This window comes from Aplidium turbinatum, chromosome 3 (genome assembly GCF_918807975.1).
Source record: "Aplidium turbinatum chromosome 3, kaAplTurb1.1, whole genome shotgun sequence".
Lineage (NCBI taxonomy): Eukaryota > Metazoa > Chordata > Ascidiacea > Aplousobranchia > Polyclinidae > Aplidium > Aplidium turbinatum.
Genome location: NC_137474.1, coordinates 31,136,904 through 31,281,082, shown reverse-complemented (window position 1 = coordinate 31,281,082; position 144,179 = coordinate 31,136,904). Strand labels below are relative to the sequence as shown.

The 144,179-nt window shown below is 37.7% G+C and overlaps 4 protein-coding genes across 6 annotated transcripts; all 4 read left to right on the top strand.

Annotated features, from left to right (window-relative positions):
- The first annotated feature begins 26,156 nt into the window (after positions 1-26,156).
- On the top strand, positions 26,157-49,944 carry LOC145767265 (phosphatidylcholine:ceramide cholinephosphotransferase 2-like). Its single transcript, XM_082579056.1, has 8 exons — positions 26,157-26,249; positions 26,613-26,748; positions 34,659-34,760; positions 40,436-40,628; positions 41,020-41,137; positions 42,336-42,489; positions 44,872-45,038; positions 45,459-49,944. Exons 1-8 carry the CDS (start codon positions 26,157-26,159, stop codon positions 45,645-45,647), a joined length of 1,152 nt encoding a protein of 383 aa, XP_082435182.1. The 3' UTR covers positions 45,648-49,944.
- A 16,555-nt stretch (positions 49,945-66,499) lies between these two features.
- Positions 66,500-115,504, top strand: LOC145766027 (filamin-C-like). Of its 3 annotated transcripts, XM_082577677.1 has the most exons (50): positions 66,500-66,845; positions 72,170-72,421; positions 74,183-74,280; positions 77,436-77,583; positions 78,143-78,339; positions 81,182-81,341; positions 81,787-81,987; positions 83,038-83,175; positions 83,667-83,803; positions 86,869-86,977; positions 87,992-88,192; positions 88,488-88,580; positions 90,964-91,101; positions 91,202-91,344; positions 92,085-92,211; positions 92,477-92,670; positions 93,320-93,577; positions 94,084-94,333; positions 94,629-94,754; positions 95,331-95,467; positions 96,074-96,230; positions 96,749-96,913; positions 97,331-97,501; positions 98,124-98,291; positions 98,933-99,134; positions 99,306-99,457; positions 100,108-100,281; positions 100,682-100,911; positions 101,427-101,567; positions 101,750-101,870; positions 102,596-102,762; positions 103,186-103,296; positions 103,571-103,738; positions 105,299-105,488; positions 105,708-105,955; positions 106,207-106,320; positions 106,790-106,886; positions 107,589-107,729; positions 107,901-108,029; positions 108,264-108,437; positions 108,709-108,870; positions 109,045-109,248; positions 109,744-109,923; positions 110,318-110,416; positions 110,769-110,881; positions 111,342-111,495; positions 112,119-112,256; positions 112,672-112,769; positions 113,375-113,480; positions 114,122-115,504. In XM_082577677.1, the coding sequence occupies exons 1-50, from the start codon at positions 66,500-66,502 to the stop codon at positions 114,307-114,309; spliced, it is 8,115 nt and encodes a 2,704-aa protein (XP_082433803.1). In that variant the 3' UTR covers positions 114,310-115,504. The 3 variants fall into 3 exon arrangements, with proteins under 3 accessions (XP_082433803.1, XP_082433804.1, XP_082433805.1); XM_082577678.1 differs by lacking the exon at positions 88,488-88,580; XM_082577679.1 differs by lacking the exon at positions 103,571-103,738.
- Positions 115,505-131,546: 16,042 nt separating this feature from the next.
- LOC145766700 (uncharacterized) lies at positions 131,547-138,569 on the top strand. Its single transcript, XM_082578410.1, has 10 exons — positions 131,547-131,728; positions 132,207-132,384; positions 134,229-134,295; positions 134,447-134,512; positions 135,311-135,356; positions 135,759-136,202; positions 136,457-136,840; positions 137,349-137,516; positions 138,336-138,439; positions 138,544-138,569. Exons 1-10 carry the CDS (start codon positions 131,547-131,549, stop codon positions 138,567-138,569), a joined length of 1,665 nt encoding a protein of 554 aa, XP_082434536.1.
- Positions 138,570-138,579: 10 nt separating this feature from the next.
- Positions 138,580-142,113, top strand: LOC145767202 (sterile alpha motif domain-containing protein 7-like). The gene is made up of 2 exons (XM_082578978.1): positions 138,580-138,672; positions 139,124-142,113. Exons 1-2 carry the CDS (start codon positions 138,604-138,606, stop codon positions 139,304-139,306), a joined length of 252 nt encoding a protein of 83 aa, XP_082435104.1. The 5' UTR covers positions 138,580-138,603; the 3' UTR covers positions 139,307-142,113.
- Positions 142,114-144,179: the final 2,066 nt, after the last annotated feature.

Here is a 144,179-nt window from a genome sequence, read left to right as displayed (position 1 = left end):
TCCTCAAATCTGGCTCTTTTTTAAGGCCATTGGCTGGAAGATTTACGGTTTGGCTTTTTTTTAATTTGGCTTCTTTTTGGCTTTTTTTTAACTTTGGCGTTTTAACAAATTATAGATTTTTTTTTACTTTTTAAGTACCGGTACGGTACTGACAATAAATCTGAAATTTTTCCCGTTGCTAATTCTGTAAAATCCTGACTAAGTGTGAACATTCCAGACAACAAAATCCGCCATATTTATGTTGACCTAGTGTCTTCAAACGTTAAATCGTTTTGTTGTTTGGGATGTAGCTAATTACAGCCTTACACTAGGGTGACTAGCCTTGTTTGACTCTCGATTGTCTGTGGAAAGTAAAAAGCTAATGGCGGCAACCACGTTAGATGAAACAGCAGAACGTCCACCAAAGAGGCGAAGCGTCAAAGTAGATGCGTTTCTTGGCAATAAGGGTCTAGAACAGTTTTTCAACTCTAACTCAAAACGGTTTCTTCAGCTGTTTGGTGTAGATGAAGCAATACTTTCAAAGGATCCTGCTCATTGGACTGAATACGGTGCATTTATTCAAGCTTTACACTGGTAGCCAAGGACATTCACCAGTCAATGACAGAGCAGAGAGAAGAGTTACTGTAATCCAGCAGGAGTTACTGTAATTGGCAGCAATGGCCGAGTGGTTAGCGCGTTGGGCTCACAGTCGAGAGCCTGCATGTTCGACTCCAGCCACCCGCACTGCCGTTGTTTCTCTGGGCAAGAAACTTTACGATAATTGCCTCTACCCAGTGATCGATTTCGAGTAGGCTAATGGGTAGTACCAAATTTAAGTCACAAGCAGAGTAGACAACAGGAAACAGACATTGCCGTCGGCTGCAGCGTGGGTCAGGTGTATGTCGGAAGGCGTACGCGTGATGTTTGCTTGGGTGTATTGCACACCATACAACATTTTATTGCAGAATTGGACATCTGTGGGCAATAATAGCATCAGGCTGCAATAAAACTATTATTTAGTGTTTTGTGTTGTTCATATCATGTGGTCTGTCCCTCGCAAATTTGTGTAGGCTATCCTGCATTGAATTCGTGTGTCAGTTGTTGATGGTGCTGTTGAGAGGTGTCTCTTGTAGCCTACAGCATTAAAATGTAAAATTTTCAAATTCATTCATTTATATCTCTTAGATGTAGTCTATAATTATTCCTGATGAGGACACTATGTGGTGCCGAAAACGTTGGATTTAGTAGTTTTTTCTTATTTTTTTGTGTGTTAAATAAAAAGTGTTAAATCCGCTAACGTTATTGAGTGCTATATGTATCTGGTACAACAAGTCAAGCTCTCTACCAAGGCTCAAACATAACATCTTGTTAAAACATAATCAAATTAATGATCTGACCAATAACCTTTCTTCATTAACTTTTCCATTCACTTTTGCATCCTAGAAGAGGTGAACAAAGTCACTTTTTTGACTCCGGCCGCTCCTGCTCCGAAAGTATTGACTCCGGCTCCAACTCCGAAATTCATTTTGAAGTGAAATATAGGCATGAAACTATCTTTCTCAAATAATTAAAAAAACACACAAAGAGTTCCAAAAACGACCGGGCTTTTTTAAAAAAAGCCCGGGTTTTTCTCAACCCTGCTTTTGCTACGGTGCTACCCTATGCTCCCCCCCCCCCCGAACAGGAGAATAACCAACTTTTAAGATTTAATTTAGGGTGCTTTTAACTGAACATTTTGTACGTAAAGCATTAAATCATCATTTTGGGCCCCTAATTTGCGTGCAATGCACTCAATTACTTCTCCGGGCCCTTTTTCTACATTATAGGCCCCCCAGGACTAACTAAAGAATAACAACTTTTATGCTTGAATTTAGTTGTTGAGGATGGTTTTAACCAACATTTTTGCGCGTAAAGTATAAAATCACAATTTTGGGCCCCCCAACAACCACAGGCTTGGGCCCTCAAGGGTACGCCGTACCCTCCGTACCCCCCTCTCATAGGCCCTGGGCGTACACCGATGCATAGCGCTCAAGTCCGGTTTCCCGCAATGCAGGATAAAGATAAACAAACAAATAAACAATCCAGGATTTTAACAAACTCTTAACTAAAGATGAGGTCCAGCTTCAGTTTCTTTTGCAAGTAATTGTTACTGAACACAGGAAACTATGGTCCAAATTGCAACAAGAACAATATTGTCGATAATATCGCTTCTCGCGGAACTGACCAGAATTATATTTTGAAATGAATATCATCACCAGTGTTCCATCCAAGGTGCAAAAGTTGAGAAAATAAACGAAACTCTGTAGACGGTTTCGTGGTCACAAAAAAGATTGTGAAATCGAGATTTGGACAGATTTCACGAGTCCAAACAATTGATCGTCACATATTTATATAATCTAGAGCTACCGTACCTTTTGTGTTAAAATGTGTTTTTTCTAAATAACTCCTTTTCTGGATAGATGCATTTAATGTTCAGAAAGCAAATAGGAAACCATGTTTTCTGCATCTTTTGACACAAAAACCGTACGGTAGGCTTTCACTAGCTCGTGGTTTTTGAGATAGGCCTACGCAGATTTGGTATTTTGAGGGAGGGCACAGTAGGCTACTATAAGAGCGAAGGCCACCCCTAAATCAACTTCAAATTTAAAAAAAGTTTGCAGAAGTTTTTTTTTTTTTTGACAATCTCACCATTTGAAAGGGTGTCCCAAGGAAAATTCAAAAACTCAATTTTAAGAGCTATCCTTATAATGTATACGCAAAATGAAATCATGCAAGACTCTACTGATGACTTTGAATCGTTTTTGTAATTTATTTCAAATGTTGTTCATGATTTCATGCTAGCACCAAATGCTTCCGCTTATATGTTGGGTGCACCTTGCAAGGTGAAGAGTAGGCTATATAATTGCCCCTCACGTCTTAAATTGGAAGTTTATTTTGAATGTGCAACAATTTTTTAAAACAAGTTTTCTAGGTCTTCAATCAATATTTCACACTCTTGAATTCAAAGACTTCTTACTGTTCAGTTCAAGAATATTTTGAAAAGCCTTTTCTTAGCCAAACATATTTTTGTTCTGGATATGCTCTCTGCATCCTATACGATGTAAAAAGTGTTTTGTGCTGTTAATTCGTCTATTTAATAACACCAAGTGTGTGATGATAACTTGTTTTTAGTACTTGATAGTAGTGTCGTGCTTTGTTTGGCTCTTCTCAAAAGACATTTGGCTTTTTTATTTTTATTTTGGCTGGAGTTTTATTCAAGTTTGGCTTTTTTTTGCAATTTTGATCTGGCAACTCTGATCACATCAATGATCAAGATGGCCGATTCTAATGTATAGGTCCATTCCATAGGAGGCTTAGGAGCACCGCCTAGGCTACTTACCATCAGAGATGGGCATTGGGCATCCTCTACTTTAAAAGTAGCGCGCTACTCGGGCTAAAATAGCGTGTGCTGCCATTATCAATTAATAAAAGTAGCACGCTTCGGTTACCACTACTCTGGCTAAAGTAGCATACGCTACCGCTACTTTTGTCTTAACTGATACAGAAAGCCCTTTATTTTCATATCAAAATGACTTTGAAAACGAATGTTATCATTTGTTTAACACTGTCGTTTCAACGTTGTTATAGAAAACACGTTGTAGGTACAACTTGTAAAAATGTTGTAAAAACACCAGCATTTGGAAATGTGAGTTGCTAAGTCACTCCGCTTGGGCTTCACCCTGTCTTTTCTAACAGAGAACAGTTTTTTCGCTGCACAGTAGCACTAAAAAGAGTGGAGAGTTGCATTTAGTGAAGGAACATTTTAAACTGCAAGGTTTTGGTTCTTCTTAAATTAGATTTTAACAATTTAGCAAAATGTAAAAAGCGAATTAAAATTTGTTTTTGAACGCCTATGCGTTCAATGCCGTTCATGCATGACATTTGTAGTTTTGGCAGAAGAAATGACCTAGAATGGTGTAAATCAACAATTTTGTTGCTTGATTTAACGTCATTCGGTACTTTCAAGGTCTTAGAAAAAATACTGTAATGGATTTGTGGCGATTCTTCACAATTTGTCACTTGATGGTAACGAGAGGATAATTTATAATGCTCAGCTGTTTGACTTTGTAAGAAAAGTAGGCTGCAAAGTTTTCTTAGGAGGCCAGAAGGCCGAAATGGTCTGCACTGTCGGCAGTTAAGTTTTAGTTAGAAATATTTGTTTGAAGAAACTACTTTAAGTTTAGATGAAAACTACGTTTGCTTTAAAAATTTTAATTAAAACTTTTGGAAAAACTGCAAGTAACATTCAGGCTTGCCAGATTGGCCGTTTTTGGGGCCAAATTTGTGAAATTTGGCCCTTTTTAGAGGTAGTTGGTCCCCAAAAGAATTGTTTGGCCCCTTGGCCCTTTGTTTTCAATATTTGGCTCTTTTTGGAAGCAGTTGGCACATACTATCAAACTAGCTATTTAAATAAATGTCTTTCGGAAATTGAGACTGAAACGTGTTATTACGATTTTTTAAACAGTGTTTAACTGACAATGTTTATGCCAATGTCAAAGATTCGAGTGGAAACACTGTAGAAGATGAAGATTTGGAATTGTTCATTTGTTCTTGTAGATTGTGTTGTTGTAATGTTGTAACGTTATTGGGTGCTCTTCCACAAGACGCCCTGTTGGTCAACCGGACAAAATGATGATGTCATAAACCGTCACACACATTGGAATGGACTATTATGAAGGAGGAAATGCGGGATGGAAATGCAATTAAACACACCAGAAGGAAATTGTCTCCCATTTACTGATTTGTTTTTCAATTTCAACAAATTTGCAATCGTTGAAAAGCACAAGCATAGATCTAACCAACTAAGTTAATACCAAGTCCCAAAATACTACTAGCTCCATCTGGTGGCCACCTAAACTTGACCAAATTCAAACCATTATCAAAAGTTTATTTGCAATGATAAAAACATTAAACGACAACCAATTAAAAGAACATGTTACTGTTTATTGAAGGGCTAACTTTCATTTTTATACCTTATTTAATATATGAGCAATCGTTGTTCGAAGACAGCCCCCCAACGAAGCTTTTGCCCAATGCATTTCAATAGCGAATCGATCGTCTTCCAGTTCACGCCCTGCGTGATCAATGGATAATTAATCGATCGTCTTACAGTTCAAGCCCTGCATGTTCACGATAATTAATTGTCTCCCATTTATTCATTTCTTGCTCAATTTCAACAGATTTGCTATCGTTGAAAAGCACAAGCATAGATCTAACCAACTAAGTTAATACCAAGTCCCAAAATACTACTACCTCCATCTGGTGGCCACCTAAACTTGACCAAATTCAAACCATTATCAAAAGTTTATTTGCAATGATAAAAACATTAAACGACAGCCAATTAAAAGAACATGTTACTGTTTATTGAAGGGCTAACTTTCATTTTTATACCTTATTTAATATATGAGCAATCGTTGTTCGAAGACAGCCCCCCAACGAAGCTTTTGCCCAATGCATTTCAATGGCGAATCGATCGTCTTCCAGTTTACGCCCTGCGTGATCAATGGCGAATCGATCGTCTTCCAGTTCACGCCCTGCGTGATCACGATAATTAATTATCTCCCATTTATTCATTTCTTGCTCAATTTCAACAGATTTGCTATCGTTGAAAAGCACAAGCATAGATCTATCCAACTAAATTAATACCAAGTGCCAAAATACTACTAGCTCCATCTGGTGGCCACCTAAACTTGACCAAATTCAAACCATTATCAAAAGTTTATTTGCAATGATAAAAACATTAAACGACAGCCAATTAAAAGAACATGTTGCTGTTTATTGAAGTGCTAACTTTCATTTTTATATCTTATTCAATATGCGCGCAATCGTTGTTCGAAGACAGCCCCCCAACGAAGCTTTTGCCCAATGCATTTCAATGGCGAATCGATCGTCTTCCAGTTCACGCCCTGCGTGATCACGATAATCAATTGTCTCCCATTTATTCATTTCTTGCTCAATTTCAACAGATTTGCTATCGTTGAAAAGCACAAGCATAGATCTAACCAACTAAGTTAATACCAAGTCCCAAAATACTACTAGCTCCATCTGGTGGCCACCTAAACTTGACCAAATTCAAACCATTATCAAAAGTTTATTTGCAATGATAAAAACATTAAACGACAGCCAATTAAAAGAACATGTTGCTGTTTATTGAAGTGTTAACTTTCATTGTTATATCTTATTCAATATGCGCGCAATCGTTGTTCGAAGACAGCCCCTAAACGAAGCTTTTGCCCAATGCATTTCAATGGCGAATCGATCGTCTTCCAGTTCACGCCCTGCGTGATCACGATAATTAATTGTCTCCCATTTATTCATTTCTTGCTCAATTTCAACAGATTTGCTATCGTTGAAAAGCACAAGCATAGATCTAACCAACTAAGTTAATACCAAGTCCCAAAATACTACTAGCTCCATCTGGTGGCCACCTAAACTTGACCAAATTCAAACCATTATCAAAAGTTTATTTGCAATGATAAAAACATTAAACGACAGCCAATTAATAGAACATGTTATTGTTTATTAAAGTGCTAACTTTCATTTTTATATCTTATTTAATATGCGCGCAATCGTTGTTCGAAGACAGCCCCCCAACGAAGCTTTTGCCCAATGCATTTCAATGGCGAATCGATCGTCTTCCAGTTCACGCCCTGCGTGATCACGATAATTAATTGTCTCCCATTTATTCATTTCTTGCTCAATTTTAACAGATTTGCTATCGTTGAAAAGCACAAGCATAGATCTAACCAACTAAGTTAATACCAAGTCCCAAAATACTACTAGCTCCATCTGGTGGCCACCTAAACTTGACCAAATTCAAACCATTATCAAAAGTTTATTTGCAATGATAAAAACATTAAACGACAGCCAATTAAAAGAACATGTTACTGTTTATTGAAGGGCTAACTTTCATTTTTATACCTTATTTAATATATGAGCAATCGTTGTTCGAAGACAGCCCCCCAACGAAGCTTTTGCCCAATGCATTTCAATGGCGAATCGATCGTCTTCCAGTTCACGCCCTGCGTGATCAATGGATAATTAATCGATCGTCTTACAGTTCAAGCCCTGCATGTTCACGATAATTAATTGTCTCCCATTTATTCATTTCTTGCTCAATTTCAACAGATTTGCTATCGTTGAAAAGCACAAGCATAGATCTAACCAACTAAGTTAATACCAAGTGCCAAAATACTACTACCTCCATCTGGTGGCCACCTAAACTTGACCAAATTCAAACCATTATCAAAAGTTTATTTGCAATGATAAAAACATTAAACGACAGCCAATTAAAAGAACATGTTACTGTTTATTGAAGGGCTAACTTTCATTTTTATATCTTATTGAATATATGAGCAATCGTTGTTCGAAGACAGCCCCCCAACGAAGCTTTTGCCCAATGCATTTCAATGGCGAATCGATCGTCTTCCAGTTTACGCCCTGCGTGATCAATGGCGAATCGATCGTCTTCCAGTTCACGCCCTGCGTGATCACGATAATTAATTATCTCCCATTTATTCATTTCTTGCTCAATTTCAACAGATTTGCTATCGTTGAAAAGCACAAGCATAGATCTATCCAACTAAGTTAATACCAAGTGCCAAAATACTACTAGCTCCATCTGGTGGCCACCTAAACTTGACCAAATTCAAACCATTATCAAAAGTTTATTTGCAATGATAAAAACATTAAACGACAGCCAATTAAAAGAACATGTTGCTGTTTATTGAAGTGCTAACTTTCATTTTTATATCTTATTCAATATGCGCGCAATCGTTGTTCGAAGACAGCCCCTAAACGAAGCTTTTGCCCAATGCATTTCAATGGCAAATCGATCGTCTTCCAGTTCACGCCCTGCATGTTCACGATAATTAATTGTCTCCCATTTATTCATTTCTTGCTCAATTTCAACAGATTTGCTATGGTTGAAAAGCACAAGCATAGATCTAACCAACTAAGTTAATACCAAGTCCCAAAATACTACTAGCTCCATCTGGTGGCCACCTAAACTTGACCAAATTCAAACCATTATCAAAAGTTTATTTGCAATGATAAAAACATTAAACGACAGCCAATTAAAAGAACATGTTACTGTTTATTGAAGTGCTAACTTTCATTTTTATATCTTATTTAATATGCGCGCAATCGTTGTTCGAAGACAGCCCCCCAACGAAGCTTTTGCCCAATGCATTTCAATGGCGAATCGATCGTCTTCCAGTTCACGCTCTGTGTGATCACGAAAAATAATTGTCTCCCATTTATTCATTTCTTGCTCAATTTCAACAGATTTGCTATCGTTGAAAAGCACAAGCATAGGTTTAACCAACTAAGTTAATACCAAGTCCCAAAATACTACTAGCTCCATCTGGTGGCCACCTAAACTTAACCAAATTCAGACCATTATCAAAAGAAAAATTTTCAGTAGGGGTACGAAGAGTCATTCCGGGCCACCCTCTCACTCCTGGCCCCCTTTGTTTTTGGGAAAGCGCGTGATTTTTCTTTGGCGAATTGCACACCATACAACATTTTACTGCAGAATTGGTCATCTGTGCGCAATAATAGCATCAGGCTGCAATAAAACTATTATTTAGTGTTTTGTGTTGTGCATAGCCTATCATGTGATCTGTCCCTCGCCAATTTGCGTAGGCTATCCTGCATTGAATTCGTGTGTCAGTTGTTGATGCCGGTGCTGTTGAGAGGTGTCGCTTGTAGCTTACAGCTTTAATGCAAAATTTTCAAATTTTTTCATTTATTTCTCTTAGATGTAGCCTATAATCAACCCTGATGGGGACACTATGATTTGGTGTCGAAAACGTTGGATTTAGTAGTTTTTTTCTTGTTTTTTTGTGTGTTTAATAAAAAGTGTTAAATCCACTAACGTTACTGAGTGTTATATGTATCTGGTACTACAAGTCAAGCTCTCTACCAAGGCTCAAACATAACATCTTGTCAAAACATCATCAAATTAATCGTCTGACCAATAAGCTTTCTTCATTAACTTTTGTATTCACCACATGCCTAGCAGAGGTGAACGAAGTTACTTTTTTTTGACTCGGTTCCGTTCCTGCTCCAAAAGTATTGACTCCGGCTCTTGCTCCAACTCCGAAATTCATTTTGAAGTGAAATAAGCGTGAAACTACCTTTTTCAAATAATTTTTAAAAAACACAAAAAAGCCCAAAAACACCCGAGCTTTTTAAAAAAAGCCCGGGTGTTTCTCAACCCTGCTTTTGCTTCCCTATGTCCTCCTCCCCCGAACAGGAGAAAAACCAATTTTTACGATTTAATTTTGGGTGCTTTAAAACGGAACATTTTTGCACGTAAAGCAATAAATCACCACTTTGGGCCCCTAATTTGCGCGCAATGCACTCAATTACTTTTCCGGGCCCTTTTGCTACATTACGGGCCCCCCAGGACTAAAGGATAACAACTTTTATGCTTGAATTTAGTCGTTTAGGGTGGTTTTAACCATCATTTTTTCGCGTAAAGTATAAAATCACAATTTCGGGCCTCCCAACAATCACAGGCCTGGGCCCTCAAGGGTACGCCGTACCCTCAGTACCCCTTCTCATAGGCCCTGGGTCTCCAAGCAAAATATTCAAACACAAACGGTTTTGGAACAACAAATATTCGTGCTTGTACAAAAAGCATACTATGTGGCTTCAGGCCACACCATCACTATTGATGAACACGAATATTTGCCATTTGTTGATAACGTACAGATCTGTTCGGAGGATTTGTTGAGGAATCAGCATCAAATCGGTGGACCTGGCCACATCGTCGCTATCGATGAGTCCTTGGTGGCCAGACGAAAACGAGGAAATTCACAAGGGCGCCCAGTGCCACAGCAGTGGATTTTTGGCGGGATTGACACCACAACAAAGTAAGTTATATATTATGTGCATGTTTACGCACAACAACTATACCTACGCCTAGTCAACTACGTTCGAGCAGGTGAGCAATATCACTTGGGCTTGGGATTTGAAGGAATATTTGACAACACTTTTATTTAACCCACCCTCCTTAGGGCACGTTCTTTTGCTTCTCAATGCCTGTAGATGTCCCTAGTAAAATTGTGCTATTAGAGAATGCTTCATCGTAATGGTATCGCGGCGGGACAGGGCTACACTGGAGGCAGAAATTCTACGCCACATCGCACCAGGAACAGAGATTCATTTCGATGAATGGGGTGGATACTCCAACTTGTCTAGTGAGTGTTTCTTGTAGTTCTATTTTAAAATGACATACACTAACATGTAAACACTTAACGTAGATTATGTTAAACATTAAATGGATTGGATGAAGTACATAAAGTGCATGTAGATTAAACATTTGTGTAGACTAGGTGTACTGAGAGTAAAAATGTGTAGGGAGATGTGGCACCTATGGGACAAATATGACATTATTTCTAATAAACGTTATTTTAAAGCAAATCATGAACTAAAGCAATTTTATTGCAAAGTTTAGTCATTGTTTCATAACATGAAATCAAAACAGTGATGACTGTAGGCTAATATTCTTTATTGTTTGTTTTTTTCATTATTAAAAAGTGTCAGATAACTGTCCCATAGGTTGCTTACATACATGATCAATGGGACAAGGGGCTATGTCCCAGGGGACACTTTGCTAGATACATCAATTGATTGTCAAGGGTATGATGGAATGAAAGAGACTCAAGAGAAAAAGAAGCAGAACTTGTTTTCTTGGTTTTCATCAATAAATAGACCCGCTTTTCTTTTCAGACATGATGAAATAAGACACTTTAAAGGTTCAATGAATTAAAATCTAAAAAGGTAGCCTATATACTTTTGCCATGATCTATAGCAAAGTGTAGTGTAATAAGGCTTTTCAAGATTGTACAAAATAAAGCAGTAGCTCTTATCTACATCCCTAGTGAAAAATACTTTTTAAGTGAAAAAAATTCCTTTCAGCCTTAAAATAACGTAGGAATATGTCCCAAAAGTGATTGCTTGCACAGCCCATTGGTCATTCAAACACCAGTTTGTGTTTAGCTTGTCTGAAGACATATCACAGTACAATATGTACTTTTCTGTTGTGATAACATCAGACCCAACCATATGGCTTAAACTGTCATGCCAGGTCCCACTTGATACAACTTATTCATAGTGTAAAAACTGTTAACAACAGTTAACTATTTAAAGTTACTTTGGGAGCAGAAAAAACAATCAACTGACCTCGCCACTTAACTGCACAGCTCCTTTTCAAAAAGCACGATGGCTCATGTCAAAAGAATTATGCATCCATTAAAAATAAATTTACCAATTTAACATGTTTTTGTTATTTCTATTTGGAAACCGTTGCAGCAAGCATTTTACGCTGAAATTTATTTAAAGTTGTTTTCGTATTTTTTTAGATCTTGGATATCGCCACCAGGGCCCACAAGAGGGGGGGACAACCGGTGCATTGCACCGGGGCCCGGTGAGTTCAAGGGGGCCCGACAAAATGTCTAAATTCACGCGTTAAAGTTGATTTCAACGATTTTGCATAAAATGTTGTTTTTTATATTAGTTCCGTATTTCGATTGGGCCCCCTCATGGGTATGCCCTTTTTTAAAACTACAGAATTTTCAATTTTTTGGGTTCAAGGGGCCCGACAAAATGTTTAAATTTGCGTGCTCTGGTCGATTTTGCATAAAATATTGTTTTTTATGTTAGTTTCATATTTCGATTGGGCCCCCCATGGGTAGTCTATAGATGCCCTTTTCAAAACTACAAAATTTGCAACTTTTTGAGTTCATAGGGCCCGACAAAATGTTTAAATTTGCGTGCTCAGGTCAATTTTGCATAAAATATTGTTTTTTTATATTAGTTTCTTGTTTCGATTGGGCCCCCTCATGGGTAGGCTATGCCCTTTTTCAAAACTACAGAATTTTAAATTTTTTGAGTTCAAAGGGCCCGACAAAATGTTTAAATTTGCGTGCTCAGGTCGATTTTGCATAAAATATTGTTTTTTACATTAACGGTAATTTCAATTGGCCCCCCTCATGGGTAGGATGCCCTTTTTCAAAACTACAGAATTTTCAATTTTTTTTAGTTCAAAGGGCCCGACAAAATGTTTAAATTTGCATGCTCAGGTCGATTTTCCATAAAATATTGTTTTTTTATATTACCCGTAGTTTCATATTTCGATTGGGCCCCCTCATGGGTATGCCCTTTTTCAAAACTACAGAATTTTCACTTTGTTGAGTTCAAGGGGCCCGACAAAATGTTTAAATTTGCATGCTCAGGTCGATTTTGCATAAAATATTGTTTTTTACTTCATATTATATTAGTTTCGTATTTTGGTTGGGCCCCCTCATGGGTATGCTCTTTTTTATGACTACAGAATTTTCAATTTTTTACTTTCAGGGGGGCCTGACAAAATGTTTAAATTTGCGTGCCAAGGTCGATTTTGCATGAAATATTATGTTTTATGTTAGTTTCGAATTTCGATTGGGCCCATCATTGGGATTCTTTTTTAAAAAACTACGAAAAACACATATATATATTGCAGTGTGAATGTTTTAATTTCAGTGGTGTTTTAATGTGAATATTTGGGTGCGTACGGTATGTTTTAATAAGCAATTGATTGATCAGGTTAGGTTACAGTCATTACACAGAAGGTATTTCATGCATTTTTCTGACATCTTGTCAATTTATGACACAAGCAAGCAGTGACAGTTATGTGTAATCATGTTGAACTGGTACAATTTTAGTTGTAGATAATCTTGTTATAGTGTGATATTTTAAGAGTTCAGAAAATAGTAAAAAGTACCGGTATTAAAATATTGTTGGAATTGCTTAGCAAGAAGTCGTTACTGTCACTTTTTCAGTGCAAAAATGCTGAAGTGTTTTTTTGGATACTATACAGAAATCATGGAACTTCTCTAAGATAGCCTGAGACAGTACAGTATTTTTGAGTTTTTAGGACTTGAATGATTTTGCTATATTGGAATGCAAGCAAGTTTCGTGGAAGCAGTGCTGGAAAATAATTTTGTCCTTGTAGCAGGGCCAAATGTCATAGCAGTCTAACAAAAATCGAAAAAAAGTTAAAAGATTAGTGATAAGTGTGATTTTTTGAGTAAAAAATCATAGATCTTTATTTCTGCTGAAGTAGGTACAGTTTCTTTTGACAGAATCAGAAGTGTCCTAATTGCAATGCAACTTACTTTTTCCAGCACTGCAGAAAGGTGTTGATTTTCAAAAATGTGCTTAGTAGGCAAACAAATATTTTTTTATATATCTTAAGTTTTCCTTTTCCTTTGTTTTCACTAAGAATTTCTTAGCAGTTGTCTCCAGCCAGGCCAATCCAATCTTACTCTTGAATTTCAGGAACAGTGTCAATATTGACTCAAAACAGCTATTCTGTATGTATTTATGCAGAGTATTTTTAAAGGTATCGATACATAGTATAGTGATATATGTAGTATGTAGGTACATTTACATTGGTAGGACTTGAAAATAGAAATATATTCAACTTTGTTTTCTACTGATCGCTTGCTGTAGAAATGAAGAGAAATTGACCCTTAATCGTGCTTGAATGCAGTTTCACTCAAACAAGCAAAGAAAACTAAAGGAGTAAAAATAAGAAGCAGCCTATTGATCCAGAAATGAAGTTGGTATATATATATATATTTCTTAATGTCGTGAACAATAGCAATGCATTCATCCAAGTTTGGTCTCCTAGTCTCTGCTGATTTTAAGGTCAGAAATGATATTGTACGGTATGTTAGTGTAAAGCTGTAAGCATACATATGCAATGCTACATATGTATGTCAGCCATGCCGGATAGTGTTGCCATTTTTATCTTCAAAGTGGATATTTTTACCCACTCTTTGTCATGGTTACAATCAGGTATTGCCAGAGTTAGGATTAAAGTTAAGAAGGGTTAAGGTAAGGGTTAGAGTTAGGAATAAGGTTAGGGTTTTGATCTTTGCCCAGGACTAAAAAAAAATTCCAAAATATGATACCGTACAAGTTTTTGTTTTCAACAGCTATAAACTTTTCCTCAAATTTAGGCAGAATTCCTTATCTGGCAACACTATTGAGGCTATATTTAAATGCCACTATGTAAAAGCCACAGCCTTTTATCTTTGTGTATAACTAGTGTGTATCTGTGAATTTAAAGTCATAAACACCACTACAATACTGCATTCTTTGTGAAATGGTGGAGTGTTAATACTTTAACCTAATGTATTCTTTGTATTATTTTTTAAACAGGTCTGGTTTTAAAATAAAAACACAGTGCAGAACACCATGTATGCATTGGCCTTGTGGATTAACGCGCACCGCAAATTTTGCTTGTGATTTATGAGATATCATGCGACATGTCGCGCTGGGGGGCCCGGCAGCAACATCTGCACCGGGGCCCGGCAGGGCTCTTGGAGGCCCTGATCGCCACCAAACGGTCAACAATCACCATCATTATGTTTCGGCCACAGGGGTTCATACGAGCCACATTGAAAACCTGTGGCTGAATTGTAAACGGAAATTTAAAAGAATGGGTGGCACCACAAGGCACATGATACCTGGGTATCTTGATGAATTTATGTGGCGACATCAGTTTCCACGGGGACGACATTTTCCTGAAGCTCTATGCGCCATAAGGGAGTCCTACCCCTTACTGTAGCCGCCACATCGTCCATTTGCCAAAAAAAAACAGCCCTTTTCAGGGCTACCTAATGATAAAAAAGAGTTGCTGCCCACATACTTTGTGATATTTATTCTATAACAAACAAATTAGGCTAACAAAAGTGCAATGTCAGATGAAACAAAATAATTTTTTTAAGTTACGTTTGTAACATGATTTTTGTGTGTCAACGTTTAAAATTTGGACCTATGAATCATTTTGTTTACACACACGGATGCCTTTGGGAAAATGACTTCGTGTGGTAATGAAAGAACACGAGAATGCAAGCCCAAGTCATTTCATTACGGTTTCGTTACTTTCCTTTGATCCATATTTAAGCCTAGGTTTATTAGGCTTAGCCTATCTGTTGTGAAAAAAATTCTTGGCTAAGCATTGAACAAAACATAAGGATCCGCACCCACTGTCTCGCTGGTTGTTGTTGCTTTTTATTATTTGCAGAGGTTTCTCCATCCAAATAGGAACAATTTTCTGGCTCCTGCACTTGGAGCTGACATCACTTGCTTCCTCAACCGAGCTTTTCCAGTTGATGTCGACTGAGGGCCGAGTGACAAAAATTCTCCCACGACCTCACAAAGGATCAAAGTTCTACACCGCTCTAGAGCACACATCGCTTTCCTATTGATCAGTGTTTGTTACATTACTTGATTCGGACAAGCCATTACACCACCAATTAGGCTATTTGTGTGCCTGATCCTAATCCTTTTTATGACTTTAGCATTTTTTCAATATAAATGGGAAACAATTATCATCGTGATCACGCAATGTGAATCCAGAAAGACGATCGATTTGTCATTGAAATGCATTGTGCAAAAGCTTCGTTGGGGGGCTGTCTTCGAACAACGATTGCTCATATATTAAATAAGATATAAAAATGAAAGTTAGCCCTTCAATAAACAGTAACATGTTCTTTTAATTGGTTGTCATTTAATGTTTTTATCATTGCAAATAAACTTTTGATAATGGTTTGAATTTGGTCAAGCTTAGGTGGCCATCAGATAGAGCTAGTAGTATTTTGGGACTTGGTATTAACTTAGTTGGTTAGATCTATGCTTGTGCTTTTCAACGATAGCAAATCTGTTGAAATTGAGCAAGAAATGAATAAATGGGAGACAATTAATTATCGGGATCACGCAGGGCGTGAACTGGAAGACGATCGATTCGCCATTGAAATGCATTGGGCAAAAGCTTCGTTGGGAGGCTGTCTTCGAACAACGATTGCGCGCATATTGAATAAGATATAAAAATGAAAGTTAGCACTTCAATAAACAGCAACATGTTCTTTTAATTGGTTGTCGTTTAATGTTTTTATCATTGCAAATAAACTTTTGATAATGGTTTGCATGTGGTCAAGTTTAAGTAGCCACCAGATGGAGCTAGTAGTATTTTGGGACTTGGTATTAACTTAGTTGGTTAGATCTATGCTTGTGCTTTTCAACGATAGCAAATCTGTTGAAATTGAGCAAGAAATGAATAAATGGGAGACAATTAATTATCGTGAACATGCAGGGCGTGAACTGGAAGACGATCGATTCGCCATTGATCACGCAGGGCGTGAACTGGAAGACGATCGATTCGCCATTGAAATGCATTGGGCAAAAGCTTCGTTGGGGGGCTGTCTTCGAACAACGATTACTCATATATTAAATAAGGTATAACAATGAAAGTTAGCCCTTCAATAAACAGTAACATGTCCTTTTAATTGGTTGTCATTTAATGTTTTTATCATTGCAAATAAACTTTTGATAATGGTTTGAATTTGGTCAAGTTTAGGTGGCCACCAGATGGAGCTAGTAGTATTTTGGGACTTGGTATTAACTTAGTTGGTTAGATCTATGCTTGTGCTTTTCAACGATAGCAAATCTGTTGAAATTGAGCAAGAAATGAATAAATGGGAGACAATTAATTATCGTGATCACGCAGGGCGTGAACTGGAAGACGATCGATTCGCCATTGAAATGCATTGGGCAAAAGCTTCGTTGGGGGGCTGTCTTCGAACAACGATTGCGCGCATATTGAATAAGATATAAAAATGAAAGTTAGCACTTCAATAAACAATAACATGTCCTTTTAATTGGCTGTCGTTTAATGTTTTTATCATTGCAAATAAACTTTTGATAATTGTTTGAATTTGGTCAAGTTTAGGTGGCCACCAGATGAAGCTAGTAGTATTTTGGGACTTGGTATTAACTTAGTTGGTTAGATCTATGCTTGTGCTTTTCAACGATACCAAATCTGTTGAAATTGAGCAAGAAATGAATAAATGGGAGACAATTAATTATCGTGATCACGCAGGGCGTGAACTGGAAGACGATCGATTCGCCATTGAAATGCATTGGGCAAAAGCTTCGTTTAGGGGCTGTCTTCGAACAACGATTTCGCGCATATTGAATAAGATATAAAAATGAAAGTTAGCAATTCAATAAACAATAACATGTTCTTTTAATTGGCTGTCGTTTAATGTTTTTATCATTGCAAATAAATTTTTGATAATGGTTTGAATTTGGTCAAGTTTAGGTGGCCACCAGATGGAGCTAGTAGTATTTTGAGACTTGGTATTAACTTAGTTGGTTAGATCTATGCTTGTGCTTTTCAACGATAGCAAATCTGTTGAAATTGAGCAAGAAATGAATAAATGGGAGACAATTAATTATCGTGATCACGCAGGGCGTGAACTGGAAGACGATCGATTCGCCATTGAAATGCATTGGGCAAAAGCTTCGTTGGGGGGCTGTCTTCGAACAACGATTGCTCATATATTAAATAAGGTATAAAAATGAAAGTTAGCCCTTCAATAAACAGTAACATGTTCTTTTAATTGGCTGTCGTTTAATGTTTTTATCATTGCAAATAAACTTTTGATAATGGTTTGAATTTGGTCAAGTTTAGGTGGCCACCAGATGGAGCTAGTAGTATTTTGGGACTTGGTATTAACTTAGTTGGTTAGATCTATGCTTGTGCTTTTCAACGATCGCAAATTTGTTTAAATTGAAAAACAAATCAGTAAATGGGAGACAATTTCCTTCTGGTGTGTTTCACTGCATTTCCATCCCGCATTTATCATTGCAAATAAACTTTTGATAATGGTTTGAATTTGGTCAAGTTTAGGTGGCCACCAGATGGAGCTAGTAGTATTTTGGGACTTGGTATTAACTTAGTTGGTTAGATCTATGCTTGTGCTTTTCAACGATAGCAAATCTGTTGAAATTGAGCAAGAAATGAATAAATGGGAGACAATTAATTATCGTGATCACGCAGGGCGTGAACTGGAAGACGATCGATTCGCCATTGAAATGCATTGGGCAAAAGCTTCGTTGGGGGGCTGTCTTCGAACAACGATTGCTCATATATTAAATAAGGTATAAAAATGAAAGTTAGCCCTTCAATAAACAGTAACATGTTCTTTTAATTGGCTGTCGTTTAATGTTTTTATCATTGCAAATAAACTTTTGATAATGGTTTGAATTTGGTCAAGTTTAGGTGGCCACCAGATGGAGCTAGTAGTATTTTGGGACTTGGTATTAACTTAGTTGGTTAGATCTATGCTTGTGCTTTTCAACGATCGCAAATTTGTTTAAATTGAAAAACAAATCAGTAAATGGGAGACAATTTCCTTCTGGTGTGTTTCACTGCATTTCCATCCCGCATTTCCTCCTTCATAATAGTCCATTCCAATGTGTGTGACGGTTTATGACGTCATCATTTTGTCCGGTTGACCAACAGGGTGTTTTTGTTTGTTTGTTTTTGTTTGTTTATCTTTATCCTGCATTGCGGGAAAGCGGACTTGAGCGCTATGCATCGGTGTACGCCTTCCGACATACACCTGACCCACGCTGCAGCCGACGGCAATGTCTGTTTCCGGTTGTCAACTTTACTTATGACGTAAATTTGGTACTACCCATTACTCGAAATCGATCACTAGGTAGAGGCAATTATCGTAAAGTTTCTTGCCCAGAGAAACAACAGCAAGTGTGGGTGGCTGGAGTCGAACATGCTGGCTGGAGTCGAACATGCTTGTGGAAGAGCACCCGTTATTGAAGTTGTTAACGTTAGTATGTTTTATTAGCAACGTTATTAACATTATTGAACAATTTGGCTCTTTTTTACCCAGTTTGGCCCTTTTTTCGACATTGCTTGGCTCTTTTTCTCAAAAGCTGTCTGACAACCCTGGTAACATTAGCCAACAAACGCCTTGTGCTAATTAACATAACACGGTTAATTTAATTTATTAAAATAAATTTATAATTATATTTATAATGATGTAACGTATAGGCCTAGTATTTGGCCTGTGTGTGTGTGTGTGTGGTCAACACCACTGCGGCAGTAATTAGTACATTAATAATTAATCCAACAGTGTAACTGCGATTGGTGCGATATACCGTAATCATTTAGTTCACTCACATTTGAACACCAAAATTAATCTGCATTTTTCTTGACTGAAACCTAGATAGCAAAAAGTGTATTTTTTATATTGTTTCAACGTTTGCAGATGGTAAATCAACTTGAAAATTGTTGTCCGTTGGTTGGTTTCACTTTGTTTGAATATATAACTGTAATATATCAATGAGAGCAAAATAAAACCTTCTTGGTGGATGTCACACCCAGTGGCGTACGCAGGGGGGGGGCCATTGGGCCATGCCCCCCCTTAGAAAAGTTTTAGTAGTTAATGACGTAGATTAAGGCATTTAATATGTTTTGCATTGCTCTGTCAAAGCAATTACTGTAACCAGGGTTGCAAGTCGATATTGAAAAAAGTAGGGGATAAATCGATATCGATAGTCAAACAAAAAAGTAGAGAAATATCCGATTTCGATAGCTTCCCAAAAAAGTAGAGAAATATCCGATTTCGATAGCCTTCCAAAAAAGTAGAGAAATATCCGATTTCAATAGCCTCCCAAAAAAGTAGAGAATAAAGAATAGGCTAATCGATGTTAAACGATAAACGCAATTAAAAAAAATACAAATCAAGTAAGTTATCTGATTTTATACTGCCTACCAGTGCTTCCTTTCTCCTCAATCATGCATAACTTCAAACAAAATGCTAATTCTTTCAACTCCGCTTGATCGGTATTGTTCAATTATCGTTTTTCTCGCATGAGCGTCAAAATATGCTATAATATCTTTGTCCGTCGTATGTTATTAAGTAAAATTAAAGGCTTGAAAAAAGTCGCAAAACAATCGAACAAAGAATATCGATTCACATAAAAAAAAAGTAAAGAAAAATCATAAACGATATTGGTGGAAAAAAGAAAAGACTATGACGTAATCGATAGCCTATTGAAAAAGTAGAGAATAGCGCTATCGAATAGCGATTTGGAACCGATGCTTGCATCCCTGACTGTAACAATGTTGTTTTATAGACTAAGCCAATACGAAATACATAGCACAATCCACCTACCCCACCCCAGGTATGCCAATGTAGCACAGTGTTCTGTAAGCCTATTATAGTGATTAGTGAGAGAGAAATGGATTAAGTCTAAACTAGGGATATCAGTGGCATAGCCAAGGGGGGGGTTGGGCCTTGGGGGTTACAACCCCACTTTGGCACGCGTGTGACGTCACGGTATTGAGAATGATGCTTTCAGTCTCTTTATGCTTGGGAATGATGGTTTCAGTCTAAAAAAAACTTGCCTAATTTTAAACAAAACTGCATTAAAAGAGCGAGAGTTTTGCCAATACCAAACAGCTCAGCCAGGAATTAACAAGAAGAAAACATAGAGACTTAGCTTTATTTCCGAAAAATGCCGAAGAAAACATGATCTTATCCTTTTGCTATGCCACCTGACAGCACCATTTTACAGGAATATTCATACCCACATTTTTGTTGAAAATGCTCTCAAAATGCACCAAATTCAAAGTAATTTTTCAAAATTTTCTGGGGGAGGCCCCCCAGACCCCTCGCCGCTGGGTGTCGTCTTAAGCAAACATGCCGTCGGGCTTCGCCCGCCGGTCGTCAAAACCCCCCCTTTCAAAATTCTTGGCTACGCTACTCTCAATGGCCCCCCCCTTAAGAAAATCCTGCGTACGCCACTGGTCACACCACACCATTTATCGCAGGGATACTGAAACAGCGACTGCATTGCGTGAGTCTCCACATTATTAGTTTCTACTGCAGAGTTAACCACCATTAAATTGAGACATTTAACAAGAAAAGGTTCGGAAAGCTGTCAATACAGCGCACTATTTATTTCATGTTTTAAAAGGCATAATTTGTGCTCCAAACAATACCTTGACTGTGTTTGACGTTTGAATCATTTTTTTACAAAAAAATTCTAAACTGTTATAATACAGCATAGAAATTATTTTAGATTCGAATCCCAACTATTTAAAAATGCTCAATCGCTAAGTGTTTATGTCACTCTTGTCACTATCAGTAGAGCCACTATAGTGGCTCTGGTGTCAGAGTGGCTTGATGTTTCCCGCAATAGTTAAATGATTTCTGCTTTGATTTTTTTATCATTGTTTTTAAAAAAAAGTTCAAAAACAACTTAAACAAGTTATTTTTTCAACTTTAAATTTTGGAAAGTGGCGGAGTTGCACTGAAAGAAATATACTGTAGTGCCTTTTTGCTACTGCTACTACCAGGGGCGCGGGAAGTAGGGGTGCTCAAGGGGCTGCAGCCCCCCCTAGAGCAAATTCAGCCCCCCCTGGAATTTTCTATAATTGCTTCAGCCCCCCCTAGAAAACTCTGACAATTCAATAAGGTAGGCCTACATAACATATTTTCAGACATTTTTTTGAACAATAATTGCTACGATGAATCGAGTTCCTATTAGGCTACGTGTGGTCGCTCTCATCCTTCGCAATAAAGAGTCGTCAATCACAGAGGGAGCTACACCTCGCAGTAGCCGTAGCTTACTAGCCACCCTCCCTACTAACACGGCGGTCCATAGTTTATTGGACATCATTTTGCAATATTTACATTTCATGCGTACTTCTGAACATTACAATAATATATACATGATATTGCTTTGTCATGTGTCTGACTGACATGACAGAAGATAGTGCAATGAGAGGAGACGCACATGCAAGCATATTCGACTTGGTAGAACAAGCACGCACGATGTGGCTTTATTTTGCGATTACCTGCAGCGGTGAAGTTTTTCAGCCTGCAGAAGCCGTCGCAAGACAGCTCCAAAACAAGAAGATCTTTGCTTCTTCAGCTTTGAAATCAATCACCATTCTCCGCGAACGGATCAAAAATCTCAGAAAAGATGAATCCGTTTCCAAGCTTATGGAAGCAGCGAACGTATTTGCATCTGTCAATGACCTAAAGACGTCAAAGGATATCCGAGTGAGCAAAACTCCAGCAAAACTTCGAAACACAGAGGAATCGGATGCTATGTCTTCTGCGGGAGAAGGAACGTGGAAACGACAATACATCGAAGTCCTTGATTTGGTTCAAGTTGAGATTGCTCGAAGATTCGACCAAGCGGATCTGCACACAGCATCCAACAGAGAGAAGGCCCTTCTGAGCTGTGCAAACGGTGAGGAAAGATCTAATACTGAGATTAGCTTACCCGATGCCATCAGAAAAAATCATTGAAATCCCTGTGTTTCTTGAAAAAAAAAATACCAGCACTGTAGTCCTAACAAACATGGACAATAAAGTCCCTCTCAAACATCAGGAGTTGTATGTAAACAAGAAACGGATGCAAACACCATATAGAAAAAGAATGCACAGCCAACAGAGAAAATGGCCCTTCTGAGCTGTGCAAACGGTGAGGAAAGATCTGATGCTGAGATCAGCTTACCCGATGCCATCAGAAAAAATCGCCTAAAAACGGAACTTACCGTACTTTGCTCAGCGATGTTGTAAGTGGAAAAACCGCAAACACCGTTCAAAAGGTTGCTGAGATACTATCGCAACTAAACCTTCAAACTCTAAATCTTTTCAAAGAAACGCGAAAATTCGTGGAGCTCTGCCTATGCTTCTCGGTTTCAGCTGCATCATCACAACGTTCTTTTTCTCATCTAAAACGCTTAAAAATGTGGTTGAAAAGCTCAATGACACAAAAAGGACTCACGATAGGCTACTCATGTTGCGTTGATGCATGTCCACCAAAACATTTTGGACACTGTCGATGTCAAAGATCTCCTGACACAGTTCATAGAGAAAACACCTGAACTGAGCGAAAATCAATCTTCGGAAGCGTGTGAGAGCTCATTTCCACAAACTGTCGTTTTCATATCACTTTCTAATTTGTTCGTTTACATTTTAATTTCCTGAACAGCCTTTTTGTTGTTTGCCGTTCTTCATTTGGTACAATTTACAATGTGTGTGTTTTGGCGTCGTTTTTTAAACAGGAGGCGCCTGGATGCCCACTAACAGTTTTAAATGTTCTCTCACATAAAGGGGGGTCTGGGGGGCGAAGCCCCCCAGAAGCTGACAACACTATGGCAGCCTCAGCCCCCCCTAGAGAAAAATAGTTCCCGCGCCACTGGCTACTACTACATTAAAAAAAAAGTAACGCCGCTACTCCAACAAGAATGTAGCGCCACTACTTCTACCAACAAAGTAGCATCACTGCAAAAGTACCACATTACTGCCCACTAACCAGTGATTCCTACTCAATGCAAAAACCACACAGGGTCATCAACCAAGTAGGCCACAATTTTCAATACGGTACTTTTCAAATAAGAGAAAAACAACAACTTATAAAAACAATGTAAATTAGTCTTAACAATAGAAACAAAAGTTTAAAAAAACATAAGACACGGAATGGCCCGTTTCGGTGAGTCCGATTCGGTGAGTCCAATCCCTATTCGGTGATTTTTTCAATTTTTTTTTAAATTATCGAGTACCGTAGCCTAATTATCATTGCCGTTTAGGGTTTAGAGGTTAGGAACTCACCGAATCGGATTCACCGAATCGGACTCACTGAATAGTAGCAGACCCCCTAAGACAGTGCTCTTCAACCTTTTTGTCCGTGGTACACCTTTTTTCAATTTTTAATAACTTCGTATACCTCACAAATAGCCTAGCAATGTTTAATTGTGCACAGGAATTAAAAAAAAAGTAATAATTAATTAATTGTTTGTTAAAGTGATTATAGTAGTCTTGAACTGGGCACAAGAAACTACTCATGCAAAAGTGGAAAAAACGTCAAAATTGAAGTTGATTTAATGGCTAGCTTCTTGTTGCATTGTTCGGCAAGTTGGACATAACGTGGTGTTAGCTCTTTCTCTATTCCTTCCCGCATTAAAGAATCAATGTCAAGTATCGAGTTTTGTTTGTTTGACATGATCTCAACAAGACTGGAAAATCCTTCTTCACACAAATAAGTGGTAGGCATCTGCACCAAGACATCAATGGCTTTTTGCACGAGATTTTTGTATTCGGGAAATTCAAGAAGAGAAAGCCAACATTCTGTGTAATCCACTTCTCGGAATGAGTATTTTTGATTTAAATCAGCCCGTAGTTCCAATAATTCCTCATCCTCAGTTGGTTTGTCATTAAATGGTTGGATAATCTACGAGTTTGCTTTCAGACATTGTTCGTTATCTTCAGGAAAATACGTATTCAAATTGTCGGCAAGTAATTTCAGGTGACCAACAATAAAGGCAGACAAGTTATCTTCAGTAGAAACGTCCTCAAACTCCCAGCTAGACTCTTTCATGTATTGACTTAATACAGGAAAGTCATTGAAGTTCCTCGACAAAGCATTCTCTTTTCAGAGTGCAAATTTCATCTTCAGCGCATTGATCTTGCTAGTTGACCGAAATATATCACCCCCTCTCTCTTGAAGAATGATGTTCACTTGGTTCAAACGATCAAAAATCGACGCCAAGTATGCCAATTTTGCAATCCAGAATATGTCACGAAACTTGGAAGCCCTTGGGTCTCCGTGTTCAGTGTAAAATGCCCCTAATTGTTCGCGAAGTTCAAACACACGGGAAAGAACTTTCCCTCGCGATACCCACCGTACCTCTGTTGTGACTTCCACTATCACAGATCTAAGCTGTATACCCTTCGTATACCCTTCTCCAGCTGTACATATACCCTAGTTTTGATCTGGTATACACTTGGGTATACAGTATACCCGGTTGAAGAGCACTGCCCTAAGACATGCCAATACTGCGTCAACAGCAATAACATGGATTTTGTATTTTCAAACAATGGTTTGTACCATGGCGATCTGTATACACAGGCCTTGACAACGTACGAACTGGAGGGCTGACTGAAGGCCGATGTATTTTCAATTTTGAAGTTTAAGCTAAATTCACTTTATATTCCTTTTATATGATAATTTAAACAATTTAAATTGCCAAAGCGTGATCACTGAATCCCAAATCACTGCAAAACTCCTAAAATGATGTTGACAAAATGACAATATTTTCCGAAATACTGGTGTTGCCAGACGCTTTTTGGATTTCCAGTACAAGTGCCAAAATCTATTCCGTTATTTGAATGGTAAAAACAGCACAAAAGTAACTTAAACTCTCACAAAATATAGACAAAGACTCTATTTATCAACTAATACTCAAACTATCAACTTATACTTGCGATTTTGGCTACTAACAGATCGGCCTTCAGTCAAATTTTAAGCTGCACGTTGCCATGGCCTGTGTATAAAGGTCGCCATGGTTTGTACAGATTATGTGATCTACATTTTGCATTGCATTTTGAAGGACTTCATAGATTTTTTTGATTGAAACTTTTCTCCAAATAGCTGGACATATACAATACATAGGCCAAGTTGTTTTTTCTTAAGTTTTGTTCTAGTTCTTTGTTTTGTAAAATTATTTTTCATGGAAAAGTGACTATACAGTGTGTTTTTCTTTTAAAATTTTCAGTACGGTATATCATCTGTGGTACAATGACTTTATATTTAATCCCTGCAACAACTTTGCTGTACCGTACTTCTAACTTATATATCTATAGGCTATAATAATAGGGTCTGCTACTATTCGGTGAATCCAATTCGGTGAGTTCCTAACCTCTAACCCCTAACCCTAAAACGTCAATGATAATATTAGGCTACGGTACCCAATAATTTAAAAAAAAAATTGAAAAAATCACCTAATAGGGATCGGACTCACCGAAATGGGCCATTCCGATAATAATAATCATGCTTTTATTTAACATGGTTTATAGCTGGTGTATAATACAAGCCTCTTTCCTGGTCATAAATGCTATGACTTGGATATTTGTCAATGATTGGAATTAACAAGACATTTAGGGTGAAGTGTATTTTAAACAATTGAACAGTAAAGCAAAGGTAATGTAGTTTCACCCTATATTTTTGGTCAATTCCAATATATGAGTTGTGGAATTTTTTACCAGGGGCAGAGACTTGTATACCAGCTTCATATCTTCTATTAAATTAGGCACTGTTCTAATTAACTGTACTTATAAGACAACTTGTGCAATTCAATTATATTTTTTGTTTGTCTTATTACTGTTCGGAGAGTATGCCATAGTCAAATAGACTGCAGGTATAAGCTTTTATGCTACTTTGACATTCAAATTTCCATATAATTTGTAGAAAGTATGGTGGAGAGTAATATAGTTGATATGAATGAAAGTGATGGACAACTAACTGATGAAGAAATCATAGGCTGGAACACAGAAGAGTCTAAAAAGGTTTGCATTACATTGAATTAAAAAAATATATGTTGTATTTTCAAAACAAAATGTACAATAGAATTCCATAAAAAAGTCAGTGTGTATGTGTATTGTATCCGGGTTGACGCCCGGTTGTTGAAGATTTAGATTAAGTAGACAGGAACGCAAGGAAGCCAATCTTTGTGTCCACCTTCAGTCCTTCAGGCATGCCTTTTTGTGTTCTGCCAAAGACACAGAGCTCTGCCAGCTCTTGAGCGGTGTTGAACCAGCGCCCTTTCGAGTACCGTACCAGAGCTCTCACCACTGGGTCTGCAGACAAAAAAGTCGATAAAAAGTAAACATCAAGTGAAACTTACTGTTAAAGATCATGGTTTTTGTTAGGTTCTGCGGAATGGACTTCATAACAGTTCTACACAGCATCTTATTGGACACATCTCGCCTGGTAACTCTTACTCTCCATCCAGTATGGAAAATGGAGTTGTGAACCATCACTCCTCATCGTCTCCTCTATTGGCAGGTTGGTATGCCTACACAGTCAATGTGCATTTCAAGAAATGTATGCTAATAATTGTTTTTTTATGTTGCACTGGTATGGTACTTCAATTCACTTGAATTTCAAAAAGTACCAATAATTCCTTATAAATATGAAGACTGAAGAGCCCATTTCCAAAACCACTTACATCCACTTTCGGTGATTTCGAGAAAACCACGAAAAACGTTTATGACAGTTTAGTTTGGAAAATGTAATGCTCTTTTGATTTCTGACGATGTATAACTACCTACTGAATTGAGACATGACGTTTGTCGTGGTTTTGGAATTGGGTTCTTCATATGTTTTGTTAGATGCTTGTTAAATTGTCAGGTCTAGTGCGGAAAAAATTTGATGGTTACCTGAATCCATGCACTGCAAAACTATATATATAATATATATGTCAGGTTTGATTGTAAATCAATGCAAATAGTTTTTGGCAGTAACTCATACTTGATATATACATGAGTGGTAATGTGATGATTCTAACGGTTGGAATAAGTTACCCTTGAAGTTTATATTCTCATTGGTCAACAAGCTTTTTCTTTTTGTACATACGGTAGCTACTTACTATTTATTGTTGTTTCATTGATTATATTTTATCACTTAAATTTAAAGTGCATAACTGCACATGTTATTGGTGATGTTGATAAAGTAATCTGTCTCAAAGTGCACATACTGTACTACTGTATATATATATAAAAACACATATCACTTTATTTAAGCTTGCTGTGCCTTAAACTTGGAGGACTCATAGTCAACAAATGCTTAGGTACATTGGATTGGAATCCCTGTTTCAAAATTCTGTATACTCTTAACTGTCTCTACCATAATATTGTAGCCAATCAGCAAATATCATAAATTTCCTTAGCGTTGAAAATCAATGGTTTACAAACAAAGTGTCACGAAGCAATATCTGCAGTCTGCACCCATACTAATTTCGGTATCTGAAACAGATGACGTTCTTACCAACTTACTATTCACAAGAGCAGTTAACTGTTCAAAAAAATATTTAAATCAAAACCCTCAGCAATATCATACAACATAACTTGTTCTGTATAAGTGTATATGTGCATTGTGCAATTAAACACCTTTCAAATAATAATAATAAAAAATAAAAATAATAATCAAGCGCTACCCAAATTTAAACAAGCAATTATTTGCCGTAGGTGCGTCCATTCTCCTCAAGACCTCAACATTTACTAGATGTATCACATACCCCGCTGTGCAATTCTTTTGTAGTCATGCAGTTGCCTTTTCCTAATGTAATTTGTTTTTTGTCTGTCTGTATGTTTTCCACACTTTTGCATTTAATCGCTGCGTGTTTTTTGATGCTTATAGTCAGTTAGTTACCGGTACTAGTTAGTTATCTTTAAGAAGTTAAGTTAAGCCAAAAATGTTTAACTGTTAAACTATTTGTAAATATGTAAAATATATTGTTATGATGATCAACTCTGAAAATTGAATGAGGCTGTTCACCAGGCATTAAATTAAATGATATGAGATGTTCTACTGGTGCAAATTAAGCTAAACTATCACAAGATGTATACAGTGACAATCTGCTTTTATTCCGACGTTTCGTCAATCAGACACGACTGACTTCTTCAGGGGGCTAGACCAGGTAGTGACTACCTGTCTAGCATGGCAAAACACAGGACATATTGCTGAAAACAACTAAACATGCAAAATGAAAATTCAACTTCTGGACAAAAACTTATCGCGCGCAAAGTTTGAAATAAGTTAGAAAAAAGGGGGGACTTAATTGCGATCAACAAGAAACTTAAATAACAACAAGATAGGAGAACATGAAAAAAACAACTCCATATCATTTTTAGACGTCTCAGTTATTCGTCACAATGCCACAAACACGTTGACCACTACAATTTTCAAAAAACCCACACACACTGACAGATATTTAAATTTTAATTCACACCATCCCAAACATCAAAAACTTACTGTAGCTAAAACTTTGTATGACCGCATTGACACACATGTCGCAGATCCGCATGAACGTTCACGACAGAACAAAGCATTACACAATACTTTGCGTCGCAATGGATTTCCAAGAAAGCATGCTTGCCAACGACAACCTAAAAGTTTAGTACCCCCATCTACCCAGTATAAGTCTTTTGTTTCTTTACCTTATGTTAAGGGAGTTTCTGAAAAAATTCGGCGTATCTTAAATGAAATTGGTGTAAAAGTCGCTTTGAAACCTTTCTTGACAATAAGTAAATTTTTGCCATCTTTAAAAGACCCCTTGAATCAAAGCGAAATCTCAGGTTTAGTGTACCAAGTTTCTTGTGATGATTGCAATTTAATTTATGTTGGCCAAACAAAACGAGATCTCAAATCTCGCATTAATGAACACAAAAGAGCTTTCAAATATCAACGCCCTGAACATTCTGCTCCTTGCATGCATGCCATAACTTCAGATCATAAAATAACTTGGAGCAATTCTAAAATTCTAAAAGTTGAAAGTGATTATAAAAAGCGAATGTTTTCTGAAAGTTGGTTCATCAATCAAAAGCCTCATGTAGTGAATCGCAATGATGGCATCTCTTTTCCCGCTATCTACAAAAAACTATTGTAAGTGCTGATTTGACGTTTTTTTAAATTGGTTTCATGCTGATTGTAAACCTGTGCAGTAGTGCGTACAAAACTCGATTCATGACTCATGCCGTTCACTCTCCTATCTTGTTGTTATTTAAGTTTCTTGTTGATCGCAATTAAGTCCCCCCTTTTTTCTAACTTATTTCAAACTTTGCGCGCGATAAGTTTTTGTCCAGAAGTTGAATTTTCATTTTGCATGTTTAGTTGTTTTCAGCAATATGTCATGTGTTTTGCCATGCTAGACAGGTAGTCACTACCTGGTCTAGCCCCCTGAAGAAGTCAGTCGTGTCTGATTGACGAAACGTCGGAATAAAAGCAGATTGTCACTGTATAGGGTCATGCGGGGTCAAACGGGACACTTTTTCAGTTTTTTGAATGCCACATAAAACCTATGATGAAATTTAAAAAAAAAATTTTTGCAACAGAGCATTACACCTTTCAGCAATGAAATAAGACATTTTTCAGAAAAATTAAAAACTTGCAAAAACATGAAAAAATGTGCTAAGCTGGGGTAGGTGTGGCCCATTTGACCCCATCAGCTGTGGGGTCAAATGGGCCACAACTTTTATTTGTCGAAATGGTAAGGAAAGAACTTCATTTTTGCTATTCTATCACAGGCCTGTTGGGTGGCATGTATTTTGTTAGTGATATTCAACAATTTTAGCCATAAAGGCCTTCTTCGCCCTTTTCAGATAAAGGTAGAACACATAATTTGCACTGCTTTTTTTTGCAACTGAAATTGAACGATATGAATAAGGAAACATTTTACAAATGTTCAATTTTCAAACAGCAGGGTCTATAGGATACTATACATTCAATCAATCATGCTATATACAAAACAAACGGGACAGGTTGGAAACATCAAACAAATAGTCTAATATTGTGATTACTTCAGTTTGTATTTTCATACGGATCACAAGAATTGTCATTTACACTGCAGTTAGACTTTCCAGTATTTTTCAACTTCGGGCACACTACATTGGCCACGACTGCCACAAGTAGCTGGAGGTTGGATGATGGAGACAACATCATCTAATGGATAATCATGTAGATCTTGATGTTCAGGCCACTTCCAGACACTGGGACTGCTTCTTATCATGCAACTAACTTCAACACATGTCTTTTTAACCTTTGTAACTAGCCCTGGGAAATAAGATCCTTCATAGATGACAACAACGAATGTAACACCTTCTTTCAATTTTTTAACTTTGGTTGTCGACACCGCTTCTTCCTCACCTGAACTACTGTCACTACTGGATGATGCAGTAACAAATGAATCGCTGTAGGTTAACTTCTTTTTTGCCATATCTGGAATTCTAGCCACAAGCTGTTTCTTTACAGGCTTTTTAACTGAAATTGTCATGTTACTCTTGTTCTGTTTCAACTTCTTCTCTTTACGAAGTCTTTCTTCTTCTAGTAGTCTTTTCAGCACTTCTTCTTCTGTCAATACTTCTCCTGCATGTGCCTGAACTCGTGCTCTTTTCTTTTTTTTCTGTTCCATGGCTGCTACAGTTGTTCGTGATGGGGTTGGATTTATTACTCCAACAATTGCATTCCGCAGCAACTTCCTTGGTGAGTCTGCGGATGTGCTGGGCTTTGCTAGTGTCCCATCAGTCCCATCTTGTGTATTTTCTTCTAGGTGTACAACCCTTTCCATTACAGGTCTTCTGTTTGGAGGATATAACCCAGCACCACGGAATGCATTGATTGCAGTTATTGTGTCTAAACGTGGCCAAAGTCTTGACAGCAACCTAGGGAAGACTGCTTTGTCAACAGCGTCCAATCGTGACTCTGAAAACCAGGCATTAAGAATCTTCTTCCACATAACTTTCACAGCTTTGAATACTCCGACATCCAGAGGCTGAAGTGCATGGGATGAATTTGGTGGGAGACACAGGATAATAACACCATTGTCCATGGCACTCTTGACAGTGTTGTATGTTAGATGGCTGTTATGCCCATCAAAGGTCAAAAGAACTGGCTTTTCAATATCACTGACATATTTTACAAAAATGTTGAGAAACCAATTTTCAAAATTAATATCCATCATCCATCCAGAGTCCAGACTCTGAGCAGCTGTAACATGCACCTTTTGGGCCTCCGACAGTCCAGCTCTCATAGAGGTGTTTTGCCTTGTACACCGTCAAAGGAGGAAGATGCTTTCCAGAGGCAGAGATACAAAAGAGCACTGTGTACATAGTCTTGCCCGCAGTAGGAGACCTCAAGTAGGCGTTCTTGCTTTGTTTGGAGACAAAGAGTGCCTCATTGCTTCTATCAGTGCTAAGTCCAGTCTCATCCAAGTTGAAGATGCGATGAGGCTGCTCTTCAAGTTTGTTTTGTTCTAGAGTTTTCTCATAAATGTCAAAAAAGGAATTCACAGCATGCTTGGTCAAACCTTCAGCGCGTGCTTCAGTTAAGATCTCAGGCTTACGTCGTTTTAATAACCTGTATGTCGCTTTTCAAAGAGCAACATCCAATCTCTACCAGGTCTTCCATCCTTAAATGGATTCTTCCTGCCTATAGAACTGATATAAGATGCCACCATGTTCTTTACATCATCTCTACTCTGGGGGTAACCGCACTTGGAGATGTACTGTAAAGCATTCACGATCAGTAGTTCTTCGTCAAACGTTAAGACAGTTCTACCACCAGAACCTACTTTTGTTGGGGCACTTGAAACCCACCGGCGAAGAGTTTCTTTGGGGACATTGTGCTTTTTTGCAATACTTCGTAACGAACCTTTGCCATCTTTCACCAACTGGGCCAATTCAGGTAGAAGATCAGGATTGTATGCAGTTTTAGTTTTGCGTGTTCTCTTTCTAGGCATGTCTGGAGCTAATCATGCAACCAACAGCTATGTCTAGTAGTAATAATAGGCCTGTTCACCTAAAAAATACCATAAATTAAATAGAATTAAAAAAATTACGCAAGTGAGCTAAAACTTGTCAAAAAGCCAATGTGGCCCATTTGACCCCATTTTATTTAAACAGAAAAATTGCAAAAAGTAGAAAAGTGAGACTATTAATTTTTTCAGCATACTAATTCAGCATTCTGGGGTGCACGCTGTTCAGTAAATTTTTATTCCAGCTTAATTAGTTTTTGAGGTATACCAAAGTTTTTTTGGTCAATTTTCAAATTTTAATATTTTCACATTTTTTGGCCACTTTATGCATCATGTGAAGTATATACCAAATGTACATCTGTGTTTGTTTTACATGATGCAAATCTATGGGAAAACAGCTTTAAAATGAGCTATTAACTTCCGATTTTAGAAAAGAATAAGTTTGAAAAAAAATGTGAGAAGTAAACAGAGTACCAGAATGGCCCATTTGCCCCCGCGGCCCATTTGACCTCGCTTGACCCTACATCTTGTGATAGTTTAGCTTAATTTGCACCAGTAGAACATCTCATATCATTTAATGATCAACTCTGTTGTATTGTTGTGTCTTGCCTGCCTTCCGTACAAGAAAGCAAACTCTCTCGCGAAACTATAATGATAATAAAGTGATAAAATACCAGCCAATTTGCTCATAAGATATATCTTGTGTCATGTTTTCGGTGCTAGTATAATATATGGATTACACATAACAACGTTCTACAACCAAAGATGAGCTTGATCTTGAAGATCACTTTTATTTTGGTGATCTTGATCTAAGATAATTTTTTGTGTGATTGTGACCTTGCAAATCTATAAGATTAAGATGACTTAATCGTAGAAATTTAAGTTGATTTGCAAGATAGCGGCATTTTCTATAGCTTCATTCAGTTCAATCGTACTGTGCAAAGTAATTAGTGGCAACTACTAATATTAAGCCACTGTTAGTATGATGTATGATTGTTGCCATTTCAAAATTGAAAAGGCCTTCTGTGTTAGTCATAAAGAAGTAAACCTACGTATCTTTATGTGGACGTATGATAAAAATGACTCAAATTAGTTTACATTTCTGTTTTGTGAATTAAAAAAAGTATCATATTTGCTTTCTTTGACCCAGTTTTCAATGTTTCTAATTTGAAATTGAAACAGTAGTTTTCAATTTGGAGGTCACCAGCCGTTTTTGGTTAAATTTTACATCAAATGTAGTTTTTTTTTTTAATAATTTTATAGGATGATTGCGAGGCTACATTGATTGCTCTGAGTGGTTTGCGGTACAATAAAGGTTGAAAACCACATTTTTAGAGCTGCAATGATATGACACAGTGCTTTTGTCAACTTTGGCCACATCATATGGCTTATTGCAGTAATTTAATCAGACCAAGAGTTGTTTAGGCTCTGAGGTTCCTTTTTTGTAGGATATATTATATAATACGGTATCTTTGTTTTTTCATTTTGTTTGATGCGATATGTCTAACATATGACCTGGAATTTTTTGTGAACAGACAATAATACCCATGTTTCCAGATGGGAAAATGGTGCAATAAATGTTGATAGTGCTGTGAAAGTTGAAACTATTTAGTAAACAAGAATAAACGCTTAGAATGAACCTGACTAAATTAGTTACAACCCTATAAAATTTTATCGCTTTGACTTTTGAAGAATAGAGCTCGACAATCAGTGGTTTCACATCCAGTATATATTATATCTTGTTTTGTCACTTGAGTTGCGTAATGTTTTGGTACGAAAATTGACAATGTTGAAGGCGCTAAAGCTGCATTATTTATCGGAATGGCCCGTTTCGGTGAGTCCGATCCCTTAACAAGGGATTTTTTTCAATTTTTTTTTTAAATTATCGGGTACCGTAGCCTAATTATCATTGCCGTTTTAGGGTTAGAGGGTTAGGGTTAGAGGTAAGGAACTCACCAAATCGGACTCACCGAATAGTAGCAGACCCATTATTTATACATATACAGTTTTTCAGTCTAGTTTTGATATTTTATTAATTTTCGACATGATTTCCAGAGATTGTGCGTGTCTTCATTCCATGATAACAAGCTGGTGGGAATTTTGATCGCACATCTTAATGGCCTTGTTTTGTTTGAATTTAAAGATTTTAATCTTTCCTTCCACACATGATTTCTCCAGCTGTTTTTGTTTATGCACTTTTGCACATTCCAAACAAAAATGACACAGTTCTGGCTATTTGATAACTTCCACAGGTGTTGAAAAACTGTTTCTCAAACAAAATATACTTGTAAAGTACTTATACGCGTACGTGACAGTTTTTTGAATCGTGGGTTTATCAATGTGTTGCTATACTTTTGCCAATATTTATGACCATAAAACATGCAGCAACTCGTTGTAGTTTCAAATCTTCCACTATTAACTAACTATATACATTTGAAATTTTCAGATGATGATCATTCCAGCAGTGGATCCAGCAGTCATGTAGTTATTGAGCAATATCTTTGTGAAAAGTTAAAAACTCTTGTGGCTTTGATGTACCTATTGTTTGGTAAGTGTTTGATACGTTTTTGTTGCCATGAAAAGTGTAAACTATTTTTTTGGTAGCATTTTAACATAAGTTTTTCACAACAAACAAAGTTGTTGGGTAGTGCGAGGACGAGGTCTGCATAAAAATATATAAACTATTCCGTATTGCGGTTGGTTAAACTGGTAATTTTCCTATGTAATTGCATGGTTTTTGATACTAATTACAATTTCGTTGCAGTAAATTTCTATTCCATTTCTCACAATTAGACGTCTTCGATTATTGAGGAGGGTTAATTTAGTTTCAACCATAGCCCTGGTTTTAGTCTTAGAATACAACAGGACATTCTAAGACCTGTGGAAAAAATCTGAAATTTTTGTCTAAATTCCTGTCTACCACATCAAATTGATCCAAGGGTATAGTACAGCTTTTACCTCACAAGTATGGCTTCTTAAGTACACCTATCATTCTTACAAAAGTAGAACTTTAAACCTTCTTTAATGAGATAGGTATGTAGTCACTAACGAAACCACAATTCTTTGGCAAATGCTTCACAATACACTTGAATTTATCAATTTAGTACGGTAGCTTACTCTCTGCTCTGATGAGTATTGATCGCACTAGGCATTCATTTGGATCATTGGTAAATTCAAATAAAGATTTAAAAGTTCATTCACAAAGTTGTATTTTTGAATTTTGTAGGATATTAAGCTGGTCAAATTAACAAATAAAATATACATATACAAACAACCATATCTCCTTAAAATCCATTTCAAAACTTTTACAGGCTTTTTGCTCTTTCAAATTCTGCATGAATATTTCTGTAGTCTTATAATATTTTTGTGCGAATAGGCTACATGTAAAAATCTACTCCAGATCGAAGTCACTGACAAGTCAATAACATGTTCATACTAGGGCACTAGAACTAGCCCATGCAGCCCTTTCTCCCACGATAGAAATATTCTACTTTCGGGCAGCAAATAATTCTTCGTACAACAACGTTGGATTTTTCATAGAAATATCTACATGGAATTTTTTCATACAGCCGTTTAATCATGTTATATGTTGTATCATAAAATTACTGTTTAGACAAGTGGTTCTTAAACTAGAGGACGCACCCCCCTTAGGGGGCGTGAAGATTCTCCAAAGATGGTAGGGTATTGCACTGGTATGTTGCTATATTGTACAAGTCGTGAACAGAAATGTTCGTAGCCTAACACGATTAATCGATTACTGACAGGTAATGTGACTTACCGGTGGTTTAACTGTAGTACTCGGCGGTCAGCGCTGATTCTTGCCGTTGTTGTTTAATCTATTGTTCGCTAACAATCGCTGTTTGTGACGTTATTTTGTGTGAAAGTGACTCTTCTGCACTTGCAAGTGAGGGAAAACTTTTATTTTATTTGTTACGAGAATAGTACAGTACAATTATAAACGATACGAATAAAATAGCGCCACAACAATCTAGATAGTAGATACCACAACAAACAGGAAGCAGCGAAAGACTATATTCAGTCATTGCTTCACTGGATAATAATTTTAATTTCCTCATCCCGCTTCTTTCAAAGCTGAGGCTTGCGAGTTAATTGCTTGTTTTCTACATGCAGCAACCACAGGCTTGGATTCTTGATATGATAATTTCTCTTTAAGTTTTTGATCAATTTCAAAAATCTTGGTATTAAAATGTTCACAATCAAATCATCTTCTTCATTTTACTATTTAAACTTACTTTATCTCCAGATCTCAATTTATCGTAAATCCAGTTTTAGATTTAAACCTAGAGAGCGAAAACAAGTGTAAAGACGCAAGCTTGGAACAAACTTAAATTGGTAACCATACATGCGATGTGCATTTTCTTCAACTAAGCCACGAATTAAACTGCTGGCTTCAAAAAAGCAGTTACATCCTTGATGATCCTTCTCAATGATGCGAGGAGAAGTAGATTGCTATTCACTTAATCTGATTTTTGTAGGACTTATGATAAAAAATAAAAAGTAAACTTTGTTATAAAATCCAAAACATGCAAAATTTATGTAGTTTGACTTTCATATATATATCTCTTAAACGAGAAAAGGGGAGCACAAAGTATTACAAGTGACGTCAAGGGGGGCGCGCCCAATAAAGTTCAGGAACCCCTGGTTTAGACACAATGTGAAAATTTTAATGACAAGATCTGTTGTACCGGTAGATCACGTCCAGTCGTCCAGGTGTAGGCTTAATGTATGTAAATTGGTGATGGATGCTACTATAGCTAGAACAGTGAGTGATGGCAGTCGCCCACTTGTCATTATGAAACAAGTCAGATGTGCATCTATGGATAAAGGGTCAAAGTAGTTAATATTCATGGCTGACTGAGCTATAGAATCAAGCTGTCTGGGCTTCCGTCTGTGTAGGCCTACAGACAGGTTAACCAAAACCCGTGGTGCCAAAGCTCTCCCCTGCTTGTTGATAAAAAAAAAATTAGGGAAACGCTGTAGGTTTCAAGAAGAAAACAGTTCATTCATTCATGTTGCCTTTTCTTGTCTGGAGTGCAATGCCGTGCATTGTAAGAGGATTTAAGGAACGACCTTCTCAAAATTCACTTCACAGGGTTAGCGCATTATGCAATGTTCTTTTGATAGAGCATTCTCAACAACCACTTCGTGTCGACACGACTCGACAACCATCCATTACAACAACTTGCTGTTGAGAAGCATCTTAAGTAGCAGTTGTCAGTCTGGGGTTTTCAATTGGTTGTTGCAGCAAAAGCATACCAAAGGCAAGTCAATCTACGTTATTAAGCTGAAATAAGCAGATAAACCAGACACCTAGATAAAAAGGGATTGAGCGGGAAATCTCAGAAAAGGCTTAAATCGAAAATGAAGCCAAAGGCGTCTTTTAAGCGAATTTGTTTATGAAAATTAGGTTTTAGTCAATTTACGGCAGTTCGAATACAACTGCAACTTCATACAAACTGCTTGCATCAATTTCACGCCATTGCGCATGCGCATAGCCATGCACACAAATCGAAATGACCACTTTTCCGTGTTTTACGATGAACCAAAACCAGAAAAATGTTTACAACATACTTGAAGCGCTGTAGCAAATACGTTATAGCAAATGCATCTATAACAGTGACGATCGGTGAGGGAAAGCAAGGAAAGCAGTGCTTACCTTAGCAAAAACTATGTAAAATATAATGACTGAATTCTAGGTTTAACTTATTATTTTTATCACGTCTATTTTAACTTGAAAATTACTGTATTCGTGACTAGAATTACTCGTAACGCTTGTGAGTAGTCTAAGTCCTCACCAAACCGCATGTCTTGCCTATAAATGCCAATTGACGCAAACGCTTCTGTCAGAAACAATCACTGAGGCTCCAGGTAAGCAACTATCAAACTTGCTTTTCCAGATTCAAAAATGTCAAAAAACGCTTTCGTTTTAACCAATCCTCACCCGTTTTGCAAAACGTCACCAGCTGCTTAGCCAATCAGATGTGTTATGGTTATGGTAGGTTACGGTAGTTGTGCTTTCCCAGTGACGTCAATGCGTACATTCGCTAGAGCGACTAGACTAACTCGTCAGAATGGTATCTCGTCACGGTAAACGCACAGCATCATAATGCCAAAAAGCTTGTTGCTGTTTTTTGATGTCTCCTCGCCATGTACTTTAGCCTACTGTACTAGCTTTCATAGTCATGCCTTTGCCCTTTTTACAGCGTTGATATAGCGTTACTTCGCCAATGAACGTTCAGGTGCGGATGCAATATTTAGTTTGTTAAGCTTCTATACGCAGGAGGCAAACTTATCAAGCTTTTTGTACAAATTGCTTGCGGTTGTAATGTTTAGGCCTAAGTGTTAGTTTTTGTAGTGTAGGCTTAACAGCCTTAACTGAATATCTGAGAATGAACATTCATGACGAATTAAACATTTAGACAACTATTATTCCATGTCTAACACAGGATTTTGGTCCTGCAACGTTAAAATTAAGATTGTTCATGACTTCTAAACATTAAATGGATGTATGATCACGACATAGGCGAAGCACAATTTGACAGATTATTATTTTTGATTTGTTTTGGAAATGCTCTCAGAGCGCACCAAATTGGAAGTGTTTTTCAAAAATTTCTGGGAGAGGCCCTCCAGACCCCCCGCTGGAAGTGTTGCCTTTGGGCTTCGCCCGACGGTTACGCCCTTCGTGCCTACTACCTTGCTGCAGCATATTTCCAAGTTGCTTTCCCAACGGTTTAAGCCACCGAACGTCACTGATCTATAATGACGTTGAATCAGCGTAACAAAGGTGAATTCTTCGCTAGGAATCGATGAGAGTACCGGTACTTCTACACTAATCACGCGCAACTTAGTTGAAGTCTTACGTCACCATGTCTGGCTTTAATCTCCGAGTAATATTGATAAGGCAAGGTTGGTTACAAAGTCAAATTATACGAGTAGGTTATTACAGCAAGATGCAGCAAAATTTGTTAAGTTTTGGTATCACGGTAAGAAAGAAAAGACCCAGGAAAAAATCACTTTCGCTCACATGACACGCAAAAATATGCTTAAGGAAAAAAAACTAGTGAAACTTTGCACAGCAGAAAATTGTAACGTTAGTGTAGAAGTTTTCCGATTCGTGCCCAGAGCATTGTGACGCAAGAAGCCACACGACCTCGTTCGGTGGAAGTTAATCAGTTATGCGGCGTATTAAGCAGCTTCACAGCGCTTTGACTCTTCAAGCGCACGTCGTTGGTCTGATGAAAGCCTTTCAGAGTGACTTCGCTTAAATTTTAAAAAGCCTTCGAAACCGTAGCTATACTGTAGTTCTCGAATGGCGAAAAATATCAAGATAAAGTGAGGCATGACGATCGACGCTAAAACTGGTTTGTCCGCTGTGAGACTTAATTTGTCTGCCGAGATAGCTGCTCAGACCGGACACGTCTGTCCACCGTCAACAAACACGAATTTCGAGGCCTGCATACAATATTAGGAAATTAAATGCGAAATGTAATTTTCGGAGTTTCAATTTGGACGGAAATGCCTATTTTTTTCCCAGAGGCCTTAGAATGTCCTGTTGTATTCTAAAACCAGGGCTAAAAATGGATTTGAAAAAAAAAGCCGATTAATCCTCCCCTTTCTTCGATGCACAAATAATTTAAAAAATTTGCTTTTAAGGTGCCTATTTTTTCATTAAATTACATAAGAAACAATTTGTTGAACCGAGATCGTGGAATAATTTTTATACATTAAGCAGGCATTAAGTAACGTTTTTTGAACGGTTTGTACTATTCCCCTCTTTGCTTAAAAATACCACATTTGATTATAGATATGCTCAGCATGCTTCTTCTTTTTGCTTATGATGCAGCAATTTAGGCAACATCTCCCAATTGCTACAACCTGTGCAATGTCTTCATATCAGGGTCTAATAAAGTCAGGTTGTAAGCGTCAGAAAGGATGGGATATCTGTTTGAGTGATTGATCAATGATCATGCTATTGCTAGCCACTGGTCAGAGTAGCAGCTCTTTTCACTCGGTTGTTGGGCTATCCAGACGTAGAGTTCTTCTTCAATTTCCAGGCTGCATTGGCTAAGGATTATATATATAAAGTCAGCACTCAGCAGTGTACTTTTTTGATCAGTGCATTTAATGTATGGTACATAATTGTTGTTTAGTAATGAAAAAATAACGTATACAATTCAAAACTAGCACTTATGTTTTGAACAGGGTTTGTGACATCAGTCTTCACCCTACAGTTTGTTCACGAGAGGGTGCCATCCATGACAGAAGACCTTCCCCTTCCTGACGTGTTTTTTGACATTGTTCCGACTCGTTTTGAAAATGCTTTTGACGTGTGCGAGTCCGCGGGAATGGTCTTGGTCATATTTATGCTCATGTTGGCTGCTTTTCACAAGCACAGGTGAATTGAGTTGTTGCATAAATAGATGCTTGACTGTGACTTGTCCTGATTGCATCTCACACCATGTTGCTGCGCAAGGATAACTATTCGTCTTCTCTTTTTTAAGTTGAAATATCGGTTTTGTTGCAAAATTCTATTTTTAGCTCATTTTTCCAGGTAATCAAATACAAGGAGACATTATTAGGTAATAGTAAGAATAATTACACAACATAACAATAATTTAAAATATCCTGTCAAATCACTTTTCTACAACGGTATACAAAATGCGACTTTAGGTAGTTTTAAATCTTCTTTACCAGATAACTGCAGTCGTCCTTTGTCCATAGAAAAGTGATGCGTCTAATATGACTGATTGTATGATATAATATACATGTGATGTATTTTGATGTAGGTTGATCATTTGCCGACGAGTGTTTTTCATCATGGGAACATTGTATCTGTACCGCTCATGTACGATGTATGTGACCACTCTACCGGTACCCGGTATGCACTTCAAGTGTGCTGCTAAGGTGCGTTTCAATCTCTCGCTCTCTCCTGCAGACTGTAATTAACATGAGCCGTCGAAACTGTAGTAGCGTTGTACACTTAACTCAGTGTTGCCAAGTTACAACAGAGAATGCCACAAGACCATAACAATAAGAATATATGTATATAATAAAAAACAGTAGCAGAATAAAAAAATAAGAATAACAATAAGAAAACTTATAAAAGTTAGTATTTCATGTGTGTGCAAGTACCTTCTTTGGATGTTCTGCATACCAGTGATTGAGGTTAGTGCAAATGACACGGCTTGCTACTGGTTTTGATGTTTCTGTATCGAAACTGAAATCACGTTGATCCGACGCATTCTTTGTTTATTTTAGTTGTTTTTTTACCATACTACCAGTGGTAGTTTTGTTCGAAACTATATTTTAGTTACACAATTTAATTTATACATTTCATTTCATTGACTCAGATACATGCTGGTTAAAATCTGTCCAGTGGAACCTGAAACAAGTTACAGTATCTTATTTCTTTAAAAAGTAATTTTTCTACCCTTTAAATTCTTTAAATAATTGTGGAATAGCTTTGTAGTTTTAGAAATCATTCCTCGATGGCGTCAAACAAGAACAATCCACGACCCTGTTATTGAATCATTATACATTTAACGGAAAATTTTATACTGTACAATGTACATATCACAAATACTGCATTTTTTTTTTTTCCTAATTCAGCACTGCGGAGTGCAGACAAAGAAACTGTTTCCCAAAAATATATCTTTTTATTACCTCTAGGTTGCAACAAACTAACGTCAAGACTTTTATCATTGTTTACTATTTTTTAGTAGTTTTTCTAATGGCATATTTTTCTTGATTGTCGAGTGTAGTAAGAATTAGGGATAGTATATCTTTTGATAACACACTTCCAATGCTTGCTTTCTATATTGAATAGTTGAATACTCAGCCTTGTGCTGACGCCAGGAAGATCGCTCCTTCCACACAGCATATTCTTTTCTATAAATAACCATTCAACAATATTTTCCATTCAAGGCGTGAAATTCCTGATGACGTTTTACTGCTAGCTTTTACAATGAGTAGTTGTGAATACAAATGATGCCATATTGCGGACTCATTTTGATTATGTAAAAATAGCTCCCAAGCAAAAACTGCCCGTCGTGAACTGCCGCTTTTTCACATCTTTTTAATTTTGTTTGTCATTATTTCTCAGGCGCATGGCAAGATATCTCTCATGATGTCCCGAGCGGCTGGTCTTCTCTTCGGAGGAGGCCTCACAGTAACTGGGTCTCACCATCTTTGCGGAGATTATCTCTTTAGCGGCCACACCATCGTACTCGTCATTAGTTACCTTGTCCTGGCCGAATGTACGTTTTTTTGTGTTGTAAATTTCCTTTTTGACTTAGTTGTTTAATTGTTACCAAATTATATCAACTTTGGTGACAGTTTATCTGTCCATGTTTGAAAACTCTCGCTAGAGCAATGATGTCCGGCGGTAGGCCTACATAACGATAAAAAGAAATTTAACTTTTTGTATATTGCAGATTTAAGTATTTTCTGATGAGGACACAAGTACGTGTCGAAAACGATTGAGTTGATCTTTTAATTGTGTTATATCGCTTGGTAATAACAGATGTTAAACCCGCTAAAGTTACTTTATTTTGTTTGTCTATGGTTCAACAAAGCTAACCCTCTACCAAAGCTTTAGCACTATTATTCAATGACGATCGGTGAGGGAAAGCAAGGAAAGCAGTGCTTACCTGAGCGAAAACTATGCAAAATATAATGACTGAATTCTAGGTTTAACTTCTTATTATTTTTATCACGTCTATTTTAACTTGAAAATTACTCTGTGACTAGAATTACTCGTAACGCTTGTGAGTAGTCTAAGTCCTCACCAAACCGCATGTCTTGCCTATAAATGCCAATTAACGCAAACGCTCCTGTCAGAAACAACCACTGAGGCTCCAGGGAAAGCAAGTTGCTTTCCCCACGTTTAAAAACGTCAAAAAACGCCTTCGTTTTATCCAATCCTCACTCGTTTTGCAAAACGTCACCAGCTGCTTAGCCAATCAGATGTGTTAGAGTTGCTTTCCCAGTGACGTCAATGCGCACAATCGCTAGACTAACTCGTCATACGCACAGAATGGTCTCTCGTCACGGTACACAGCACAGCATCATAATGCCAAAAAGCTTGTTGCTGTTTTTTGATGTCTCCTCGCCATGTACTTTAGCCTACCAGCTTTCATAGTCATGCCTTTGCCCTTTTTACAGCGTTGATATAACGTTACTTCGCCAATGAACGTTCAGGTGCGGATGCAATATTTAGTTCGATAAGCTTCTATACGCAGGAGGCAAACTTATCCAGCTTTTTGTACAAATTGCTTGCGGTTGTAATGTTTAGGCCTAAGTGTTAGTTTTTGTAGTGTAGGCCTAACTGAATATCTGAGAATGAACATTCATGACGAATTAAATATTTAGACAACTATTATTCCATGTCTAACACTGGATTTTGGTCCTGCAACGTTAAAATTAAGATTGTTCATGACTTCTAAACATTAAATGGATGTATGATCACGACATGGGCGAAGCACAATTTGACAGATTTTTATTTTTGATTTGTTTTGGAAATGCTCTTAGAGCGCACCAAATTGGAAGTGTTTTTTCAAAAATTTCTGGGGGAGACCCCCCGCTGGAAGTGTTGCCTTCGGGCTTCGCCCGACGGTTACGCCCCTCGTTCCTACTACCTTGCTGCAGCATATTTCCGAGTTGCTTTCCCATTGGTTTAAGCCACCGAACGTCACCGCTATTATTATTTCATACACTCTCATTATGCCTGAGGCTTGAGTGTGTTATGGGGAAAATTAAAAACAGCTAACACAGAGTATCCTTAAATTTTGCTTATTTTTAACGTTTCATGATGTCTGCATTTTGACGAAGAGAAAACCTTTAGGCCATTTCATTGAGGAAGTCCTGTGCTGTCTCTGCAAGAGTATTTCCAATCCAGAAAATCAGTTTTTTATTACATTGACTCAACAGCTACAGACGTTGATACACAAACCATATTATTTTTTTATTAGTTTTGATGATAGATGAAAGTGTGCACTGTTCAGTGTTCAGGGCTTGTACCCGAAAAATATGGCCTATAGCCCTATATCATAAATTAATCCAAATGATTAACACTTGTTCTCGGATTGGGAAACATTGACTCAACCTTTTGCAAACGTTTGCAACGTATTTGAAAGGTTTCGATCTACAGATGCATGCCTGATCGCAATGTTATAATTGCAGGCTGAACATGCTATGACAGGAAGCGTTTCTAATAAAACATTTCTAAGAATGGCACGGTATCATAATATGAAGCACAATTTTTTTTCTCACTTTTATATATCTTCATATTGCAGAGTCATGTAAAAGTTTGACCTGTCTTAATATGCAGAATTTGTGACAACAGATTCAATATATCGGTTTGACGCCGTTTCGTTTGTCGTTTATTGGTCAAGATCATTATTAATTTAGCTCAGTGACGTTTACAACTTCGTGTGTTCAGTTTTAAGGTTAAAAATACTTTGAAAGTGGCAGATGGAAAATTTTGCAAATTATCAAAAAAAATTTATCACATTTTTTTGACATGCCCTGGTTTAGGGAGACGATTCATTTCTTTGCCACTGAAGTATCCCAAAAATATTGCATAGATTGTTGTGTAGCATTAATGACAGTATGGAAGTTATTTTCTTGTCTTATCACAGACACGCCTAAGAAGTGGTGGTATCTTCATTGGCTATGCTGGCTTCTTGCTGCTGTAGGGATAGTATGCATTCTACTCGCCCATGATCATTATACGGTGGACGTTGTTATAGCCTACCTTCTAACAACAAGGCTATTCTGGTCCTACCACACTATGTGCAACACAGAGGTAAATGCAATAGATGCTGAGATTGGGAATCCTTATGGAATTTCATGTTTATGCTTAGTTGCAAATGAATGAAATTTTATTGAAATGATCTCGTTTGCATCACAATAGTTTAGTTTTCCCCTATAGAATACATAAATGATATGAATCAAATCTTTGAAACTTGGATTGACATGCTTAAACGTGTCTATACTTGCTCTAGCTCACAAAGTACAGTGCTCTGGTCTTTAATATTACTCTAATGGGTACCAATTGTGTGCTTGAGCTGTTGACTTTAACGTCAAGTAATAAACAGAATTTCATTGAAAAAAATTCTTATAAAGTCTTTTGTTTTTTTCATAACTTCAGTGCTAGTGTTTTTTTTTTAATGTTAAACCAAAATAGCATCGTCGCTGCACCAAGCTATATTTTAACCTTTTTCAGGTGCTGAAGGAAGTTAGTCGAACAAACTTTCTTTCTCGGGTTTGGTGGTTTCCCATATTCCGTTATTTCGAAGAAAATGTCCCAACCAATGGGCGCTTGCCACGTCAGTTCGAGTGGCCATTACCATGGCCACAAAAAATACGTAATTTTTTTGGCCTTGTCAGGAGGTCTCCTATCAAAGGTATATGAGGGTCAAACTCGATTCAAGGATATGTTGGCATTTTGTTTCAGTGAAATTTCACAGAAATGTTTGTTTTGTGTTCAGTCATTGTTACATCACTTCTTGATCGACGACTGTGACGTCAAACATGAAGCTTACCTCACGACTGTTATTTCAGCTCAAACTTCATGTTTCTATGATGAAAGATACTTCCCAGACAGCAAAATCCGTCGTTTATTACATTGATTTAACGTCTGCAGATGTTCAATCAATGTGAAAAAACGCTTGATTTGCTGTCGTGTGTTATGTAATAAAGAGTGGTTTCCAAGCCAACGAATCAGGCATTTTACTTTGATTCAACGTCTACAGACATTGAATAAATGTAAAGAAGAACCGATTTGATGGCTGGGTTGAGATATCGTTTTTTTTTGCTCTAACCACTCAAGAGTCAGATTTTTATCAGAAAAGTTTCTCCTCGTTAAACCTCCAGAGCAAATGAAATGGCTTTTTGTTTATCATCTGAGTATATTGCTCGCTATTCACGCATGCCGATTTTCGACGCTTTTTTCTGATGCTGCTCAACCTAACCAAATGATGAATCAAATGAAAATAACCACCTATTAATTCGTTATGAAATATTAGATCAAGTTATCTAATAAGATTTAATTGTGAGCGGATGACGGTGACGTACGGCTATTATATGACGCAATTGAAGAGGCTTAATTGCTGATAATATGATAATTCATGGATTATTTTACAGGTTGTTTAAGCTAGAGAGCAAAACTAACTTTGTTTTTTGTCTTTGCTACCACCTTGATAGCAACAGTGCCCTTCTAGTGTTGACTTCTTCCATAGACAACTAAATTTCTGTTGGAGGTTTCACACCCGGTTTAAAATCCTGTTTATTTGCGTACTGAGGTGTCAAAAGCCGTAACTTTCGCACTGTGGCTTTTTAGGGTGTAACTAACTAGGGTGAAGCAGATTCCAACCATGCCTTAGGCAAATTAAACCTAAAAGTTGGGTGAGTTGTTATTTTATGTAAAACGTGGCAGTTGCAACAAAATTGTGGTCATATGTCCTATTTAAACTCATTATGGTTGCCGAATGCCGTCTTGTTTTAAAACTATCATAAGCTTCCACGCGGCTGACATTACTTAAGATTCGTGATTAGTGAAGGTAATACACTCATTCTCAGATAGTAAATCAATCTTTTTTACATTAATTCAGCGTTTGCAGTCAATGTAAAAACCACTGATTGATTGCTGGATTGAACGCTGCTCGAAGATTTTATGGCCAATCTGGCAGAAGTGTCTCACCCATCGAGCTACCCGGGGTGGGAATCTAACAACGACTTTTTGATTTGAAACTCAATGCACTGCCACTGCGCCATTTAAATGAAAAACAAAGCTTTTGGCGTGACGTAAAGCTTTGTTTTAGAAGATTAGGCGAAATGAGGGTTTTGGGATCTGAGGGGTCTTGATTTGTCAATGGATTGGGTGGAGCTGCATAGATTTGGGTATGGGGTAACTTAGTTTGGTAGTGATTGTAGGTTGGGTATCTGAAACCTAAAACTCTTTTATGAAAGTTAGTTGTCTATTGGAAAATACGGAGGTGGTTTCCATTTTTGCTGGTCACCTTAGAATTGCGTGCATTAATGTAACGTGTTAAGCATTCAATTGTAGATGATTTTTTGTTGCTTGAAAAACATTTGTGGAATTGATTTGTGAAGATAGTGCTCGACTGCTCGTAGACAATTTTGTAGGTATTTCGGTGCACATGAAGAGGTCTTCAGTTCGTTATATGTACCTCTTTGCCAGATATCTGTGCTTGGTATTGAGTTAGTTTCTTTCATCAAATATATGTCCCATTTCACCTTTGATGTCAAATGTAATGTTTTTACTGTGATCTTCGGACGCCGTGTTAGTTAAAAAAACTATTTTTTGCCTGACTGCATAAGTGCATATTGCAGGTCGTTGTGTGTTTCAAAATAACTGTCAGCTTGTTGACTGTGATGTGTGTTTAATGTGTATACTCGTTTTTCAACTGTCTTGTTTGGTTTACGCGCTAGCTTGCCATAAACATATTGCAATAGGTTTCCACACAAACATCCCGAACAATTCACATCATCTTTGCAAAAATAAAAAATTCTTTCGAGGTTTACTAGCCGTAGTTTTCAATATTTCTTAGGAAGAACCACATATTTTAAATGATGTATTACCAAATTTTGGTTTTAATTCTCCAGGAGACTTTGGACTGGTAATGACAAAAACTTAACTGAATGAGACCAATATTTTGTCGAATTTGTTCACAATATTGCATCGTTACTGAAATATTGAATTCAGTTTTGCCCACACTATTTTTCTGAGTTGATTCTAGCTCGTCCGTTCGTTTTGCTCTGTCGATTTGATTTAATCTCGCCATTTTTTACGTTATGCACATGGCTGTGGACGTGTGGAGTTGGGCGAAAAATATACCACTCCGACAACTCGATTTATATCTGGCCGACTCCGGCTTCAGTGTTGCCAAATTTGTTTAAATTTTTGTTCTTTTTTATTATTTTTAATTTAGTTTCACTTAAGTTGCGATCGCTATTGAAGCGGCGACTTACAAAAAACTGACAAGAACAAACACTTTTATTTTCTGGTAAAGTTTTAGAGCGCAATAGAAAGAGATGACTGTATTAATAGAAAGAGAACAAGTAACAATATTTTGAAAAAAGTTTGCAAACAAAGCTTTTATTCACCGTTTTGTACCAAGTCGGAGTCGGCCTTTTTTGCAACAATTTCGACTTTGGACATGCCAAAATCCTTCCGACTCCACAACCCTGGTCATACATACACGCAATAACGTGTTTGGAGCACCTTACCACCTCTCAAAATTGGTCCTTGTTAAATTTATTGAACGTCTGCAGACGTTTGAACCGATGTAAAAAGGACCAATTTTTCTTGCTGAGTTACAAAATATTCGTTGAAGCGACTTGTTCAATGACCACTGCAATGGAAAGGCGCACATACACTCAACTTCTATGTCCAAGTCGCCGCGGTCAATTATCTGTCGTTCACTATAAATTAGTTTTCAAAGCAAGCCACTTAAAACTTGCATAAAAAGAAATAAACATGTAGTTCTGACTTCTGACAAATGACATAAAAACATTTTAAAATGCCCGTATTTCTGCTGTTTTCTACGTAGCTAGTGCATACCAGTGAGGTTGATCCTTCCCTGCACGCTGGAGTGGTGAGAGTGCAGGCATGTCACTTGAAAGGCCGTTGTCTTGACACCTATCGAAAACACGTTTATTCAAAATCTTCAATTTGCTTGCTTAGCTTGCCAGCGCACAACCAGAAAATTTACCATCACTTTTACTTGTTGTATTGACAAAATTATATCACCGACTTTAGTGTCTAATGCCCCGTAATATTTTTAGTAATAACATCCACAGTCATCTTATCTTCTAGCCTACTCTGTAACAACTTTACTGTGTTTTTGTTTTCATCAATGTTTATTCGTTTTATTTACATTGAAAAGATGTGTGTGGATGTATGAAACAATGACGAATCTTATTAACAGTGTTGCTACATATTTGCTGTTTCCAAAAACTCGTAGGCTGCGTTTATATTCGTTTGCTATCAAATTGCCAACCAGCATAGCATTTCCATGACACAATGCCTAAGATGTTGAGGTGATGTTTAAAAGGACTGATTTGTTTCCTGAGCTTTGGTTCAAATTGATTAGGAAAACGTTAGTTTTTCTAATCTTTTACACAAACGTTTGTTTCGTTGACGTTTTTGCTTCGTTTGTGAGCTTGTTGCTAAATCACATTTTAACGACTATTTGACTGGTGACAAGCGCATCTCTGAAGAGTAAAAAGAAAGTGTTATAGGCTCATACTTTGCTGTACCATATGCACTACATCCTCTTCACAACTTAAAACGGACGTTTTACGGGTTGAGATCTCGTTCTTGCCTTGTGCTCATGAAGAAAAACTGCTTTGGATCATTTATCGTTTCTAACTTGCTATCAATATTCTATCAACGTTGCTTTGTGTTTACTGACTGTCGCGTTTGTAAAAGTTATTTCGTGCAATTCTCATCCTGGTGTTGTTAACAAGTGGACAAATATCTCACGAAAGATTAGAATGGAAATACAATTTTACACCAAAATGCATCTATTCCAAAGTTTGGGTATCTTGTTCAAACTGACAACTTTGGACTCTTTGAAAGGTTTTGAACGTATTGAGCTTTGTAATCGACGACGTCATTGGCATGCTCTTCGTGACCTTATTTGGTTTATTGCTTTAACAAATACATGACTAGAACTACCCATGGCTTCGAGTTTGTGCGACATGCAGCGTTTTCTTTTTACACCAACGGTTAGGAACAAAAACACCCAGCTAGAGTATCAGTTTTACACCGACTTAATGTCAGCAATGTACAGAAGACCTGATTGGCTAGCTGAGTACACACTTAAAAAATAAATCAGAAGTGAGAAAACGAGATTGAGCTGAAAATATTGCCATTTTACGTCATTTTAGTGTCGCCAGACGTTGAAACGATGATAGAACGACGACTTTTGTTAGCCATTCCAAGCCGGACTGAATAGAGCATAGCGTCAGTTCAAATGTCATCCAGGGCTGTGGAGTCGGGCGAAAAATATACGACTCCGACTTCGGTTTATAACTGGCCGCTAAAATCTCTTTAACTCCACAGCCCTACAACCTACATACGAAGCGAACGTGATGTTTTCAGCTAGCCATGTTACAGTTCAGACTTCCCTTCCAAGCAAGGGAGTACATCCCAGCCAGCAGTCTGCAAATCTTGAATCAATGTAAAGACTGATTTTCCGACTGGTTTGGTGTAGATACACCCCAAGTTTTTCAGGACAGACCTTTTTGCAATTATACTTCAAGTCAAAAGTGTCCAGTTGTTTGTATGATGCTGGTTAGCCTCTGTGATCCACTTTCATGCAGTGCAGCCAGCAGCTGCACTTAATCTAGGAGTGAGCGGTGTTTCAAATACCGCTATTTTTCTGGATTGCCTTTTAACTATCAGTGGTTATCGTCAGCTTGGAGGGAGGGACCTTTTTGTACCAAAATGACTTCTAAAGTCAATTTGATGCATTTATTACAATTATCAAGAAATAGTTGGTGGAGATAAATTTAACTTGTTTTGAATTTTTATCCTCGGACTGACAAAGCCTTGATAGGTTGTTCCTAGTAGATTGCTTGGCATAGTCTACTGGTAGAGAATTTTGACGCAGGGTCGGTTACCGAGATTGGCTGATTAAAGTTTTCCGATTGTTCAAGTGTTGTTACCGGGGAATCATTCCATCCATTAGATGCCGCTGAATGGAAGGCAGCCCTTGAAATGCGTTGCTCAAGCTTACACCCCGAAAGTCGAACCAGCGTCGCGTGATCTTGAATCAGGCGCGTAACCACTCAGCTAATTGGGCGGACGACTTCAGAAGTTGGTGGAATAATATGACCTATTAAACTTGACAGAGTCTTGTCTTCATCAAGCTTAGATTGATGGGAAATCTTTATCCTTGAACTGAAAAAGCTTCATCAAAATTTCACATAGTAAACTCTTGTAAACCTGCTTCTCATCCAAATTTGGTTACGTATCCCACATTTCCACCTGCCCGGCTTCAAGCAGCGAGATGACTCAATTCTCTCACAAATTTCTAGGTAATTTAACAGCCAAGTTCACAGTTGTGGACGTTTTTGCAATGCACATGGTTTAAGAAAACAAAAGGTTTGTACAATTGATTCTAATTCTGAAGAGTAGACAATTATCCGTTGTTTGTGTGTTTACGTTCAAACGATCTTTTCAATCAAATATTTTACCATTTGAACCTTTTTGTTATTGTGGTTCCTCTTTGAAAAATGAGAAGCAGTTTCACACATTTGTGGAGACTTTGAACCATTGGCGCATGCGGCGGTATGCATGCCCGGTTATTGAGTTTGGCAGAGTCAAGTTCTCTCTTCAAGTGTTGTTGTTTATAAATTATTGTCCGCTCCGTTAGCTCAGTGGTTACGCGCCAGGCTCAAAAGCAACGCAAGTTCGACTCTCAGGGTGTGCGCTTGAGCAACGTAGCCTATTACAGGACTGCTCTTCATTCAGCGGCACCTAACTGATAGAATAATCCCCCGGCAACATCACTTCAACAATCAGAAAACTTCACTCCGCCAACTTCGGTAACCGGCCTGCGTCAAGAGCCTCTACAAGTATGCGAAACTACCAGGAATAACCAATCAAGGCTTTGTCAGTCCAAGAATAAAAATTCAAAACCAACCAACCATTATTTCATCCACTAGGTGCTGCTAAATAGTAAATTGCCTTTGAAATCATTGTTCATACGCATTACCTGGGAGTCGAACCATCGTGTTGTGATCTAACTAATTCCAACCACTTAAACTTGGTAATGTTTTATTTAAAAGGGAGTATTGTAATTTGTTGGTTTGTCGCACTTAAAACTAAATAGTTAAGGTTCTGCAAGAAAAAACAATGAAATCGGCAGATTACATGTTGTATTCACGACAGAAAATCGACTTAAGTGACAAGGAGGATTGCTATAGAGACTTACAAAGAGAGTGCTGACTGCTGATACCAACAAACAACGCAGCACATCAAAGATCTCAACCAAATCTTTTTTTTGCATTCTCTGGTATCCCTCACCTTTCGAACAACTACAGAGAAGCAAAACTTTTCCTCCTGCCAAAAATGGAGGCATAATGATAGACATCCAATCAAAATTTCAAGCAAGTCGCATCGACAGAATTCTACAACTGCGTCTATTGGGAGATGCAGCTATCTGGCACGAATGGGGCATGTTCAACCTCAGCTACAAATTGAGGTACATCTATCCTCTCTTAATCTCTTATAGCATTCCACATATGCTCCAAATCCAAACGAGATGTAGGCTACACTGATAGCTTTAAATCCTTCTGCAAGTTGAAAACCTTGAAACACGATTGGGAAAACACCTCCTACAAAAACATTTACATCAATCTGAAAACCCAAAATGAAAATATCTCTAAATATGATTAACAAGGAAAAATCATCTCTTGGAACGTGATTCTCAAAGAAAAAGCAATTAAAGATCTTCTTCCACCTCGTGGTAGGCCTACTGCTATTTTGCGTTCATCATTTGCACTCATCTATCCGCTTCTTCATTTCGGATAGCACATAGAGGGCACAAATGGGGTGACTTTGAAAGATCAATACAATCCAGTAGGGCAAGAATCACAAACTGCAAATTGTGCCAAAAACCTGATGATAATGTGACCCACGTCCTCACAGAGTGTTCTTTTGCATTAGGAATATGGGAGCTCCTGAAACAGCAACATTTCGACTTAACCAATGACAACCTCGAAATAACATGATCCTCTACAATCAGTACCCCGGCCGACAAAAGAAGAATCCAATATGTTTGATCATAAAGAAATGTCGCCAAACATACAATCATCCAAAAAGAGATATCTCCAGATATTAGCAACACATACATATGGAGCACAAAAAGGTCCACTATCCAAGCAGGGATATCTAAAGAAATGGATGCAAAAGATTTATTAGCCTCCGTCTAACAATAGAAGGGCTTCTGTTTATCGTAAATAATCTCTGTTTATCTTAAAATGACAATTGACACCGACAGTAATTTAATAAACTTTGTTATGAAAACCTACATTGCGTTATCACTAGGGCCAGTAAAAGTCATTAAAGTCATATTTTTTTTGTTGCTGCAAAAAGTTGTGAAACCGATAACAGTGAAACAACGACGCTGTTACGGGGTCAATTTAAGAAGTTATAAAGTCATAAAAAGTCATATTTTCTGTTTTAGATCATAAAATATGACTTTTCATTTTTACTTTAAAATGCAAAGATTGAACCCTAGTAACTTCGTAAACACAGCATTGGCGCATTCAGAACATAATTTATGGGTGGGCCTAGGAAATATGTTGGTGGGCCTTCACCAATATTGCCACGGCGGCCAGCATACAAAAACTTAGTGTTACCGGAGCTTCTACACAAGGCAGAATCTCCTGGGTTTCGAGTTAAAAAAAGTTGATTATGTCATCACAATCCGAATTGTCAATGAGTTGTCTTTCAAAGACAAAAGTGTCAAGTTGTTAAGGCGTCTAGTCAGCATGGATGATCTCAAGCGCGTTTGGATCCTGTTTGTTGCAGAGAAAAGTCTCTCAACGCTGCAGGACGTGGAAGGCAGTGTTATGATGGTCCTTAAAACACTGTTCATGTTCGGGAAAATGTCAGCAGGGCAGCTGTTCAGTACTTCCATTAATGCAGGAAAGTTTTCCCCGTCCATTTTCCGTCTGATGTGTTGAATGAATACAGCATGTTCAGCATCTGCGATCTCAATGCCATAGCCTACAGTGCACACGAACCATTTAGAATGTTTGTTTTTTTTTGCCAAAAGTGGCAGATCCAGTTGCGAAAGAGGCCGCTGCTCTCATTAATCCATACGCGTCGTCCATAAAGCGGCAGTTTAACTCCATTATCTGCATGTCAAGAATACAGTTCCACAGCGCCCTTAAATCCTCATTGCTCTTGACAGCCGACGTTTTTCCCAGCGTTGTGGTGACAACAGACTTGTGAAACTTCAGAGGCAGCTTGCGTTCAATAGAAGCAACCACGTCCCACTTAGTTATCTCATGTTTTACCATCAGCTCTTCTGTCAGTTTGAGCATGTCACCAAAGTTACCCTTCGAATCCTCGCGGAAAGTTGCATATGCAGCTTTCAGTATTTCAATCAGTGATATACAGTCTGCAGAGATGTACGTATGCGCCGCAAATTCTACGCCGCATACATGCGGCGTAGACTTTTTGTGTGCGCTAACGCTTGCGGCCACATTTTTTTGGATAGTTTGCGCTTGAGGATGCGCCGTAAAGTTTTCGCGGTTTTTTAGCGCATAGCGTCAACGCATACTTTTTAATGTCTTAGTTGTTGTTTGCAATTTTTTTTGTCAAACTGCGAAATGTTAACGTCTTGCAATTGCCCATTGTTCTAGTGTTGTGTCACAGTGTCATCTATTGTTCAGTCAGCTGGAGTTTGTTTGTATATCGCACTACTGCCTTTGACGCTAGAGTCCCACGTGGAGACTGAAGTCTTGCTGAAAAAATAAAAGAATTAGTTAAAACAACTTAGGCCTACTGAGAAATTACGGGTCAGAACAGAAATGTAATGTAAGCAAGCAAGTAGGTAGGTTGGTAATGCCGCTCCATGTAAAATGTAAACAATGACTTGGCTTCGTAGTGTGAAGTTTTTTTTTAGTCAAGCAGTGTTGAAGGCGTTTGTAAGTAATTGTGAGCACTTTAATTTATATTAGTTAAGTCTTGCATTTTGGGGCAAATCAGAAACTTCTCAGGCAATGAGCAGTGCAGCCTATGTATCTAAACAAACTCAAATATTTGGTCTCCGATCGTGATTGCTTGCATGATGTTGTACTCTGTATGTTATATGTAGTACATTACTTAGCCGGTTATTCTTGTTGTAGGCTATGTAGCGTAGACTGCGTAGTAATGTGTAGACCTACATACAGTAGGCTATCAAGCTAAGGTAATTTTTACTTGACAATTTATACATTCTGTTGCGTAAGTATGTAATTATATATGTTTTGTAACTTGATGAGCAGATGAGCAGTTTAGCAAAACATGCATCCAGGGGCCAATTGTGAGAGGCTTTTGAGTAGCCTACTGCTAATAACACTAGTAATGCTAACTATCCCTGAATGCTAATAACAAAGAGTTGTGCAGTTCAGAATCTAAACTTGCTTGTGTCTGGCAGTTTTGTCTTCCATTAACCCACTTTTTAAAAATCTTATCAGAAAAAAGCATAGAGCTTACTGAGAGAATTATGGCATTAAAAGCAACATTAGTCTTATTCAAACGGAATTATTTTAAAAAGAGTGTTTTTTATAATGGATTTTTAAGGAGCGACAGTTAGTAGCCTATAATAGGCTACTAGAATTTTCTTGATAGGCATATGCTACAGTTTCTTACACTACACTATTGTATTCAGGGAATAACTTACGGTAATACTAATCTCCAAGTGAAATGGAGCATGATAATACAAATCCATAGTCCTACATGGAAAAGTATTTTAAGCTCTTCTTCGAAAGGCAAAAACTTATATTTTCAATGCCAGATGTGCCTTCCGGCCAAAAAAATAATTTCTTGTAACGAGAAATCGCGAAGTGGCTTGAAAAGTGTGTTGGTTCGAGTGGTTTATACCGTGTGAATGTTTGGCACCTAGCAAACAAAATGAGTTTGCGCTAGAGTATGCGCTAACGCTGACGCCGCCAACTTTTTTTACAAGTTGCGTTGACGCATGCGGCGTATAGTTTTTCGAACGTTTGCGTTTGCGCTGACGGCGTCAATGTTTTTTGTATGCGCGTACATCACTGACAGTCTGTCACACAAAGTGTTGAGCTCTGCAGGCCCTTGGTGGCAAAATCACTGTTTTCAAACGGTTTGCAAAAAGTCACAAGCATGAAAACGAACTTTTTCGTTTGCATCTGCTGCAGGAGCTGCTCTGCTTCTATTTTCAGTTGTCCACTGGTTTCGGAAAAGCCAGCCAGAGCCTCCAGTAATACATCAAGCAACTGCAATATCTTTTGTACTGACCCTGATTTTGAACTCCACCTGGTGTCACATGAGCGCTCCAGCTCCATAGTCTGCGGGTTGGGATACATTTCCTTGTTCATTGGCTGTTAAAGTGGTATCATGCTGTGAAGGTGAAATAATGCTGCCACAGACAATTCAGTGCCACTTGGTTGTTCTACTGTAGTGTTAAACATTAATATGTTGTTTTTTCATGAATCTGATTTTGGGTGGGCCCACTGTCAATCTGGGTGGGCCTGTACCAATCAATCCCACCCGGTAGATCGGCCCCTGAAACACAGTTCAAAAAGCTTCTGTAGACATTGAATTTGTGGATGAGGGAAACAGTGAGAGTTCTCACGCTGAGTTTCACGAAGCTTTAGGTATATGGATCCAACTGATTCTTTCAACTAATCCATCTATTTTAAACTGTTAGGTTTGGTGGCCGTGCTTAAATTTACTTTTATCGACGTATCCTTTAAATTTACATCGCATGCACGTTTTAAACTTCTTTGGTTTTGCCGCCGTTTCCTTTTGTTGGTTTTATTCCCGTAAACTGGTGGTAACTTTATCATTGCTGTTGTTTTCCGACAAAGAAAAATAAATTGAATTGAATTGGGAGCAACATTTTCATTATTTTCTGTAGCCTAGTAATAGCGCTTTGCTGTTTAATATCAATTTACATTGTGACATCATCTTGACACATTATTTTGCAACACACAGTCTAGTCTCTGAATATTATAAACACTTGCCGTAGGTTAGCCAGTGCTGAGATCTTAAGAGCCAAGAGTACTTTTTTAGCTCAGAGCTTTGACTCTTACTAGCCTACATAGTAGCTGGCAGTGATGTACGCGCATACAAAAAATATTGACGCCGTCAGCGTAAACGCAAACGTTCGAAAAACCATACGCCGTATGCGTCAACGTAACTTGTAAAAAAAGTTGGCGGCGTCAGCGTTAGCGCATACACTAGCGTAAACTAATTTTGTTTGCTAGGTGCCAAACATTCACACGATATAAACCACTCGAAACAAACAAGTTTTATTTTGAATTTCCACAAAGAAACACAAGCATCTGCAAGTGTTCATCTAACATTTTGCTGTGTTTTAGTTCCAATATGTCTTTGCCCATTGAAAACATTCTTTCAACTGTAACGCTGGAAGATATTGGCGCGTTGTGGCGAAAAAAGACATTAAAAAGTATGCGTTGACGCTATGCGCTAAAAAACCGCGAAAATTTTACGGCGTAGCCTCAAGCGCAAACTATCCAAAAAAATGTGGCCGCAAGCGTTAGCGTAAACAAAAAGTCTACGTATACGTCTATACGTCTACGTCTACGTAATTTGCGGCGTATACGTACATCTCTGGTAGCTGGTTTGGTAGGTAGGCTACATGCATTAGACATTTAAATTTTGTAGTGATTTTTAAGTGAAACAGAAGCGTTTTGTTAGTTGTTCGAGTGTGTTTTTGTTCAAAATACATGTAAGAACTTACATAGCCTACGAGTTATTAATTATGAAGATTAACATAAATTTGATGCTCTAGAATAGATTCTAGCAATAAAGTCATATATTGTCATATACTTCAAAAAATAAAGTAATGTTTTTCTATTTTTTAGGTCATAAAAAATGGCCTTAGTTATCACCATCAGGTATGGATATTCACTGAATGCTCATAAATGCATGTTAATTCAACTACCCGTAGGCTATAGCCTACTTGCTTTACACCTAGACTACTGCAAAGGATTTGTTAAGAAAAACAGCTTAGGCCTACTGGAAACCTTTCAACCGTCTTTTCAAACAAGTACTCTTTATATACGGTATTCTTTACTTAACATTTGCTAACTGTCTCCTGTAGCTGACTGTACCAGCTGCACGACAAAACTTTCTGCAATTTAAAAAAGACCTGAATGTTTAACGTGGTACCAACTACAGCCCTTTTAGTGTCGTGAGAATAAGGTAATTGTTGTGAGCCTTCGTACCCCCTTCTTTAGATATCCCTATTTCCAAACCTTATGGGTGATCACGACAAAAACAAAAGACATAACACAAAAACATAACATTCCTTTGTCATCTGACATTTCCCCCCCACCTAAACCTCCTCCAACAGCCAAAAGAAAAAAGCACAAGTCGAGACTCTTTACTCAATCGCCCTCTCCGCCATTCTTGATAATAGGGATGACTGATTGCAACGGTGGGTCTCACTAGCTTGGTACGGTCGTACAACATCTTTAAAAAAGTACAGACAGTCAAGGGTGCAACAATCCATCTTTAGCCCGTCCCTTTCACTCATCTGAAACGGCCTGATGCAGGAAGAGTAATTGCAGCGGGGATTCTTTTACCGTTCCTGTCTTTCGTCCCACTCGCCCTGGGATGATGTGATTGCAATGGACCATCCAAAGAAGACTATGGGGTCAGCACAGCTGCTACCCTCTCTCTGGGTACCACTTTCTTGCATCTCCGCCAAATGAGGTGTCGGACTACAGCGGCCTTTTGGAAACGCCACTGGTCTTCTCCAAATGAGCACCAAGAAGAAGCACACGCACACCCAAATCAATTTAAAATCAATCCTTTTTTTCAAAACGTGCTAATTCTTGAGCTTGTCCCGCCGCACTCCTAGTCAGCTCCAACATTCAGCAAGAGGAAAGTTGAAACAGGAAGAAAAGCTTGAGGTACCCAAAAACCTTTCTTACATTCACAGATTACCATCTATCGTGGTGGGTCCCTTCGGTAAGAGTAAGTCCCGATCCTCCCTGGTAAGTATTATCCATGTAAGTATGGTGTGCCTTCTGAGTTTTTTTGGTGTGTAGACGACTCCCGGAGCGGACGCACTAATGATGAGTCAAGTAGCAATTCCATTTTATATGGAAAAATGTAAACTTGCAAGGTGTAGATCGTGTAGTAGAATCCATCTTGAACTCTGAGCGTTGCGCAAAAGAAAAAAAATAAGGAAAATTTTTTCGGGAAAAAAATTATGATGAATTATGCCTAAAGATGTGGTATTAAAACGTTACAATGCGATGTATTTCAAATTAAACAAACAAAAAAGGCACTCTGTTGGAGTCGAGTGCAGGCATCCAGTCAAAGTAGCCCAATACGTCGTTGATTGGCCGTCGATGAGGCCGGTGTGGGTACTGCGGCACCAGGCAGGGACGTAATAGTACTGATGTGCAAGCAGATCAAGGTAGTTTTAATTTTACATATAAAAAAAAAATATTATCTTGTTGCCACTTGGATGCAAGCTGTTTTGTTTATCTCATTTCTATTTCTTCCAGTTCTTCTTCCAGAAACTTCACCAGATTGTGTGTTTCAAAATAGTCTATGATTTTCCGGGTGATTGCAGATATTGACTTGCTAAAATGAAGTTGTTACATCAGGTTGGGCAGCAATAGAACTGAAGACTAATCGAAGGAAATCGCTATTTGCCAACATTGATCTTCAAGATCATGACCTTGATCTTCAAGATCATCATTTTATTCTTAGTGATCTTGATCTTCAAGACTGGTACCATCTTCAAGCCACCTAACGGAGTGGATGGTCGGTCTGCGCGTCATGGATGATGAAACCAAAGACTGGCTGCTCTCTAGTAATCTTCCAGTGTAGTCCGGAGACATCGTAAATCTAGGATGATAAAAGGGTAGACCCTCGGCCCCAGAAGCTCACACAACGACGACGACAACCAAAACTGGTAATCTTGCCTATCTCTGTTCACAGATGACTATGGAATCTAACCACGTTAAAAACAAGAAGTTCCGATCACAACTGGGATGAATTTTGGTTTGGTCCAGATAAAACTTGAAACTTTGATGACTGGTGGCCATAAATCAAGTTAAAGAGAGTTGTGTAAGAAGACGAACCAGAGCTGTTGAGAAGATAATTCAGGCAGGTACCAATAAAACTCTTGAGCCCCAAATTAGGACACTTCTAAGAAAAACACACCGTATCCAACGAATTCGAGGTAGCTTCTTCACGTTTCCGAGCACTTGGAGTGGTTACGGGCCCTTAAAATCATCCTGGGCAGGTCTAAAAGTGCCCTCTAAACTTCATGTCGGTTATAGGTAAATTGTTCGTAAACAGTTGTTCGTAAAACAATTGTTCGTAAACAGTTGTTCGTAAAACTAAATGTTCGTAAAACAATTCTTCGTAAAGCAATTCTTCGTATACACTATACATCAATTGTTCGTATGGGTAAATCGTTCGTAAACAGGTGTTAGGTCAATTGTTCGTGAACAATTTTTCGCAACAGCAAAGTTTGTCTGGAAATTTCCGATGAAGGTGCATAATGCAAGTTTTCCAGAATAACCAAGTTAGGCTACAACGACAAAAAAAATAAGCACAATGAAAAGCGCATTTTTTGTTATTTTTTCGAATACAACAATTGTCTGTGTGTAGCAATTCTTAGCTTGCACTACCAATACTACTTCAAGTAACTTCGTACAAATGGTCCACCAGCTAAGTTTAGTATGAAGTATTGTGTGCAATTCCACGCAAGTAAGCATAAATTTCATCATCTTGAAAGTCTTGACGCCAAGTTAAGACGACTCAGTTCCACATTTGAATTGCAAATATTGGAGGACGGCGCCCTTGACGACGATTTGGGCGCTCAACCCAAGTGTCCACCTCTGGATTGTACAATGGCTGCTCTCAGTGGCGGCTCGTGGTATTTATAGCAGGGGGTGCTGCAACCGGAGGTAGCCTATACGTGAAAGAGCGAGCGCCAAAGGCGCGATGCCAAGGGGTCTAGGGACATGACCCCCATAAATTTTACCTTATTTTAGTGGTATTTCATGAATTCTGAGGCTATTTGAGCAATTAATTTCCTGATGTTCATCAAGTTTAAATAGGCTGTTTTAGCATGTGACCTTTGGCCTTAACTTATTATCGTAAGTTAACAATGAACCTAGGTTACATTTAGGCTAATTTATAAAAAATCAACCAGGTTTGGTAACCACAAAAATTTATTGGTAGAGCTTTTCTTAAATTTAATTTAACAACACTAATGAAAACCTAGTCTAAGCTTTATCTTTTTGTGAAGAAAGCAAAGCACATTAGTCTAACCATGTAACAGCATCAGTCGCAGCCACCTAATATCGTGTTTGAAAACAACAGTATTTGCAACAGTAGCTAGCCTGACCACGTGACCAGCAACTGCAAAATTTGCAGTTCGAAATTGTGGGATTTGAAGCAACCTGAGCCAAAATATGACGTCACAATTTCTCTTTGTTCTTCTTTTATAAGATCGCAACTGCAGGGCTTGCAGTTCAGAGCTGCCAAATACAAAACTTAAAAAATCATCATATTTTTTAAAACCCAGAAATTATGAAACTTCTAGTCGGTAGGATCTATAGAGAACACGAGAAAAAACGTGAAATTAATAAAAAAAATAAAATACTGAAATGTGCAGGGGGTGCTGCAGTTTTGCAGTTTCTATGGACGAGCCGCCACTGGCTGCTCTAGCAGTTGTTACTCGTGCAGGATATTTCTTTCGAAAATGCTCACATTTCCAGTAAGTAGTTTCTTGCCCTTGTGCGTTAAGTGCACTATAATCTTTGTAATAAAGCTTGCCACCACACAAAAGTTTTGGCTTTCCTTTTTCGCTGCGCACAAACTGTAATGCCATGCTGAATCAGGGGCTCTACACTCTGTCTGCTCATCTACACTCTACAGCACGTCTTGCACAATTGTTGTAACAGTTTTTAAAAAAACTGTAGCCTAACTATTTTACGAACAATTGTTTACGAACAATTAGTATTACGGTCAATTGCATGCACGAAGAACTGCTTTACGAAAATTGTGTTTACGAAGAATTGATTTTACGAACAATTGTTTTACGAACAACTGTTTACGAAAAAACGTCCATGTTTTTGGAAAAGTCTTGATGGCTAGTGTGGAGGCTACACCGGTATGGTTAGCGAAACACAATGCTCGCTGTTCTATAGTGAGTAGTCAGGTAGTGCTGACGCCAGGAAGATCGCTCCCTTTCAAAAGAATTCCATTAAATGCTAGACAAGTAATCTTTCCAACTATTTGTGACGACCAGGGCCGGATTTTCGAATCTACAACCTCTAGAAGTGAACAGGTGATCAAGACAGTCGCTTTCAATAAAAGTCAGTTTTGTAACGCAGACAGAAAAATCCGTCAATTTATATTGATTCAACAATTTGAATTCAACACATTGAATCAAAGTAAAAGTGACAGATTTTGCTATATGGGAAGTCAGGTAAGTTTTGGTTCAATGCTCAGTGATTCATTTATAGTCTAAGGCTGTCTAATATTTTAAGACCCGATAACATTTATGACGTAATACGTCTAAAATTTACTATTTTGAATATAATGTTCTTTTAAAACGTCATTTGCGGTGTGAACGCTTCAAGCGTCGTGTTTCATGATCAATGCTAGAGATGCCATATATGGTGACACGATTGCTACAAACTATAGCCACAGGAAAACAGCCACCTACGTTATTGTACTTCTTAATTACGTTTTAGGCAATCTACTTTGGCCAATTGAGATCTGCGTGGTGAGAAAAGACTGTTATTTACATTCCATTGCGGTAAGACATAGCCTTTTGTGAATTCACGCTAAAAACATGCAGATAAATGAAGCACAGCTCATATCTCGTGTTAGCAAAAAGATCGTTCGAAAATTTGTTTTTGAATATCATGTCCTAACATACACAAAGGTGTTAAAGACTTTGACGGAAAATAACTTTTTACTTTTACCTTTGTAAAATTGTACAGCTGGAGTATGCCATAACCAGAGATGCAATCCTATTTAGCATAGTTGGTCTTATTTATGTTAATTTAAAATCTTTAAAGTGCAACCGTTGAATTCGTCTAGCTGGGACTATATTTCACCTGCTGCTCAAACAAGGATGAAAAGTTTCAAACGCCTTGATATGACATCACAATGTCGTGAAAGACATTAAACCAGTTTTGTCACTCCAACACAGCTTATTCAAAGCTTTATTTACATAACATAAACTTACATTGGTTCATGCAGTAACATAGCAGTAGTAACAGTAGTAGTAGTAGTAGTAGTAACATAGCAGTAGTAACATAGCAGTAAAACAGCAGTAGTAACATAGCAGTAACATAGCAGTAACATAGCAGTTGTGAGCCCCAAGCCTCTTTCCCTGTTAGGTTGTATGTAAAGTCACGGTAATTGCATCAATTAATACAGAAAATTATTTGTCAAGATTGTTATTGCTGATTTAATTGTAGTGTCACCACACACTTCTGAGGAAGGGGATGGTGCTGAACTGGCTTATGCAAAAAGGACGCTATTGTACCATTCTTTCTTTTATAGGCTTCTTTTTCTTCTAGCTTCTTCATTTTCCCACTTCAAGTGGGGTCGCTGGTGCAGATTGTAGTCCCCCAAATCTCTTCTTTCACTCCTGCTGTTTCAAGGTCTTTTGCCACCCCAGTCTCTCTATCTTCTTTTCGGCCTTTCTCGCTTTCGTTTCTTTTATAGACTAAGATGCCTATGCACCGCTCATAGGTAGTCTATATCAATGGGTAGCCTATCCGCCGCTCATGGACCAAGCCAAAGTTTTCATTTTGTAGTTAAAGAATCCCAAAAATTGAAACTATAAATCTAAATGAACTGACCGCGTTGGGGGTGTGGTAATTGTTGCCATGTTTTATATGGATGCGTTTGGGAGTTTTTTAACATTAAAATATCATAAAAAAGCACCTTTTTACTTTGCGTTTATTTTCGTTGCCTTTCTGCGTAGCCTACTACTCTGAGTATGGCCTATTATAAATAATAGGTCTGTTATAAATTTAAGAAGTATTTATCCAGTTTTTGCTTTTGTACACACTAATAATTCACTGCTTTGCTGCACATGTTTTTTGTTTTCAATAAGAAACCAACGTTTTAAAACTTTAAAACATATTTAATTTTTTTTGAAATTAGCTCACCCTTCTCTATCTAGTCTGATTTGGTGTATGGAGTTGGGATTTGAGTCAAAAGCCATTAAACAATTCACTTTTATAATGTAATAAGTTGACAATTGTACTAATAGGCTACCTACTTGTCTTACATTAAAAACATTAGAACAGTATTAGCCTGAAAGCGTTTTTTTCTTATTAATATAAGAAATTGAAAAGTCGACTTTTTCAGAACAGAGATTGTTATTGTTAAAGAAGGGTTGCTAAGCTATTGATAAGACTTCGCAAGGACGGATTAATGTAGACACATAACCTACACATCATTGTGTTTTGTCGAAATCGCCCGCTCTAAGACTACTCGTTGGATCCGTCCTGTTGCAAGCTCTACATCTTTTCGACGTTGTATAGTATGTACACAATTGTCCGACCCTATAGTTCAGTTATACCGGCGCCAGACTTTTAGAAGAAAGATACGTCACAATCATGCGGCGCTGGTTTGACTCTCGTGTGCGCTTGAGCAACGCATTTCAAGGACAGCTCACTATTCAGCAGCACCTGGTAAGTGAAACAATTTACAGATGACACTTCGTCAACCAGCGGAAACTTTGCTCTGAGTCTCGGTGACCGGGCCTGCGTCAGTGGTTCTAATTTCAAAACTTCTCATACATGCGAAAATACATGGATTGAGCTTCCAAAGAGATTTTCTCAGTTCAAATTCAAGGATAAAAATTCCACAATCAATCAGAAAATTAATAAACATTGTAGGGTTGAGCTATTAATTGTAAACTTGCATCGATTTTTTTGTACTTAAACTGGGAAGCGTTGATTGCTTTTTCATTAATCAAGGTCAATAAACTTGATAATAAATGCGCAATTCTGGTCTACGGCAGGGTTGCCAGATGGCCTTTTTTTAGGCCAAATTCCAGAAAACTGGCCTTTTTAAATTGCAGTTGGCCTAAAAAAATTGATGCAAATAAGGCCAGAAAATCTGGCCTTATTTGGCCCTTTTTATGGCTGCAAGTTTTGACCGGTTTAGAAAGTATTATTTTAAGGAAATTCAATTTCAATTGTAATATAAAAGTATCACTTAGAGGCTGACCTATATTTATTTTAATTTTAATTAGTGAGTAGAGACATAGGTAGAGAGTAGAGAATGTGTTAGCGGTGGACAGGGCGGTTCTATTAAGTTGCACCTGCCGTAAACCATAAAGTATACACTTGCCTTGTTTGTTAATGTGATGTGTTTGCATTCCATTTGTGCAATCTTGTCGTATTTTGTTTGCTGCTAAATAATTTCAAAACCGAGTATTAGTTTTAGTTCTTATGACATCTTAAACGTATTGATTTCGTACTGGGTTGGTCTGTGAATAAGTTTATTATAAAAGCCAGACGACAACACATTTCACTGATTGTTGAACACTCTACGTTTACTTCTGATCCGGTTTGCAATACGCAAAATGCTACAGAACGACAGGGAATCTTTGCATTGGTTTATTTTTGATTTTTTAGATTTGTGGTTTTAAACTTCTATACATCAAATAAGTTTTGATGTGAGTGAAGGCTATATTTTATATTGTTATTGCAAAATTGAATTTTATACCATCTTTAGTTGATACAAACAGTGTTTTATTTTAATAATTCTTCTGTAGTCGTGTATAGGATAGCAGTTTATGAAGATAGTTTCCAATCCTGTAGTTGTAGACATCCCTGGTACATATACTCAATAAGACAAATTCATGCTTATTGTTTAGCTAGATGTTCCGAATAGCACTGTTCATGAATTGAAGTAATAATGGTTTCTAGTTTATCTGTTACTACAGTAATTTTTCATTAATCAAATTATGCAAACGAACCGGTCATTATGCTCTGACAGTGCTAAATTATTATCTGTCATATTTGATCGTAAAATGGCATTTTCAAAAAATTATTTCAATTAAGTTGTTAGCGTTTATTTAGCCTTAGAAGTAAATAAAAATTTGGCCTTTTTTTGGCCTTATTTTATAATGGATTTGGCCTTACTATAGCTTGAGTATCTGGCAACCCTGGTCTACGGTCCAAAATAGCTGGCGGGAGTTAAATTTATCTTTAAGTTTTGGGCAAAGTGTAAACGAAAATGAAAATGTTGATAACTCCTGGCTCAAAAATCACCTTTTAACATAGCTTATTCAAGCAAAATTTTGCTTGATTTTTGTGTGATTCGTATTTGTTCACCCACGTTTGCAAATAGCTTGTTTACAAGAGAGCACTGTTGGAGCAAAAGAGTGAGATATTCTTTAGTTTCTTTTAAGTCGCTCTTATACCCGCACCTCATTTCCATTTGCTTGTATTGACCAATCAAAATACAACCGTCTACCGCTATATAATGCTCAGGAAAGCGAAATGAAAATCAGTACAGATGTGTACGTTTCAGCAGCAGAAGTTTATTTGGAAGACGACATGCCTGCAACAGAGCGAGAGTTAGCCCAAGATGCGCCTTGGAAAAAGATTCAAAAGAATACCTTTACAAGATGGTGTAACGAGCATTTGAAAAGCGTCAACAAACGCATAGCTACGTTGGAGACGGATTTATCTGATGGGTTGCGTCTTATTAGCCTGTTAGAAGTGCTTTCTCAGCAAAGAATGGCTAAACATAATAAACGACCAAACTTTAGACAAATGAAGCTCGAAAATGTGTCAGTTGCTCTCAAGTTTATCGAAAGTCAGAGAATCAAACTTGTCAGTATTGGTAAGTAGTCTTTCAAACAAACCCTTTGTACGTTAAATTACCCTAATATTTTAATGAATTTTGTTAACTCAATGGTTAATCCTTCAACAAATTAGGCATTGACATCGTTAGAAAGATGTAGAGGTTTTGGCGTAGATAAGGCTTTTAGCTTCCCATGCTGATATAGTTCACGTTATTGACAAGTAAGTAGGCTATATGTTGACATATTTTAACACTGTAGTTTACCCTGCTTTAAGTTTATATACAATCTATGAGGTTAACAGTGTAAAACTTGTTCTTGTTATTAATTTGTTATTAGTTTGTTATTGCTACAGTATAATCTTTTGATGTCAATTACTGTATAAATATTTCATCAAGCTTATTCATCTTTTTCTACAAGCTTATCTCTTCCAAGGTCGTTGTGGCAAGTTTCAGCATTACGCATATTCTCAATAAAAGCATGTAGGCCTACTAAAGATTTCCTCAAATACCGCAACCGCTAGACTTGACCTATCATGGAATACTAGTAAAGTTCGCTCAGTAGAGCGTAAATACAAGTAAATATAGATCAGTAGAGCGCTCGTAATGCTTTTTGTAAGTGCATTAAGTTGCAGTCGTTTTAGCTTAGCTTGCAACAGACCACTAAACCGAGGAAACGGAAACTTGTGTTAACGTAGGCACGACTGAGCCAGGGTAAGCTGTACCAAGAATTAAGGTTTGTCGATGGCAGTCGTGAATTGTTGCTGAATTGCTTGTTCAGTGGTCCCACTGTGTATTACCAACAGGACAATTACAAAATTGCGTTTTACAAGGAGCCACTGGGTTAACGATAGTTTTTGTTCTATAAATTGCACTCCTTACACTGTTGATTTGCTTTCAAACCTTTTGCATTGAATTCCGGCATTTTGCACATGTTTTATTTATCTCCATCTTTCATTGATCACTTTTGCAGTCTTTTACCAGCGCCGACGCAAGTTCATTTTCCTATCTACATTCACCTGCGTCTGCGTACAAGAACATTTCTTCAACTGTTTTTAGGTTATGCAACTGTGGTTTAATTTGTTAAAAAGTATGTGTGATTCACAGTCACATAACCTTAGCCACAGCGGACCAGATAAGGCAAGCAATTAATTGATAACTTACTGGTTTTTCTGCAAAGCTTTGTAAAACGTTAAAGCTTATGAAAATGAAGTTTCTATAATTTATCTGACTTGTCACATTTACTTTTTTGTAAAGTTTGAGATTTAGCTCACCATATGATGACACCGGTACAGCTTGTAAAAGTTCTATCTCTGCACTTTGTGCACCTACCGCGAAATTTTGAACTACCCATACATTAAACTCTGTCATTGTTACACTTGTTGACGTTAAATCGATGTAAAAATGACGGATTTTGCTGTCTGGACCAGCTCTGCTGCAACGCGGAAATGTGACATCTACAGTAGCAACATTAAACCATTGAGAATATATTATGTTTTCATCAATTGATTCCAAGGTTCATTCTGCACGTCTACATTAATAGAACCTGAAGAAACACATTTCCTGCTCTCGTATTCACCATTTCAGTCATGGGTTAGGTTGGTAGCTTTCGCTATTATGAATGGGATGTCTATTCAAGCGACAACCTCTGGTTAGGACTTGTTCCAAATGTACATCGTTTCAACGTTGCAAGACTTTGAAGAAATGCAAACAGAAAACCCAGTAAACAAAACTTACCTTTTTCACATCGTTTCAACTTCTGACAACGTTGATGCGATGTAAAATTGTAACATATGTTTGTTGTGGTGAACGAAGTCAAAAGACGTTGAAACATCGTCAAACGATGTGAAAATAGCTTTTGCTTGCTGGCATACAAACCAATCGATTGGTACAAAGATGGTTTAAGTGAGTTGTGGCTAGCTGTCACAGCATGTTCTAGATCAGTAATTCACAATTGCACTGACCCGGTAGAAAAAATATCCGTCGTGGACGTTAAATTAATGTAAACAAGACGGCTTTTTCTAGCTAGAAAAATTGCCGAAAGTTAGCGGGGACACTACGGCTTGTAATATGCATTCCCAACCATGACTGGGTTTGAATATTGTTGCTATTGGTATACTGTAGGACGTAGTAACGTTTAATTACAGAGGAACGTTTTGTATTCCATCTCATATCGTTCGATTAAGTATTTAATAATTTTACAACAAAAAAGCGTTTTTATTCAATATCGCAGTTTTGCTGAATAGTGTCACATCAAACTTACAGGTGTAACGGTCCAGGAGTTACTGCGGTCCAAAAGTTACCGTGCTGCTGCAGCGTGGCACACTAGAAATGACGTCAGACCACAAATAGCCACAGCTGCCCGGCGCTTCTGAAAGCGATGCAAAAACAAAAATTTTACAACTCAGTTTAATTGAGTAGTTGCTCTCAAACTAATGCATACCTTTTCATTTAAGATTAATTAATGTCTAAAATTGTCAATATAACTTTTTGAGGAGTAGAAATTTCAATTATTTTCTAAAAAAAATAATTAATTATATTTGGCAATCCTGGTAACTGTTGGACTGCGGTCACTCTTGGACCGTTACACAGGGATTCAAACATGCTTTTTCTGAACGAACATCTTAACTGTAGCAATCAACTTTGCTTCCCCATGCCCTCATCGCTGTTAAAATTTTTTTCATTTAAGTGAGCAAAGACGGTGGTTTAAAGTTGCAATTGTGTCTCAATTACATGATTATCTTGCAGTTGTTTGGCGACTAAATGCCAGGTCCATAGTTGAGAGCAGACACCAAAGGACAAGATAATGTGAAAAGACAGTTCTCGTGCTTGCGATGCAAACAAGTATTGCGGCAGAAACACAAACGCCTTTGTAGAATTGCCTCAATACTCTGCTTATATGTCGTTTTCAGTCAGCCTTTTACAGCCCTGCACACAGTGCATTACGCAGGCGTTCAGTCAAACGTGTAATAGATTCATGCATGCAACCACACTCGTTTCTGTTTTTGAAAATTGAAGTAATGAAAACTGATCAGTGTTCTCTTGAAATAGCGATAAAAATAGATTTTGCTTTGTGTCGTTTTTCCATTTCGATCAGTCTTGCGTTTCGTAGGTTTCACGTTAAAGAGAGCTTTCTGTTATCGTTTAATTGACCAACTTAAAACAAACTTGAGTTGGCTGATGAGCTGGTGCTTTAATTCATTTTTCGTGATTGTAAGCTTTCAAATTAAGCAATGAAATCGTTCTGCTTCACTCCATTTACGTCTTTCAGACGAGTACCAAGCACGCTCTTCAAAAGGATTTCTTTGCCAGATTTTTCCTGCAAACTTTTTTAACGTTGTCAGTGAACCTCGCAACCTTGTCGACCTTTCGAGCATCGTACCAGGGCTGTCACCACTTGCCCATGCAGTGTAGCCGATTAACTTTTTGGCCAATCGCTAAAAAAAATCAAGTTTATTATAATTTATTCATACACCGACAATTTTTTTATTGAAGAGGATGTAGCTGCAGCAAGGAATAAGTGCTAGAGTAAAACAAATTCTGTTTTAATAACGCAATGATTTCACCTCGGCAATGAAAATATGTTTTATGATTCAAAACGTATCTTGTGTGTAAAAATTATATCTTACGTAGATTGTTATTTTGTTCTGTTCTAAAATCTATGATCCATGCGTACCACAAAGGTTCAGAATTCAAAGAAGATGTAGCCTAATAAAGAATAGCGTGGTATTGGCAAACACACAATGTCACAAGAAGACTAGTGCCTTAGTGTGACTGTGCTGCTCTTAAAGTAGCTTTGTGGCCAAGGGATTACAGAACGAAAACTAGTGCCGCCACATATGCACCTGACACAGGTCAACTTCACCTTTCACAGAGTGAACTTGTGTTTCCACTCAAAAATACTAAGAGCCCCAATTCTTCTTTTCTATGGTACCTCAGAACATCACAAATTGTTGTAAGATGACCACGGTGCCAAGCTAGGTACTTGTCATTATAAGATAGGAAGTGAATCATAGATGATTGCAAGAAGTGTTGATTACGTAAGCGACTGAGCATTTACCCCGCTAAAACGTATTCTTCTTTTTACATAACGTTAACATCTGATGACGTTGAATCTTGGGATGTGGCCGTTTGTTTGTAATTCTGTGTATCATTGCTTTGTGATGCTTGACAAGAGACTGAAAATGTGTGTCTCTATAAGACTTTTGCTTGGTGGTCGATGTCTTCAATATCTGAGGCCGCTCGTTCACACGTTTCTGTAAATTTCCTTGCAAGCAAAAGGTTTATTTAGACTACACGTGACGTAGTATAAATAGTACAAGTGCGATTTTAATAAATTGAAAATAAACTTCGTTGGGCCGTTGATTGTGTTGTTTGGAAAGCCTGTATGGCAAGATCTTCTAGTCCGAGAGATCCAAACCCATGGTTGTAACATTTATCGACTAAAAACTAAGAGTTACTTGGCAGTCAGTTGCTACTTTTGGTAACTGGACGTTCATTCAAGTGATATAGCCTAATAGATGGAGTTTCTCTTTTAGCAGCATGATCGTTGTTTATTTCACAAATCACAAGTGTTGGTAGATACAAATGACTAATTTTAGCCTGATGTACCTGATACGACAAACGTAGTGTTCGTTTGAAAGACACACTGACTCGAACACCTCTCGGCATTGCACAATGCACACGACTAGGGAACTGTGTTCCGAAACCTAGTGACAAACCGCTATCACCACAGCAAACTCGCAGCATCAGGCTAAAACAGGTCGTTTGTATTTACACTTGTGAAATATTTAAGTAATGTTTTGTAATAAAATTTTTATACAACTAACGACACTTACCAAATAATACGAAACCAAGGAAGTTTCCAGAAATATTTAATAAAACTACCATTCAACGTTTTATAGGCAGAGAAAACTTTTTCTCGAACCGTTGCGTTGAATGGTAGTTTTATCAAATACTTACCAAATAGTTGCTGAAAAGACATCAGACTATTATGATAATTGCATTAGCCTAACTGAAAGTAAATGTCGGGAAATCAGTAACCTTGCTTGCCCCATTTCGATGCAGGTTCTACATTTTTTATAATTTTCTTGTTACGGGCGACCTTTCTCTGTCAGAAACCTATGACTAAAAACCACTTCTTGTTTTAAATAGTATTTTTTATACCAAAGACAGGCAAGACACAGCAATAACACAGGTTATTGTTGTGTCTTGCCTGTCTTTGGTATAAAAAAGCAAACTCTCTCCCGAAACTATATAAATAGTATTTGTGGAACAGTATTTGCAACATCATTTTTCTTCATTCAGTCTGACGCTGTCATCTTCTTAGAAATTTTGATGAAGTCTAATATAATTTTCGATTACAGACAGTAAAGCTATTGTGGATGGAAATTTGAAGCTTATTTTGGGATTGGTATGGACTCTTATCCTCCATTACTCCATCTCCATGCCGGTGTGGGATGATGACGATGAACAGGTAGAGCAATCCAAAGCAACCCCAAAGCAAAGACTCTTAGGATGGATTCAGAACAAAGTTCCACAAATGCCAATTACTAACTTCAAAGGAAATTTTCAGGATGGGAAGGCGTTGGGAGCTTTGGTGGATAATTGTGCACCGGGTTGGTAACCTCCCAGACAGCAAAATTCGTCATTTTTACATGATTTAACATCTGCAGTTAAATCAATGTAAAAATGACCGGTTTTGCTGTCTAGGCTATTAGCAAACTATTGTAAATATCACAGTTGTGTGTGAGAGTAATGTATTATGGTGTCTCCTCGCATGCCTACTTGCGGTGGTTAAGTCATAAATCTAGAATAGCGGTTATGCACTCGAACTTACAACGCGTGTGAAGGTTTCTTTAAAAGTGACTGTAAAGAACAACACTACAACAACCACCACGCTTTAATGTTTGGTGGTGGTACTGCCTGCCTGTATCAAAAATTGGTTTTCTGACTGATGAGTCAAATCAAAGCGGAAAGTCAAGTTTGAACAAACAGTTGGTTCACTGGTGTTTGACCATCGTTGCAAAGACTATGGATGGTTTGTAATTAAGTACTACGCTTCATGTAGCGTAGAATCTTAATTTAATAACGAATTTCAAGATGTTTGTTATTACGAAACACATGTTGAACCGCGGTTGTACAATGTACATCCCTTGAGAGTGCAGTAACATAATTATAGCATTGCGATGGTTTCGCTTAGTTTGCACCAGAAGAGCGTATCATGTCATTGAGCTAAATGCCTGGTGTACAGTCTCATTCGATTTTTTATTGCACATCACAGTTATTTGCTTTTAAAGATAGGCTATCGTGTAACACGTTTTCAGTAAAAAGACATAGACTCCTCCCTGTGGAGCTTTTACTATACAACCTACCTTGCTGTTTGCTTTGATTTTACGCTGGAGTGCTTTTTGTAGATTTAAGGATATTTTACGATTGAATGCAGATAGTGCTACTGTATTAAAGAATTTTCTATATTTTTGATCTTCCTTTTCTCGTGCTGTTCTGTTGATATTTCGATGCAATGAATTTTCTGCGTTGAAAAAGTTTTGGCAAAACGTTCAATGTGTATAATATGACTTTTGTATAAATTTATGTTTAGTCCAATCATCCACTTTGTAAAAACTGGTAGACGGTTTCACTTTTGAGTCTACCTTTCTTCCTGTTCTATTTATGCTCTTAACTTGTTTTCGTTTTCTTCTTTTTTTTCTTCATCTTGATCCTCCTGTCTTCGATGACAAAGGTCTGTGTCCCGGTTGGGAAAACTGGGATCCTAAAAACAGCTTGGAAAACACGATTAAAGCCATGAATCTTGCAACTGAACATCTCGGCATAGCTCAGGTCTGAGGCGTGTTGTAAACTTTCATCACGTGATTGTCACGTTTCATCAGTTACGCAAGCATGAAGAGTGAAATCACAAAAGAAACTGCATGTTGCTACGAAACGTAGGCTACTGGCTTTATGATACGAGAAAAACTGTGTCATAATGTAAGAAAAAATACACATTTTATAAAATTTAATGAACAACACAGCTCATAGTTATTTTGTGTTACCAAACATACACACTGCAGATAAAACATATACAAACATACACAATGGTATCTAAACACTCTGATTCAAAAACCTTTGTACTTTATTTGTTCGGCTGCTTTCATAGCACTTGCTACACCAAGATACTTGCTACACCAAGATGCTTGCTACACCAAATATAACATTGTATCGCCGCCTTAAACCTGTTTTTTTGTTAATTGGAAACTCTTGTTCAGTTTTTCCTGCGTATTTTTGACATCCATATGTTTTGCATGTTCCTCGCTTTTCTTCATCGTATGCTTTCATCATCTTCCATCGTTGATATTTCACCCTACTCTGGGAACTGCTAGGTCTTTGCCCCGACTGGGAAGACTGGGACCCAAACAACAAAACTGACAATGCAGCTGAAGCCATGCAATTGGCCGAGGAATGGCTGGGGGTACCACAGGTAAACATTTAGGCATGCAGAAATCTAACCTCATTAATGCAGTAACCAGTTCCAATTTTATTGTGATAATTTTCACGATTTCATTACACAGTGATATTATATAACTGACTTATCGGCATTACACTCAGTGTACGTTTATACACAACGGGGCAAGATATGTCTATAAGGTTCCAGCCAAGAAAATCACTCTCTTTTTGCATTGATCTAACGTCTGCAGACGTTGCATCATTGTAAAAAGACTGATTTTGTGGCTATGACTTTATGAAACATATGCCACCTCGTCTCTTTTGCATTCAGCAAAAATCGTGCTGCTAAGTCCCTCGTGTGTCATAGCATGATGTGGTAAACTATTTTTTACATGTTTGCAGTTTATATCTGCTTCTTGGTAAGTAGACTGATAAGTCCAAACCTTCCAGCCTTATAAGTTATAGATACCTGTAAACATGTAAAACCTGAATTGGAGGCGTTCTGCATGTCAAGACATAAATATAAGTTTTATTTTTAGGCTTAAAAATCGTTTTTCGAGTAGCTTAACGTTTCTCATTTTGTAAATTGACGTAGTTTGGTGAAAAAGTTTTAGGCTGCAACCACGTTTTTCAAACAGATACTTTTCAACATTCAGCAAAACATGACGTGATTTATTGTCATTTCAGCAGTAGGCTGCACCAGTTGCCATGGATGTGTCACAAACTTAATTTGTTTCTAGTTCAGCATTAAGGCCGAGCAGTGAATAACGCAACATTTGAGCAAAACGCAAAAGAAACACAAGCAACTTGCGTAAACGATTAATTAACAAATGAAAAACAACCTGGGACTGAAATGCGATACTTATGCAAAAGTAAGTCTGCCAATCTCGGTAACCGGCCCTGCGTCAAAAGCCTCTACAAGTATGCGAAACTACCAGGAATAACCTATTAAGGCTTTGTCAGTCCGAGGATAAAGATTCAAAATCCAAACCAAAACCAAGCCTAGGTTTGTATTCTTTTGTAGACTTTACTTTTTCGCTTTTAAGTCAGTGTCCCTTAGGTAACGATATCCGAACTAGACAAAGATTGTTGTAGTAGTATACAACCATTTTAAATTATAGAAAAAATACTTTTTTCATATCTTTATGAATCTTCTTAAAGTGGCCCTGCGTGAAATGGCTGCAAAATTATTTTCAAATAAAAAAAGATTAATATTTTTTATAAACATCAAGTATCCATGAACTGTCTGATGCTGCGTAAACCCAGGTTGAGAGTAGGGACACCACATTACGTGACGCGCAGCTCCGCTTTTCCGGCAACATTAGAAGGGTCAATTGTCAATTTGAAATTTTTTACGCCTTGCTACTAGCTTACTTTTATATTTTAACAAAAAAACCTTAAATCAATTATTTTAAAGCTAACTACTCATTTTATATAACCCATAAAAAGTGCATTATTTTGTAAATCAGAAAAAAACGTAACCCTTGTAATGTTGTAGTCTTGTAGATACACCAAAATCAGATCTAGGTTCGCATCCACATGATCTAAAATCTCCAGTTGACAGCCACTTTGCTGGAGTTGTTAGATCAGCGCTACAAAAGTCATAAGCTTTGTTGAAAGGTGATTACATCTTGCAATGTATTGAATGTACAAAAAAGTCTTCTCACCGAAAATGCATCATGCTTTATGCTTGATTGGACGAAATAACAAATATTGTACCGCTTAAAAACTTTCTCATTGAAAGTGGAGATGCGACATAATTTTCTTGTGTCTTGTTCCGAAATTTATACTTTTAGCTGCGTTTCATTGAAAGGTAACAATTGATATCGTAGGTTTAATGTAGAAAGAACGTTTGTATTATAACAAAAATGCCTCATTAAAAGGCTTATGGAAGTAAACAAAGCAATACTCCCATGCGCAAACATATAAGGTCATATGCGCCTGAAGATCTCCTTGCAGACATTCCAAGCATACCAATAAAGTATTTAAATGAATAACAACTACCTTTGTTTCTAATGTTGCTTCCAGTCAGTTGCATTGTTTCAACATTTAAGACGGTTAAACGATAAAAAATGGCAACTTTGGCTGGATGGCTTTTGTATTGAATTGATAAAAGTAGATGGGAAATTTGTGTTGTTTGTCAGTTTGCTTAGCCTCTGTTGAAACCACACGATATTTGGTTATCGTACCTGCCGGCTTGATTGTGGTGTGATGGTTCGTTGCTCCTGTCAATCCCAATTGAAAAAGATACTGCGCAAAGTAAACCTTCACAAAGTTCTTAATTTATGGATACAGTCTGTATGCAAGGCCGCTGAGAGATATGAGCTGATCACCTTCCCATGAACTGACCGTCTGCAAACGTTGAATCAATGTAAAAAACGTTTGATTTGCTGTCTGGGTTACTCCCATTAGGACCGAAGGTTTAGCAAATGAGAACCTTATCTTTTCATCCACCAACGCATGCATTGTTGGTGGCTGTTGTCAAAAATAAATGAAAGTTTAAACAATGAAAATATTAACTTTATTTGATTGTGGTAAGTGTTTACGCATGAAGGGATTCTTAATTGAGCTCAGTTATTAATAAAATTTAAACTAAATTTAAAGTGAATGAGGTATAAACCTTGGTGTGAGTATAAAGGAAGGTGATATTTTAGCAGTTTGAAACATTAAAATATATACTGGGGTATCAATACATTTGGAGTATCATGTGCCATCAGAACTGGTTTGAACAAAAACACTGTCCTTGGGCGTAGCTGCTAATAAATTTCTCACTTATTTTATAATGATGTACTCGCTCTTCATAACTTCGTTGCCACAAAAATCCAGTTTAATCTGCTCATCAATGTCTTTACCAAATAAGGCGCCGTATGCCTCTTTATTGACTGCATAGCCTGGAGCCGGTCACGTGAACGACAACGCGATTTGCTTCAGTGATCAACAAAACACGGTTACCAACCCGTGTTTAATTAAACTGTAACGAAGTGGTGTGTCTCTGCACTTCTGTGAATTAGCCTGGGACTATGGTTTATGAAATAAGGTTTCCTAACGTTGCAAAAACGTAGATTAACGTTACCAACCCACAAAGGAGTGTAATTTGATCTCTGCGGCCAATTACAACCATATCAACTTGACAGGCCTGCTAAGTTGGCATGGTTTGGCTTTCACTCAATTTGTTCATTTCTTGTTTAGGTTATCACCCCTGAAGAAATCACCGACCCAAATGTTGACGATTTGAGTGTAATGACGTATTTATCACAGTTTCCTAAATCGAAACTAAAAGATGGCGCTCCCTTGAGGCCAAAAGCCAACTCCAAAAAGGCCCGTGCTTACGGAAAAGGTAGGTACATTGTATCTTCACACCTGCTTGTTTTCAAAGCGAGCCAACAATGTAGCCAAAGGGGAATTGCAAACTCCAAACCCCTTTGTGAGACATGTCTGACGGTAATGAAATCAAGAACAACAATAATAAATAATATTTTGTTCGTTTTCCACAAAATTTTGGACGAATTTGGTTCTGTTCGATGGGCTAGTTCGTCTGGGTTACCAAACCTTTTCTTTCAGGACCCTTCGGGGCGAGAACATGACCCAATGTTCCCCTTTGAGTTCATCAATAGACAGTTGTGTGTGAAAGTCATGGTGAAAATCCAGACGTCAACAAATGCAAAGGAAGATTGCGCAATGTTTTTCAACAAACTCAGCATTTCCGCGCTTGATCCCGCTAACAGTACTGTTGATTTGACAGGCCCAAAATGTTTGCTTGTTGTAAACAAACCTAATGTGTCTGCGCTTGATTCAAATGACATTTTTATATCCTTGCTTTGTCAACTTTAACATTTAATGTGCAGGTTTTTAAAGAAGTTCTCTGCTCAACTGTTCGTCTTTTTATTTTTTTATAGGTGTGGAACTACACGGATGCAAAGTGGGGGCACCTGCCCCTTTCACCGTTGAAACGTTTGGAGCCGGAAATGGAGAGTTAAAAGTACATGTGTGCGACCCCAGTGGGAAAAAAATGGAGTTGAAAGGCACCCCTAACAATGACAAGCTAAAAACTTATTCCGTTACTTATCACCCAACAATGCCCGGCGCTTACGAGGTGAGAGCTTGAGATTACAGTGTTCTGATGTTATTTCATTGTTTCATTGGCGTTTAAGTTACGCAGATGCACTTTACAATTTTCTATTGTTATATAAGCTTGTTAGTAGGTTAACTCTGCTGTAAACTCTCAATCTGGGTTCACGTTGATCATTATTTTAGCATTTTGAGGATTTGCTGCATACCACCGTGTACTTCAGGCTTGTGCAACCTTATTTACTAGTGGGCCAAATACAAAACTTTAAACGATAACGCGGGCCGCACAAATGTGTTCAGAAGAAAATTTAGCATTATTTTCTGATGAAAGTAGTTTATGTCAAGAAACAGGCTTGACACAGTCCACGACCAGGGGTGTTACCAGCACAACATTTCAAGTGGAGCACAAATAAGTATTTGTGCTCATGTGAGTGAGCCCATCAACGAGTCACCGAAGGCGGAGTAAGCAAAGGGGGGTCTAGGGGGCCTCTCAGAAAATTTTGAATAAAATACCTTAAAAATCTCATACCTACAGGAGTGTGTTACCAACGTTACGCCATGGTGGACAAGAAGAAAAATGTTGCACGACAATTCCGACATATGTGTCCACAAATAGTGCAAAATAAACACTTATGCTAAAAATTGAGAACATCAAAAATAGCTTTCAGAATTAGTGGGAATTTTCTCTCTTCAGGAATTAAGTTACTTCAGTAAAAAATGTGAACCACATCAAAGAGTGCGCTAAGTTATTCACAAAGTGTTTCAAGATTCATTGCTCGCCTCAATTCGATTCTACCGCCAAGGCTGGAAACAATGAGATATAATTTGCGATTGCTGGTATACAGTGGTCACTTCAGTATTAGCCTATAGTATACATACTACTGAGTACCACGCGGGCCTCGTAGAACAACATGGCGGCCGCCAGTTGCACATGTCTGGTGCATTTGAAGGCATGTTATGCTAATTTTATTGAAATTTCTGATAGGAAACAGAATTAAAATTTGTAGCTTTGACCCGATAATAAACGCTTCTGGTATCGTTTAAACAAATAGTTTACATTCTTTTACTCTGGCGCTAAAACTCAAGCAATTACTTGCAAAAAGAGCTTATGCATAAGATTTGAGTAACCACAGCAATTCGTTCTTGACATGCTCTGTCATTACCATACGGATGTAATGTAAACAGACCAAACAGATGTATATCTACACTTCGATGTGAAGCAGCGGGTATGAGGCCAAACAACATTTTTGTAAAGTTGTCAGAAACAAAAATCCCGTCGTCACGGTTACATTATTGATATGTGTATGCTGAAATCTTGCTCACTTTCCACTTTAAAGGCACAGTAGCCCAGTCGGCAAAACTTACCACATATAGCAACGTTGAAACGATGCAAAAATAGTTGCTTTTGCTGTCTGGGAAGTGACACAATTTAAACATGTTGAAGGATGAATTTGCGACTGAGTATGCTTAATTGACACATAGCAAGAAGCAACTCGTTGGAAAATTCATTGTTGACTGGGATGGTGCAAGGCAAACGAACTAAAGGACGACAAAAAATGAAATATTTTGACAATATCAAGCAAATTACGGAAATAAAAAGCATGCCGGAAGCACTAATAAAAACAAAAGACAGAACAAATTGGAGGCAGTTCATATGGGAGATCACAGCTTATCAAACATGATCAATCTGTTGAAGAGGAAGCTACTTAATTGAACTTGACGAGTCAGCATAATTATGTTGAATCAATGCAAAAAAATACTGATTTGCTGGCTGAAATCCAACTCTCAAACGCTGATTTCTTCGATTTGTTCAATGTTCTGAGATGTTGAATTTACGTCAGACTAAAATGGAAAAAAAAACTTCAAAGAAAAAATTCGTTTGCATCACTATATCAAGTTCATTGCCTGCAGGTCTGACGTAGCGTGCTAACACAACAACAAGATTTCCCACGAACCCAGTTAACCTTGGTTAACACTCAGCTAGCAAGCAGTCCTTTTTTACATTGATTCGCCTGCAGACATTGAATCAACATAAAAAAGGACTGATTCGTTGGCTGGGAAAGAGCGGGGCTTGTAATAATTCGTCAACACAAAGCAATAAAACTCATTCAAAACAACATGAAAATAAATAATTAATTTGTGGTAGCATGTTGAAACAACTTTTTCCCCAAAGTTCTGGTTTGACTGGCGTACTGATACAGAAACACATATTAAAAGATTTTCGTTTCATTAGACATTTTACTAGATCAATTCATCTGTTGAATTACTCCAGACTACAATAGCACACATTATACCGCCAACAACTGGCAAATTAGGATTCTTTTGCAGTAGCAAATTCACCTTTTTACGTTACCTCAACATTTACAAATGTTAGATAAAGTTGCTTTGTTTACTCGTTAATATGGACGGAGTATTTCTATTCGCTCCAGTGAGTTTTGAATAGCGATAATAAGGTAGGTTCTGTGATGGGCTGCCAATCATGGTGGAAGATTTACATTTTTTGTAGACATTATGATGAGCTATCTGCTGAATAAAATGCTGTGTGATGTACTGTAGGCTATGCTTGAAAATCTCTATCTATTAATTATCAGCCTGAATTGTGAATCGAAAGATTGATGGGTTGTTTTAATCGGTAGGCCGGTAACTTTTACTGAACTATTATTTTGTTGCAACGATTTAGATGGCATTGCTTTCTCAACTCTTTTTCTGGCTAAAGTTTGGCCTTTGGGGAGGTTGCTTTTTACTGAAGCATAAGTGAAAACAAATCAATTGACTGCTTGGAGTAAGAGTCGTTGCTCTTCACCAGTAGCCGGATGACTTTTTCACATTAAAACAACACAAACATTACAAATGAAATCTTCGCGCAGGTCACAGTGTCCTACGCTGGCTCTGGGATTCAGAAAAGTCCTTTCACTGTCAACGTGGACGATTCCCCAGTAAATCCTGATCACGTGACCGCGAAGGGTCCTGGATTGCAAGAAGGGAACGTGACGGGAAGGTCCACCCACTTTGACGTTTCCACCGCTGGTGAGTGGGTTTCGTTTTCATGCACCTCTCTGACGTTTGAATGTATTCACATAAAACCGGTTGAAGGTTTTAAACTAATTTTGATGAGTTTACCGACATTTTCAAATTTTTGGATTGCAAAAAATAACAGCTTCCGAAACGGCTTTCCTTGATCGTCCATAATAGCGGTTTCATTGGCAAGACGTAGTGACTGACAATACCCTATCCTGGCACTTTTAACGATGCCACAGATTCAAAATAATTTATTTTGTATTTTGACAGTCAAAGGTTATATATACATTCATTTATGACAAGAGATTGGTTACTTTTGTGTTTGTCACAATAAAATGAAGAGTGTATTTGTAGTCAGTAGATTAACTTGCTTTGTATGTTTAGAATGTTGCAGATATGCACATATACGCGTTATTATATATACATATAATGTTAAATGCTAAATTATGAATAGGAGCTGGGTTAGGCGACGTTGATATTACAATCGAAGACCCCACTGGGGACCGGAACAATATCACCCCTCGGGTCGACAAAACAGGGGACGACACCTACCGGGTCACTTACACTCCCAAAGAAGAGGGGAAGCACAAGGTTGAAGTGACTTTTGCTGGAACTCAAATTCCCAATAGTCCTTTTGATGTTCCCATCACAATAGGTGAGTATCTTGCTTCTTTTAAAACATCACTCCACACCCCGTGAATCCAATTTCCTAAATCTCATTTCAACCCCCGAATGTAAATCTTACTCTTAATAACTCTATTGAATCTTGCTGATTAAAGTACCGAGAAAGATGTCAGAGCCGTTTTGGTTCTGGGTAGCTGCTTTAGTACTTTGTATTGAACTAATGAGGGCTAACTAGATCTTTTTTGTGCTGCTCTTATTATTTTCGTTCGTGCGATGAAGAACGTTTTGCTCTTGCCAAAAGGCCTGAACCTTACTTGGGTTTCAACTATATCGGAGGCCCACCCCATCTTTCTTTGGTTATTTATCTGCATAATGCTCCTTCTGTGATAAAGCACACTAGTGGTAGCATGACCATACATGGTGGGAGACATTAATTTGAAGTTTACTCTTTTCGGATTGCATGTCTTGTCATATTTCTTTTTATCACAAATAATAAAAAATGTCATACGAAAAACTAGATGTTTGTGCAGATGAAAATTTTAAGATTTAATTAATGTAAATTTTGTTTTTGAATTTAGTTTAAACAGTTTCTGATTAACGTTTTTGTGAATTACCGTACTGTATGTTTCTGATGAAGGGAGTAATCATTAGATGTCTAGCTTTTTTAACATCATATGTTCTCAGCTTCTTTCCAAAATTACCAGCATTGTTTTGCGATGAACTGTCAACTTCTCAAGCAAGGCAGTACACAGACTATTATTGCTTTGTGGTTTTAAACAGTATATTTTTACTTTTTGACCGTCATGCATACTTGGTATAGGTTACTCTCAGTAAGCAAAGCATTCCATTGAAGTCTCATCCTTCGTCGTGATGTCCGCTAAGAATACATCGCAGATACCTTTGGGAGGAAAAGTGCTTCAGACCGTAAAACGTCTGCTTAAAATGTCTGGAGTATTGTATTTTGCTCAGTTTCTCAGACAGCCAAGTCCGTCATTTTTACATTGATCGATCAAAAATGACGGATTTTGCTGTCTGGGTAATTCGCAGACCTTTCCACTTTGCAGTAATTTCTTGCGTACAGGCTACAATCCTCAAGGTGTATGGGCTGAGGGTCCAGGTGTCGAGCCCGAAGGCGTGACGATGAAAAAGCCAGCCCGATTCACTGTGCATACCGAAAATGCTGGAGATGCTAATTTGGACGTGAAATGTGCCGGACCACGTGTGTATAATTTTGTTTTTGCAATTAACATTTTCGATCGTTGCATCTCAAGACAAAGGTGTGACCGTTCTTAGAAATGCAAGTAGCACTCGTATTTGAATACAAATCGCCTTTTACATTATCTGACTTTTTTCGAAGTGCTATCTGACATACAGTAAGTTACTCTTGCTAACATACTAGTTTAACAAACAAACCGTTTTTCCATGGTCAAATTATTTGATCCTGTAATAAATCATTTAAATATTAGGCTATTGTTTAACTAACTTATTTCTGAAATTTCATCTGATCGTTTGATAAAATATTTATTTTTCATGCCTAAAACCAGCACTATTATTACGAAGATATAACCTAGCGACATTTCAGTAAGTAAATACCTTTCTAATTAGTTTAATAACAAGGAAACATTGTGTTGCATAACTTCAACTATCTTGAGAGGTTTGTGCTTGTTTTATACTTTCCATGCTGTGATTATAACAAGTCGTGCTTTCCAGGGGGAGTAACTGAAATCGTTAACGTACAAAAGAACGGGGACGGTACATTCTCTTGTGACTACCTGCCGTTAAAGGCAGGCCAGTATGTAGTCACCATCAATTACGGGGGGAAGCCTAGTAATGACAGCCCGTACAGGGTAAGAGTTTTGTGAAATAGAAAGCAATAGAAAAGATTGTTTTGTATCTCGGCAGCCGATTGGTAGCAAGAATTGACAACGATAGACACGCGTTTCGCCCATGAGGTTGGGCTCATCAGTATCGCGCAGGGGCGGATCTTTTTTTGGGGGGAGTGGGGTGCGATTTCAACAACACAACGATGTTCAGGTCTAAAATTGTTAACACTATGAATCAAGTTTCTTTTCTGTGTTTTTTGTTGGGCGACCGCCCCCAATCGCCCCCCTCGATCCACCACTGGTATCGCACCACTAATTCATGCCACAGACTGTTAGTTGCGTCATACTAATGGGCTCATGGGCGAAATACATATCTATTGCTTTTAATTCTTGATAGCCTACTGTACAATCGGCTGCTAAGAAACATATAGTTTATTGGAAAGTCTCAATCGCAAGCGTGGTGGTATACCGTTATGGTTAACGAGTCACCATTGCGATCTGTTTTAGTGAGTCCTCAGCCTTGTGCTGACTGCAAGTAAGAACGCTCTTTTCTACAGAAAAGATTGTTTTCGATCAGTGTTCTTTAAACGGAATTTCCAAGAATCTTAGAGTTTCTCGAAATATAAAGGAGTTCTGGGTGTGTTAGAAGAATCTTTTTTTGTGACAATTAAATAAAGACAAGTAGGTTGGTTAGAGCAAGGCGGTAGTTGCGGTATTGCTGTATGAGGTTCTTTGTCCTGTCAATGGCAGAGAGATAACGATTATGACGTAGAAATATCACATTGTTGGCGCGACGTATGTGTAACATTGAGACAAGCATTGTTAGATCGTCCGCCACATTTGTTCAAGATTTTAAAGCCGTTTCAATATTTCTAAACCCTTTTCCTGCTACACTTTTTTGTCTGGTAGCGAAACCTTTTTAATTTAAAATAAAGTTGAAAAGCTGCGTATTGTGTTTCCAATTAAAATTCCCAAGCGCAAAATTTCACCCGTTGAGTTCACCAAAATCTGCAAAATATTTCAAGTTTATTTAAGCACTGGACACAATAGCGAACAATCACGTACTTTCGAGTTGCATGTCTTTTGTCACTTGTCTGCATTCTTACGTCACGAAACCATTAAGCTGTTGTTGTCTGGCAGCACTACGCCTTTTCTCCCTACATGCCATCTTTTGTCTTTGTTGCATCTCTAACGTTGTGCATCACCACTGTCTCTCACACTTTTCTCACGTTTGCTTTACATTTTTAAATGTTGATGTTTTGTGGAAATAAAGAACAAATAACGCTTGGCATGGTGACAACTGTGAACGAAATGCTTTGAAGAAGGTAATTCATAAACAGGTGAATGTTTATCTTTGTCTGGTTTGTTGATGACGTCACGAAATGATTTGTTTCCTTGACTCAGCGGTTAAGTGAAGCATTTAGTTTTCCGGTTTGAATCGTGTTACCATGTTTGTGTTGTATTTAATATCAATATGCTGCTTGTGCTTGCGAGTTTGACAATGTTACTTTTTTGCTCAATGGTAGCTGTTGTTTGCTGCTTTTGTACCACATTTAGTCTCACATTTGCTTTTCACAAACATGGAGCTCATAAATTTTTGAAACAAAAGCGAGATGCATTTCATCACTGCTGAGCTCACGGGTAATTACAACCAAAACCATATTACTGATTAGCGAAAGACACTTGTTCATAAAAAAAAAAAAATAGATGGGCCAAGATAAAACTACTAAAAAAAAGGAGGAAATGACATAGTCTCAGGAGAAATTTACATGTCTGTCTTACATCTCTTTTTTTTGAAAGAATTCCTAGTCCCAATTGCGTATCGTCTTTCATCAACAAGTTTTCTATGTTAGCAAGCCTAGTTTTGAAACTCGCCGAAAGCAGTGGAGTTTACACCATCACATCCCAGATAGCAAATTTATTAATTTTTACATTCTTTTTTACATACATCTTACATTTTTACATCTATAAATGTTAAATCAACGTAAAAATGTCAGGTTTTGCAGTTTGGGATACCATCGTTCATGCGGCCTCAACGACAACTTCATCTATCATCTGCATTCCACTGGTCACACTTTCTTCCATAAACTTTGACCGCACACTTCGCTTGCCTTATACGGCATGCAGGTTTTTCGTCACCAGCCTGCAAAAAAGTTTGAAGAATGTTGTCATCTTGCAGGTGTTTCTTTCGTTTTAAGCAAAATCAATGTCTCGCAATGTTATAACAACGTAATGCTGTCCAAAACCTTTTTGCGTCTGATGTTGTCGTTTCAACTCGTTTTTATGTCAAAATTTTTCATTCTTGTTTCTTTATTGAAGAGATGATAAAAATGGCGAAATTTAATTGATAATAACTTATATTTAGATGCAATTAACTTTACGTCTTTTAGTGGCGATGCGTTCTGGGAGTTAGTAGCATCCTGAGTCAGTCACACTCTTTGCGCCCCCTGGTGACGAGTGTGAGCCATGAAGCATGATCATTTACCAAAATTTTTGAGCAATCAATCAGGTGTAACCTGATAATCTATTCGGGGACAGATGCCCTCTTTTGTTTCTCTCTGTCTACGTCACTGGTTTTAAATCACGCAAACCTGGTTCGATGTCCGTATCGTTCTATCATCATTCACTTGCAGCAAACATGAGTATTTCAAGCATATTTTTTCAAACAAAATATCGTTTTGCTCTTACCCAAAGTTTTATAGTTTAGTTTTGTTTCGAAACCCATGAAAAAAGTGTTTGAAGCGGAATTGAAACAAAAAAATCTCAATCCTTTCAACAAATTGATCATTTTTACGTGAATTCAACGTTTGTAGACGGTAAGTGACCAATTGTGTGGTTGGATAATGCAGAAAAGGCTGAGCTTGGCACTTTGATCTTTGAAGTTTTACCTATCGCGCGCTACCGGTGTCCGAAAGAATTGTAATCCTTGCAATATCAACTATATTAAAAAACAAACTTTTATTTTATTGCAAACTTCTTTTATTTTTGTTTCGCTTCGGATTAAGTTTAAAAGCGACAAATTTTGTTCCATATCAATCAAATAAACTTGTATTGAGGCATCGTTTAATCGTTGCTGGTTCACATTTCAGGTAAATGTTGGTATGACACCTGATGTCAGCAAGGTGGCAGTACAGGGCCCAGGTGTTGGCGCTGGGAATGTGGTCGAGAGTCCAACGTACTTTGATGTTCTTACAGCAGGTATGAATGGTGGAGAAATTTTTTTTCTATCACAGACATTCCAGCTCAACGTTCATGTTAAAAGGGCTTGGTCTTGTCGGTAGAATAGGTCTCTTTTCAATGGTAGACGGAAGTCATAAGGCTATGTGGCGCCTACACATTTTCCTGTATATAGCAAGACCACCAGCTCGTAATGAACAATCCAAGTCGATACGCCTTGTCCTAGGTTGAAAGTGCCTTGATGAAACAAACTGTAAATTCACCTTGATTCCTGAGCAAATTCATTGCCTTCTCAATCTAGCTCGGACAAATATCTTTATCATAAGGTTGTATAAGGATAGACTTTCGCTCTAGAATGTAACAAATATACGTTCAAACGAGAAAGAATAAAAAACGTAGGCTACCTATTTGTTTTGAGAAGAGCGTCTCTAAAACTAAATCAAAACTAAAACAGTTATTTTTAGGCACACGTTGTCGTGATACAGAAGTACAGTATAACATTAAATATTCTCACTGTTCACTACACGCACAGCATGTTCGTTAGCATAATGTGTTGTATTTTGAACTGGTTTATTGCCGTTTTGCCAAAAGATACTTGCTTCCTATTTTTTTCTTAGTTTGAAGGTTCCTTTCCTCGAATTATAGATTCATCCATCAAATCAAACTGAATGTATCAAATTGTTAATAAAAGCAATACTACCATAAAGAGAAATAATTTTCTCAGTCAAGTTTCAGTATTCAAACATGTAAATAGCATGTCAATTCTTTTTCTTCGTGTAAGCCTCTGGGGCCGAGGGTATATCCTTTTACCACCCCCGATTCAGGATGTTTCCGGACTACAGTGGAAGTCTACTGGAAAACAGCCAGTCTTTGCTTTCATCACCCAAGACGCACAGACCTTTCATTTCGTTAAGTGACTTGAAGATGGTACAATCGTTGATATAATCAATTAACGTACGGTAATATTAACATTAGTGCGTGTTAACCTTTGATTTTCACTTTGCGTCAAAATTAACCTCAGCCTCTCTCTTTCAGACGCTGGAAATGGAGAGGTGGATGTTGAGATTTCTTCTCCAGATGGTAAGAAGAACTCCATCCCAGTCAAAATGGAGGATCGCGGAGACGGGGTAACCAGGTGCACCTACAAACCCGAAGAGTGCGGCCCCCACAAGGTTGCTGTCACGTTTGCAGGAGAACCACTTCACAAAAGCCCTTACAAAGTGGAGATTGGCCCACGTGAGTTTCTCTTGCTTTTGGTTTTAAAAAGTCAATGTATTTACGTTATTTATGCTTTCATAGACGTTACGCTAATGTAGTAAAGGTGATGTAGCTATTTTGGATAACACATAGAACTAAACATTGTAGATTAGTTTTGGGACCTTGTAAAACTTACCTTTTGAATCTGCCATTCCATTACAAAAGCTTGCGTCCAGCATAATCAAATACCATTGGCAGCTGGGGTTCTAGTGCCCTAGCTTGGCTCAGCAGAAAGCAATTCTTGAAAAAAAAGTTAATGACAAAGATAATTCAGGAGGAATATACACAGATGAGCAGCCCATTGTGGAAGAGCATATAGAAGCTCAACAAGCCATCCATCCCTTACAGGAACAACCTAACCTTTCAGGTTGAAAACCGCAGTGAACATGCGTAAAATCATTCATTGCATTTGTCATGTCATCATCATATCAGGGTTTCCTCATCAAATTTTTGTTTTAATTGTTATAGGGACGAGACGAGGTTACAATTGCTAGCAGGGATATGGTGGTTGCAAGCATACTGACAATGCAACCGGTAACGATTGCTTGTCTTTTCTGTGGTTAATGGTTTGAAGACGTAAATTTGAAAGCCAACGAACGGGATTTCTTAATAAGTTGTACGTACAAACTCTGATATCAAAAGTTCAACTGTAGCCTATGCATCAGCTGACTTATTACTACAATGGACTCTTATGCAGGTTATGTACAGTAGTTATTTTGTTTAATTTTGATCATGCAAGTTTCGAATGCTACTACAGAAAATATGAAACATTCCGAAAAACAGTGGAAGGACAAACTTCCATCAATCCGCTTCAGTGCTTGAAATTAAAATTTTAAAATGTCCATTGTGTTCAACAAAGTTAAGGTTTTCTTATCGCTTGTCTGAAAGGAATTCTAGTTGTTGTGAATAATCGAACGCTAAGTCAATGACGCCTTCAAGCGTGACCTATCAAACTGATAAAACAAAAAGAACATTTTATTTCGATCCGAAAAGGGACTAAAAAAAAAGAAAATAGTATGCAGTTGGAGTAACTTCAGTGTTTATGCAGTTAAATACAAATGTTATCTTTTTTGATGTGATCGGTTCTTACGATTACTTTTTCAGTATATTTGCTGACATGAAAAGTCGTAATCGATTAGTTATTACAATTACCCGATGTTCAGAGGTGTACGTATACGCCGCAAATTCTACGCCATAGACTTTTTGTTTACGCTAACATTATGGCCACATTTTTTTGGATAGTTGTCGCTTGAGGCTGCGCCGTAAAGTTTTTGCGGTTTTTTAGCGTATAGCGTCAACGTATACTTTTTAATGTATTTTTTTCGCTACAACACGCCAATACCTTCCAGTGCTGCAGTTGAAAGAATGTTTTCAATGGGCAAAGACATAATGAAACCAAAACGCAGCAAAATGTCAGATGAACACTTTCGAGGCTTGTGTTTCTTCGTGGAAATTCAAAATAAAACTTGTTTGTTTCGAGTGGTTTATACCGTGTGAATGTTTGGCAACTAGCAAACAAAATGAGTTTACTCTAGTGTATGCGCTGACGCTGACGCCGCCAACTTTTTTACAAGTTACGTTGACGCATACGGCGTATGGTTTTTCAAACGTTTGCGTTTACGCTGACGGCGTCAATATTTTTTGTATGCGCGTACATCACTGCGGCGATGTTTGACATTGAGTTGCATAGTTCATAGTTTTGAGATTAAAATCACTTAAGTGAAGGTGTCACCTTAGGCTAAAATTGTTCTCTAGCGCCACCTAATATGTGTGCATTAGGCGAAATGTTGACTCGAGGAAGTAGGTTTGAGTGAGATTATTTTTCATGGTATTCACTTTTGTAATGTTAGTTTGTCATTGTAAAGTATTTTGGCGTTGACATGCTGACCTTTCTCTAACTGATGTTAGTAGATGTTATTGCATTTTTGCATCAAACAGAATCGTTTTCATATCGTTCTGGTTTGCTTTTCTAGAGTCACTCGACATTTTGTTTATTGACAATGCTTCCCTGTCAAGATTGCACGAATTCATTTATTCTTTATTTTAACATTCTTACTTTATTCCCTCATTTCATGTTTTTCTGCAATCGTCATTCCAAGTCATGATAGGCTACCTTGGACTAGTAAATTGTGAATTTTGCTGTTAGCTTGTGTTGATTACTTATTAAAGATAAATACCGTAGTAGTTAACTTTGTTTGTTCAGGACAAACATGCAGCATGTAGGCCTATTTCAAGGAGAGAGATAGAGATTTTTTTCAGGGCTTCTCAAAATTTTATTGTGCAACCCAGTTGAAAAAATAATTTTTCTATGCAACCCCCTGATGTGCTGGCTATACAGTAGAGTAAACTACCCATTGTAAACCCACTTTTAATTTGATTGGCGATACCGTTTGGCGTCACCACCCATGGTTTGGGAAGCCCTGGTTTATAATATATAGACAACGCAACGTAATAACCAAAAAACAAATGAAATTGTGTTGTTTGTAGAAACATATATCAGAAACTACAATTGTTGTACTATTAGCTAATTTATTATTACTATTAATTACATTGGATGTTATTTTTTCGTTTAACATCCGTAACCGTTTTTGTGCAAACTTCTATCTTTATGAAAAAAAAAGTTAAAAGTTTAACGCAAAACAAACTTAGCTACTGTCTTGTGTTAATTTCCTACCAATTATTTCTACTATTTGAAGCTACTGTATATCACAAGACTCCTGACTAACTCACAACGTGCTTGTTGATCGCAGCATTCAATGAAACCGCATGCAGAGCTTATGGGCGTGGAATACAACCGACCGGAGTTCGTATCCGGGAGAAAGCGGATTTCCACGTGACCACAGAAGACGCCGGAGATGCCGAGTTGAAAGTCACCGTCAAAGGACCTCGTAAGAACATTAATTATTTGTGTGTTATTAAAACATCATAAATTCTGACTTTTCTTTTCTCGTATCGAAAAAAAGAGTTCATATATTTTTCTTGTTCCAGGCGGCTCCAATGACCCAGTGACTTGCAAGAAGGATCCTAAGAATCCAAAAATATACGACTGTGAGTATCACCCTATGAAGACCGGAGATTACAGTGTTAATGTTACTTATGGAGGAAAACCTATCCCGAAGAGCCCCTTTAAGGTGAGTGAACAAAAAGATTTTGAAATAAAGAAGAAATTTGATATGTGGGATAAGCATTTAAACTTTAAAGCATTACTCTGTTATTGATACTTTCTTTGATGCTAGTCCCAATTTAAAGTTAGATTTGTATATAAATTCCATCTCTACGTTTTCCTACTACGCTTATACAAACCATACTAGTGCTGTCTAGTGTCTATGATCGATTAATTGTGGGAATTTGTATCCTTTCGACTGAGAAAGCTTCTTTAAGAGCTTAATCCTGGCAGTCTCGCATACTCGTAGAGGTTTTAAACCACTGATGCAGGCTCAGTCACTGAGATAGATAGATAGATAGATAGATAGATAGATAGATAGATAGATAGATAGATAGATAGATAGATAGATAGATAGATAGATAGATAGATAGATAGATAGATAGATAGATAGATAGATAGATAGATAGATAGATAGATAGATAGATAGATAGATAGATAGATAGATAGATAGATAGATAGATAGATAGATAGATAGATAGAGTAAAGTTTCGCTTGTTGAAGTGTTGTCTGTGAATTATTTCATCCACCAAGTTCCGCTAAATGGAGAGCTGTCCTTGAATGCGTTGCTCAAGCGCGCATCCCGAGAGTCAAACTATCGCTGCTTGATCTTGCCGTTTTTTCGTGAACAAAGTCCCGCGCTTCACCAACTGAGCTATCGGGGCAGACATATGAAACCGTGACGTAATGAGAAACACGACGTTTCAGGTGAAAGTAGGTACTGAAGCGGGTCCACAGAAGGTGAGGGCGTACGGCCCCGGATTGAGCGAAGGGAAGGTTGGAAACTCTGCTGACTTTGTCGTCGAGACTATAGGAACTGACGTGGGACAACTAGGTAAGAAACAAAATAACGGATACCTGGTACAGTTGGAAACGTATTTCATCACCCCCTTCCCTATGAAGAAACCAACTGGGTTTTTGTAAGATTCAAGAAGTAATTTGAGCTTTCTATGAATTATTACCCAAAAGATTTACTTGAGGGTTGCAGTGCATGAAACCTTTCATCACTTTCCACTTTCATGAGTATGTCCGTTTTGTGCGTGTGCTGTTGTGGGATATTTACCAATAGCCTGAGTTTACATCACTGAATTTATTTCAAGGATTTTCGATTGAGGGTCCGTCCCAGGCAAAGATAGACTGCGCGGACAAAGGCGACGGTTCATGTGATGTCAAATACTACCCCACAGAGCCTGGCGAGTATGCTGTTCACGTGATGTGTGACGACAAAGATATCAAAGGGTCGCCGTTCATGGCGAAAGTAGAACCAGCAGACAACAAGACTGACCCTGACAAGGCAAGTGAAAGCAGCACCACCTTTAAAGTCTATGTTCTGGCTATTAAAAAGCCAGAGTGGTTACTGTTAATAGGAAAAACTTTCTTTCTCAGCTGCACTGGGGTTTACGTCAGATGTTGGTCATGGCTTTGAATTTGGGATTTTTTACTTTTTTCTGGAGTGTTTATACCTCAAGTTGTCATATTTGTTTACATTAAGGTAGATCACGTGCTCAATTGCGATGATCACATGATATGAATCAAATAAATATAACATTGGTTGACGTCGGTTTAATGTTTATCGTCGTTTGAGCCTTTGGGACCGACACAAGTTTGTCTCGGTAGTTTAACTTGATAACATTGCACTGAAAGTGGGTATCTAACGCATAGTTTCGAATAGATTGGCAACGGTTTTGCTAGCAGCCTCAAACATACATTTGGTCTCTTAAACTTCGTAACATCGTCAGCAGCCAAACAAGACAAAAGTGGGATTTGGATAACAACTGAAGGAACTGACGACATTGTAGGCTTCAAGGAGTCGAAACGTATTTAGATCAATAAAATTCAAATTAGGTTGAACCGGACCTAAGTTTGTAGTTATTCACTATTGTTGACTGGTTTTAGTTTTAATACTTTGATTTCTTTGAGTTTAATTTTCTTTTGAACTTAAGGTCAAAGCTTATGGACCAGGTCTTGAGTCTGGGAAGCCTTCTGTGGGCAAACCAATCAAGTTTACTTTGGATGCCCGAAAGGCAGGAGACCCAGCTCCAGTGAAGGTGTGCGCCAAGGCTGATGGCGAAGATGTCCCAGTGACGATTGAAGACCTTGGGAACGGATGGCACGAGTGCAGCTATGTGCCCAAAAAGCCAGTCAAACACACCATCATCCCATCCTACGACGGAGTGGCTGTGAAAGATAGTCCGTTCCGGGTGAGTGGTTAGCTCGTTCTGGCCGAGTGCACATCTCTCATGGGCGTGGCTCATTACAAAAAGAGTAAAGTTTTGATGATAACTTTTACTAAAAGTATTTATTGGCCAAATTTAGTAATGAACTATACGTCAATATTCTTTACTATGCAATTAGTTTTCCAGACAGTGGGAAAATTCTGGTTTTAACTTTAGAAAAGTTCACTTGTTCACTGAGGACAAGAGATTTTGATTGGAAAAACCTTGAAAGCCTGGGCAAGAATGGGCCGTAGAGCAAACATTGTCTTGAAATCCAGGAACATCTGTCTTTGTAAGGGCGAAAATCTTTTTTCGGAAGCGCACTGGGCTGAGAAAGGGCTGGTTTAATACCAATAAAATCGGGGAATTTTTTTTGAAGGGGCAGTAAGGAAATTGATTGCATTGCGTCTGGCAGCACTGCTCCTAGTTTCAAGCGTCAAGGAAACACTTTTTATAAAATTGCATCGTTTAGCAACGATTTCTCTTTCTAGGTTGAAGTTGCGGAAGATTCTCATCCAGAACGTGTGAAGGTCTTTGGACCCGGTGTGAGTCCTGGAGTAAAGGCGGAGGAGCCAACATCTTTCTCCGTTGATTGCTCGAAGGCAGGAAGTGGCGACATCAGCATCGGGATTAAATGTGCCGCAGGGGTTGCAGGACCCTTGGAGCGAGATGTTGAGTTCGAGATTGCCAAGAACAATGATTCGGACACTTTCACTGTGAACTACACTCCCCCAGGCCCAGGTTAGTACCCTCGACCCCTAATCGAAAGAGGGAAACTGGGGCATAAACTTCTTTAAAAAAAATCCAGTTTTAAACTAACAGCAAAATACATAAGATCGCATAAAACTAGAAAAAAAAATTGTAAATGATTTTTCCCGTTGTTTCATATGATTAATTGCCACAGAAAAGAAATAAAAACTGCTTTTTTTGTCTCGTAGTTTATTATTCATAATTCCAAGACGGCTCAGTGGTTGGTTGTTTACGTTATTCAAACATATGCGAAAGTCGTAACCTAATCCAATTATACTTCCCACAGGAGAACACACGGTGATGGTTCTGTTTGGAGACGAAAAAGTCCCTGACTCCCCAATCACTGTGGACGTGACATCCTCACACAACGCCAAGGAAGTCCGTGCCAAAGGTCCTGGTCTGGATGAGTCGGGTATGGTCGTAGGTTGCTTGAAGCTGCAATTTCCAATCTTTTCTTTATTCGTTTCAACTGCTCTCGATAATGGTCTATTACTCTATTGTACACCAATTGCAAGTGTTGTAAACGTATTGTAGGTTATTGAGTGCTTGTTCATTAAAGAAGCAACTTCGAAGAAGGTAGTGCCGATAAGCTATCATGTACCAACGGTACCCAGTTTCACCGCTTTACTTAACTGCATATTTTAGTAAGTAGCAATATACTTCTGTGGCCAAGGTAAAATTAATCAATATGTTGAAAAATGTAGTTGCTTGTTCCTGAGCTTAAAAAATGTATTGATGTGTGTCCTCATACGCAAAATGCCACCTGCCCACAAACTTGGCAAACTAACCAGCTTTTTGCATCATACCAGCATTGACTCTTCTGTCTTTACGTTGCATGATAAATTGATAACGCTACAGTCAATCAACTTAGTGTTATTCACGTTGTCACGTTAGCACAGCAGACCTATCTTGACTTACGTAACTTTGGAAAAATTTCCAAGGAAATTATCTAACTTTTTTTTATCAAACTGCGTTGTCGTCCACTCAGGGGTGGAAAGCGGAAGACCTACCGAGTTCACCATTTTCACGAAAGGAGCTGGCAAGGCCAAACCTGATGTCCAATTCAAGCCCGCCAGAGGGAGTTATAGAGCCCCAGCCAGAAAGGCAGATATTGTGGACAACAAGGTATTCAAATAATCATTCGCTATCTCCGCTTGCAGCAGATTGCGCATCAACATGGGTTACTTGACAGGGTTCCATGTGATTTTATGAGTCGTACTGCTTCCATGCTGGCTCAAGGCAGATTGGAAGAGAGTAATATGTCACCAGATAATTACCCGATTTATCCTCACTGCGTTATGCAAGAAAGAACGCAATGGCACCATTTTTAAAGTCTTTGGTATGACCCGACCTGGAATCGAACCCAGGGTTACCAGCACCAGAGCCGAAGACGATAACCACTGAGCCACGGGTGCCGGTATTCAAACTTAAGTCATAAATCGTCGTATGTACACTGGACAATTAATGTAAAAAACATGGATGTCATTTGTTTTTATTTTTGCGTGACATTTTGTCTTTCCTCTTAGAAACAGACGAGAATAACCACTTATAGTTAATACAACGTTGTTTCACGTTAGGTGACTGAAAATAACTTTGAATAGCTGTAGTTTTTCAGAAACAACTAACCACAAATTCTACTCTAAGTTCATATTGTGTTGTTCCTCAATCATTCATTGTAAAACTTCAATTAAAACGACAACCCTGTATATCTTGTGCTTCTTCTACATCCAGGATTCCACTTATACCGTTTCCTACACTCCACATGGTGAAGGTCCAATGGATGTTCAGGTTACTTACGGAGGAGATGAAATCCCTGATAGTCCTTTTCCTGTGGATGTTGTTCCACCAGTCGATGTCAGCAAAGTACAAGTGAAAAACTTAGGAGACAGTGAGTAATTTCTCAGAAAATGAGCTTAAATTTACCAAGTAAGTTATCAATTTTTGTGAAGATAGTTCTGATTCGACATAGTAAAAAATATGGCTAATTAACTCTGGCAGTTTTTCGCACTGTTAACTGCCAAGATCGATGAGTTTAAAGACTCCCATTGTAGATAAAAAGTGACTGATTGTATTTCCCCACTGCCCAAATTGAATATAAAACTATTTAATCCACTTAGTTTTCGTTTGTATCGAGTTTATCGATCTCGTTTTAATCAATTACAATTTTTCAAACACACTCATCGTACAGGCAAGAACGCTGTGCAAGAGCATTGCTCAACCACACGCCATGGGCATTTAATTGTGCAATGTTGTTATCCCTGGTGGCAGGTCCCGATCTTAAAGTTGGTCGTTTTTTAAAAAACTTTCATTAAGAGTATTGCTTGGATGGAGGCGATCGTGAAATTCAAGCATTTTCGTCTGCATCCAATTTCTTTTTATCCTGCTCATAAATTCATTTATTTTCAGAAATGGATGTTGGCAAGCCAAAGGAGTTCGAAGTCCAAACAAAAGGAGCTGGAGGAAAAGGAGATGTGGAGGTGGATGTGATATCACCATCCAATGCTCCTGTTCATACTCATGCAGTGGACACACCTGAAGGAAAAGAATATTCCTTTACTCCCGAAGAAGAAGGTATAGATAACAACGTCTGCACTCTGCAAACAGCTTTTGTAGAATGCTTTAAAGTCGCATTATTTTCTTATTCCTAATATTTTAAGAAAATGAAGAGGATCACATAATTTATAAAAATTCAATGAAACACTTTACCAGACATGTAATTTAAAAACATGGCACTTACTCTAAAATAGCTAAACTATCAGATGGCTTTGCAAATGAGATTTCCCATTTATCTAACAGACAACGGAGTACAGAACCACGCTACAGTAAAAAAGACAAACTACAAATTGCATGATGCTTATAGCATGACTGTCTTGTCTCAAACAAGTCCAGTCTACAAGTTGGAAAATAAAAACTTGGCTTACCATAAGTGTTGTGGTGAATCGTACACGAATTTAGTTTCTCGCTAAACACATCAATTTTCCTCCTCAGGCCCATACAAAGTCGCCGTTAAATGCGACGGGAAGCCAGTCAAAGGAAGCCCGTTTGTTGTGGAAGCTTTGGAGCTTGCTGACGTAAGCAAAGTGAGAGCTTTTGGACCCGGGTTGTCTGAAGGTGTCGTCGGCGAATCGGCCCCCTTCACCATCGAGACCAAAGACGCAGGTATATGGGTTAAGTGAGCTTGATTGAAGAAAGAATTGCTATGAATCACAGCTTGTGGAGTCGAAGCTAGTTTTGAATGGTTAAAACTGCCATGATTGAATTAGACCAGTTGACTTTTCAGTCATTTTACGGAAATACTGTCTTCAGAGTGGCATTTTTGGTTTGAAGTTGCTTAAAATGTTCTATATTTTACCTAATGGCTTATGACAGCACATAGTGGTGGTAGTTGCGTAACTGGAGTGTGAGGTAGGGTAACTTTGAACTTCGGAGGGGCAAGCATGACGAAACACAGTCCATGTGATGCAAATAAAGCGGTTTTGACGTAAAATTTTTGAAAATGGCTTTGTTTGTAATTGCAATGACAGATAAACTCGCAATGTGTGTAATTAAATATCCAATCTGTTAACTTTGGTGACTGGGGGACAGCGTTAGAGGTTCAAACCTTCCACAAGTATTCGAAAGTACCAGGAGTAAAGCTCCTTAACACTCTTGCAATCTGAACACAAAATTACTTCCCAGTGATTCAATAATCAGTTAATCAAGTGTTGCTCGTTATTGAAGGTTGCTTGTCTGCCATAGTTTGTAGTGCTAGCTTCCGGAACTGTAGTTGCTTCCTTTGCAGGCAACGCTGGGCTTGGTTTAACTGTGGAAGGACCATGTGAAGCAAAGATTAAATGCATTGACAATGGTGATGGGTCCTGTTCTGTCGATTACCTCCCCACAGAGCCAGGGGACTACAAGATCAACGTATTGTTTGACGACCAGCACATACCCGGCTCCCCATTCACAGGTAGACATATGCTACGTGAAGCAGCGTTTTCTTTGCGAAGACCATCTGGAAAAATATAGACTTATAACAACAACAGGTCATCCGTGTGACTCCAAAGATGGAACTGTGAAACAATAAAGCAGAGAAAAAAGTAGTAGTTTTTACGAAAATATATTGTAAAATAACAACTTTTTTATGTCTGCCAGTATCTCAATGTGTTCTGTAAAAACTAGAAACATATGAAGAAAATTCTTTAAAGATAGTAAAACAATCCACAGAGTACAAACTGCAAACCAAACCAGTGCAAATCACAATACGTTTATTGCCGTGTTAATCTGCATACCAACAATGAACGAAGTGTCGCCTGACACATCTCAAACCTATATCATGTTTTGTCGCTTCTACCTTTTTATAGATTTCTGTTGTTTTGAGCATGTGTCATTTTTGTTGTAGTGGTCATAAATAAGAATAAATTAAACTGAAATTAGTTGAACTAAACTCTTAACAAAAAGACGACCTAGCAATATGTATATTGTAACACCAAATAAACTTGTTTGATTCTGTAGTTCACTCAGCAAGCACTTCTTTATTCATGTATTCTGTGTTTACGATGTGTTTCATCTACTATGTCTATCACACAACGCCATCTTTGTTTTGTGCAGCCAAGGTCGAGCCTGCATGCGATGCATCGAAGGTCAAAATATCCGGCCCGGGATTAGAAAGCGGCGTTGTCGGCAAACCAAGCGCTTTCAAAGTCGATTGCACCGACGCCGGAGACGCTCCCTTGACTGTAGACGTTGTCAACGAAGATGGCACCCAGGTTCCCAGAGTCAAAGTTAAGGACAATGGAGATGGGACACATGAGTAAGTGATTTATTTTACATAAAAACGATCGCGAAAAAGCACATTTTATGATATTGTTTCCCTTTTTCTTCTTTTTTGTATGATTGTTTCAAGCCGATTTTGGTTTCTGAGCTGATTAGTTTTTACGCGGACAAGTGTGCCATACTATTTTGAACGTAGTTTTCTTTACAGTGTCACTTTTGTTCCTGACAAACCCGGCGACGCCGTAGTCAACGTTGAATACGGCGGGAAACCAGTGTCCGATTCCCCGGCAAACGTTGAAATTGTTCCCGATGTCGACACTGGTAGAGTTCGATGCAGCGGTCCTGGTGTGCAGAAAGAAGGTAAAATTCTATCTGTTAAAAAATCTCAGTGCTGAAAAATGATTTCCATAAATTTTAGTGTTATTCTGAAAGAAAACATATCCCTACTGCGCTTATGTTGCTTTGAAATATGAGACTAACATTCTATATTGTCATTCAGTGGCAGTTCCTATTGAATCAAGAAAGAGCTTTGGTAGAGAGTTTATCTTGTTGAACCATGTCTTGTTTATTATATTTACAGAAACACAAAACTACGCAACAAATTAAATATCGAACGTTTTCGGCATCACAAGATGTCCTCTTCAGGAATAACATAGGCTATATACAATTTAACTACATCTGAATAAAATACCATGATAATTATCACTATAAACAGAAAAAAACAAAAAAAAACTGCACAGTACTTCTGAACGTTCGATATTTAATTTGTTGCGTAGTTTTGTGTTTCTGTAAATATAATAAACTTGAATATGTTAAACGTTGCTTCGGCTTCGTTGCTCGGCTTCGTATGCCTATAGTCGAATCAAGAAAGTTGTACAGCACTGGTTTCAAAATTACTTTGAGGTTGTTCTATCAACAAAACACAATGTTTCAAACCTTTCTTTATCTTCATGAAGCAAAATTCGGTAAAAACCAAACTTATTTTCAAAAATCTAATTGCTATTTTGAAGGGCCTCTTGCCGATGTAGAAACACCATTCACAGTTGATGCAAAGTCTTTGGCGCCTCATGGTGGCGACCACGTTCACGCCAAACTGGTGGGGCCATCCGAAAACGCCGTCCCAGTTGAGGTCACGGACAACGAGGATGGAACGTATGACGCAACTTATGCCCCTGAAGAAGAAGGTGAGAGTAAAGTGAAAGAGCAGAGGATACAATTATCATCGAAACATAAAAAGTTGTCTTACCCATCTTTGGTCTTACCAGCCTCCGCAATGTCAAAAAATATTAAAAAACAAGTTCCTTTTTGACTTCGCACCTTAATTATATTTTGGCTTTTGAAATTACTTGCGTTTTTTTTCTTGTTTTCTCACCCCTTTTGTACGTAATCTTTAGTTACCCACTATTTAGTCACTTACTATTTAGCCTGCCCTACATCATTTAGGTACCTACGCTTTTACCAAACTTTTAAATCATTTCTATTGCAAACTATTCTTCTTTTAGGAGAAACGATCCAATATAGGCCTTATTTTTTATAACCGTATCTTGCATGTATGTTTCATTGGTAAAACGTTGTTCCTCGCAGGGCCTCATGAACTGTTTGTGGACTACGACGGCGTCCCAGTACCCGGGTCCCCGTTTCCTATCCAAGTCAAAGAGGGTTGTGATGCCAGCAAGGTAAAAGCCTACGGTCCTGGACTGGAAAAAGGTACCACAGCCAAACCAGCTAAATTTGTGGTGGACACAAAGGGGGCTGGTAGCGGTGGCCTTGGATTAGCAGTGGAAGGGCCTTCAGACGCCAAAGTCACATGCACGGTGAGTTTTGCAAAATAATAATAATCGAAATTTCATAGATATTGTAGAACTATGCTCATTCACCAAGAATACAAAAATTTAAAGAGATCGATATCATTATACTTCGTGGCACGGTTTATCAGGAAACACAACTGGCTGCCGCGTCGCAATTTGTGGACTATCTAATCTATGTACCCATGACAGTTTTTTCTTCGTTGAATATGCAATCTGTGTAATTTGTGCTAGCTATACTCATGTACCTCACCAGCTATACAATACATGCTTATTCTTTTTGTTTGAGCTTCCAAGGGCGAGGGTTTATTGCTTTGCTTTGTATTTGTTTTTGAGTCGACATGCTAAATATGAAAAATGAAATGAAAAGTTGTCGGGGGTACAACCAAACTCACTTCGAATACAGCTAAAATAACTCTGACTTTTGGCGATTTGACAAAGGTCAACCCTGAAATGGCATATTATTATGACTCTGAGTAATTATGCTTGAGCCCACTTAAATCTGAGAAAATCTTTTTCAACAGGACAGCAAAGACGGCACATGCGCAGTTGAGTACGTTCCGACTTCTCCAGGAGACTATGAGGTTAACATCACGTACGGAGGCGACAACATCCCAGGATCTCCATTCGTGGTTAATGTTCAAGATGTGGTTGATCCCACGAAGGTATCAACATTATTATTATAATTCTCGTATCTGTAATTGCGCAATATTTTTCATTACTGCTGGTAGTCCAGGTCTTCAAACAAGAGTCAAAAAGATTGTTATAAGTTAAGAGTGGGTAGAACATGACTTGACTAAATCAACAGAATCTTTTAGTAATGGTTTGTTGCTCTTTTTTTCTTCAGGTTAAATGCGACGGGCCTGGAATATCCCAGGGAGTACGTGCCAACGTTCCCCAGGAATTTACAGTTGATTGTTCCAAGGCTGGTGTCGCGCCTTTAGAAGTTGCCGTTAAAGGACCAAGAAGTACGAGACTTTAATGATATTTTACGTTAATGTGGCGTGTGAGAAACCAGACTCGATCAAGTAATGAGTCTGCTTTGTGTATAAAACGTCGGTGTTCGATGTCGGTGTGTATAAAACGTTCTGCCAACCTTGCGCTCTAGGACAGTTGCAGGGTATTAATTGTCAAAAAATAAAAATTACCACTGTAAATTGATAAAAGATTACTAATATTGATAAATTAAAATTTATTTATTTATTAATTTAGTGAAGTAGCCTACACTTTATTTCTTTAATTGTTACTGCGCATCCATTTGGATAAATAATTAATAAATTCAAAGAAAATATTTTACGAATGGTTTTTAACAAAGTTTTGTCTTGGAATCTTGTTTATTGCAAGCCTTTGAAAGCATGAAACGTTGCCAAGGTTGGCCCCAAGAGACTTTCTCAGTCTTTCCTGATTGTCTCATCCATCAATCTAATTTCTTGAACTTGGCTGACTTTTAAACGTGTCTTTTCGACAAAAAAGCATTAGCCCTGATTCTTACTGTTGCCTGAAAATGACAGTAGAAGAGTGAGTAGCTTCCACAACTGTTCGTCTCTAAAACGCGGAATCTAAACTTTTGAGGCTAGACATTTAGATAATGAAAGAACCATTTATTTGGACCGACTTTAACCTTATAACCAACGATGATCTATTTTCCCGTTACTCTTCTAAACCCCGATTAACCACAAGTGGTCTTCCGCAGGCGTCAAGGAGCCAGTTGACGTCATAGACAACGACGATGGAACACATACGGTAAGCTACACTCCCACCAAAGAAGGCCCCTACCAAGTCCAGGTCAAGTATGCAGACGAGGAGATACCGAAAAGTCCTTACCGTGTGCGGGCACAGCCTCAGCATGACGCAAGCAAGGTGATGACGTTCGTGTGACGTGCTACTAATAGGTTTTTAGTAGTTTAATTTTTTCCCTTGCACTTACAAAACACTAAGCGAAATAATTTGGAAAGGTAGCCTAACTTAGATCACTAAGAAATGTGGTTTATTCAACTGATATTTTTTAACAAATTTTGTTCTTTCATCCGAAGGTTGACCAGTTTTATTTTATCTTGGGTACAAAACGTTGAAGTGTATATTTTAAGGTATAATTTGCTGTCTGGAATTGGTTGACTTAGTTGCCTATTTTTATCCTTGTTTATTTTGATTTGCATTTATTGTCCGTGTTTACTTTTTTAACATAAACTTGTGTTTTTTGTTGTCTTCATGTTTTTGCACTGCACCAATATATTGTTTGACAATTTGCTGGTTTAAACCGGTTGTAACTGGCTTTTACTCCAGGTGAAATGCAGTGGACCTGGCGTGGCATCTAGTGCTCCAGCATCCATTCCTGTTGAATTTGTTGTGGATGCTAAGGACGCAGGAGAAGGAGTTCTTGCTCTTCAAATTACGGTGAGTTTATCATCGATTTCTAAAGTCATAGTTTTCATCTCCTAATTGACTTTTTAACCTTTCTCATGGCAGTCTATTGATGCTGTATTTGTGAAGGCTTTGAACCACTGAAGTTACATTGTATAGAACCATCCTGGTCATAAGTCTCCTGAGAATGAAAAGATTCTATGGCATCCGGATGCTTTGATTCCCAGTGGTAGCTTTCCAGAAGAAGAGGTGTGTTGGCTGTTGCGGCTTGGCGTATATTGTTGTACATGAAACTATTCACTTTTAGAATCCAAAGCGAGAAAAGTACGCAGTTGAGATGCCCCCACTGCCACGAAAACCGGTTGCCAACAAGGCCAATGCATCCACCCCCTTACGTGCTAGCCCACTCAAACTCAAACGTGGGTGTAAAGTGGGGGCCCCAACACAGCATGAACCCAGAGAGGTTCAGGCAACCGTAAGTTGAACAAACATGCACAAGCTTCTGCACGGAACTTACTGACTTCAGCTGCTGCGTCACTGATCACTACTCAATTTCACTTAAATCAGACATTTATTGACATATTGTATATTGCAACCAGAGCTTAATTTCTTAATTAGCTAGTGAAATTTTAAAAGCTGCCGAATCTCAAAATTAATTTTGTGGATTTAAAAGTCTAGTTCTGGTAATCAAATCTAAAGTTTTGATTGCCAGATCAACATTTTCGCTTACGAAACCAAAATTTATGATTTAGTCCAGCGAAAATTAGGCACTGATAACAATATTTACACTGTATACTTGGTAAATCTTCAGCATCATTTTTGTCTTTTCTCTTTGTCTTCATTTCCTTTTCTTTGTCTTCTGTATGTAAAATGCTTCACAATCCATACGTTATTTTTCTTCTAATAAACGTTTTACCTCTCGTTGGTGGTGCTTGCATTTCTATCTCTATATTTTGTACAACACACATCAGATGGACAACCTTGTAGTGCCACAACCTCGGCAGATATAGCTATTGAATACAATAGTAAACTTATCCTCTTCCAAAGCTATTCAGTCTGTCACCGAAAGATTTATGATCTGTGATTGTCAGCATATGAAAGCGCATTGATCTCTGCTTAACACAACTTTTTGCTGCAAAGGGCAGTTAATTTTAACATGCCCATAATAAACTACTAACTAACCTTTTCACGTTCAGCGCATTAGTTGTGCTTTCCAAAAAGTTGATAATCATTTTAACTTATACATGTTTAAAAATCATTTTATATCTATTATGAAATATAATTACTGACTTTTTCTGTGCATGCCTTTCAAACATCTGTCAACCTAACACCATATTGCTAAGCTACTAACCTGTCTTGTAAAGATTAAAGCACGGTATGGCCTTGTTACAGAGGGCTATGAGTCGCTTGTATGATTAGTCATGGGTGTAATGTTTGACGCACTTAGCGTTGTTCTATGAATCTGCAGTGCTATTGTGTCTTGTGGATGGTAATTGTTTTAGAACTATATTATTTGCAGAAAATTGCACTCAGTTAGAAATTTCTGCACATTTTATATCTTTAAATATCTTTACATTTGCTGGAAGCCCATAAACTTCACCATTTTATCAAAATGTTAAAAACGATTTAAGATGAGAATTTTATGTAGGTAGCAGTTTGTGCACTTGTCAAAGGTATCTAATAGTCAAAAGCTCAAGTTTGAAATAACTACAAAATTTCAGCCTGTGTAAGGAGTTTTGTTTTGGATTTCTGATTACGTTGTATTGACATTGCTTTGGTGTCAACAGAGCTTTTTAAAGGCCAAGCGTAAACCGTTTCTTACGTCACTGTTGTGTGTAGTTAATATATAGTTCATGATGATGGTGAGAAATTTGCATAACAGCAGTAAAAATATATCTGCTAATATCCTGCAATGGTACCTGGGTAGACGTTTTGACCTATAGTGACCCTACAGCGAAAGTATTTCTGATCTATTGTGACCCCACGTAAAAAAGACCCTTTGACTCATCTCATTACCTTGTACTGTGCTTTCCAGGATTCTGAGGGAAATCCTAAGAAAGCAAGTATTCGTGACAATGGAGACGGTACATTCACATGTGCATACACTCCTGATGAAGTGGGAAGGTACTCTGTGGGGGTCAAGTACGGAGGGGATGAGCTGCCGTATTCCCCCTACCGCGTGAGGGCTGTCCCATCAGGGAATGCCAATAAATGTGAAGTAACCGGTAAGGAATGCGTGCAAAAAATTTGATGAAATTAAAATTCGTTTCGACAAATGTAAACCTATATAACTACTTGTTCATTTTATTTCTTTATCAGCTAAAAACAAACAGAATTTTAAAACTATTATTTAATCACTGGCTAAGGCGCTGCTTTAATTTTTTTATCAATACCCTTCCTACAGGATTGTTATTTTTATTAATGTGGAGTAAATTTATTTTTAGGGGATGGAATCACTTCACCAGTCCCACTCGGTGAGGAAGCGGTCATAACTGTGGACGCAGCCAAGGCCGGGCCGGGAAAAGTCTCCTGCGCAATAATGACACCTGACAGAGAACCCCTAGCAGCCGATATTGTTGAAAACAAGGATGGCACTTTTGACATTTTCTACACTCCCGAGAAGAAAGGTCCTCATAAGATTGACGTCATGTTCGGTGGGGAGCCCGTGCCGGACAGTCCATTCAAAGTTGATGTAAGTTTAAAGTTTATAAATATTTTTTCTCTTCTAACAGCTTCTAGCCGCTGGGCAGAGTTCGGCGTTAAGAAACTTTTGAAATCTTCTACATACATTCAGAACTTAGTTCCAAACTCAATCTGCAGACGTTGAATCAAGGTAAAAAATGATTAATTTGCTGGCTGGGTTACTCCTTAATGTAAGATTGGATACGATCAACAAATATTCAATGCAAGTCAAACTAACCACAACATGATTCCGTCACACAGGTGGAACCAATCAGTGAGAAGCCACAGCAATTGGTTGAAGAAGACATGGTTCAATTGGCCGACGCTGCCCCTGCGTATTCCAGCATGAACGGAAGCAGCCCTAATCATGAACCGGTGAGTAGTTTGAGAGGAAACAGAACGTTTACAACAAATTGCCGTGCAGGCTGAAAACATTGAAGAGTGCGTCTTCATAGCCTATATTGTTGTAAGCTTTAACAATTAATCAGACTACTTTATTATTTATCAAACTTTAAACAACCTAGTATTACAGTCATGCAAACTCAGCTGCAGTAGCTTTCAACACTAAAGGAAAATTGCTCACAAGAACACAAAACAAAGAATATGCTGAAGGATGAAGTCAACTAATGTAGAATAACTGACAAAAACAAGGAAGTGCTTGGGGATGAATGAATCAAATAGATTAACGTGGTAGTTCGCAAAAAGTAGTCCAAAAACACATCAAAAATTACTGTTTGTATTTCTATCATACAACACCCAGTGATTTGCAGCCCTTTTCAAATTCCCACTAGTCTTGTACAAAGTTTTCCATCATTCTAGAAGTTTCTTGATTATCTTCTTTCAGGTGGCGGAACCACAGATTAATGGAGATGCCAGCCCCGACTCCTTGAGATCCTTCGCCCTTGATTTTGAAGTGCCGACCCGCCCTGGCGAATTGACCAGTAAGAAGCATAAAATGAACATATACAAATATTAAAACAATGAAAACCATTAATACTACAAAAAGTGCTCAATGCCAAGCAAAAAGGCAAAGCAGAGCGAATTAAATCAAATATAGTTATTACTATCTGAGCCTTTACAAATTGTTTCACCTAACGGATCATCAGAAGGTCTTATTCAAATAGAATAAGACCTTCTGATAAATAGAATAAGATTCTATTTGAATAAGACCTTCTGATGATCCGTTAGGTGAAACAATTTGTAAAGGCTTCAGATAGTAATAACTATACAAATATTATGTGCTATGACGTTTTGAAGTCTGCATGGAAATCTCTGCAGCATGTGTGGATAAAATTTGTCGTAATTGTATTTATAAAATTTTCTTAACTCTAAGTCAATATTTTTACAACAGTCTTGTAAATTTAATGTAAAATTATTTTCTTCTTTCTGGTGATATTGCTTTAAGCACTTTCATATTTATGACCTTTTTAAAACAATAAAATAGTTGTTAGACACTTTTCCGCCCATTTCATGCCACGTTCTAGTAAATTTCATCGTTTTCTGGTAATTTGTAGAAATTAGTTAAACGTAAGCTCATGCGTTAAGCCTGTAAAAAAGTGACCTGTTGGAGACAAACCAAAGTCCTCTCACCATGTGAGCAGTGGTTAAGAAAGTAGCCTCGACCAACAAATTTTGTGCAATAGGTGAGGTGACCACTCCGAGCGGGCAAAAGCACAAACCGAAAATCCAAAAGAATGGAGATGGGACGATCACCGTTGGATACCAGCCTCAGGAGAAAGGACTTCATGAATTAGGCATCTTCTTGGACAATGAACATATTTCAGGTGAGATACTTTTTCTTATGTTGACACTGTTTGTAGATTGAGTAAAATATCAACAATTCACTCAAACGAACTTTAGTGTTACATTTTCGATCCGCATTTGTACTGTAGTCTGTGTATACACAGGCTCATCTACAAGCCAAATGATCTGGCTGAACTGTTTTTTTCTAACAGGAAGCCCAGTCGAATTCTATGCTGACGTGTACGCTCCCGGTCACGTGACCGCGTACGGACCAGGTTTGGTCACGGGGAAGGTGAAGGAACCGGCCGACTTCACCATTGTCACCAAAGACGCAGGAGCAGGTGAGATAGGATTGATGTTGTACATCGCCGAGACTCCTGAGATGAAGAGGCGTTTACATCCGTATGGAACGTTTTTAAATTACAATATTAGTAACTGCAACAGAAAAAAGCATAAAAATAACTTACTTGAGGATAATAAATTACTAATGTTTATATAATACACATGCAAAATTGCTTTTGAAAACTTAGATTTTGTTTTTCACAACAATTTATATGTTTACTTTGACATCTCAGGGGGCTTGTCCTTAGCCGTGGAGGGCCCATCAAAAGCCAACATCACTTGCCAAGACAATGGTGATGGAACATGCTCTGTTTCGTACCTTCCCTTGTCTCAGGGCGATTACACAGTCTCTGTCAAGTTCGATGGTGAACATATTCCTGGCTCGCCTTATACCGCAAATATTTCAGGTATCGACTGCGTTTTATCATACTTTTCCTGTTTTGTTTTCATTTCCTTTTTTCTTTTATAATTGTTTTTTTTTATAACTTTTTGAAGAGTAGTAACTTTGTTGAGTCATAAACAGATGATCAACAAAGAAACTTATTTTGTCTTTCTGCTATTTTTTTAATTTTTATTCTTCACTTTTTTTCTTCTTTTCTCTTTCACTTTTTTTTAATTCTCTTCTTGCACTCTTGCTTTTTTCTACGTTCTGTTTTTTAATTGATTGTTTTTTTATAGCTGGACCTGACCAACGGAAATCGGAATTATCTTACGGAACCACGAATGACATCCCGCTGAGGATTAATGAGAGCGATGTCTCTCTTCTTTCTGGAATCGTTGAGTCCCCGTCGGGAAGAAAAGATGACATTGATTTAAAAAAGCTACCAAACGGACACATTGGTGAGCTCTAATAGTTTCATACTAATAATAATAGACGTGTTTACATTGTTCTAACACCTCTTCAATTTTAGAAAATTCAATCTCTTTCATATTATCCGTTCGAAAACGTATTCCGTAATTTAAAGCTTGAGTCAATATTCCGCTTTCCGTTTTAACCAGCCAATCCTATTACAGGAATATCGTTTACTCCGAAAGAGATCGGGGAGCACTGGATCCATGTGAAGAAGCGAGGAAGACGACTTCCTAACAGTCCCTTCCGCATCATGGTAGGAGAGTCGGAAGTAGGAGATGCGGGCAAAGTGAAAGTTTACGGAGACGGATGCGAGAAGGCAGTAAGCGGAGAAACTGCAGAATTCAAAGTCGACACAAGGAAAGCAGGTTAAGATTTTTTCAGTGAATAAATTTAGTGTTGAACTGTCTCCTTACTATATTCTAGATAGAGTCTAGACAGATGATCGATAACAACTTGATAGGATTGAATTGCATAATTCAAAAACAATACATAAAACTAACAAAATAACAACTGATTAAATTCGAATGTTTTAGAGACTTTCTGCCCTCGTTAGGAATTAATCTAATTTATCTAAACAAAACAAAAGAACAAATATTTGTAAAATGATAATAATAAATGACTGAAATTAGTGACCATCTGCACTGAGCTAGGCACAAACGCAACTGAAGAGCAGACACAAAAAGTTTTAACATTTTGTTATAAAGTATGCGGGAGAGTGATGAAACAAACTTAAGATTTTCTTGACACGAAAATTGGTGTAGCCTACTTGCCTTCCTATACACTTACAAACGTGCATAGAGTAAAAATCCTTGGATAACTTTAATTTTGAAAATGTAATTTGAACGTTATTTTTTGGTCAGGTTACGGTGGCCTTGGTCTGTCCATTGAAGGCCCCAGCAAGGTTGATGTGAGCTGTGACGACATGAAAGACGGGGTTTGTGACGTCTCATACAAGCCTAGGGAACCCGGAAACTACGTCATCAACGTCACTTTTGCTGACAAGCCAGTTCCAGGGTCGCCGTTCAACGTCAAATGCACTGGTAGAGCTTTATTGATTTTTGTTGCTTTTTGATAAATCGTGTTGCGGAATGTACACTTTCTTTGCTGGTCTTCAGCTGTAGGGTTGGATGCAAAAAATTATGTAATTATTTCTATGGAACAAACACTTTCAGCTTATTTAAAACTGCCATTCACCTCTCGAATTAACAAACTTGTCTCAGTGGTTTAAAGGTACAGTGGTTTGCACTATTGCCAGCATAAAACTTGCAAAATAACTTTTTCAGACAATAAAACTTCCGCAACTAATCAACACACTAGACGGGCCTATCGTTTTATGTGTCAATGTAATCGTTGCAGTTTATATGACTACAATAAAACTTATAAAATTATGACGTTATTTTAACTGTTTTTTGACGTTCTTTTATATAAAATAAGGTGAAGGTGGGACAGTAAAAGAAAGCATCACCAGACACCAGAAGGCGCCATCTGTTGCTGCTGTTGGAAGCACATGCGACTTGAATCTAAGGATCCCAGGTGAGCCGACCCACTATACAGGCGTGGAGGATTTCTTCATCTTTTGTTGCACCATTTGGGGTGTGCAAACCTAGACTGGTTGATGTATGCTATGGGCTTTTTATTTTCGCTTTGCTGAATCCAGGTCTTTTAATTGCGCTTTTTGAATTCAGATTGTTCAGTTTGGTATTTGGTAATTCTTAACTTATCGAAAAGTTACAATTTACGAGACAATATTAAGCAAACAATTTCAAGTTTTACAGGATACTGGACAAATGAAATTGATATAACCCTTCAAGGAATTGAGATTTTTGAAAAACTAAATTGATTCAAGTTAATTGTTCATCGTGGAAATTTGTCATAAACATTTCAGCTGACGATATCAGTGACCTTAAAGCTGAGGTGAAAAGCCCCAGTGGGCTCAGAGAGCGAGCAGACATTGTTAAGTCGGCGGAGAACACCTACAGCATCCGATTTGTACCAAAGGTTAGTTTATCAGACGAAGTATCCCAGTTAGCAAGAGCTGCCTTTTTACATCATTTTAAGGCAATCGATGTTGAAACGATGTAAAAAAGCCACTTTTGCTTGCTGCCATGTTGACTTTCATCAATCTGTCGCATAATGCTTCTGTGTAGCCTACTTGGTCATGAAAAGCTACTGTAAATTGTAAACGGTGCATAGAAGAAAGAGTTTTCTGGATCTGTTTATTGCAAAGATTTAATAGAACTCCATCACTCAAGTTTTGTTTCAACTTGTGCCTCACTTCAAGAGTACACTGCCATTACTGAGAGGCAACTTAAGATTTTTTGTCTCGCTGCTACGTCCGAGGTAAAGCTCCAAGTGCAGAAAGTATTATCAACCCTAGTTGTATTTCTGCTCATCTGGTCATATGAAAGAACTTCTCATCCTGGTTATTTACATTATTTTGTCATTACGTACCTTGCAGGAAATGGGGGTTCACGAGGTTAGTGTGAAGTACAAGGGGGCCCACGTCCCTGGAAGCCCCTTTCAGTTCACGGTTGGGCCCCTCGGCGAAGGAGGGTCAGACAAGGTGACCGCGAGTGGACCAGGATTGGAAGGTGCTGTCGTCAACGTTCCAGGTATGATGAATAATCTTTCAACAACCTCAGACGTTTTATTGGCTCAAAGAAATAATTAATAATTATTTCAACTTTTGAAATGGCGATGGAATTTGACGCCACACAACTGTTTAGAAAAACAGTGTTTCGATTAATGTAGGCTACCTCAATGGGTAGAGTGGCTCCCAGCTACAAGATTTCAACCTAGTTCAGACTTGTCAATTTCCGTGATTGGGCATCGGTATTCTCTTTCTTTTAGAAAAGGAAACATAATCTTGTTGCAAATAAAGGTTGCTGTCAATCACAAAGTTGTAATGATAAATGCACTGATGATAATCGCAACACATGGCGCTGTGAAATTTTACAAAAATCTAAATATCTTCATTGAATAGTGTAGCACAACTCTATCCATTCTATACAAGATTCCACCAAAGGATTCTGCACTGGTTCGCACGTTTTGTTTCCTGATGCGATTGACTTCTTCATAGCTTCATTTGCAAATAAAGCCAACGTGAAAATGTCACAATAACCGCTGGTTAACGTTTGGTACCATGTTGGTGTAAGCCTTCTCGTTTTTTACTCACCTCGCTGAAGAGATTAGTCGCTTCATGAAGTGACGTCTTCAATTTCCATTCTGTTTCCAGCTGACTTCAGCATATGGACCAGAGAGGCCGGGGCCGGTGGACTGGCCATCGCCGTGGAAGGACCATCAAAAGCTGAAATTAACTTTGAGGACAGAAAGGATGGTTCCTGTGGTGTTTCTTATGTCGTCACCGAACCAGGTATGTAACGAAGTTTGCGATCAAAGACCATGAGTAACCCCCACCCATAGGAATTAATAAATAGAAAAAAATTAAAGTAGTATCTTTTTTAAAATCGTAAATTTTTAATAGCGACTGGCCGTGTTGCCATTCACTGCGCACAATTCCTGTAAGTTACGACCTACAACCTTGTCATTGGTATCTTAGGTAGCTGTTCCCTCCAACATTCTCACAGACGATGGGTTTCGAAACTCAACTTTTTGTGAATTAAAAAGCGATATTTTTGAGATATCGCTGTCCAGTTATGTATAGTACTTTATATGGAGTTGACTGTTCTTCGACGCCTTCAGTTAAAAACGTTGGGTTTGTTAAAGTACTTGCTGTCATTATCGCCATCTTTGTTGTTTTAATTCCTGACCGTTCCAACCGTTCCCAGGCGATTATGACGTCACTATCAAGTTCAATGACGAGCACATACCCGGAAGTTGCTTTCCTGTTCACGTGACAGGAGAGGGAAAACCAAGCGAAGATACGGTGAGTGATTGACAAGCTTGCATTGCGCAAGTGAAAACCTTTAGAATCTGCTACGCTGAGTTGACTCAGTAGGTTGGCTACATTCAGATATGATTTCAATTGTAAAGTAATCGTAGTACAGTATATGCTTGGTATTTATAGCTTATACAGTGTTTAGACACAGGACTTGTTCTTGACTAAACCGAAACGGTTCTAACTGTTACAAAAGTTATACGAATTAGAACAATAGTTGACGCCATGGGTTAGGCGTTGAATAGTAGGATAGGCTATACTAGAAGTTGATTTATCGCAACTCACTGTACAATAACGAAAGAGCTTTTGCATGTCCAACACACTCATTACCATGACCATTGACCACTTTAAGGGTAACCCATTTTCTTTTGCAGTAATTGTTTGATAATAGAACATAGTTCATCCTACGTGATGATACGAAAAATTACTTTCAGATCTATACATTTTTTTTTTCACAACTTGTCAAGAAATGTAAAATCATTGCCCGTGCAGTGCAAACGATTCGGTGGTTACCAAGTTGCACACATCGCTTCCACGAAATTGACTTAAACCGTTGTGAAAATATTGTCTCATGTTTGAATATTTTCTTGCAGCCAAAAACTAAATCCGACGCTTCCAAAGTTCGATCATACGGCACTGGGATTAGAAAGGCTCTGATTGGAGAGAAAAATAAGTTCTCAGTGGATTGCAGTGCAGCAGGTAGACAGTAGAGTAGTGGATTGATAATAATAATAATGTGTGTTTTGATGTAGCTCTGTTTCCATCGCAGATATACGTTGCTCCTCATTGCTTTACAAAGCAGACGAGGTCCCGATGGTACGATGATACTTAATTCACTTTAAAGGAAGGGGTTTGATGCACTGTGGGATAATTTCTCGGTTATTTCCTATTTGAACTTTTTAAAGTAACTCAAAGATATTTGAAACTATTTTCAAAACAACAAGATGTTTTGGATGTTGTTTCCCGAAATGCCTCACCTAGTCGGGAATGACTGAACAAAATGGTCGTGAACTCATAAATTTCGCTAAAGCTAAAACGAGATAACATGTGCCACTAATCGGAGTACCGTAGGCCTCAAATTTAATCAATGGTGTGGTCCTTCTTTTGCGCCTTGTGCAACACGCCATTTTGCTTGGACTAGACGCAAACAACTTTCCAAAGCCATGCAACAATATCACATCTTGTGCATTTAACGGTTTTACAATAAATCGACAAACAGCACAATACCACATTCTCTGACCACTCAGCTTTCGATCACTGTTATCCTGAGCATTAAGCCTTACGCTGATGCCAGGAGAAACGCTATATGGTGTGCCTGCTACATCTTGCATTTGTTACAGGGAGCAACATATTGTTGGTTGGAATCCATGGGCCAATCACTCCCTGTGAGGAAGTATATGTGAAGCACATGGGCAATAAGAAGTACACAATCACCTACACTGCCCAAGAACCAGGAAAATACACCCTCATTGTAAAATGGGGCGACGACCATATACCTGGAAGCCCGTTTCACGTGACCATCCCGTGAACATACATCCGTATAGCTTACAGTGTTATATGATGCCACATTCGTGCTATGAAATGCTTGTATTTCCATAGCCGTGGACCGTGGTGTTGCCCGGCAGACAGCAGTTTCTTGTGTGTTTTCACACTGGCTCCAGCTTCAGCTGTGGTGCAAATCTTGTACAACAAGTTATCTTATTGAAGCGCGTATTTGTATTGTTTCTTCGCGTAGTATCCTGTGCACTATCACGATTTCCATGGTCGCTTATCTCAAACGTGCCTGCATGTAAAAAGCATTGCTGCAGATATACCTGCTAATACTATAGCATGGAACTTTTCGTCCTGCAGTTTTAGAAAGTTCAATGATATCATTGGTCTAGTTTTAAAGAGCTTTGATATCAGTAATCAGTATGCTATACTGTATTTATCTGAGTTTGTTGTTTGCAGTTTTACACTTCTTCCATCATTCTTAAATCAAAAGATAATTACGTTTTATTACTTTTCCTATTCCTGGATTCCTTTTTATATAAAGTACATATGTCATTGCTTTTACAACTTATACAACATATCAAATTATCTATATCATATAAAGACGTTAAAATAGACTGGAACTCCAGCTGTCTGTCGGTTTAAGAAAGTTGTCTATATTTTACTGCTTTTTTGTGATTTCTTTCGACTAGCCTCTAAAAAAGACAAATTCAAAGGCAAATTTAATCTGCATTGTTACTCAATGTGTTATTTTGACGTTTTTATTAGGTCAAAAGGCGCGATAATGACGTCTATCAGCTTAATTTTGTTGTTTACGCGCTGCTTTCCAGCTGTACCTATATAGCACAACTGCTCGCAGAAAATGCATTTAGTTATATATCGTATATACCGCTTTTTCACCAATTATATGAATCTGCCTGTTTCAAATCCGTATACAACTATAGCCTACATGCTGCTAAAATTAACAACTTTGCCTTTTCCGCATGTGATCTGAAAAAGCGGAATCTCTTGTCCGTTTTTCCTATTGTTGATCATTTACAGTGTTTATATAAGATAAACAAAACATCAGGCCGTTAACACGGCGTGTACACGACATGGAAGCGACGAAAAGAAAACTATGTATGCGGACATTACGTAATAAAAACAAAGCGATAGTTGTTTGTGGTTATTTTGCATTAGCACCGTCTTGCCGGAAGTTGCCACCGAGATTAAGATAGTTACAGAGGTTGTGCGGTAATTCGTGGTTTCGAATTTGTCAAAACGTTGGATCCCACTAAGAACAAGAACAGTAATGGTACAATAGTTTTCTATTGCCAGATATCGTTTATCTGTTTAGTGTGTTTTCTTTTTGTGGAATTGCCTACTTAGAAAAAATGCAGCAGATCTGTGTCTCTGTCATTCTAGTTTATGTCTCTCCCTGTGGCTATCACAACTGATCCAGTCCTCGATGGACAATGATGCTGCTGTTCATACTTAGGCCCAGTGTAAATTTTTTCAAAGGCCGTTTGTAGCAATTATTGCGTCGGATACAATCCATTAAAGTTGATGGTTCAAAAGACTTTTTGGAACTATCAATACCTACCATGTAGTTGTTTCGTTGTAGACTCTGCTCTTGCTGCCCAGACAGATACGAAGGAAACCAACTTCTGTTTCATTCAATCCTCTGTCTACCGAAAAAAAAGTTTTACCGTTGGGGTCTGTTGCTTCCCGAATTTTTAAGTACCTGTTTTGATCAAAAAATCAACTCCGATGATGAAATTAAAGTTCAATAGGAAAGGATGTCACAGATTACAAAAACCATAACTTATAAACACTGTAGAAAAAACAAAAATACACGAACTGTAGCAAACAAGTCAAATAGTAGCCCATGCACAAACCAAGCTGATACGGAATTGATCCATTCTTGAGTAGGCCCAATGGTCAAACTATATTGAGAGATCTGGCGAAAAAAAACATTCAAACGCATATTACATGATAGTTTACAAGAAATGTGAGTTTATTCATTATTACATTGATTTGCGAATGTTCTTGCTTCGCAAATCACTGTAATAGTTGAGTAAACGTTGAGTTTGCAAACGTTGAAGTTTGCAACCAGTGCTGAATTGTGCATTTTAGGTCTTTGTGTCTTTCGCAAAGATACCACCTAGCCTTCTTTGATTTTGGCGCCTGATCTTCAACAGCTGTTTGTTTTGTTGCGGAGTTAGATGTCCTGTTGATGTTGAAGTTAAAGCTGGTATTCTAGCAAGCTTTTGTCCTACCTGGATCAAAAAAATTTTCATGCTGAGTCCGCAGCTAGTTTCGCCTTGCAATTGTTGCAATCACAAATGCATTGACAGCAGTGACAACGATCATATTATAAAATAAAGTTACCGGCCATCTTCTCATCATTCTCTTGAAAGTGTATGTTCTAACCATTCTGTCAAGAGTGTCGACTCCGCTTTTGGCTTGGGGTCCATCGGACAGTCCACAAGATTCTATCTTTTTTTTCTAGGCTACAAACTTTTGAGACCAATATCAATTTCTTCTAAAGATCAAGCAAAGCTGTGAAAAGTCAAGGTAAATCTATATCGCACTTGCTCTATGTCCTTAGAAACTGCAGAGCGAAGTTTATTTTGGAGTCCATTGGACCACGCTGTAGACAGAGGGTTAAGTTTCAATTATTCTCTTTCAGAAAGTCATAATCTTGCAACACTCACAATTATCAGGCTTGACTGTGAATCACAATCAATGGAGGCTACGCAGTTATGTGCGGTAGTGAATCACCAGAAATGTATTTTGGATCTTTCCTAGAAGATGAACTTGATGGTGAAAAATCGGTCCATGTGGTATAGGGCTACATACAGGCTTACTTCAATAAAATTGTAGCCTACCAACCATTTCGAGCAGTTTTTATGGGAAAATATCAAAATTTATACTGTAAAGGTGACTTTTACCGGCTAACTTCATGCTCGGAATCGTGACATAGCCTACCAGGTGCTGGATTTTATAAACAAGTTTCTGTAGTAACAATAACAACACAGCGTTGTTTTGATGTACGGCCGTTAACGTTTTTGAGGCAGCCTATTCTATTGTAGTTAGGCTACACAACAAGCTAACAACATGCTTTTCTCGCTTGGGGAAATGCATCGCTGGAGTGTGGGCTAAGTTGGAAAAAAAGTGGTAGCAAGAAAGAAAATGTCCTTCCTAATCAAATGAAGCAACATTTTCACGTTGCTGCAGTTAAGGTTTTAAAAATAGTGATGGTTTGTTGGTTTTTTTGTATTAGCATTTTTCTCTAATCAAACACAGTCAAGATTACAAGGAAAATTAACTGCGTAAGTAACTACAGGAAATGAATGAAGAATTAGATTATCAAAATGGAGCGCAGGAAAGGACATGAGTGCCTCTATTTAGTGCTTATCAAGTTGCCACAGTTCATTCAAAATTTGGGTTTCAGCGTTCACAAGGTCTAAATATAGGCTAGTAGGCTAGGCTACTTTATTTGTAAGTTATAACCATCATTAGTGTTGCATTCCGACAAAAAAGAATAAATTGAATTGAATAGTTTCTCTAATATAACAACGAATATAGTATACAACTAGGCATAGCCTACATGATTAATTTTGGGAGGTTTTACGGCCTGTTGAAAAGGTATGAAAAGTTTATGATTAAAAAATGGAGAAAATAAAGTAGAAGTAGGCCTATACCGGTAAACTTATGACGTTTGCCAAAAACAAGATGTTTTAAAATAAAATTATTGTGTAGACCAACATTGAGTAGCTTTCTGATAGACTTTCAAAGTAACCTGTGTAAACATCGAAAACCTGGAGTGGTAAGAAACTGTCCCTCTCGACCCCATTAGTTCAGTGGTTAAGCGCGCGACACAAATAAACCTCGAGATCTATCGGCGCTGGTTCGGCTCTCGGTCGGGGTGTGCGCTTGAGTAACGTATTTTTAGGACTGTTGTCCGATCAGGAATAATCCATAGACAAAAACACTTCAGCAAGAGGAAACTTCATTCTGTCAATCTCGGTGACCAGCCTGCGTCAGTGGTTTAAAGCCTCTACAAGTATGCGAAACTGCCAGGAATAACCAATCAGAGGCTTAATTTGTCAGTTTGAGGATAAAGAATCAAACCGTAACGGTGAACCTACCAAGCAAACCAAGCTCAAACTAAAAGAAAGTATAAATATAATCTAGAGCTAAAGATGTGTAAAACAAAATTTAGCTGTCGAAGTTAAACTCATGTGTCTGATAATTCATTGATTTCTTTTCTAATTTGTCACAACAAAATTGTACGCTGGCAGCATCTCTATAGCAAGTTTATATCTTTTTAGGTATTTTGATGTTGCATTATCTACAGATTTTGCATAAAGTGTCAGTTTTAATTGAAACGAACCGTACAAATCAACTGAGAGATCACATATAACACATTAAAGAAAGTTTGCAAAATCTCACAAACACAATGATGACCGAAGGTTTTATTTCGCTTGAAGCGCAATTAAAAGATAAACCGGAAACAATAGCAACTGAAAACAGGAAACACATCCGAACTGCCCCGGATGTACGTGAAACAAGCAAAACGACATGCGGCAGCCAATAAAAGAAAGATATAGCGCTTGTTCATTGAAGCAGGAAAAGGAAACTAAAACAAAGAAAATCAATCATCTTAGCTTTATTGGGAGTAGACCTATATGGTTGACAAGTAGCCTAAAGACGAAAAAACCATTATTAACAAATAGGCCTACTAATTCTACTGATGATTAGAAATTTACTAGTGATTTGGCTAAAGATGATTATCCACATGATGCTGAAAATGACCAGAATGATTATTTTAATGATTATGTACAGTACATCAAATGGAAGAAATCAATTAGTTTATTAAAGCAGCACTCTTTCATTTCAGGTACCGTACCACTTGTCTTTATTTGCTCTGCCATGGCCACCTAAAGATACGGCCTGATTTGTCACATTTTGAAGAAATTTCCAGGTTTTTCTAACTTTGAGCGAACGTTTAAATAAATTTTTCTAAAAAATATATTCTTACGCTTTCTTTATTCGTTTCCCCAGATGACACAATAGGTTTTAACATTCTCACATGTTGAAAAACAAAGAAAATTCGATTTCGAAGATTTTAGTCAGACTGTTAATTTTCAATAACAGTCTGATTTTGCGTTTTTCAACTTACTTTTTCTCATTTGCTATTGCTTCCCCAAGGCAACAAAAAAGTTTTATGTCATTAGGAAACCGCAAAAAGTAAAAACATCTCAAAAATGTCAGTCAAGCACTAGCAGTAGCTGTAATCAAAATCTGCAAAATGTGATAAATCAGGCCGCATCTCCAGGTGACCATGGCTCTGCCATTCCAGTATTTTTTAGCCAGAAACTCATCAAAGGGATTAAGGTGGGGGGGGGGGGGGAGCAAAAAGTGGCAATCTTCTCAACCTTGTAAATGAAAATGAAGAAATAGTTTTAAACAAAAGTTTTGATACTAAATTCTTTTGCCACCTTTTAGACAAGTTGTTTTTATTACAACTGTTTGGTTGAAAGTTGCGCTCTGATTATGACCGACTTTGCGTCGCTTTTAGCATTAGCTAGTTGTCCTTGGTTGTAGCCTACAGTCTACACAACCGTTTCTGAGCAGAGTTGGAGAATGAAAACTTTTGGAGACATATGTAAATAGCCTACTAGTTTGTGCAATTTTGCAAATTATTTTCAAATACGATATACAGTGGACAAAAGGCAAGCCCTTTTATCTCTGCAACATTATCGAACGAAGGAATAGGTTCAAAAATTGAATAGGGCTGTTTACCAGATAACCCATTTGGTTAAATAACATTAACATGATACGCCCTTTTGATGTAAAATAAGCTAAACTATTACAAGGTTTTTCAGGTGATCATCCGAATTTATTCCGACGTTTCGTCAATTAAACTGGTCTAGCGCCCTGAAGAACTACACTGAAGTAATTTTACAAAGCTTTTAAGATTGAAAGTTCAGGGTTCTTCTGCAAGACGGAATCCTCGTGGACTCCGTCTTGCAGAAAAACATGGTTTTGAGTTTTTAAAACTACGGATTACTGAATGCCACTTTATCATCCGCAGTTCAGGGTTCGTTGATTCAAGGAAAGATATTTAGTGTCGATATGCAGCTGTAATTGTACACCATCAGGTGAGGATAAAAATTTCGTCTCAGAATCTCTCATTACTTGATGGCTCCTTTGCATAGTTTAAGTAAAGCAGTAACCTACTTGTGAGACGTTACAAGTTAATGGTAGTGGCTCCAGTTTTAAACGGTCTTTGGTTACGAATACGATGCTAAATTTTAAAGTCATCTTCGCACCCATGCACGCCAACCATATATTAAAGCCGGATTCTGATTTGTTGGCTATCTTCGGAACGTAGAGCAAACATAATCATTATCACATTTTGAAAATAGGCTAAAGGTGAATCATTTTACCTAATCTGGTCCACCCAGAAACTGAACAGCCTCTCTCAGAAACCGAGGCGGAAAACCTAAAACAGGAGAAGGGTGTGTAGATAGGATAATGCGTTATTACGTAAGATGTAATGCATTATTACGTAAGACGTAATGCGTTTAGCGTAGACTACTAGCATACATTTTGTTACAGATACATAACATGTTTATGCTAGTACAGCGTGTTCACAGCAACTGTGGATTTAAAAATCTGATTAGCAATAAAAGTGTTGCTTCATGAAAAGGAAATAAATGATTGATCGCCTTGCAAATTATAAACAAACACGTCTTTACTTCCTGTTTGTGTGACGTTTACAATATAATCGTTACTTTCCCGGATTGCAATCGTTGTTTATCCAAATCAAACAACGCACACCTACGCCGCAAATCTGCTCTTTTTGCATCAATACAACATTTGCCAGCGTTGAGTAATCATAATAGCGTTGAGTCAACTGAAAAACTCCCCCTTTGCAAACTGGAAAATCATAAACAAAACAATGACATCAGCATTTACTCTCGCTTTGACTACTTTTTCCGCTAGAAGCACAAACATGAAACTGCAAGCATAGGAGTGGCTGTCATTTTAAGAGGTGCCAAAATTCGTGTCATTTACAATTCTAAGATCCGTTGTTTAGCATAACAGTTAATAGTGGTGCTGCTGAAACCTAAGCGACTATGATAGGCTATCACACTATCACTTGGCTTGAATGAATTGACATAACAGCCAACTGCTAATCACTTGCAACAAAACTAAGCTTTTCTATACTTATAGCGATATATACCGAGCAAAAATTTTATGATTTGTTAATTGATTAATTCGCACAAGGTTGCGTTATGGCGAATGAACTATTGTATACCCAATGCCCATGAAATTCCTGTAAGGCTTATCTTTTACATACCGCAAAACGAGCAATCCTAATACAACACAAAGGTTTCCCAAACCCGACCTGCAACCATGCTTTGAAACAAATCGTATTTATAGTATGATTGAGCTTAAAATCGTATTTTTGAGTTATTACTTATTACTGTAGACTTCTTTCAGGACTGCAAACTGAAAACACTTAGCTTTGTTGCCTGACTCAAACTCGAACAAACCGTCAAATTTTCTAAACAACTTTGTTTTGTTTGTTTGTTTGTTTATCTTTATCCTGCATTGTGGGAAAGCGGACTTGAGCGCTATCCATCTGTGTACGCCTTCTGACGTACACCTGACCCACGCTGCAGCCGACGGCAATGTCTGTTTCCGGTTGTCTACTCTACTTATGACTTCAATTTGGTACTACCCTACCCATTTGGTAACTTGCTTATGTGTGCTGTTTGCAATTGCCATAAACTTTAAAGGCTATTGCACAAATCTTTTTTTCTGAAAAGAAAGTAGAATTCGACCAAAAACCCAGGGCTGTGGAGTCGGGCGAAAAATATACAACTCCGACCCCTCGGTTTATAACTCGACGACTTCGACTCCGGACACGCCAAAATCCCTCCGACCCCACAGCCCTACAGAAATTTCTGCCTTTACAAAATCGAAATGAAGACCTTGGAAATACTTTGCGAACTCGAAATAGAATGAAAGTTGATGAGCCAAATATCGATTTAAATAAAAATTTATCAATTTTTTTAATTAACGAATCTATTTGCAGTCCTGACTCAGATACACGTCTTTAATTCTTTTCTTACCAATCTTAATGATTCTATTAATAAGTTTTCTCAAACATAAGTTACTTGTCACAATTAGCCATTGTATAAGTAAGGACTCTATTGATTACCTCGCTAACACATCAAATTAGAAAAAAAAACGTAATATCAGCTTTCGTAGCAAATTGGTGACGTAGCCTATCTTTTAACTCAATTACATCAAAAACGAGGTTTATCTTAATGTTATCGGCAGTCATATTGAACGATATCTTTCAATTATAATAATCAAAGATGGATTTTTATTTTTTGCGCGACGGGCAGCACTGTATAGAAAAATGCACCATCATGATTGGTTCAGTAATCGTCCGCTCCGTTACTTCAGTTGGTTAGGGCGTGACTTTGTAAACGAAGAAGCTTCGAGATCAAGCGGAGTTGGTTCGACTCTCGCGGTGTGAGCTTAAACAACGCACGTTAAGGACTGCTCTCTATTCAGCGGCAATTAATGGATGGAATAATTTCTCGGCAACAACACTTCAACAATAAGAAACTTCACTCTGCCAACCAATCTCGATAACTGGTCCTGAGTCAAAAGCCTCTACATTCTACAAGTAGGCTATGCGAAACTATAAGGAATCACCTATCAAGGCTTTGTCAGTCCGAGGATAAAGATTCAAATACTAAACTAAACCAATTTAACATTCGCGACGAGAATTTAGTTGAAAGACTCAAGTTTCTCGTCAACGTTGATGTACACACATGGCAAACCATAACCTTAACCAATGGGACCATTTTTATTTTGACCTAAACAAAAAAAATTTTGACTTTATTTTTATCAAATTTTGACTTTATTTTTATCAAATTTTGACTTTATTTTGACCTAACGAAATTGCTTATTTGTAGAAGCCACAATTCTTCCTTGAATTGATACCAGTTAACAAAACATAATATTTTGTTCATTTCAGACCCAAACGTAATATTTTGTCGAAATGTCAAGGTGTTTTATGGATTATAAAAAGTGCGTCGTGTTTTTGGCGATAGATTTAGGTAGCCTGTGTTATTTTGTCCTTGTGGAAAGGGCACTTTGCTTCGATTTTTCAGCATGGTGAATTAAATTCATCAGAAAAATCCCGACAAAGGTCTAAATCTGAAGACGATTTAATCATTTAGCTTGCTTAGGCATTTTTGTATTGCAGAATGTTAGTAGGCTATTCCTAAAATCCAAACTGTTGATCTTCGAAAAGACCGCGTTTGTGAAGAGGAAGTGTTTTATAAGAATTATTTAAATACGTGACAATGAATAAACAATGGACAATTTGCGATAAAAGTTACTGCTGATCCAAGTGGGCATTGTGACATATTTCCTGCTTTTATAAGTTAATACGGTTTAATTGTGTCACAGTTCCTGATTTACAATGTTTCCACGAGGATTTTGACAAAAATTACTCTCAAGAAACACAAAAAGTTTGTCAAAAGCCATAATTTGACAGATTTTGACTTTATTGTCGATTTTGACTTTATTTTGCCCTATAAAATTCTTGGAAACACTTCCCTAGGTGCTAAAAACAACTTTATTCTTTGATTCGTGGATAGACGAGGTCCTTAGAAAATTTTGACTTTATTGACTTCATTGCGGGCCCTATACTGTATAATCATATATTAGGAAGGAATAAGTTCACGAATAGTTAAACTTGTCGCTGTAAATAACGAAGATAAACATTTCGGAAGTATCCTTTCATCTGTTGCAGGCTACTTTAAAATGCATCATTTTCAAGTCAGTTTCTTAAAATTTCGTGTGGCACTTGTCATTGCATCTTTGTTCGAGTCATCAACAACAACTGACCGTCAGGTGTTTGTCAGTCGTTTTGACGTTCAAAGACATTGAATTCACACAAACGTTTGCTACTTGGCGAATTGCCAATTAGATGAGCAACTGACGGGGTAGTATCCTTTCGTTGGCCACGTGATCATGTGGTACCACTTTGTTGTTGCAAATTAGCGAATTCATTCTGAGCGAAAAGTTACGCATTCCAACGTCGCTAATACAAGTTTTATAGAACAGGAAGAATATTGTTTTGTTTGCAGGACAAGCTTTGAAACACTGGAAATTTCTGTGATTTCTTTTAAATTGTTGTTCTGTTACCTAATAGGTATTTCGAAACAAGGCAAACTTTCCTTTTTGATCTGGCGCATGCTTTGCGATGCTGGTCTGTGTCATGCCTTTTGTCCGGAAATCGCCAGTCATTGTGACGCAACACGTAAATCATTAGTTTAATTAAAGGGAAAGGGCGCTACGGCAGCTCACGGACGGGACATCGGTCCGTGACTGTTTGTGAAAACGGAAGTTTCCTTTTGCCTTCCAAATCGGAAACGTTTTATTCGGGGAATGGATTGCGCACAAGTCCCGTGCGCTCCTAGAGAGCAGAATAAACACGCGTTGGCTTGGTTTGAAACAACAGGAAGTCAACCAAGCTTTCGTCATTTTTAAACGACTTTGCGAGAACAACATTTGCCTGCTTTGTATCTCCAGCAGATTTTTTCCAGGCCATTAGGTTAGTGAAGCAGCAAAGTTTTTTTTATCTGAAGGTTTCTGATGGTATTTCAAATTGTTTACCTCCTCATTACCTCATTGTTAGACAAACCAGCCCGAAAGAAACATTTAATTCAAAATGATAGTTTTGAAGCAAGGTAATTTTGAATTAAAACTGTGTTTGCGGTAAAGTCAAGTCTTCAAAGCAACAGCGTTTTGTTTATATTGTTATCAGCAGGCTATCCTCAGAGTGATGTATATTTGGTGGTGCAGACGTGAGATGCAAGTCGTGAAAGTCTCATAGTTTGATCTGTTTTGCATTTTAATAGGGTACCAATCAGGGCATTTCGAAAATTTTTATTGCTGAAACAATTTTTTCGGTAAGAAACTTAATACGAAAGCAAATATTTTAAACTATATTTTTGGGCAACACTCGTCAGCCTAAATGATAACACTGGACGACACAAAATTTGGTGCCCGGAATGTTAGGCCTATTGTGGAGCAGGCTATAGGCCTATCTGAGACGTTGATTTCGAAAATGCAATCGTGTGGTTTTCCATCAAGTCTAGTTTTCGTGAAATAGTAGGCTATGCCATACCCCTTCAGACACCAGATTTTGTTTAGTGTTTATATAGCCTAGCTTTAGCTTTTCGAAATTATTGCTGCAATGTAAAATTTTAATTGAAAGTATAGCCATCACTTAAATATTTCAAGAATGCTTTGGTCGTTTACACGTTTAGTACTATCGCACATTGAATTATTTTTACTTTAGGCACCATAGAATCAAAATGCATCAAACCTGAATTTATTTTTTCTGGCAAGGTATAAACCACTTACAGCAGCAGAGGGCGTGAAATAACGTAATTGTCAAAGCAACAAACAATCCCGAAATTTAAAGGAACAACAAATGGCGTATCTTCAGCAGTACAGCAACTTTTTCGAAACAGCTGTGTCAACGAAGCCTCGATCATGGATGACACATCGAGTCGATGCGTATTCGAAAGCAGCAGAGTCTTTCGATCCACACCATTTGCCTTGTACAGATGATGTCTCGGCTGCATTTTGGAACAAAAAGCAACTTGACGAAAAAAGCCAAGATTTTCAATATCAGCACGTACATTGCGAAAATGATCAGTTTCGCAAAAGTGAAAAGAGATATTCCGAAGAAAATGGTAACATGCCTAAAATATTTCAACAGATTTGATCGTTGACATATTTCCACCGTTCATTGTTATAACAATTTACGTAATAAATATAGGTCTATTCATAAATAAGTGATTTGATTTGCAATAGTTTAATTTCGATATCTTGCTGAAGTTAGTTTGTGCCCAAAAAGAATTAAATTTTATTATAAAATTTCGCTAATTCTATAAACGTATTTACTACCAGTGTTATTATCTCCAAATTTTCTGTTTTTAAAAAAAAAAAAGGTGTAGTATGACCAACACAGAATAATTAGCTGTAGCCTGTATGCTACAACTTGTTGCAAATTTGCAACATTGGGCTATGAAGCGCCAATTGAAAATATTTTTTGTTTCATTTTCTTCACAAATATTCATTCTCCTCTTTCAAAGTCATGTATACTTCTCAAACACCTTTGTTGCATATCTGCAACATAGGGCGCTATCACGGGGTATTGATCCATTTCCAACTCATCAGTGCCGTGTTGCAGACATTCAGGAGAAACGAACTCCTCCTTACCACCACGGAAGAATTCATTCCGGGGGTCATTCCTCTCGTCAGCCGTTCATTACACGCTACACAATAGAACAGCCACATGACCCCAACAAAGGTGGGGTTGACATTTATTCCAAAGGTGATGATGAGTCCAACCCTGTCCTTGATGTCGATTGCGGTGGAAATAACGGCTTATTGTACGTTTCAAAACTGTGCCAAGGGAGTAAAGGTAGACTTTTGCATTTTTCAAATATTTTTCTTTAATTTTTTTCGTAGCGTTGAAATTCAAAAAGGTACACGCAAGGTACTGTATAACAGTGTATATGGAGCCTGTGAGTTGTTACTATATTTATAGGAGCTCTGCTTATAAACGTGTTAACTTGTAATTGTGTTGCTGCTATGACTCTCCAAGAGATTTTGGCTTCCAAAGAGGTCAAAGTTGAGATGTTTGAAAGATTAGGAACCATTATTTTGATCCAGTGAATCATGGACAGATGTTTTCCTCCATGCTGCTATATTTTTGTCACAATTCTTTCTAATTCTTACACGTAAAGAGACGAATAGTTCTACATGGGAGATTATAGATGAAAATTGTTAAACTGACCAATGGTTCACCACTTCCAGTACATGAAGAAATCAAATTCTGAACAGCAAACGACTGTGATGATTTAAAAATAAATATACACTGCTACTTTCAACAACTACTTTACAATTGACAATAACTTCGCCATTTACAATCCATTCAGTATCGGCTGGAACTCTACAATCGTCTTTGATATACTTTTTATTACAATTCTAATTCCCATAATACTCAATTCTCAACAAACGCTAATAATAATTGTAAACAAATCACGCGGATATTTATAACAGGTTAGCTTGAACCAGAAGCTTCCAGAGACTCGGTTAAATATTCCATACAAGAACTCACTCTTGTGGTCAACAAGCCTTTTGGTCAACAACAAGAAGTTTCCAGAATGTCACGTACATAGAAACTTTCTAGAATCAGATTTCACAATAACAGATTGCGCAACTAATGGTTACTATCAATCAGTAATCGTCGAAACAACACAACAGAATTACACAACAAATAGTTCACCCTTTTTAGAACAAAAATGTCGATTGCCGCCCGAGCTAAGCATATTGATTGTGATATTTTTATAGTCACAACATAAACAAAGAAGGAAGAAAATCCACTTTTTTTTGTTGGGTAGACTGTAGATGGCACAAGTTCAAACAACATAGCGGTCATACGTAGGCTACAACAGCAATTATTTTACTTAGCAATAAACATAAAGCAGCGACAGAAATTAGGCTCATTTGTCACCAAGTCAGATTTTTTTTAGCATAGGCCTGCGCATCAAGAGAAAGGGATTTTAAAATTCCCTTTTTTGGTGCTTTGCTTTTCATGTGTCAATGCTGTATTTTTCATAAAACCAATAAACCAAATTGTTTAAGCTTTAAAATGCTATCATTGGAGATGTGTAAACAACGGCATCAAAGTAATTGCTACTTTTGGTCCTGCCATAGTGAGTGACTTAATTATAAAACTTGTCTTGCATCGAAAAGTGCATGATTTCTATACCTTGAGATTTTACAATTAGCTCAAACCAAAAATTTTAATGAAACTCACTTTGCAAACTGCACAAGTGCACAACATCTGTTAATGAAACCACTTTAGAAACAGGTGACTAAATATAGTAGGCTTCTACATTATCTTCCAACAAAGAAAGTAGCTACTCGTGCGTCATAGAAAAGAGTGGCTTGTTTATTATATTTTACGTATTAAACTCCCTATAGATTGACAGTTTTCCAATTTTTTGGTCAAAAATAATGACTTACACTTGATGTTGCTTCAAACAACTTAAATATTAAGCTACTTTAAAAAAAATCTTTTTTTTATGAAGGTCATTCAATCTTCTTTCGAGATCAGTGGATGACTCCAAACGAATTTCAATTCATCAGTGGACGAGAGACAGCCAAGGATTGGAAGCGGAGCATCCGGCATCATGGCAAGAGTCTCAAGACACTGATGAGCAAAGGTATCCTCTTAATGCATCAACCCGGATGTGATTGCAAGCACTGCAAAAGACAAGGCTCAATTACTGCTGTAAGTGTGCTATTAATGCAAAATGATTTAGATTAACATTAAACCATTTGGTTCACTTTTTATCTATTGATTGGTGAAATATATGGCCAAATCGAAGTAAAAGCAAAGAGGAAATCTGCTGATCAAGCAAAACCAAGGTGCATCCAATCCTAAATTCTAACCTTTAAATACCTTTTCATGCGTGTTAAGCTATATGTGCCAGCTATGTAGTTGTAGGAGGTAGGCTATGACAACTGTGACTTTTTATCTGGACACCATAGAACAAATAGAACGGTTTTTTTTATCTGCGGCAATTTGCCGGGTTATCGTGAGGTGATATCGTTTGACTCATAGAACCTTGGTTCGATATAATCATTGAAAGCAGCGCAACTGATGTGCTTTGGTTAAAAGCTTGATGACGTAGCCTGCATAAAAGTCGATTGATCTAGCCTACTAAGCTCTGGATCATAATTATCATCATCAGGTCACTTCATTTTGTTCTGAGTTGGAGGCAATGAAGCGCCAAATTTATCTGTTTTAGTCTTTGATGTCGTTAATCTCGGTTGTTAGTGGTCTGCCTATATTTTGTTCCCCATATATCCAGCGTCAGATAATCAATTTTAAAAACCGCTAGATGGCAGTATCAAGTTATAAACACGCCATGGCTATTTGACAAGTAGGTTTGAATTTTTCAAAGTCCAAAACAGGTCGTAAAAAGCCAGGGCAAGGATGTTTTCACCCGGTTGCTATTGCTGCTATGCCGTGTTAACCGCGCATCTGGTGATATTTTTTAATAATGTTCAACCTTTCTGGGGTCTCACATGCCTTAAAGGAAAAGGATTTGGCCTAGAGTTCACAATTCCCTTCAGTAGCCTATAGAATACGCTTTTGAAATAGTAGAGATACAGTTTTCATCGAGGTCAAGTTGGAATGTGCATTGTGCAGTTCCGACATAACCTAGCTCAGCCTACAATAAGCTAGTTCCAACAAAGGCAAATTTGGTTGAACCATTTCATAGCGAAACATTTAGGCCTACATAGTTTGGTCCCTTTTTAAGACATTGCAACATTTTTTATCTGTCCAAGTAGACTGCAGCCTACGTGTTGACGTTTCAACATTATCAAATAGTGCAAATGACAAAAGGGCGGCAACCAAGTAGAGCCAGGAAAGGAGAAGAAACAGGTTTACAAACAACGGAAGGGAGTTATGAAGTAATGGTGCTTTGTTTCGAGATAAGCTACTTATACTTTCAGTAACGCATGTTGTCAAGTATTGCCTTCAAAATCTATCAAGTAGTGTTACTACAGCAACAGCAAGAAGAGTTCTGATATGACTTGTAAGTTTGTCAATTACTTATACAACTTCTTAGCTTATGGATGTTAGGCTACATGTTACAATAATGGTAAATATGGCATGTGTAATATCAAATTGGAATATTACTAGTTGGAAATGAATATCTTAAAATAAAATAAAATCAGTTAGGTAAAGCCAAAAAGTAACTGACGATTGTTTAACTTGATTGTTACTACTGTACTTTAAAGCTAAAAACGTCAAGAGGTATTTTTCCATTGCCCGGGATGTATGACTTACCTATTTTATCTAATATACTGTACAAAACGTGAAGGCAAGTTTATTAAATCAGTTTTGAAAAATACATGTTTTAAAAGCAAATGTTTCTGTTTTGATTGTTATGACAACAGTATTAAATTTCTAAAAGATTCTAATACAAGCTATGTGAGCACGATTCAGATGAATTTATGAAAACGTTTTTGGGGAGTATACAGTGGAGTTGTGCTTAACAAAGACCACTTTTAGTCATTGGACCATTATTTTCTATTACAATATTGAAAAACGTTGGTTCAGCAAAGTAGCACTTTGCCCAGCCAGAATATCACTCATGTTTTGCATTCAACGTCTGCAAACATTTCCTTTGCTGGCCAGATAATTAATATTTAGCAATTCCATTCTCAAAGCTTAATAAACATTTTTAAAGATGACAATTGATAAAAAATATTAGGCCTATCGGCTAGTACTTTTATTTTGAATGTTTGGTGTATTTTAGATGAATGTTTTGTCCCATAAACCTGCAATAGTTATCCCAGTAGTTCAAATGGCTATATAGCCTGCGTATCAGTTTATTTGAACAAAGTAATTAAAAGCAATCAGGCTGAGCAACTAATACAGTTTGTTGTAAAAGCTTTTCTTGCCATGTAGGCAGGGCCGGATTTAGCTGAAGGGGGGCCCGGGGCACTTTTAGATCGGGGGGCCCCCCTGCAAAAAAAATTTTCGCGTCTACGGCGCGAAAAACTGCCTCTGCGTCTACAGTAGCATCAATCCAGAACTGCACAGCATTTTGCAGAAACTTCAAAGGCTGAAAGGAAGAAAAAAATAACACATAACACAACATTTTTTCCTCGTAGGGGGGCCCTTCAAAAGTCGGGGGGCCCGGGGCACCTGCCCCCTCTGCCCCCCCCTAAATCCGGGCCTGCATGTAGGTGACTTTTTCAGTAATCTTATTCAATAGAAACATATTCCATGACACTAATTCTCAACCATCGTGGAATAAGATTGTTTAATTGGCGTTCAAAGAACGCTGGTTCAACCCCCATTTAAAGTAGCATGGGTCTCGGCGGGCAAACTGTTAATTCTATTCAAATATTCTTATGCATTTGAAATGAAGCAAACTGTTGAGACTTCAAATTTTGTTTATTTTTCAGTGCATATGTAAATATATTTATTTTGGCAAAATTTTATTTGTATAGCCTAAACATAAACACAAAGCCATTGCATATAGCATCTACATTCAGTCTATATTATAATGTAATAACGATTCGGTTGGTAACGCGTTGAAAAAACCAAAAATAATAAAAAAAATCTTTCATCGCTAAGATAATATGGTGTTTGTTGATCCACAGAAGAAGGAATCAAACACAAAAAGATGCAAACGTCCAAATGATGTCGAAACTTCTCACCATGATGCAGAAAACCCAATCGACTCTAACTCTTCTTCCACAAACTCCACTTTGATCTCAGAAGAGATAATGAATGCATCAAATATGAATTCTAGCAAATTGAGGTACTAATGACTCATTAAGCAAGAACGTTAGATTTGCATCGGCCATCGTCGTGTGACGATAAATCTTGTAAAAAGTAGAATGAAAAGTATAACTATATGCTCAATTGTTGTTGCGTGTTTTTCTTTGAAAAATTTAACTGTTTTTTGTTCTTTTTTTATCAGTGCGTTGTCTTTCTATCAAGTGCTTATCAAAACACAAAAATCTGTACTGTATCAATCTTTTAAATTTGTCTGTCAAAAGGACCTTTTAAACTGGTTTTATAGTGTAAAGTTACTGTCGTTGCGTAGCCTTCTGCTATCTTTTGTAATGCTTGGGGAAAACGAGTTTTTAAAAGCGTACTTTTAAAAGCATATTGTTTATGTTTTTTCGTCATGAAGCTAACAAAGAGCGTGGGCGTTCCAAAGTTGTACGTCAACGCTTTACGCTGCATGTTCTACTCTATACAAATAAAATTCAATTGTTGCTCACAAACCTCAGAGAGGAAGGCAGTTCCAATATCAACACATCACCACTGCTCTGCGAGAAGGCAATCACCGGAAGTGAAGTCACAAACGGAAGTGTGGAGGAATCTCTGGACTTAAGAATGCGTGCACCTTCCCGTACGTCACCTGAATCTATCAATGGAAGAAATCGGGTTGGCGAATCAAAAGCAAAAGTAAGTGAAAAGAAAAATATTTTCACTCAGAGTTAGTCTACGTGGATGGTTGCACATGATCTTTTGTTTCTAAATTCCTTGATAACATTTGTCTGAAAGATTTATTTTACCTAAATTTCTCCCCAATGACTCAGTTGGTTAAGCGCATAAACAAAAAAACGTCAAGATCATGCGACGCTGGTTCCACTCTCGAGGTGTGCGGTTTTACCACTTCAAAGACATCTCTCCGTTTAGTGGCACCTAGTGAATAGACAATTCACAGACAGCAACACTTCAACAATCAGAAACTTTACCCAGTCAATTGCGGTGACCGGGTCTTCGTCAATGGTTCAGGGTCTTTACAAGTACAGTATGTAAAACTACCAAGATAGATTAACGTTCCAAAAACGCTCAGTCTGAAAATAAACATTTCCAAACTAATCAATGATTAGACTCTTATGCAAAATTGATGTTGTGTTATTACCGTAGCAGTTTTTTTTCCGTGGTAGAAAAAAAGAAACAGAACCATAAAGTCATGTTTGGTAACATTTTACCTCTATTCTTGTTATAAACATAACACATAGACTAACTTTAATAAACAACTTAATCAAAAGTGCTCAAGGTAATACGTCACGAATAAACATGTTAAAACTTAATTTGTTTATCCTGTCCGTTAACATTTCAACTTTCTGTTGTCTTTAAAATATGTTGCAGTGATGTGAAAAGGCAGCGGTAACTTTTAGTAAAGTTGTATCGATGCTGCATATACTGCATATAATTACCATAAACGGAAGCTACTGTATGTTCATCAGGTACCCGGTCATTTGGTCGACAGGACGTTTGGTCGACAGACATTTGGTCGACAGGACGTTTGGTCGACAGGACGTTAGGTCGACAGAACGATTTATTTTAGGGTTAGGGTTAGTTAACTAATCATAACCCTAATCTAACCCTGACTCTAACCCTAACCCTAACCCAAAAATGAATCGTTCTGTCGACCTAACGTCCTGTCGACCAAACGTCCTGTCGACCAAATGTCTGTCGACCAAACGACCGTGCACCGTTCATCAGCGGTAAATGAGGAAATCATTTGATTGCTTCACGTTGTGCCCACTCTCGCATGTAACGTTTAGAAGCAACAAACAAACAAACAAACAAAAAACAAAAAAAACTCAAAAACAAATGTCCGCAAAACAAAAAAGAATGACCTGGACATGAATGTAGGCTGCTCTTCATAAGTTTGTTTAGTTTTTATTAAATGTGCGTGAGTCACTACGTATTGTAAACTTGCAAAAAAATTTCAATCAGAGTTTTGGGTTAAATAGAATTGTAAAAGATTTTTTTCGTGGGCTCAATTTTCTGAGCCCAAAGCTGGATATGTTTTCTGAGCTATCTATCTTACAGTGAAAACAGATTTTGTTGTCTTTTCTGTACAAACCTTATTCCGCTTTTTCAAGGTGGCCTTTACGAACAGAATTGTCAACATATTGTACGACCAACATAAAAAGCTAAAAAGAGTTTTAAGAAGAAACATAGCGTCACAACGATATAAGAAACTGTCGAGTCTGACTGCAATAAAATTATGCTTCGTAGCATATTGAAAGGCAAATAAACAATCTCTTTCACTCACACTCATAAGATTGTCTCCAAAAGCGACTGGAGAGCGATTGGAAGTCGTCGTAATGATTTCGCATACAACTTCCATACCGCGATGTAAGAAGCGACAAATAAATATCACAGCCAATTTGAAACGGTTTGTTTTGAAGCAAAGGTAGATTGTTGATCTACTGTAGGCTAGCCTACTACAGATAAAATGAAAAGTTTTTGTTACAAGCGAGATTTTGTGTGTCTTGGATTTATTGTAGGTTGATGAAGACGGAAATGACATGATGTTAATGGAAAGGAGTTGCTTCACTATAGAAGAAGAAAAAAGTAGGATTTTTTTGTGTTTCTGTGTAATTGTGAGTTTTCAAGAAGTGGCTTAAATTATATATTTTTTATTTAAAACCCTGATATTTTTGTAATTAGAAAAAAACTTTAACTTCATAAGCTGACGCTGATAAATCTGTTTCATTAATTACAGACCTCTACAGAGAGCGTCTTCCTTCCCGGAAAATATCGAATCGACGGAAATTCTCCAATGCAAAGGGTGATGAGTGGCTTTGTTTAACATTAGTTAATAGTTTGGTGACGTCATATTAGGTTATGATTTAAGCGTAAATACTAAACATGTATCTGAATTGAAAGCAATTGAAACCGAAAATTACCAACTTTGAGTGGTGCTAGTGGTATTGCATATTAATGTTACTTCTAGTATCTAAAATCTGATTGCAAGCTACCACAGCAAAACTTATAGTAGATTTTACAATGCTCTTTATGAAACTGGTTCATTCACTTGCTTTGATAACCATAATAAACGTATGCCGTGTCAATCAGTAGGTTTCATTGAATTTCGTGTTGAAACTTCTTGGCTTATCTGCATGCATTGCATATGCTTTCTCTGAGAAATCAAAATCTGAGAGAACAGAATTGTTTTTTCACAGTAAGGGAAAAAGTTTACACAGGCGAGCACCGAGCATTTGATTCTACCGTTGCACACAATCAACGAAGTTGCCGTTGAAGAAAACAAAATTACTTGTGAATGAAATTAGCTGTTTTACCTCAAATTTCCTATCTTGTTTCACATCGATAGAGCATCTCTCTCCTGATGACAAACCTTCCTGCAGTTGTCTGTTTTATATTGTCATTTTCGACGTTTATTAAACCCAGCAAGTAAATGTTTCCTTATCGTTTGCATCACTGCTGCATCACTAGACGTTAAAGTGATGCACAAAAACTTTTCGTGGGTTGAGTTAATCGACACGTAGTAAACCACGTCTCAAAAAGCAAAAAAGTTTTCGCAGCTTATGAATTTTGGCCATACACAACTCACACACTGTGATTTCAGACAAACAAGATTATGGAAGACGTCAAGCCTCATTTCATTCAAACAAGTAAGTTCAGCTTCTTGGAAGTACGAATGAGTTTTGAGTACATGCAGTCAGTAGCGTTGACATGGGAGTTCAGGAAGTACTTTTGGGTCGGGATGATTTTAGGCCTAGGGGTTAATAAGCCGTAATTTATTCAAGGGGGTCGGGAACTTGAAGAAACCGCTACATATCGTTTGGATACAAAACGTTTTTTGTAGAAGTGTCTTGATTTTAGGGACGAAAATCTCATCGGTACAGCCCAAATTATCCACTCAATGGCTCTGCATGCAGTTGCTGTGCAATTGGTGTGCTTTAGAGTAGTCAACATGTAAGTAGACACACCACAATGAGGTATCAGATATAAATTTAAAAAGTCTTACCTTTGAAGGCATTATTCAAATTGACATTATTTCTGATTTATTTTAGGGGAAAGAAGAGATATTCTGATGAACAAAATTCATGGTCCAAAAGTAGTTATGAGAACAGAATGGCGCCAAGCTACAAGTATCCCCATGACATAACGCCACGACTTGTAGATGATTATCACCGAGACAATCTCAATGATTATCGTTTTAGCTGTAATGACAACTTGTACGACATCAGGAGACTAACTGCCCACAACCTTTCCCTCGGCGAAAGGCGTTCGCCTCCTGGTGACCAAGATTCCCGCCAACTTCCTCATCTCAATTGTGACAAATTCATCGACTTAAATTCAACATCACAACGTTTGCGAAGACATTTTGATAAATTTTCTCCGATCTTGGATCAGCTAAGGATAGAGCTGACGTCACAACACCAAACAAGTTGTGATGACCAATTGCTCAATCACCATGACGACAGTTGTCATGGAAATGAAGACTCTCGTCTTTTGTAAGTAGATTTTTGCAATACAAGATACGCCAGAAATCCACAACACAGAAAATTTGTAGACTGGTGGTTGTCCATTTAAATATTATTTAAGCGGAAAATATTACTGTAATATCTAATGAAGCATACCTAAATTAACGAAGCAGTAAATCTTACTGTGGTAATCGAATAAAGCATCTTTTTCACCCAGCATTAGAGTTTTACTATACGTCATTAAAAAACAAAAAAGTTAGGTTAAAACGTCTTTTGTGTTTTAGTGGAGCATACAAAGCGCCTGTCAATGTCTTGCAAGATCAATCAACTCAATGCGAAGCACCTTCTTTTTCCACCAAGGACCGATTCTCGAACAACTCAATTTATTCCCGCCAAAGCTACCTACCTCCTCATCTGCCTCACCGTTCTAAAATTTCGAATCTCGGTGTCCATTCCGTCACATTGCATCGGGGCGATCATGATAACCGGCGGGAAACAAAGGCTCGAAAGTCCGCAAAAAGTGAAAGTGCATTCCAATCTCTAAACAACGAGTGCAATCCACATGTGGTGGACCTTCATGATCACGCTATTCCAATAGTATCGCCCTCTTCCAAGAAGGGACGCTTGTTGTCCATGTCAGATGGACACGTTTCGAAAGAAAACGAAAGGTAAGAAGTTTTAAAAACTACATTATATACAGTAGACTACATAACCCTGTGACGACTGCTACGTAGCTTGACTTGATCCGAAAATTTGAGTGCAAGGTAATTATCTAAGCTTGTTCTTGGACTAAGAAAGAGCCTTTCGTGAACACTAATTTTTTGAAAATATCTGTGGATGAAGGTGTTAACTTGAAAATGAGTGACCGACAGTTCTTTTTTTGTTTTTTAGTTCCAGCTTGAATTTTTTTTTAATTGATGTGTTGTTTCCAGCAACGGGCCTTCACCTAAAGTATGCAATAAATATGCTAGGACAACCCTGGTGGCAGAACGATGCATGTCATAAAACAGAAACAACAAACATTTTGGTGTACTATGAGTTTGTGATGCCCAATACGACTCTGTCAATCACGATGACCGTGCCAGCGTCCGAGATTATGTTTCCCAAGAGACTTTATTGAGGACCTTATTTTTCTGCAAACTTTCCCAATTTTACACTGTTGTCACTGCACTGTAGCATTGGAAGGTGGAATAAACGCTTCGGTCAAATGACACGTCTTAAATATCCGGACAAGCTGACACGCATGACTGCTCTAAAGAACAAAATGATTTGCAACGAAAACACTTTGAGGCGAATGAGCTACAGCGCACCACCTCCTCCATTGCTTGATAGAAACACCGGCAGGTGAGACTTTGCTCAAAAAACAAATTACTTTTTTACCCGTTTGTTTCTTTACTCACAAATGTACAATGAAAAATACTTTTTTATGCGCCAACTACCTTATGTAGACTTGACTTTTGTTAAGACCGACTTAAGCCGCCTTAAGTCTGGTTTCTGAATTCCGTCAAAGACCAAAAAACTGATTTGTCTTGAAATGTTACTAGAAATAAGCTGCAGCATAACTAAAGGCTTTTGCCAAGGCGCAAAACTGGATTTTCGTTCCAAAGTACGTCAAAAATCATCTTTTGACCCAAACCATAGGAACGAATGTGGTCATTTTTTAAATTTATCTCACCAAAGGGCGCACACATCTCGTTTACTTTTTTCAGATACTGTAGGCCCACTACAAATTGGGTCTTGTTCTTTTTCGTGCTTGGTTGGTAGAAAAATAATTTTGGTGGCAAAGATAATTTAAAAACGTAAATGTTAATGTTTAATTTCGAACCACAAGTAGGCTATCAGTCATCACTAACCCGGGTTCTACACCAGCACTCACTGTAATTTCCAATTGAACGTCATTTGTCATGATTCGTGACTCAAGTTTTTACTAAATTTACAATATTTTTCAGGCAATACTAACATTAAAAAGACCTCGATTGGTTTCAAGCTTTTGAAACAATTGCAATATAATTTCTAACATGTGTTATTAATGACAGACACCACAATAACTGGAACCAGTAATTCCGCTTCCAAAATAAAATGTTATGGTTCCAAATCGAGGTCAAGTTGAGTTAACCAGGTTCCGTCATCGTTCGATAACAATTTATAATGAAACCTTTTTAGTCGACTGCAAAAGTCGTTCAAGAAAGCTGCTTGGAAAGACAGAAGCGGTCGTGTCGCTTTCTCAAAACGGAATAAATTGAAATTCACATTCCCGCATGTTGCCGGCACTCATTCAAGATTTCACAGATCGAGAAGACCTTTATCGTTTATGAATTCCACATCCAATGAACATAATCTTTTTCAACGTCATAATGTTTGTGGCATTAAGTCACAACAGCGTCATCGCTCTTCTAAGAGGTATCATAAACTTGTTACCGCGGTTGATGACATGGGAGAATGGTCACTGGATGAAGTTTGCAAGTTCCTGCGCATCATCGGGTGTGATCAATACCAACAGGTAGGGGCTAACTGGCCTGGTCAACTAAGTCATTAAAGACAAGCAAAACAAAGTAACCTTAGCGGGTTTAAGAATGAATTACATACAAAATGTAATACATTAAATATGTTTAATCCGTTAAGGTTACTTTGTTTTGCTTGTCTACGGTTCACAAATATAAACTCTCTACCAAAGCTTTATAAGTCATTAAACTGGATAAGTTTAAAAGTTTTGCTAGCTAAAAGAACATTCTTCTTGCAACAGTGCAAGATGTAGCCTACGTCGAAAGCGGTTCACCGAATTAAACAAATGTCTTCTTTATTTGTTAAGAGTAGGCTAGAAAGTCTTGCATATCCTTCAACCAACTTATTTCAATTAGGAAATAACTTTCTCTTTATTATTTTGTCATCACTATCTTAGTGCTGGTTGCAGGATATCACCCAGGGCAAACATATTCTCTTTTGCATTGCAGGTCTTCCGAGAGCATGAGATAGACGGAGATGCTCTTCCACTTCTGCATGAACACCACCTTACAGAAAAAATGGGTCTAAAAATGGGCCATGCGCTTAAAGTTATTGCTCAAGTGCACCGCTTTCTTGGCAGTAGAAGCTGTTTCTTGTCGAAATGTTCTTCCATATCTTCCAACTCAAAATAATCTTCGGAGGTTTTGCTGCCATCAGTAAACTCCTGAAAAATGAGCAGATGTTGTCGTTTTTCTGGATCAAAGAAAACTTTACTTCCGAGTGAAAAAACGCGTAAATAGATGGAATCATGGTAAAACCTTTAAAATGAAAAAGCCGCAAAGAGTTTTCAATCCTAAATAACATCTCAATAGATTTATTATCCCACAGCCAAAAAACATCAGGTACAGTTGTGAATGAAGCTGTGCAAGTCGTCATAGTGATGTTTCGTCAGTGATGAAGGCTTCATCCGATGACGCCTAACTGACACATTTTCGTTGCCATCGCTATACATTTTTTCAACTTATAAATTGGTCACCACACTGCACTTCCCAATAGACTCTGCCTCAGAGTTGCAAAAAAGCCCAGACTTTTCAGGTCGGTTTCGGACTGACGTTTCAACAAACAGGGTCAAATTAAGGGCCAAACGCCATGGCTATCGTAAATTGCTAAGTGGGCTAGCTTACTTGAGTTGCGAGTTTGATTTATTTTGAAAATTGAACTTTCTGGCCATTTTCGTGGCTTTTCCTTCAAATTATGTTTTTCTGGCCACAGCTTTTACAGGCGTTTACATTTTCAGGTCTATAGGTCTACGACGTGTAATTACATCCAACTCGTCTCTTATTAATGATTATGTATTATTTTTTATATTAGTGACATTCAACTTTCTTCAGCAGCAGTGTTTTTATGTAGGCCTCCTAGCTTGTAGAAACTTTATTAAATATTTACAGTTTTAAAACTCTAAAACGGTGGGTTGTATTTCATTTGAGACATTGTTTTTATTGCATGATAATTTTTCAACTGTGTTGCTCTTCAAATATTTTCAATTTAGTTGCTCACTTTGAAGGCGATCGTTGCACCTAAGCTATCACTCAAACGCTATTTGCCATAGTAGCTCTTGCAATCAGTTTTATTATCCTTTATGCTTTTTCATTCTATTGCATTTATGAAGTTCTGTTTCATCTTCATCATTATAATGCGTACAGTATCTATTTAATCAAATTGTTTTTTTTAAGATTGTTGTTGCATTGCAATTCTTTTACGCACAATATCACTGTGTTTACCGTTTGATAAATTAATGGAAAGCTCCAAGAAGAGGGTTAATGCATCACTTTTAACACTTGTTCATTTTATGATGTTTCAAACTTGTACCTTTAAAGCTGATGACATAGGAACCACAGATTTATTAAAAAAATCGGCGTATCTTTTTGTATTTAGGTCAATGTTTCTCACATAAGACGTTCTCTTGCATAATATGTAAATCCTTGGGTGACAAATCAATTTTCTGTAGAATTTGTATGCGCAATATTTGTAGAAAAAAATTGAAAGCAGAAAACTTTGTTACAAAATAATGCCACGTACATTAAATTGATTCAGTAATCATAACAGTTTTCACTCATTTTTACGTTGACATCCAGAAGTATCTTTCTGCATCTAACAATGTACGACTAAAACATAATATTTTTAGCGCAATGGTCAGGCTAGTTTGAACTCAGTTTACCAATGTGGAAACGTCTCTAAAAACTGGTTATGATACAACGAGCTTCACTTGTAAAAACGCCATACAAAACTACTACTACACTATACTATTGACAAACCTTTGACGAACTTTACGCAAAACAACATTTCAAAGGCATTCCTTAAAATTTACCGGCGATTTCTCATTTTTGATACTTGCTTTATGAATTGCATTTTTCTCCAATGCATGACGAAATGAGCTAATTTAAATTTAGAAATGAGATGATAGCAAAGCTATTTTGGTCAAGTTTCGCTAAAAAAAAATGTTCAGCCAAATGTACTATTCCGACTTGAAAGTTCATGTTTGTACTATTGAATGTATAGTTTATTTTTATCATTGTAATCGTTGTAGGTCAATAGCTTAGTGATATTGTATTATTTATTATCATGTTGAACATACGCCAGTTATTAAACCAACAGTATTTATTTGTAAATTGTTATTCCTCCTTGCACTGTTGCTTTTTTTTCGTTGTTTTTTATTATTATATTAGGCCTATACTCAAGCAACATGTCAAAGCGCTGATAGACTCTTAACACGTGAAGTTTGTGGGACTGAATCATAATTTTGTCAGAAAAAAAGCAAACAGAAAAATATGCAGTCAGTGCGATAGCCGTTCGTGAAAAAGAATAAGTTTTAAGCATGGTTTTAACTCTGCGTGCATGGGCGTACGCAGGATTATGAGCAGGTGGAGGCCAGGGGGGTTTCGATTCAATTTGACGTTTTTTTTTATAAAGAATAACTACAATTTGGGTAGAGAGATAACTTTTTTAAACTATAAACAAACATAACTCAGCAACAACACTACATTTAACATTATAAAAAATAAGCGAACGTTTTCGGCTAGTCATACAAGCGAACGTTTACCAAGAACAATTAATTTTACAAGTCAAATACTTGACCTGTTTTGCTGCGTAATTTTTCAGTTATTATTTTGTATGAGCAAATTAAGTAGTTTCCCAAATAATTAGATTTGACCATATTTTTGCTGTGATACTGCCCGATTCTTTAGTATTTCTTTTAAAATATTTCTATAGGCTTGAAAAGTGATGTATGACTAGCCGAAAACGTTTGCATATTGTTTGTTGCTTTTATTATGTTAAATGTAGTTTTGTTGCTGAGTTTTGCTTATTTATGGTTTAAAAGAGTAACTACATCAAGTTATATTACTGAAATATTTTTAAAGCGACAAAATCGAAGGTTAATGACGCTTTTTCATACCATAACGACCTCGTTTGCTGTTTTGAATAATGTAAATAAAAAGATAAAACAACCATACCACTATCGTTTTTTGATCTACAGTCAGAAATAGAAATCTGAATGTTTTTATCTGTCGTATGATAATTATCGCAATCGTTTATACAACCTATTGCAATTGATCGCAGAGTTCAAAAATAGCCGGAGCCTCAATCCTTTATTTATTTTGTCTTTTCCAATATTGACGGTTTCAAACATCCTTGGGCAATCTCACCTACATTGAGCTAAAGGCAGTAATTAAACGCTCTGACGCCACCTAGGAGTTGTGAAATAGAGTTTAGAAACACATGACTTGATGCAACAAACTTCCACCAAAGGAAGTCCTATCTTTGAAGCTCGAACGTAACCTACAACTGACAGGCCAAAAATCAAATTTATGAAACTATTTTTGTTGTTATGGCAGCAGTTTGATTCCGTGAAAAGATTCTCCAAAAGCACCAGGATAACAATAGTGCAACCTGCAACTGCAACCCTATTTTTACGACCAAAAGGTAAAATAGTTTTAGGCAGCATGATACTTCAATGATGTAATAAACTTTTTAACCACATGGTACGTGTTCAAACACATCTTAACTTTGGCTAACATTACAAATCACCTCTAAAGATCACTTTTAGTTGTACAGATTAGCTTAGTTGGTTAGTGCTCGACTCAAGATCAAGCGACGCTGGTTCGGCTCTCGGTGTGTGCGTGTAAGCAACGCATTTCAGGACAGCTCTTCATATAGCGGAACCAAGTGGATGGGATAATTACCCGGCAACAACACTTCAACAATCGGAACTTCACTTTATCAATCTCAGTAACCGGTCCTGCGTCAAAAGCCTCTACAAGTATGCGAAATTATTAGAAATAATCCGAATAACCTATCAGAGGTTTTGTCAGTCCGAGGATAAAAATTCAAAAGCCAACCAACTTCTTTGATATACCTATTGAAAACAACTTTATAATTTCCTCAATTGCTTATCTTACATGATTTTGTAAAGCTCTCTACAATTGAACTAGTTGCGGATCCAAGAGGGGACACTTGGTCACGTGTGCCTCAAAAATATGAAAAAACTTAATTTTTTTCCGTGCTAGCAAAATTTTCTCTCGGGGACACTCCTAATGGAAATAATTTTTTTATCAAATTTGTTTTTACCTAGAAAGCAGCAAATTTCATCAGGGTTCTAAATATGGTAAAATTTTGACTTTATTTAATGTTTTTGTGTGTCAAAACTTCCTTAGAAATAAAGAACTCTGGAATCTATTCAATAAAAAGTTGCTAGAAAAGTTTGTCTAGCTTACAATCATTAATTTCAATTTCCTTCTGGGAAAATAGTAATATAAAAACAAAAAATGTACCAGGCCAAGAATGACATTTTAATACTTCATATAGCTGTGCCACAGCAAATAATAGATACTACTACACAATTAAGCCTTTACTTTAGCCCACTGGAAGTTGAATAACGCAGCCCCGCATAAATTTTTTTCACTAACACAATATTAAAGGGGTATTAAAGAAAAAACCTGACTTGGCGATTTTCCACGTTCTTTGTGTTTAACATGCTACCATAAAACGATTTTCAATAAAATTTTGCCCCATTGCGGTCTCACCACCATTGTGCGCGTGCTTTTGTCAGAGCTTTCAAAACGAGATTGGCCTGAGCAACGAAGCGTGCGACTGTAAAGAACGTCATAAAGTCTACGTCATAAAGTCTAGCAATCAACCGATCACGCAATAATTGTTACTGCGGGCGATTTGACTGTAGGCTATGTATGTATTTACATCAAAACAGCACATTTTAACATCAAAACAGCAGACAGTTTGCTCAAAACATCAGATTGGTAACGTGGCTTTTGTTATTGCTGGACTTTATGACGTATTCTTGAGCTGTGTTTGCACGTTTTGGTCATTTTGAAAAAAATGAAAATAAATGAAACACTGGACTTTGGGCCTTGCCAGCGCCATTGAAAACAAATTTTTTTGGGTAATTGTTTTTGAAATGTATTCTTGAATGTTCAGTTTACTCATTTTAATGCTTAATTCCGGTTTGAAATTTTCCTTTAGTATGCCTTTAATGTTTCAATTTTTTCGATT

What these genes read in the sequence shown, in the direction of transcription:
- LOC145766027 (XM_082577677.1), top strand. Translation starts at nt 66,500, where the DNA reads ATGAAAATCAGTACAGATGTGTACGTTTCAGCAGCAGAAGTTTATTTG. An exon ending in ACAGTCCATTCAAAGTTGAT is followed by an intron (nt 105,956 to 106,206) that starts GTAAGTTTAAAG and finishes TCCGTCACACAG; the next exon opens with GTGGAACCAATCAGTGAGAA. An exon ending in GAAAACCAAGCGAAGATACG is followed by an intron (nt 112,770 to 113,374) that starts GTGAGTGATTGA and finishes ATTTTCTTGCAG; the next exon opens with CCAAAAACTAAATCCGACGC.
- LOC145767202 (XM_082578978.1), top strand. Translation starts at nt 138,604, where the DNA reads ATGGGAGAATGGTCACTGGATGAAGTTTGCAAGTTCCTGCGCATCATC. An exon ending in GGTGTGATCAATACCAACAG is followed by an intron (nt 138,673 to 139,123) that starts GTAGGGGCTAAC and finishes TTTGCATTGCAG; the next exon opens with GTCTTCCGAGAGCATGAGAT.
- LOC145766700 (XM_082578410.1), top strand. Translation starts at nt 131,547, where the DNA reads ATGGTGTTTGTTGATCCACAGAAGAAGGAATCAAACACAAAAAGATGC. An exon ending in GCCTCATTTCATTCAAACAA is followed by an intron (nt 135,357 to 135,758) that starts GTAAGTTCAGCT and finishes GATTTATTTTAG; the next exon opens with GGGAAAGAAGAGATATTCTG. An exon ending in AATGAAGACTCTCGTCTTTT is followed by an intron (nt 136,203 to 136,456) that starts GTAAGTAGATTT and finishes TTTGTGTTTTAG; the next exon opens with TGGAGCATACAAAGCGCCTG.
- LOC145767265 (XM_082579056.1), top strand. Translation starts at nt 26,157, where the DNA reads ATGGTGGAGAGTAATATAGTTGATATGAATGAAAGTGATGGACAACTA. An exon ending in TTTGATGTACCTATTGTTTG is followed by an intron (nt 34,761 to 40,435) that starts GTAAGTGTTTGA and finishes TGTTTTGAACAG; the next exon opens with GGTTTGTGACATCAGTCTTC. An exon ending in TTACCTTGTCCTGGCCGAAT is followed by an intron (nt 42,490 to 44,871) that starts GTACGTTTTTTT and finishes GTCTTATCACAG; the next exon opens with ACACGCCTAAGAAGTGGTGG.